This window comes from Rhipicephalus microplus, chromosome 6, assembly GCF_043290135.1.
Source record: "Rhipicephalus microplus isolate Deutch F79 chromosome 6, USDA_Rmic, whole genome shotgun sequence".
NCBI classification, from domain to species: Eukaryota; Metazoa; Arthropoda; class Arachnida; order Ixodida; family Ixodidae; genus Rhipicephalus; species Rhipicephalus microplus.
Window position 1 is genome coordinate 40200574 of NC_134705.1, and position 144179 is coordinate 40344752.

The 144179-nt window shown below is 45.8% G+C and overlaps 2 protein-coding genes and 1 pseudogene across 2 annotated transcripts; all 3 read right to left on the reverse strand.

The window, feature by feature from the left end:
* Positions 1-24954: 24954 nt before the first annotated feature.
* LOC142765836 (uncharacterized) lies at positions 24955-26152 on the reverse strand (annotated as a pseudogene).
* A 2239-nt stretch (positions 26153-28391) lies between these two features.
* LOC119167664 (DNA polymerase theta-like) lies at positions 28392-117785 on the reverse strand. Its single transcript, XM_075865928.1, has 9 exons — positions 117374-117785; positions 113223-113311; positions 111091-111282; positions 105358-105473; positions 102217-102376; positions 69508-69604; positions 53448-53559; positions 35810-36076; positions 28392-30910 (listed from the first exon to the last, which is right to left on the reverse strand). Exons 1-7 carry the CDS (start codon positions 117463-117465, stop codon positions 53475-53477), a joined length of 831 nt encoding a protein of 276 aa, XP_075722043.1. The 5' UTR covers positions 117466-117785; the 3' UTR covers positions 28392-30910; positions 35810-36076; positions 53448-53474.
* Positions 117786-139233: 21448 nt separating this feature from the next.
* Positions 139234-144021, reverse strand: LOC142765240 (uncharacterized). Its single transcript, XM_075865929.1, has 2 exons — positions 141196-144021; positions 139234-139774 (listed from the first exon to the last, which is right to left on the reverse strand). Exons 1-2 carry the CDS (start codon positions 141291-141293, stop codon positions 139558-139560), a joined length of 315 nt encoding a protein of 104 aa, XP_075722044.1. The 5' UTR covers positions 141294-144021; the 3' UTR covers positions 139234-139557.
* Positions 144022-144179: the final 158 nt, after the last annotated feature.

Below are 144179 nucleotides of genomic sequence, written 5' to 3' on the forward strand. Positions count from 1 at the left end.
TAGGCACGCGAGCAGACCATGGCGACGTAGTACGGCGAGCAAGACGGCTAGTTGTGGCCAATATGCTGGGCGCACACACAAGAGGTTCTCGGTGGTTTTGCTGCCCCCCACGCCGTGCACGCAGGGGATGAGGCTCTGCCAACCCGATGACTCCGGGCTGCAGGGCTGGAGCAGCCGATGCGCAAAAGCAGTAAAAGGGACCTCTCGCTCCTGGTGAAGCCCTGCTCAGGCAGGCGGGTAGGTGGTTCCATCCCGGCCACGCTATCATCAGGGCGGCAGCTCAGTAGCAGCCTCCTCAATTTGAGCCTCGAAAAGTCTGAGGCGACCACGGCACGGCAGACTAAGACGGAGGAATGATGAGTTTCTTTCACCACGGCGTCTGCCTGCTCAATCCCCAACTGGATTGCCAGGATGGGACCCAGTGCAGACAAACATCGACGCTACTAGCAAAGAAGGCATGGCGCTTGGTGACGAGCAGCTGCGTTTCGAAGGCAGCTTGTTCCGGTTTTGCCATAGCCAGCAAAGCAGCTCTTGAGTCACACACAATAGCCACGGGCCACTTTGGGTGGAGGGGGGGGGGGGGGAAGCTGTACGACATCTGGGGCCACTTATCTGGGCCACTTACCTTTAGACATAATCGTCATTGCCGAACGACGATTTCTTTCCGCCACAGCGATCAGTTGACACGTGCGATCTTCGAGGCACACAGAGTACAGAAGGCAGGGCGTAACTGCATCGGTCGGCTTTCAAATCACACTAATCGAAAATTTTTTTACATTCATTATAAGATTTGTTGCCTGTGTCTAGTCATGACTGCCCTGATGGTGATACGATGATATGAGGGCCTTACCATCCCAAAACCATCATATGATTGTGAGGAACGCCGTAGTAGAGGACTCCGATAATTTGGGCTACCTCTTGTTCTGTAACGTGCACCCAATGAGTGCCCTCGCAACTTTTCTTGCCTTCTAAAGATATATACAAGCATGCGCCGTTTTAGTAATGAAGTTCTTTCAATACAATCTTTCAGCTGAAAGTCGGCGTTCATGCTCTGTCAACTCTTACTCCTTGCTCTTTTGCGCTGTCTCACCTCTACCAGCAATGAACCTAGGTCTAAGCGCACGGGCATTAAGCATTTTGCCTCCATCGAAACACGGCCGTCGTGCACAAATAGCAACATGGGATCCAGCATTATAAATACTTTTCCTGTTGTTTTTAGGTGCGAGGAGGCTTGGGAGCTCGACTTGTCGGCGCGTAATATCTTCACGGTGTGTCATAAGGTCACGGTTCATCAATAAAATTATGGACGTGTTCTAATCTGGGACGGTACTGAATGCATGCAATACTTATTACCAAGTGACGCATTCACTTAGCACATGACAGTGGCATGGCTGTGGAGGACCATGTGTTAAGTGCTAATGGTGTATGTCAATATATATATATATATATATATATATATATATATATATGTATATATATATATATATATATATATATATATATATATATATATATATATATATATATATATATATATATATATATATATATATATTGTTTATTCAGCCGACGTTTCAACGGAAGCCTCGTATTTTTCAAGGCATAATGCTATTTACACAATTTTCTGTCGTCTTATAGCTTCTCGAGACAGGAGGGAAGGGGACAGAAAAAAAATAATAACAACAAACAAGAAGAAAAAAGGAGGAAGAAACGTTAGAAAGAAGCAAGAGGCACATGGCGGGCTTAGGAAGGAACAGGAACTAAACAAAGTAAGGCTAAGGTAAACGAGCTATGCCATCTTTGTCAACAATACCTTCCAAGCACCCACCCTTCCTCCAAGTGGATTTTTTAACTACCGTTTCTCTATTTAACCCTCAATCCCCTGGCAACTTGCCCTCCTTTGAAGTTTACGACAAATCAGTGGGGAGAGCTTAAACGCTTCAAGTGCATGTTGGTGGCGTCGGAAGATATGAAAGAGCTGGTAATTGTGGCGCCGCCATCAATATTCATTATATGCGTTGGCTCCTGTCATTAAAGAAAAATAAAAAAGTGGGGAAGCTGTACGACATCCGGGGCCACTTATCTGGGCATTCCGGCTCTGGTTGAAGTGGCAAACAATTTCGCTGTTGTCAGATGTATACGCTGAAACCTTTGTTAGGGGTAATATTGTTGTTGTAATGGGAAGATAGGAACAGAGTACCGATTAAAAAAGGCTTTTGCGTCTTTTAGTGATCGTAATGCTGATAGAGTGCCTGGGTGTTCAATTATTCCGTTTTTTATCGTATTGAATTTGTAGATAAAGTAAGATTCCCGTTGTTCGCGCTCTCTGATTGTTCGAAAATTGCTTTCCAATAGTGATGTCATCAAAGCTGTAGCCTTTTAATGTACTGTGTTTTGAAAGTGAAAGGTCAGACAGGGAACGTACATGTGCCCGATGGTTGTTGAATCTAATTCTAAACGGTGTGTCTGTCTGGCCCACGTATTGCATATTACATATACCCCACATTCCAGAACGTATATGACGTTATCTGAGTTACAGTCCAGTGTACCTCTCATCCTGTGCTTAAAATACGAGTGGGTGCTTTCCGCCACTGTCGTTGTCTGCATGTGTTTGAAACTTTGCATCTGCTTTATCCGCAAGGGTGACACCCATTTTGAGGTTTCATGCCTATTTTTGAATTTATCAAATGATCCCTTATGCTTTTCGGCCACCTGTATACCACACAAGGAGAAGAAGTGAAAATTTTGGATAGTCGCACACTCTGTTCCAATATGTTAAGGTATTTTCTTAGGACCTTGTTTATGTTAGGTGGGTTTCTCATGAAAGTTAATAGTTTATTTTTGTTACGGTGCTGGTCGGCATCTTTTTGGTGCTGTAGAAGAGTCTGGCGGTCCAGATTTTCAGCTTTTTTGATGGCGTCATCAATGATAGCTGGCGGGTATTCTTGATGAAGGAGTACTTCGCGCATATGCGTGCTTTTTTTGTGGAAGTCCTTCGTGTGGGAGCAGATTCGCCGGAATCCGAGTGCTTGGAAATAGGGAATGCTGGTCTTGCAGTGTCGCGGGTGGCAGCTTTTGAAGTGCAGGTATTGTTGCCTGTCCATAGGTTTTCTGCATACGCTAGTTACCAATGCACCGTCGTCCATTCGAATACTACATCAACGGAACTTAATTCAGTGTTGGAGCAGGAGTGTGTAAAATAATTGCTGGGGTGTACTTGGTTAAATGCCTGTATGAATTCGAGCAGCTCGTTTTCCGAATGTGTCCAAATCATAAATAAATCGTCTAGGTACCTTTTATAGATTAAAGGTTTGATATCAAGAGATGACAGAAAATCGGACTCTATATAGTGCATGAATATGTTAGCGTAGTTTAGGGCCATTCTTGTACCCATTGCCGTGCCGTTGATTTGAAGGTAGTACCCATAGTTAAATTCAAAGCTGTTCAATTCGAGTACAAGCCTCCTTAGGATTTCAATTACTTTTTTGCTTGGATATGCGATAGGGTTGTGGGTGCCATACGATTTAACAAGCGCCCTTACACCATCGCCATGTGGGATATTTGTGTAGAGTGAATTAGCATCCAATGTTACGAGGAATACAACTTCTGAAATTTTCCCGTCCGATATTTCCCGAAGAAAATCGTTTGTGTCCCGCAAAATCTCATGTGTGGGAGGTATGTTTTTGATTAAAAAGTCAATAGAACTGCAAATGGGTTCCGTTAACATTCCCGCGTCTGATATAATGGGTCTGCCAGGGTTTCCCTCCTTATGGACCTTCGGCAGCATGTAAAAACGACCAGGCGCCGAAAGTACCATAGTAAGTGCCTTTTGAAGCATTTTCATCTACCAGGTCATTCATTTCACAAGATTATGGTGATGGTATTAGAATCAGGCTTCAAATCACACCATGATCGCTAAATTCGAGAATCTTTCTTGATCCATAAATTCAATAGTCTGTTATCCGGCATTAACGAATGCGTAGGCAAAGTGGCATGCCTTTCTACGATGCCCTGGCGTCCTCATTTTTGGGAAATATTTAAAGAAGCATCCCTAACGTAATCTCAACAGCATAAAAGTTATATATATGTGTTACAAGTGCCTTTTTTCATGCCCATGATCTTGTCAACTGTATTACATTTTTTCCTAATGCTTCTTTAGTGTTGTCATGGTTGTCTTGAAAATTTTGGGACACTCACATGCTGATCGCACGGGTTTTGTACTCACGTGTTAATGCCTGCCCATAAAAGCGGTCACATACTCGTATTTCTGTTCATCCTGACGAAGGCCGTGCCACGGGCGAAATGTAGAGTAAATAGTATCCAATTTCCGTAAGTTTGCTCCTTTATTTCTTGACTATATATGCACCGGTTCCGCAGAACTTCTTTTTTGAATTATATATATATATATATATATATATATATATATATATATATATATATATATATATATATATATATATATATATATATATATAGATGAAATAGATGATCAGAGTTTCTTCCGGCTACCGTAATAAAAGTTATAAACTTCGAGAATAGTGCAGTATAGGAAACAAAACAATAAAATATTTATTTAATCCTAACAGTTTCGGCTGGTGGACCAGCCTTCTTCGAAGGATGTAAGTGAAATGATACAAGTTCCCGTAGCAGAGGGTCACCCTCACAATTTAAAGACCCTCCAAAAAAAAAGACAAGCGGGCGAACGAGGTAGCAACAGACAACAAGAAGCAGAAGAAGGAGAGGAACTAGAAAGGAGCGACGGAGAGCCGCCGGAAACGAGCGGAAACGAGCGGGTAATTCTGGCATTGTTACTGGGTATAGGGTAGATATACTTTGCTTGAGAGTCACCGATGATGGCTGTCGTTGAGGGATGGTGGGGGAACTTCCATGTTAACTGTTTCCTTGCAGCACTTGCAGTAGCCATGAGTATAAAATAGATGAAATAGATGATCAGAGTTTTTCCGGCTACCCAGTAACAATGCCAGAATTACCCGCTCGTTTCCGGCGGCTCTCCGTCGCTCCTTTCTAGTTCCTCTCCTTCTTCTGCTTCTTGTTGTCTGTTGCTACCTCGTTCGCCCGCTTGCCTTTTTTTTTTTGGAGGGTCTTTAAATTGTGAGGGTGACCCTCTGCTACGGGAACTTGTATCATTTCACTTACATCCTCCGAAGAAGGCTGGTCCACCAGCCGAAACTGTTAGGATTAAATAAATATTTTATTGTTTTGTTTCCTATACTGCACTATTCTCGAAGTTTATAACTATATATATATATATATATATATATATATATATATATATATATATATATATATATATATATATATATATATATATATATATATATATATATATATATATATATATATATATATATATATATATATATATATATATTGTACCGAAGCATAGTGGCGCCAGCTCTGTGCCAGCGTGAAAGAAGACGTTGACGTCCGTGTGTGGCTCGTGCTTGCCGGGTTCCTGCCTGTACCAGCTTGTTGCGGCTAACGTTTCTGGAATAATAACCTGTGTTTTTACGCAACCTTGCTCGTTGCATTTGGTGGAAACGTGCTGGGTAACGTCCTGGAGCTCCGCAGCCGTAAGCTACCATCTCAGTCCGCGATGACCGAGCGCGTCGATCCCCCACAAGGCTCTTCCACGCTGCCACCTGTCATGTGTTCTGGTGTACTTCGTCTGCGTGACCCACCAGTATACAACGGCACTGAAGATCAAGATGTCGAGGACTGGCTGGCAGAGTACGAGCATGCCAGCGCGATTAACAAGTGGGATGACCCTGCGAAGCTGACTCACGTCATCTTCTACTTGACGGATTTGGCCAACCTATGGTTCACCAACCACCAAGCCGACATCCCCACCTGGTCGGTTTTCAAGGAGGCCGTCACCTCGTTTTTCGGTCGTCCAGCCATGCGTAAGCTTCGTGCTGAACTGGGACTGCGGGGACGATTTCAGCGAAACGGTGAGAGTTTCACGAGCTACATTGAGGATGTGATCAGCCTCCGTAGGCGAGTTGATGCCAGGATGACGGAGGCTGACAGAATTAAGAATATAATGAAAGGCATTGATGACGACGCTTTTCATATGCTTGTGGCCAAAGACTCACAGACCGTCACGGCCGTGATTCAGTTATGTCAAAGTTTCGATGAGCTGCGCAAGCAACGAGTTTCTACACGTCGCGCTAATACGCAAACAGCTGATATTTCGGCCTTGGAGTGCAAAAGCAGTGGCCCCGACTACAGCGTGTTAATGCCTCAAATTCAACAGTACATCCGGGAAGAAGTTGCTCGACAGCTCTCTCTTGTCGCCACCATCAACGAGACCCCCACAACACTGGACCACTCACTTCGACGTGCTATTCAGACGCAAGTTGCCGAGGCTCTCCCTTCGCCCGCATCCCCAATATCAGTGGCTGCACCGCTGACTTATGCAGAAGCCGTCCGCCGACCTCCTGCCCAACCGCCGCTCCCTTCATACAGTCCAGCCACCAACTACTACAGGTCACCAGTTTCAGTTTATCCAGTAAATCGGCCCTTTCCACCACCTCGAGCACCTGGAAACTCTTGGCGTACTCCCGATAACCGGCCTGTCTGCTACAACTGTGGTATTCCAGGACATGTCGCGCGCTACTGTCGTCGCCATGGATTCTATTTTAATGATGTGCAGCATTCCGGCAACATACCTCGGCAATCAGAATCGCATGTGACACCTGATTCACATGACCCCCGCTCACGTCGACCAGACTTCAGCCGACGTCGGTCTCCTTCACCCCGTCTTCGGTCTCCTTCCCCCATGCTTCGCCGTTCCAACCACGCCCAGGAGGAAAACTAACAGTCGCAGTTCCTTAGGCAAGAGCTGCGCCACCGACGAAATTTCCAAGGCCTCATCTTTCGCCCCCTAATGAGATTGCCGTGTTTGTGGACGGTTTCGCCACAACTGCTCTTGTCGACACAGGTGCCGCTATTTGTATAATCAGTGAAGTGTTATGCCGCAAACTGAACAAAGTGACGACTCCACTGGTTGAAATTTCTTTACGCACAGCGAGTTCGCAACACGTCCAATCTTCTGCCACATGCACTGCTCGTGTTGTGATTCAAGGAGTGCTTTACATCGTTGAATTTGTCGTCCTTCCGCATGCGTCTCATGAAATCATCCTGGGATGGAACTTTCTTTCCGCTAATCATGCGGTTGTTGACTGCGCTCGTGCTCAACTCGTTTTGTTTCCATTCAGCACGACATTCATAGATCTCCCTCGCTCACCCAAAATGGTGATCGTCGCCGCTGACGTCGTCATTTCTGCTTTTTCGGTCGCCGCGGTATCTCTTTTGTGCAACTCCGTTTCCGATTCAACTGCCCTATTTATGCCGTCACAAGAATGCGCTCGTCGCCGGAACCTTGTCGTCCCGTTTGCCGTCATAACACTTGCCGATGGCTCCAGTGCCGTGTACGTGTGCAATCCGTTCCCTTGTCCCGCTACCTTATTGCGTGGCGAATGCATTGGGAGTCTTGACACTTATGATGACATCTTTCCTTTCGATGCTCGTTCTGATACGACACCGATGTCCGTGGATGCTGTCACAGCTGGCACCGCGCCCTCACTACCTGACGAAGACGTTCTGTTGCGCAGCGTAGACACCGGCCTTACGCAAGACCAGCGCAATCAGCTCATTCCACTACTTGACCGTTTCCGCGCCTCCTTCGACCACGGACAACCTCCCTTGGGACGCACGTCAGTTGTCGCTCACCATATCGACACCGGTCATCATACTCCACTTCGTCAGGGCCCCTACCGTGTCTCGCAGGCTGAGCGTGACGTCATCACTCAACACGTCGACGAGATGCTGCAACGTGGTGTTATTCAGCACTCACACAGTCCTTGGGCTTCGCCAGTGGTCCTCGTGCGAAAAAAAGATGGCTCCATCAGGTTTTGCGTGGATTATCGTCGACTAAACAACATCACACGCAAGGATATTAATCCCCTGCCACGCATTGATGACGCCTTGGATTGCCTTCAAGGTGCGGAGTTTTTCTCTTCACTGGATCTGCGCTCTGGATATTGGCAAGTGCCAATGGCTGAACCAGACCGTCCAAAAACGGCGTTTGTGACCCCTGACGGCTTATATGAATTTAATGTAATGCCCTTCGGTCTTTGCAATGCGCCTGCGACTTTTGAAAGAATGATGGACAGTGTCCTCAGGGGACTTAAATGGCACATCTGTCTTTGCTATTTAGACGACATAGTTGTATTCTCGGCGAATTTCGAAACTCATCTTTCCCGTCTGGAACAAGTTCTCCAGTGCCTTACGGCAGCCGGGTTGCAACTAAACTTCAAGAAATGTCGTTTTGGCGCCCGCAAACTCACAATTCTCGGCCACGTCGTTTCAAAAGAAGGAATATCGCCAGACCCTGCCAAACTGCGTGCCGTTGCCGAGTACCCCAAGCCTACTACCCTAAAGGAGCTTCGTAGTTTCGTAGGCTTGTGTTCCTATTTTCGGCGTTTCATTCGCAATTTTGCCTCTATAATTGCCCCTCTGACTCAGCTTCTCTCCCGCAGCGCAGACCTCTGTGGCTGGAATTCCCACTGCGATGAGGAATTCACGGCGCTACGCCGGCTACTCACGTCTCCGCCAGTTCTCCGCCACTTCGATCCCAATGCACCCACTGAAATTCACACGGATGCAAGCGGTGTCGGCCTCGGTGCCATTCTCGCTCAACGCAAGGATGGCTGCGACGAGTACGTTGTCGCCTATGCCAGCCGTACACTAACGAAGGCAGAGTCCAACTATTCCGTCACGGAAAAGGAGTGCTTGGCTATCATTTGGGCTATAGGAAAATTTCGCACCTACCTTTACGGACGCCAGTTTGATGTTGTCACAGATCACCATGCCTTATGCTGGTTAGCGTCCATGAAAGATCCTACTGGCCGCCTCGCTCGTTGGGCTTTACGCCTTCAGGAATACGATATCCGTGTTGTTTATCGCTCAGGACGCAGACATTCAGACGCCGATGCACTATCCCGTTCTCCACTGCCCCCTGACCTTGCCTGCTTATCAACTGCCATTTGCGATTCGTCATCGTTGAGCATCACTGACATGCCATCCGAACAGCGCAAGGATCCCTGGATCAATTCTTTGCTCGACGTCCTCTCTCACAGTTCGTCAGAAACGACTTCACGCTCCCTCTCTCGTCAAGCAAGACACTTTGCTGTCCGTGAAGGCTTGTTGTATCGCCGCAATTACGTGACGGACGGCCGTAGGTGGCTCCTTGTCATCCCTCGTCATTTGCGTTCGGACATCTGCGCTGCCTTTCACGATAACCCCCAGTGTGGCCACGATGAAGAATTTAAGACTTACTCTCGCCTTCGTCTAAGATACTACTGGCGTGGCATGTATCGGCACGTTCGCCAGTACGTTCCGTCATGCACCACGTGTCAACGACGCAAGACGCCTTCTCACAGCACTGCTGGCCCTTTGCAACCCTTAACGTGCCCAGCGAGACCATTCGACCGCGTCGGAATTGATATTTATGGTCCTCTACCCAACTCTCTTCGAGGCAACCGGTGGATTATCGTCGCCGTGGATCATTTGACACGCTACGCTGAAACATCTGCGCTGCCCGCTACCACTGCGAAAGACGTTGCGTCCTTTCTTCTTCACCATCTCATTTTGCGACACGGTGCACCTCGTGAATTACTGAGTGACCGTGGACGCGTGTTTCTCTCGAACGCCGTCGACGAGCTACTCAAGGCATGTCGCACTGTCCATCGGAAATCCTCGGCATACCATCCTCAAACCAATGGCATGACGGAACGCTTTAACTGTACCCTTGGAGATATGCTTGCCATGTACGCCTCTGACGACCACACTAATTGGGACCAAGTGCTCCCTTTTGTCACGTACGCGTACAACTCTGCGCCACAAACAACCACTGGCTTTTCTCCTTTCTTCCTCCTGTACGGACGTGAGCCATCATGCTCCATGGACACCATTCTCCCTTACAGGCCTGATGTTTCCGAAGCGACGCCTGTTTCCGAAGCAGCTGCTTATGCCGAAGAGTGTCGTCAACTCGCTCGCTCATTTACCGCACAAGACCAATGGCGCCAGAAAACTGACCACGATTCCTCTGCGTCTACTGTACACTATAACCCAGGAATGCTGGTTTGGCTCTGGGTCCCGTCTACCCCTCCCGGTCTTTCCCCGAAGCTTTCGTCGAAATACCATGGCCCCTACCGTGTGGTGCGGCAAACATCTCCTGTAAACTATGAAGTTGAGCTCATTGATCCACCTTCGGACCAACGCTGCCGTGGGCGTGAAACAGTACACGTATCACGCCTCAAACCGTGCTATGACCCCATTGTCGTGTCCTATCCCTAGGTCGCCAGGTTGGCTCCTTTCTGCGCGGGGAGTAATTGTACCGAAGCATAGTGGCGCCAGCTCTGTGCCAGCGTGAAAGAAGACGTTGACATCCGTGTGTGGCTCGTGCTTGCCGGGTTCCTGCCTGTACCAGCTTGTCGCGGCTAACGTTTCTGGAATAATAACCTGTGTTTTTACGAAACCTTGCTCGTTGCAATATATATATATATATATATATATATATATATATATATATATATATATATATATATATATATATATATATATATATATATATATATATGTTGTTAGGGTTGAATAAAACATGGCTGGGTTCATTTACAGGGTGAGAGGATGAGATTGGGCAGTCGCAGTAAAGATGGCGTCCACAGCCCGCACCAGACAACCGCTTCCTCTTCCACATTCCCGGCACATGCTGTATCAGATTTATTGCACACGTGCGTTGGCGCCTCAGCAACTAGTGACGTTTATTATCAGCGGCATGCTTTTATACAGTCGTGGGATGTACTATGTTGCCCGCTTTCTATGATGCATATGCTGCATGCTCTTTTTTTACAAACAGAAGCATTGTTATTTACAAATAAACAAAACAAAAGCTTTAACCGATTAATTGGTTTGTCGAAATTGTTCATCGTAGTTCAGACGGAAAGGCTGTCGTCTCTTCCTTGTCGACCTGCGGACCTTGGGGCTTAAAGGGCCACGGACAGCCTGCTCGTGCGGAGACTGAGGCCATGCCCAAAGCGTTGCTGGAGTCATTTCCTCCCTTCTACACGATGAGCCGTTGTGTTCAAAGGACGGATCTCCACTAGTATCACATACTTCTCCTGTAACGCGCACAGATGTCTCGCTGTTTTCCGCTGGCACGAGCAGGCGGTTTCGTTGCTTCCCGATGGCACCCTTGACAAGGTGGCACTGCTTTCTGGTGTGCGCTCAGTTATTGCACTGCTTTCACATGAAAAACGCACCAGGGATGTCTTCTGCTCGTTTAAAGGTTCAGCTGTTCGCCTGAGGTATCGGCAGTTTCTTCGCAGCAGTCTTCCCTCGTCTGTGCGAACCAAGCGCGAACGTGGATACACTGTGTTAAGCAACTTCGCTTTCAGGTGATAAGAGTTATGGTTCATAACCCTGACAGTGTCTCCTTGTTGAGGTAGTGGTAGCCGCGTGCATTTCTGCATGTTTTGTCTATGCTTCACGGGTTGCGACTCTGCAGAATGTTGAAAGTCGGTGAGTGGTGTACGAGGGTTTCGGTGCATGAACAGCTCTGCTGGCGACCTGCCGTCTTCGAGTGGTGATGTTCTGGAACATAATATCACTAGCTAGAAGTCGCTTGCTGCATCGGCTTTTTTTAATAACCTTTTGATGATCTGGACTCTTTTCTCTGCAAGGCCATTAGATCTAGAAAAATAGGGACTGGAAAGAACATGTTCAAAGTCAAATATCTCAGAACAATCTTTGAACTCCTTCACGGTGGATTGCAGCCCTCCGTTCATGCACAGCTGTTTGGGTATGCCGTATCGAGCAAAGATACACGACAACTTTTTAATTACTGCTCTTGCAGTAGTTTCTTGGAGCTCCTCAAAGTCCGCGAAATTTGAGTAGGAGTCATACACAACGACGTAATGTCTTTCGGGGGGGGGGAGGGGAATAAACAACAAGAGGGAAGGCAGGGAGGTTAACCAGGCCCATGCCTGGTTTGCTACCCTACGCTGGGGGAATAGGAAGGGGGCATGAAGATGAGAGAGAGAGAGAGAGGAAAAAGAAGAGAAAGAGAGAGAGAAAAAAACAAAAAAAGAGGATTGTCAGTCAATCGGCTGGCGCGTATGCAGCGGTGGCACTACACAAAAGTTAAAGGCGGTCACGTAGGCCTGTAGTCCTCAAAAAGCACAAGACAGCTTTGACTGCTTTTTGAGCCGACGAAAGGCGAAATAACTTGTTCAAAGTCAAATATCTCAGAACAATCTTTGAACTCCTTCGCGGTGAATTGCAGCCCTCCGTTCATGCACAGCTGACGGCATCACTTACCGCACTCTGTGTCACCTAGGAGATCAAGCTCGGAAGGCACTCTTGCAGCTGTACAACGACTCCTGGCAAACTGGCATGGTTCCACAGGAATGGAAGTGAAGTCGCCCGATTCCACTTCTCAAAGCCGGCAACTCACCCTTGGACATTTCCTCTTACCACCCGGTTGCCTTCGCGAGCTGTGTGGGAAAAGTTATGGAAAGGATGATTTTAACGCGTCTGGAATGGTACTTAGAGTTCTACGAAATATATCCAGATGCCATGTCCGGGTTCAGACGAGGCCGCTAGTCAATTGACAATGTAGTTGACTTGGTGACATATGTAGAACACCAGAAGGCCTGCAAACGGTTATCTGCTGCTCTGTTTCTTGACGTTAAAGGGGCATAGACAATGTCACCCACGAAGCCATTCTTAGCGCACTAGAAGGAGTGGGACTCGGTGGCAGGATATATACGTGGATTCAGAGCTACCTACAGAATAGATCATTTCACGTGCAGACAGAGAATGGCCCGGCACCCGAATATTACTGCAGCCGAGGAGTCCCACAAGGTGGAGTGCTAAGCCCGACGCTGTTCAACCTAACACTCATTGAACTAGTTGGCAAGCAACCAAGCAGTGTACGACTTTCTATTTATGCTGATGACATCTGTGTGTGGACATCAGACGTGACTCGACTTCAACTTCGCGCTCGACTTCAGAAGGCAGCATCAGTGACATCGTACCACTTACACAAACAAGAGCTCGAAATCGCAAGTGAGAAGTGTGCAGTCGTGGCTTTCACCAGAAAACCAATGTCAGCTTACGGCATATCAATTAACGGGCAGTTGGTGTCATGCAGCCGGAGTCACAAGTTCTTGGGAGTCGTAATCGACCGAAACCTGTCTTGGACACCCCACGTAAACTACGTGAAAAAGCGGCTGACTGCCATTTGTCACTTATTCAGGTTTCTTGCCGGGAAAATTGGGGAATGTCTGTCGACTCTATGTTACAGCTGTATAACATATTATTTATTGGATTCCTACGGTACAGCCTACCTGTTATATCTAACACGTGCAAAACGAACCTGCGCACGAACCAAAATATTCAAGCCCAGGCGCTTAGGATATGCCTTGGTTTACCCAGCTGCGCATCGACAGCTGAAACAATTGCCATTGCACAGGACTACTCGATCATGACGCACATCACCATTGAAACGATGCGTACGTACCTCAGGCAACATGCTAGGAATCCTTCCCACCACTTGGCAACCCTCGCTACTGAGAGGCCCTGCACGAAATTTAGTGCAATTGTCTGTGCTCATCGTGCGTCGTTTACGTCAGGTTTTACGCCTGCTGAGAAACTGGTGTATCCTCCGTGGTGCCTGACACTTCCACAAGTACGTGTTTTAATTCCAGGAATACAGAAAAAATCAAATTTGCCTTCATCAGCCCTAAAGAGCTTGAGCTATCTGCACGAAATGTACAACAACCACGTGCACATATACACCGATGGTTCAACCACAGCGTCTGGTTCTGGTGGTGCGGTGGTGATTCCAGCTAGAGGAATCACTCTGCGAATCAAACTGTCACATGTCACTACGTCTACGGCGGCAGAACTTGCGGCTTTGCGTGGCGCCCTAGAGTACATCAAATCCCAAAGACCGAGTAAATGGGCTGTGTTTTCCGACTCAAAACCAGCCCTACAGAGCATGCAGTCAGTCCTTCGACGAGGTTGCCATGAACAATTAACTTACGAAGTTGTCAAGCTTGTTCACCACGTCACAGAAACAGGCCACGAGGTCAAGTTTCAGTGGCTTCCTGGCCATTGTGGGATCAGTGGTAATGATTCCGCAGACAACGTGGCTCGTCATTTTACCAAGAAGAACACACCCTTCCGATTCCTTTGTCAAGGACTGACGCTGCAAAGCAACTTCGTCACCTGGCACGTAGTCTGAGTCTGCAGGAGTGGAACACCCCAAGCATAAGACATACGAAACTATACCAAATAAACCCTCGACTGGAACTTCGACTTCCATCCGGACTTCATCGACGTGAAGCTTCACTTCTTTGTCGCCTTTGGTTGGGGGTTGCCTTCACAAAAGCATATAGAACTTTCATCGGATTGACCGACAATGCGGAATGCAACGTCTGCTGCCCCAAAGAAGACATCGATCATCTGATATGCCATTGCCCTCGATTTGCCTCTGAAAGACAGAAGCTTTCGGACGCATTGCGACAATTGGACGATCGGCCACTCTCTGTGCAGATGCTAATGTCTTTCGGCATATTCAAACAAGTCTGCTCCCACTCGGTCCCATGGATGATCAGGTGTACCCCGCAAAATCAATGGTTCATCGGCTTGTCTGTACGCATGCACGTGACAGGAAGGGCACCCCTCTATCATATCAGTTATGTCATCGCTTATTCTAGGCGAGTACATGAGCTGCCATGATCGGGCTTTGCCCATTGCAATGTCAACGTGACCACGGTGGAGGCGCTCTAACATTTGTTTGCACATTGGAGTGGGAATCACAACTTTCGTTCCCGTAAGCAGTACACCCCTGACAGCTTATAGCTCATTTGCGCACCTTTTGAGTTTACCTTCGACGGGCTGCGAAGCTTCTCGCCTTTTTATCACAATCAGCAGTTCAGGGTTCGCTGCGATAGCCCCAGCTAGTTCTGCCATATCTTTGGGGCTTAATCGATCAGACAAGATGCTTATAGCATGAATTTCAACGTCCTCAGAATAATCACCCGGCAATGCTTGCCCTAGAATGCGCGAAAGCATTTCTGCTATTATCAGCTTCTTCCCAGGAACGTGCTGCAACTGATAGTCGTACTTTAACATGCGCAAGAAAAGTCTTTGCAATCTTGGCGGTATATCACCGAGCCCTTTTTTCTTGAGAAATAGCAAAGGGCCGTGATCAGTTTTTATTACTATCTGCCTGCCCACGACGAATTCGCTTAACTTTTCACACCCAAAAACGATGTTCAGGACCTCCTTCTCTATCTGCGCGTACCTATGCTCGGTGTCTGTAAATATTTTGGAAGCATAGCCAATCAGACGTCATTCTTCCCCGTGCCTTTGAAACAATGCAGCTCCTACAGCGAAAGCCGATGCGTCGGCAGATAGCTTTGTGGGCAGTGGAGCATTGTAAATTGCAAGAACAGGGGCTTTTGTGAGGATGTCGCGTATGACATTCCATTCTCTCTGTCATGCTCGTCTGTCCATTCAAAAATGGCCTCATCTCGCAGCAAGGAATGCAGCACATTTGTGCGATTGGCCAAGCTCAGCAGGTACTTTGAAAAATAGTTCATAGCGCCTAAAAATCTTTGCAAATATTTTTTTCGTTGATGGCGTCGGGCACACCACTAGGCTGTCGTTTGGTTCGATACCAACAGAGCCAAATTTATCGCCCATGAAGTATATTTATGACGTCGCTATCGTGCACTTATCCCAGTGAAGAGTTGAGCCTGCGGCTTGTGCAGCGTTCGAAGTGCTATCGCAAGTTTCGTCGCCTATAGGAGGCGCTTAGGATGGTTCAATATGGCGCCCACAGAGAGTGTCGGAGTCGCTGAGCACTGCAGCGTTTTTTTTTTCTTCGTGATGGCTTTATTTTTTATTTTATTTTTTGCAGTCGAATATTGTGCGCCACCTAGACGTTTCAGAAACTCGGATGCGATGCCTCACTGAAGGCGAAGAGGTCCTGAAGGCCGAACACGTCACTTGTGGCGCGAAAGCCAGTCGCCCATCTGTGGTTGTGCAAAAACTCTGCCTGCCGACTTTCATGTCAACTAGAAGCCACACGAAGTGGAATTCACATATGATTGGGGAGGTTCTTTATAGGAATGTTGGCTTGCTTTTCATCTTCGCGCAAATCGTGGTGGTCCTTAAGACGTGCCTTTTGTCCACTGATGTTTGGCGACAGAAGTAATCTTACTGTTCTTCAATGCTCCATGCGTGTGTGCCGTGGTTAAGCGGCGGTTACGATGTTCTGCCCTCGCCCCAGCGTCGAGTGTTCGATCCTGGCCGCGGCGGTTGCTTTGCGATGTAGGTGGAATGCTAGAGGCCGAGTACCGTGCGATGTCCGTGCACGTTGTCCTCCACTGAAGGCGTCCCTCACGATCGTTACGTGGTTTGTCACGCAAAACTCCAAATAGTATAACATTCTGTACTTCTTTTCATGTCCTCAATTTTGAGCGGATCCTTACCGATTTAACGTTTCCCCAAGTTGTAACAATGCCAATATTTTTGACGCTTAAAAAATATATATGCCACAATACTATAACACTTATTTATATTCGCTAGTGCAGCTGCTTGTCGTTGGATGGGAAGAGTCCAGAGATGAATTCAAAGCTAATGCTTTATGTTGTGGCACTTGAGTTTCCAAGGCCATTGTAGCTGCAGAGCAGGTAATTGCCGACGCTGCAAGCACATTGTCACGATGTGCATGCAGCGGCTTCTATAAGCGAGCATTTCTCTGATGACAGCTCTAGTCCCCGTTCTTCCAGGTACTTTGTCGCTATTGTAGCCGCTCTCTGAAGCCGGGCACGCAAATGAAGGCGTATTACGCTTGACGCCCAGATGCAGATGTTATCTGCATATATTTATAGATGGACAGATTCTGGAAGTGCGTCAACCAGGCCGAGTAGCGCTAGATTGAAAAGTGTGGGGCTAAGAACACCGCCTTGCGGCACACCACGACGGTTGCAATGATGCGTTGTTGTGCCATTCTCCGTCTGTACAAAAGAAGTTCTGCATTCATTCACGCATAAGGCTATGAGCCCATATGTTATTAAAATCAACGGACACACGATCAACTACGTGAAGACCCACCGATTCCTCGGAGTCATAGTTGATCGCGACCTCTCCTGGAGCCCTCACATCGCCCACATGAAAACTAAACTCACCATGATCACCCACGTACTGAGGTTTCTTGCTGGAAAAACGTGGGGTGCATCGGTACGAGCAATGCTCCAACTCTACACTGTTCTGTTCCTCGGTTATATGCGTTACAGCTTAACCGTGCTTTGCGGGATCCGAAGAACAAACTTGTGCGTCCTCCAGTCAATCCAAGCCCAAGCACTGAGAATATGCCTTGGTCTCCCGAGATGCGCGTCTACAGCAGCGACAGTCATCATTGCGCGTGATTATCCAGTCAACGCATACATCCGCGTGGACGCTTTGAGAATGCACATAAGTCATTTCGCTCGGCTTCCATCTCATCACCTCGCCTCACTTCGAACTTCTAGGCCCCACTCAGCGTTCAGCGCATCTGTAGCTCAGCATTGCGCAGTGCTTCCACTGCACTTCACGCATGCAGCACAGCCGCCGATACTATTATGGTGCCTACACCCACTCAAAGCCCTTCTTACAATTCCTGGCATCCAAAATAAGAAAATATCGTCGCATCTAGCCCTGAAACAGGCCACATTACTCTTCCTGCAAGAGAAGCACAACGGACGCCTTCACATTTACATGGATGGCTCGGTGTCTTCAGTAAGCTCTGCAGGGGCGGTGGTTATTCCCGCGAGGCACATCACAATTAAATTCATGACATCGCATTTGACGTCGTCGACAGCTGCAGAACTCGCTGCCATACGTGCAGCTCTGGAGTTTATAGTGGAAGAACCTTCGGGAATTTGGTCTATCTTCTCGGACTCGAAGGCAGCTCTTCAATGTCTTATGTCACCCTTTCGCTATGAACCTAATGAACAGTTAGTAGCTGAAATAAGGCTTCTTCATCACCAAGCAATCGAAAAACAGCACAGCATAGTGTATCAAAAAAATTATGGTGAGGCAGTGATAAAAGAACATAAAAAAAATTGCCCGCAGCTTCCCTCGGGGGAACACTGAGGAGGATGCGGACCATATAATTGGTTAACGGGGTGTTAAAGTGCGACTTACTTGGGTCGATGGCTAAATTGGTTAACGTGGTTGTGAAATGGGGTGTTAAATTGCGACTTACTTGGGTCGATGGCTAAATTGGTTAACGTGGTTGTAGGAGGGGGTGTTAAATGAGTGAACACGTACACACGTATGCGAAAGGGCGGCGCTGGTCGAAGGGACGTCGATCATTGTGTTTGTGGATTCGTTGGAATTCATTTCACCGCGACCTTGGACGTCGACGCGCCGTACAAACCAACCGACGAGCGGCAACTGAGCGAGCGAGCGCCGACCTTGAGTATATATACAGCACGACGGCGCATGCACTGTCAGCTGTTGAATGTTCTCGAAGCGCGACGCCACATGCGCGTCCACTGGAGAATCAGGAGAATTGTAGATGTCGAACGCGGTGTGTAGAGGAGGAAGGGTGCACAGATGGTGGAGGAGTGAAGCGCGCGCGGTGTGTAGAGGAGGAAGGGATGCACAGATGGTGGAAGAGTGGGCGACGGCGCGACGGCGCATGCGCGCGCGTCAGCTGTCGAATGTTCGAGAAGCGGTGCGGACGGCGCACTACAAGGCGCGAGTATAAGATGCTCCGCATCTAATAAAGTGCATCTGCCCGTGCCACCGTGGTATAACAGGCTTAGCATAGTGTATCAGTGAATACCAGGTCATTGCGGTATATATGACAATGACCGCGCAGATGAGGCCGCTAGATCTGCACACGATGGTACCCAATACACAGCCATCCCGTTCTCAAGAACCGACGCAGCTACAAGACTTCGTTCGCTTGCACGAGACCTCACACTGGTACACTGGAACTCAACAGACTTCACAAACGCGCGCCTGCATAACTTGGATCCCGATCTGCAGCTTCGTCTTCCCCCAATGATATCTCGAGCTGAGGAGACTCTTCTATGCCGCATGTGGCTTGGAGTGGCCTTCACGAACGCATACTCTTATCTCATTGGGATGGCCAGCTCTCCTACATGCACTTACAGCAGCTGCGAAGAAACCATCGCGCACCTTCTGTGTGAGTGCACCCATTTCAACGCACAAAGACAAGAACTCACTGCAGCTCTGGATAGACTAGACGATCGGCCTTTGTCGGAACAAAGGATTCTGGGTCATTGGCCTAGCCCATCCTCAGCCCAGAAGGCTTTGAAAGCTGTGCTGCGCTTTTTGCGGACAACTGGCCTCAGAGACAAACTTTAGTGTCTTATACTCTTTGATGTTGCCTTTCCTCTGTCGAAATTTTTTTTTGTAATTTCTCTCTCTCTTCACAACATTTCTTTTTAACATCTTTCATTCCCCTCACCCCTTTCCCCAGCACAGGGTAGCCAGCCGGTCTAGGAACTGGCTAGCCTCCCTGTTTTTCCGCTCAAACTTTCTTCCTCCTCTTCCAGCGGCTTCTCTAAACAGGCAAGCTCAGACTTTTGCATTAATAAATATAATATTATTTTGTTAAAATATTACTTCTTGATTGCTACCTGCAGTAAAACAGTGTCCATATGCATGCCCAGGCAAAATCTTAATCTCCTTGCTTAGACTCAAGTCAAAGGTGCTGCATTTTTTTTTCGCTCACTAAACATGGAGCTTTCCCTTCACTAACGAATGTTCCTTCCAGGAATAGCTTTAAATGATTGATTATTTTTCACAACACAAGACGCCAAGTGCGTCATTTACCTCGCCTATCCCTGCCACTTTGTACGGGGTCGTGGTCCTAGTCAAGACTATGAAGAGGCTTTTTGACCCCGGCCCTCAGCATCCCAAATGATGGTATGTTGGAATAAATAAAGTTCAAAGTTCAAATTGTTACGTATTTCTAAAGTTCAAGTGATGGCATACGGGTGCAGGGTTTTGACGAGGCGAGATGTAATGGCGACCATAAACTGGGGCTTGACACAAGCAAAAACCATAAGAAATGTTAACCACCACATCAATGTTAGTTCTACTGCAACACGCTGTTGCAAGCTCTACTTCATTTCTTAATAAACGCCTCAGTTGTCCTCATAAAAATAAGGAAAGCATGCACACAAATAAGACACTCTCATTTTCTTACCTATTGCTCCAGAAGTAGTCGGTGTTGACAAAGGGCGCGCTGCACTCTTTCATCGGCGACGTGAGTGTCTTGCCGAATGTCAACTTTACGATCGATTCTTTTTTTTTTCTCGCTGCGTCTCTCTTGGCAAGACGTCGAGGCTGACTCTTGTAGATGCTCTGTTTGTACAATGTGGCACGCAGCATGTATGATTGCTTTTGAAGCCTTTAAGTTTGGTCATTCCATGCCAACTGCCACGATTCGGAGAGGGGGGGGGGGCGATAATAACGACTCAAAGAAGAAAAAAAGCAAACGCACCCGTGAAGCACCACTGTCCCGCCGCTACACCGATACTCTTTGAAAAAATTACACTGGTGGCCGCGGGGCGGCGTGACAGTCAAATCAAATCAAGTTTTATTATTTAATAACAAGATGTACAAAAAAAGTATACAAAAGGAGGTCCTGTAGTATGCACTGAAATGGGACCTCCTATGAAATGTAAACATAAGTATTTGATTGGCAACAACAGTGCGAAAATAAGAGAATAGAATATTTAAAAATAAAATACCAATACAATTAGATGACGATGCTCTCATCAACTATATGCAATTGGAAATATAAACTGTAAAATATATTCATATATATCTATATGGATAGCATGACATGAAAAGGGGAAAAAACAAGAGACTGAAAAGAGAATGACATAGCAAGGGAGAAACCGGTTAAGCAGAAGAGTGAGTGTCGCATAACAAAAACTTCATGAATTCATGGCAAAAATTGTGTTTTTTTTTAATTTTTATTAAAAATGGCAATGTATTCTATAATGATGTGGCCGCAAAATGAACTGTCTGTTTGCCATAATTAGATCCTACTTTGGCCAGAATAAAGTTGTTATGCTGCGCACAACGAGTTGGGTTAGTATTTAGTAAAGATAGTGAATGAATTGATGATAATGATATTTCTTTATTGATTGGTTGAAAAAAAGGGGCACAATTGAGTTTTTCAAGAGCGGCAACTCCGAGAATTACAATTTCTTGTAGCAACTGTAGCATTATGAGTGGGTGAACTAAACGAGATTAATCGAACTGCCTGGTTCTGAATTTTTGTAGTGGTTTAGGTGAGTGATGTACGTGTTACCCCATGAGGTTATGCAGTAATTGACGTGTGAGTGCACAAACGCGAAATAAAGTGAGAGCAAGACCGGACGTGAAAAAAAAAATGAACGTGCTTTGATGAACATGCGTATTCCGTAAGATAACTTCTGTTTAAGATGTGTGACATGGTTTTGTAATTTCAAATGATGGTCAATATTTACGCCTAAGTAAACACATTCTTCGCTTACAGGTAATGCGTTGTTATCAATGAAAATGGACGGAATGCACAGTGGTGATTTATTTTGTGATGAGAACAAAAGAAATTTAGTTTTAGAGAGATTAATAGTAAGTCTATTAGTTTTACACCAATCTAACAAGTTGTGAACAGTCTACGGAACTTGCGAATACAGCCTCTCGGGTGCTCTTCTAGCGTGGCTCGCCAAATTATATCATCCACGTACACTCGCACGCCAGGCATGCAGACTGTCAAATATTTCTGTCATCGTCCTCTGAAAAACTTCCGGTGGCGAAACTATTCAAAATGGCAGCCATAGAAAGCGGTAACGCCTAAAAGGGCTGCTAAACGTGCAAATTCGGGAACTTTTCTCATCAAGTGGGATTTGATGAAATCCGCTATTTGCATTCAGTTTGCTAATGTATTTCGCGCCTGCAAGCTCGCTCTCAATCTCTTCTCTTCGCGGCAGTTGGAAATGCTCCCTTTTTATCGCCCGATTCAAGTTGCGGGGGTCCATGCAAATACGCAATTTCCATGCTAATACGTCGTCGGAAGACACACCATGCGCGCGCAGTGAAACTATGCACGCGCGAACGGCGTCGAAAACGAAGAGCGAAAAACACTGACATAGGCATGGATACCGCAGAAACCTCGTCGGTAAAGCGCCTTCCATATGCAGCGCGGCCCCTTATATGTGACGCTAGCTAAAAGCGTGGCACTGCTAACGCACAAACGTAGTTTTATCTTTTTTTTTTTTGGTCTGGAGGGGGGGGGGGGGGGGGGCAGCCGCGCATGCGCCCGCGGCGGCGAGAATAGCGGCAACGCCGGCTCGTGGGTTGCAGGCCCGCCTGCCCGCCTGGCGCTCACTCGCACGCAATAAAGAGCGCTCGCTCTCGCCTGGTGTAAAGTTACTGTATATGCTACCTTTAGGTAGCATACTGCTACTGTATATGCTACCTAAAGGCAGCATATACAGTAACTCTAGCCAGGTGCCCCACGCGCGCCTTCACCACTTCGCGCTTCGTCAGCGGCGGGGCAGCGGCTGCCGCATAAGATGCATGGTCGCACCAAAATGCCAAAATGCGGAGCAAAATTACTAGATTGACCATGGGGAAAATTCGTTATAGCAAGGCCATCTCCCGCTGTTATTTTGTTACATAGAGGTCGCAAATACATGTGCTTCTATGGAGCGACGGCGGGGAATAGAAAAACGTCGTTATATCGAGGAATTCGTCATATGGAGGTTCGTTATAAGCAGGTTTAACTGTAAAATGAGATGTCGTTACAAAAACTATTCTAGTGAAAGCGTTTGTTGAGAAAGTCTATGCAACACCCCCCCCCCCCCCCCTCCAAGCTCACGCCTCTGATCAATACATAATTAGGTGGCACATGAACAATGTGCATTGAGGAATATGTGGATACAAAGCTTGCATACAAATTCAAGCTGATTCGAGGTTGACATCAATGCTGAAGGTGAGTAGGTAGGACCATAGGTTGGCAGTATAAGGTGGCACTCGCTCAAACTCTCTGAAAACCTATACACTATGATTTGGGCTCACTCGCCAAGTCAATCCTCAGCCTGACCCACCTGGACTCAGATTCACCAAACTTTTCCTCTGCTGGACTCACTCTGACTCAATCTCACTAAGGTATTGCTCACCCGGACTCCCCCATACTAAGGCCCAAAGCCTGATTTTAGTCTGAGCGAGTTTGCCAACCCATCGAACCGAGAAATAGTGATGGCTTGTGAGCACTGGTGGTTAAATATGCAGTGCTTTGGTGAATAACGATTCTTTGTTGGTTGTCCTGCATACTCACATTTACTGATTTTTTTCTTCAAAACTCCAGTAAACATGTTTATTCTTGAGGTACCTGCGTACACTGTTTTATTCTTTTCATAATGAGTTGGTGCACTAGATATTGAATGCGGTGCTTTGCCTGCTAAGCCTAACAGTTCCACTATTGTTATTGTATATAACTTGTTTTCTTGTGCACTGCTTTTGTTTCCTTTTGTGCATATGTTCATTCTTATCGGTGCTTTTTTTTTCATATTCAGAATGGGACCACAAATATGCCATCGGGACAGTATCGGAGGCTGCTGTTCTTTACACGGAAAAAGTCGAAATGCTGCTTACTACCTGCGGATAGCTTCAGGATAAGAATAACAAGCTTCAGAAAGAAAACAGCCATTTTGCAGCTAAGGTGACAGAGTTGGAAAGCAGGCTTCGCAATGAAAAGCTCCAGCGGGCACAAGAAGAAGTGCGAACTACCCAAGGAACCACAAGTTTTGAAGAAGTTCTTTAGGATGAAAGGTGCCTGCAGTTTTATACTGGTTTCACTTCGCTGCAACGATTTGAGTTCTTTGTGCAGTGTATAGAAGCTAAGCACGCAGCAACAAAGCCATCAAATGCTGGTCGATGAGCTCTCCTCAGTGTGAGAGAACAGCTTCTTCTCATTCTGTGTAGACTTAGAGCAGGGTTGTTAGAAGAATACTTGCCACACGGCTTTGGTGTAAGCTCATCTACTATAGGTAATTTGTTCGCATATTGGGTAGATTTTCTGCATGACATTCTTGTTCCATTTACCATGTGGCCCTCACGTCATACAGTCTCCATGAACATGCCCGATTCCTTTAAGACACTGTACCCATCAACGATGGTGATACTTGATTGCACAGAACTGTTTATTGAAGCTCCTTCTGATTATAGTGTCCAAGGTTACACATTTAGCACCAACAAAAGCCACAACACTGCCAAGGGACTGATTGGAGTAGTACCAAATGGTTTCATTTCATTTGTTTCAGACTTATCACCAGGTCACACATCCGACAGAGAAATAACATGACAAAGTGGACTGTATAAGCTTCTGGAGCCCGGTGCTAGCGTTATGGCTGACAGGGGATTCCTTATCGGACCAGATCTAGAAGAACTTGGGAGTATCGTTGAACATACCACCCATGATGAATGGTAAGAAGCAGTGGTCAGCTAGTGACGAGAAGAAAACAAAAAGCATCGGAAATCTCAGAGTCCACGTGAAACACATAATTCGTAAGGGTAAAGAAGTGTAAGATACTACACGGCATTTTTCCCAAAACCATAGCATGCAAGCTTAACAATGTTTGGAAGATTTGCTGCTATCTGAATCATTTCATTCATGAACCCTTGCTTTTGATCGTCAGTGCAGTGTGTTACGAGAACGAGTTGGACACTAGTTGTCCTACCTTTTATATGCCACAGGTAGAAATAGTGAGACTCATGCAGTGCGCCATTGTTTAGGAATGGGGCCATTGCTGTTGCTTCTTGTAGATGTTCTCCTCGTTATTTAGATGCAGCAAGTGTCTTTATTTCAAGCAGGCCGAAGCTTTACTCTTCTTGAACATCGCGATCTGGTGTAGCACCAAGACAGGCACACCTGGGTTTACACAAAAGCCACAGTCCTATACGCTGACTGTCGAGTTGTTTTTTTTCTTCAAGTTTGATGCACAGCATTATCTTCATTTTCCAAGCCAAAAGCCATGTACTTAGACTGTAATGGGCTTGTGCCAAAAGCCCTGCTGCAGAATTTTTCATCTGGCAATTTTTTACGTGACATAATGTCCACAAAGTGCGACGCAGTCAAACACTTTGATCTCTCAAAGGTCCAAGTTGCCGAGTCACTCTGCACCCCAGTAGCTCCTTCAAGGGCCCATGCCTCTTCCGATGTCAGTGAGCAAGTGCCAATTTCATATCCTGTTGGCATTTGTTCAGGCCACAGAATTTTGGTTGGCAATTGCAGCGGAACCATGGAAAGCAGTGGTTTTTCATTTATGACGGGCAAAGGTACAGGTGCAAAATTATTTTCTTCCAATACTTGACGAAGCATCATGTTTATGTTGTTATCTTGCAAGCCCTTGTGAAGTTGCTTTACGTCACTCTCAGTCACAATTACGGGAACATTTCTTTTCTGCTTGACAGGCATCTTCGCCTTAGTTGGCAGGTGCTTTACAAACTGTAGGTCGGAAAACTTGAGTTTGTGAATGTGAGCACCTTTACTACCGCCTCCCCATGTCCGGTACTTTTCAGTGCATGCTACAGTGTCTCTTACATTAATAGATTGGGAACGCGTCATATCGAGTATGAATAAAAGCAAGGCAGCCACATGTTTACACACACCAGATGCACCAGCACGACACCTGCAGCCAGCTTCTTGGACGCTGCCAGTTGATGCAAGCGCCGCAGCAGCCTTTCCCACATTGCATGAGGCTTCCACCGTCACTTTTATTACCACAGTTTCACCATCAGCAGCTTTGCACAGCAGTACTTCGTGGACTTTTTCTGATTTAAACATTTTGTATGCAGATACAGAGTGCTTCTTAGCACCATGAGAATGCTCATGCCGCAGGATTATTGCTTCTGAATATTCCTGTGGTAAGTCCACAAACTGTTTCATCCACGGCCCCTTTGTCAAACGTGACAAAACAGCTGTGCATTTTCGACAGGTTCCAGGGGCACCTGCATTTAAATGACAAATGGCAAAATTAGCATAGTAATCAACTCTAATGAAACGACAGAGTCCTACCTGTAAAATAAAATATTGTTTAAATTATGCACACGAACGTTCATTTATGTTCCATTGCGCTGTTAACTCAGAAATCACAACCTTTTGCGAAATCTGGTTCATACTTTTTGGGTTCAGTTTCAACTCATGGTCGAGAATTACAACACACGTGACACAAAGACAGCATGTTTTACGTTGTTTGTTTTTAAAACTGCTGAAAAGTTGATAAGGAAGAACATACTCACTTCTTGACGCGCGACACTTTGCGGTCTCTGCACCTGACAGCACTCACTTGACGTCCTGTCTGTCCTCATCACCGACAGAGGTACGGCGTTTACTGCTGAGATAACCCAAGCGATTTTGGCATACGGCCAGACAAGCCACCACCGTATGACAGTGCACCACCCATACACCAATGGCCTCGCTGCGCGCCTAAACAAGACCATCGCGGACATGCTGACCATGTACATTGACGTCGAACACAAAACATGGGATGCCATCCTTTCGTACGTGTCGTTCGCATATAACACTGCCGTACAAGAAACGACACAGATGATGCCGTACAAATTGGTCTACGCAAGGACCCTGGCAACGACGCTTAACGCTATGTTACCCAACGTCACTGACGAAGAAAACCTCGATGTGAGCGAGTACCTTCAGCGCGCCAAAGAAGCCCGACAACTCACCCGCCTCCGTATCAAGAACCAACAGACGATGGATTGCCCCCGTTACAATCTTCGGCAACGCTTCGTGGAATACCAGCCCTGAGAACGTGTTTGGGTATGGACACTGATACGCCGACGTGGACTCAGTGAGAAATTTCTGCAACAATATTTTGGACCATACCGGGTAATTCAACATCTCGGCCCACTCGATTACAAGGTTGTTCCCGACGGCATCACGAACTCTCAACGACAATCAATCGCGACCTAAAGTCGTCCATGCCGCGCGCCTCGAGCCGTTTCGCGCGCGTTAACGGACTGAAACAGTGTATCTTGTTGTCGTTATTGCTCTATCGTAATTTATTGCTTGTTGTTTCTTACATTATTTTTTGTACTTTCACATTTGGCTAAAGCATCGGGACGATGCCTTTTTCAGTGGAGGCCAATGCCACGTTTCTTTTCTCATGTTTTGTTATCGCCCTCTTACACTACCTTCAGTGCAAACTGCGCCTGGGGTGTTAAAAAAGCTTCGAGGCAGCACTAGATCGTTTTGTTAAGGTTACGCCCACTTTGTGAACCTTTCAGATTATTCTGGAACCTAGGTCGCTGCTAGCGATAATGCTAGAATATTCGATGGCAAGTGTATAAATGCCGACATGCTTTGCCGCTTGTCAGTTGATCGACGGCCGATGCTCTGTTCGCCGCTATCAGTGCCAGTGTCTTACTTTCCTTTTGCTTGGCCACAAGTTCAGCCCGAATAAGCAGTTTCTTATTCGACGTGGAGTCTACTCCCTTCGTTCACGTCACAACACCAAGACAATATATATATATATATATATACATATATAGGGGAACTAAGTGTACGTTTAAGGGCTCGTTTTTCTGTATTTTGACACAGTAATAATGAGATCTAACAGACAATAATGCCAAGGAATGCATAGGGGAAGTTATTAGACCAATTTTATTGTAAATTCGAAGAAAGAAAATTAGCTGAAAAGATAACTTGCTGTGAGCAGGAACCGAACCTGCGATCTTCGAATAACGCGTTATCTTCGGAAATTCAGGCCATCTGGTGTTTGGTAACGCCCACAGTACAGGGACATTTTTACAGCTCACAGTTCTTGCCTGGCTGCTCTAATGACCACTACAAATTGCAAGGGTAGAGCATGTTTGTATTTTAATTTTGTTTCTTGTTTTTTGTTTTCTTTTCTTTTTTTTCCCTCTTTGAAAGACCGTGAGAATGACGTCTTGGTGAGAGCTCGGCGCAAAACATGCAATTTCTGCTAAAATGCAGCAGGATGTAGCAGGTCTCACCTCTTGGCTCAGCCTCGCACAATTGGTACAGTCATCACATCACTCGTTACAATGACAGCATGCCCTAAGAAGTGTTATTGCATAATAAAAAAATCTGCAAACAATTAATCCAGGGAGCATCAGATGGCAGCAAAATACTTCACAATGAGCAAAATAATGAATAATTTAAGTGTATCTCGCTGATCCTCGAACTAAGTTTCTAGAAGAATGATACAGGACAGCAAGAAATAAGGAATCTGGGGTATAAAAAACAATACTACCAGTAAAATTTATTATTTTCAAAAAATATACATTTGAATATATTTCACATTTTACATTATGAACCATAATTCTTGACAGAAACTTCAGCTGGAAACTCCACAAAGACTCATGATAATGCTTTGCGAGAATCAATAACAGGGAGCAGGCAAAGCAAAATAAACAGCAAATAAAACTGAATAGAGCGCAGACAACAGCGTATTACCGGTTCATGCTAATAAAATAATAATAACTCAGTAAACAGAGTTACAAATGTGATAACTTCTGAACACATTCCTTCGGCATTAAATCATTGAAGTGCTACATACAGACTCATGTACAAAACTTTTATTGGCTGATTGTGTCGACCAGTAACTCAGACAGAGCAGATAGACGCATAGATGCTGAAATGAAAGTGAACCTTGTGGGTAATAAATTCATTTTGATTGAACTTCATTTAGAAGCGTACTGTTTCAGATCTCACTTTGCTGAAGGCACTACCTTGCGGTGTGACGCATTCAATGTGCCACTTTCAGCAAGCCAAATATAAAATGACCTTTTTTTTGCTCGAACTGAATACAAGTGAAAATGAACTTACAGCCCATTTCCAGCTTGAAATTTCCAGAAAACAAAATGTGAATCATTACTGCATAAATACCAATGAAAGTAAAATTTATTTAAATACTAATTACAATGAAACTTACAAATGACATGTTTTGTAAATGTGATGCATTTACAGGCAGTTACCCCATATACTCAACTGTAATGCAACCCCAATTCTAATGCGAAGGTTGAATTTTGATTGTGTCCAAAAAGATAGTTTTTTTGGTAATCTAATATAATTCACCGGTCAACTTTAGGTAGCGAAAATATGGAAAGAAAACTCGCCTAACATTCAAGTAAACACAGTACTTATAGGTGACACTTAAAGGGTTAAAGAAATGCTACCTGGATATAAAAATATGCTTTAAAACTTTACCAAACTGCACAGCAAAAGAATTTACATTAAACGATTAAACTTTTTTGCCAACATAAAAGAAAATGCATTGCAAGAGATTGTATAATGTAATAAATCTTGAAGATATGTCTCACTTTTAAAGAGTGCTTAACAGCGCAAACGACAAGAGGGAATAGAAGAGACGAGACAGAGCTGTGACAGAGCACCTTCGTTTGCGCTGTTAAGAACTCTTTATCATGTTATACCAGCACGCCCAATCCTATTGTCTCACTTTCAAAATAGCACCAAAAAGATGCAACTCCAAACAACTCTAAAATATCCTAAATATGGCAAAGATAAGATAAATTACAGCAAAGATTTCATTCTTTATCATGACCATCATCTTCAAAAATAAATTTTATGCAAGACATGATCAACACAGGAATGTAAAATGAAATTATTACATTTGAAACTAATGCAATTAAAGTTATAGTAGCACCTTAATTACAAGTGAAATAAATATGCTGTGCTGGAGTAGAATGCATATAATGTAGCACAGAAAACATGCCCAGAAACACAACTTTTTTGCAGTAAGAACAGCTTTGATTTCATATCTTTTTCAGAAAGTAACCTGTAAAAATGTGTGCCCAGCAACAACTTAGCTACACTGTCATCTAGCCTCTGGCCATTGCTTGAAATAAAATTATGTATATATTCATTATTTCATCAGTGATTTGAATTTGACAATGCATTCAAATGTACAAAGCGATAACTTGAGCCAGATTATTGGTTCAGCTAGGTGGTGACGCATTGCAGGATGCTCAATGGTCAATAGAAATTCGTGAAATAATGTGATGATGATCATGATGATGGTTATAATGCCACTATTTTAATATGAATACCTTGTCTCAAATGGGCTATCCCGGGTGTTTCAGGTAATTAAACTTTCAGGTAGTCTTAGATAATTCAACATTCCAACACAGGCAAATCAGCCAACCTCAGCTTTAAAAGTGGCCACGACAATGAGGTGGTTGAGAGCTGGCATTGAAGCAAGTAGCAGTGGCAGCGTTGATGTAGACAAGAACATCAAGTATGTCGCCTGCATGCATGAATGAACAGCTTTCTGTAAAAAAATATTGCATGGACTCTTTTTTTTTTTTTGCAGTACGCGATAACGATAAAATATGTCTATGGATTGCGAGGACTGCTTCACCAATGAATGCTTCACGTCACGGTATACACAGCCAACACGGACATTGGGGAGCAAAATTAAATAAACTAGTCACACAATTTGAAGAACAGCATTGGCCATGTGCTGCCTGACAGCAATTGTAGCAACGTCAGTGTTCTAGAGGCCACAAGCAGCAATAATTTGAACAAGCCAGTCTGATCTGCCAATGGTCGTGGACCTCACTCCAGATCATCGAGATGAGCCCAGTTGGGCCCAGCACGAAGCCGCACCACGAGAGGAACGGAAAGCTCGGCCGCCTCCTCCATGGACTTGCGCACCATGCCGGACACAGTGTTGAGATCAGCTTCACACACCTCGAGCAAAAGCTCGTCGTGCATTTGAAGGACCAAGGACACCTGCACGGCAATTAGAAAAGTTGGTCATTTTCTGGACAGGTAGCTGAATCAGTAAAAGTTTCATTAAGGAATGACACTCGACTTTGATATAATGAACCTGGATATAACAAGTTATTAGCCATAACAAAGTAAATGAATTGTTTTGTTGTAGATACTGCAGTGCTAACAATGTACATGTATAACAAATTTTCTGATATAACAACAAAGTATTTTGATGGCAGATCTAACTTTGCTATAACAAGGTTTGAGTGTAGATTTATTATTGCCCATAATTCACTAGCATAATGAGAAACACCACATGAGACCTTTGACGAAATAATCAGTAAATAAATGCTAATGTGGCAAAGGCACCACTTAGACCACTGGAAAAATGTAAAAATTTACAGCTTTGGAACATAATAGTTAAATCTAATCCTTGCCATGGTGCCTAACAAATCACCCTGCTCTATTTTCTGGCAGTCACAAACGCTGTCTACTATTTTGCACAGATTGGTTAGACCTATGGTTCTGATGTGGGGGTTTGCAAAGACATCTTGAGTGTTATGTGAAACCCATGCCCTAAATAAAAAAAAATAAAATAACACATTTTTCGAAGGCAGTCTATGCACCGTGACCACTACCCCTTGTGACTTTTTTTTTTTTTTTCATGCGTCAGTGCATAACACTTTTCCCTTGCTGTGAAGCTGACTTAGGTTACCTGTTCTGAATGAAAAAGATGCAGAAAGTTTTTGTTGCAGTTTTTTTATGATGTGAGCATACTTCATTTAGATTTGCATATTTGAAGAGCAAGCTAGAAACAGGCTTAAAGGCACTGCAAACCACATAACTTATTCACAAAAAGTTGAGATTGAATTGCTGTGGCTTTAAAGTTTCACTGGTCTCTGCCAGATAGATACGACACACCTATTTCACATTGCATGTTGAGTTAAATTATGGGGTACTTCCCCATTTCCCCGACTGCAATGGGTGTCCCACAACTTCCATTGGCCCACAAGAAGCCCCCAAGAACGTGCATGGCTGTGAACTACTGGGCTAGAATATGTCATCTTGCTATATGTGCTGCATCTCAGAAGCAATATCTGCAACAACACCAACTAGGACATACGCATTGGACATAGACATCTACTGGTGCCACAGATTAATAAGAACTCCGCTACTGTGAACAGACACCAAGAGTTGCAGGAGCCCTAATGCACCTCTTTACTCTTCTGGTGCCAAGCATACAGCTTGGCTGTTGTGCACCCCAGCACTGTCAATGAGAAATTTCGATGCCAGATGAAATATGCAACATCAAGTGTGTAGCTGGTGTTGCATATTAACTGCTGCTATCACATAAGACTTAGATTGGTCAAGCTGAACGTCTTACATTGAAGGGGTCATGAGCCAACAAACAGGCTGGATGAGAGAATGCATTCTTCCGTTAACAGACACTGCTATGAGCAGCTCAGCCAAATCTTGAAGTCGCACGCAGCAAAACGTTTAGAAGCACAAAGATATTGTTATTACAGGTGCCCTCGTTTCACTCGGATGGCTGTGCTCACTTTCTTTGGAGCTGCTGGCACCTGCTACCTGATGCCTAACAACTGATAACATGCTATTGGCTAATAGCCAACATAGATCGATGGTGGCATTTGCACAAGATGCGCTTCTTGCTACTGGGTGCTGCGACAAGTCGGCACAGCACTCCATATTCTCTTAACGTTACACAATGAGCCACATCCGCACAAAGGATTCACAATAGGAAAGCGCAACCACATTCATAACTTACACTCAAGGTCATGATGCATGCTCACAGCCCCGTTCCCAGTAGTTATATTTCCCAGCTGAGCTTGCAGTGGCGCATTTATCGCTGTGTCTACCTTGCGGACTGTCCACTTTGGCCTTCACTGACTGACCGGAACTCGATCAACATTGTGCCCCTTCTTTACATTTCATCTTCCGCAATGCCATTTTAATGTCACGAAGCTTTCACAAATCTTGACACAAATGAGAGAGACGAAATGTGTTTCAAAGCAATGAACTCAGTTTTTCCCAGAGAGCTTCTTTCAGACACACATCTCAGAGGTTGTACGTGAAATCTAATCATGTCAGCCCTTCAATTAGGTTAACACAGCTGCCCATTTAACATACCTGGAAGGTTGGTACGCGTTCCCTGCATTGTTCTCGAACACCTGAACTCATTCATGCGCGTGTTCATACTTGTCAAGTTTAATTAATGTTGAATTCCAATTGCAGAGTCAGAGCAAGTTTTTATGTTCCTGTTGGGGCAGGTGTGTTTCGATGGCAGAGTGAGAGCGGGAGTCAAGTGTTCCAATGAGGGAGACGAAGTAGATTCAGAGCACAAGTGGCTCCGAGGGGCAGAAAAAGTTGCTCAACTGAAATCGGCGGAGTGAACCGGAACTCGCTGTGCCGTGTTCTGGTGACGTTGATGTTACCGGGTGTTTGACCACTATGTGAATTAACCCTAATACCTTTGCCCAGTCGCGTGTTTTCGCAGTAATAGTGGACGACATGGCCGACTGGATAAGTCAATTCATCGCAGAGTGACAGCAAACAACTGTGTACGAAGAATTCGAAACTGGAATTAGCGGAATGGAATATACTACATGCAAGGTATTCTGGGCAACTCAAGGACTTCTGCTTCTACCTTGCTCCCCATTCGTTCCCTGGTAGTGCTGACTGTGTTCCAGTGACAGATTCGGAGGCATTCCTCTATGCCAGAGTCGCTTGCACAGTCCAGTGGCTGCTCCAACTTTGCCATTGAAATTCAAGATAGGTGTCCTGTTATTGTACATTTTGTCTACCAGCTTTATTTTTATGCTGGGAATGTTCTGGCGGGTTCGGTGCGTCGACGCAGTCAATAGCGGCTTGGCATTCTAGCTCAGCGCTTTTTTGACTAACTGAATGCGCTTTGCCGAAGTGGACATGTCCACAAGGTGGACACAGTGAGAATAGCTCCCCAGTATGGTCATCATGCCGATGGAAGAGAGGACGTGCTTGAAGCACTCAACAAATACCAGCAACTCTGCTCATTCTAGTTGAATTTGAGAACTTTTTGTGGCAATCAGTTCGTGAAGCAATTAATACTGGGATCACTCGTTGATTACACAAAAAAGTGGTTCATGATCCCTTCACTCGTAGGCATGCTGCCCCGTAATGTGCATAACACTTTATGATGCACAAGCACAATTTATGGTATAAGCATGCCTGATAATGAGATGAGCTTCCAGAGCAAGGGTAGTGATACGTTTAAACATCCACCCACAGATGTCAATTTTTTTCTTTTATATCAAAACAGCATTCATACAAAAAAAAAGTGAGTCACTGTCATCTGTGTATGTTGCATGATTGCAAAAATAAGAAATTACTGAGCAGCAATTTTAATGGTCGATAATTTAAACAGTTATTTGAAAAAACATCTTGTGCACATCCACTTCCAAAAGCTCACGCTTTTGCAAGACAACAAAAATACGCTAGATGTGTTTTCAGGTGTGCCTCAAGGGTCCGTGCTTGGCCCGCTGTTGTTTTTGTTGTACATAAATGATATAAGTACTATTGTAAAGCCACCTGTTAAGATGAAACTTTATGCTGATGATTGTTTGATTTATATGCCTGTAAGCTGTACTGATGATCAACTCGAGTTGAATAAGTGCCTTGAAGATTTGGAATTGTGGTGTTGCGAATGGGACATGCAAATTTACTGTAAAAAAACAACATATGTACACATTACCAATAAGCAAAATGTGCTCAATTTTCAGTACAACATCGGGAGCAATAAACTCAGTAAAACGCCCCATTTTAAATACTTAGGGGTGACAATTACAAACAACCTAACTTGGCACCGTCACATTGAATCGGTTTGTTCCGAGTCATCTAAAAAACTGTGTTTTCTACAAGCAAAGATGCATAAAACACCGAAACACATAAAGCTGCTTGCATACCACACATATATTAGACCTGGACTGGAATACGCCTCTGTGGTTTGGAGCCCTCACCAGAAACACTTGGTCACCAAGTTAGAACGTATTCAGAGGCGTGCAGCTCGGTTTGTGTGCTCTAGATATAGAAGGCGGGATTCAGTAACTGATATGCTAAATTCATGCAATTTAAAATCACTGGAATTTCGAAGACGGAAACAAAAACTTAAAACATTATTTCGTATAATCCAAGGGATATTCAAAATACCTAAAGACGAGTACATACGCCTTCCCGGAAAACGTAGCACTAGATTGAATCATGATGCCCCCATTGAACCTTTCAGCACTCGCACTGACATCTTTCGGTGGTCATTTTTCCCGGATGCTATAGAACAATGGAATTCTTTACCCCAACATGTTATTAATAGTACCGATGTGCAAACTTTTCACAGAGAAATTGATGCTTATTTTGATAATGGTTGAAGTACTGCCCATTCTGTTTTCCTGTGTTTATTGCTTAGTGGTTTTTTTTAGGTGTTCTGTTTGTACTCATATTGTACTCCCTTCCTGTTATGACCCTCAAGCGAGGGTTGACAGTATTAATAAATAAAAAAAAAAGCTAACTCAGTAGAAAACTTCATAATACGGTAACCAGTTCTTAAACACAGTGTTTTGCAGCACATCAAAACAAACGATTCCAAGACTACTGGGAGCTCCGACAGCACCTTACACCAGAACAAGTCTAAATGTTGTCAAAGATTTACGAATATTAAAATTTTATTTCAAATTGAATTTGAATTGTCTAGTAACATATAGTGACCAAAAGTAGGTCTGTGTGCACAAGAAAACATTCAACGTCATGGAGTCGCACCTAAAGTGAATGATTTAGTAGGTGGAGCCAAAAATACGCCGAATGGCCACATTTTTGTTCTGTCATCACACCTTTCGTAAACACATTTGCACTACCAGCAACAAAACGTACCATGCAAAGATGGCTCCTCTGGTAGCAGACCCTTTGAGTCGGGAAAGCGTTGTGCGAGGGCATCATCAAGTGAGATGAGTGCTCTTCGGAGCAGGTCTGCGGCTGAGCCCTGCACAGCCGTGCTCAGCACTTGACGCTCGGCCTTGGCCCTATCCCTGTTGCTGCCACTGTGCAAGTCTGCCAGGGGGCGCCTCCTACCCAGCAACGTGCACACCTCGTTTGTGACACGGGCGCGCTCCAAAAGTCCGTCGGCACATCGCTGCAAGCCTGTAGTCAGTCAGAACATTTATCACTTCACGTATATTCACCCAGGAGATACAACAGCTGTGCTGAAATTGAACTTTCTCAATCAAACCCTACAACAATTTTTTTGAGCATGGTCAGAAAACGCTGTCAATCCATAGTACAGTTTCCCGGGAACAGTATAGCGCAACATGCAGCCTAAAATTTACAATTAATTTTCCAAGAGAGCTGGAAATCACTCACTCTTCTCTTGAAAAATGGTGTCACATAAATCCAAATGACCATGCCATAAACACAAACTTCATGGCCTTCAGGTGATTTAAACATCATTAGCTGCATATTAACAGTGACAGGATGCCAAGATATGCCCATGCTGCACTCTATAGAGCTAGAATCACAAACACTATAGAATTACAGCAGCATGCTTGTAATCACACTGAAAGTAAGCTGCTCATTCAGAGAATATATGTAAAAAAAGTTCTCCAGGTCATGATGGCCACTGACAAATTATTGTAGCTACTTGCTCCTTTGTCCTCCCAACCTGTGTAGCTTCCAGAGCACTTGAGCACTTGCCAGTACGAGATGAGAGAGAAGGCTCTTAAGGAAACAAATCTCCGCAATTCTCTGTGATGATGAGTAAGTATTTATAGCTCAGATATTGATACTAAGTGCAATATTTCAATAGAAAAAAATGCAAACATAACACATTCTTGGTAAATTTTTACAGGTTTATGTGGCAGATATATTGCATTAATAGTATTGAGCTTAAAACACTTTACACAAGCTTCTTTACTTGACATGTCAACCAAATTTGGTATAGAAAAAAATAACAATACTTTTAACAGAATCTTTTTCACAAAAAACACTCAGATGACATTTTGAGAAGTTCAGAAGTCACCCACAAGAACCAAAAGTTTTTTCTCTCTCTGAAATATTCTAGCAATTCACTGTTTTCAATGCACCAAACCAGCACAATTTTTTCGAAAACATTTGAGATGTACGCGAAAATTGCTGGGACGTTTGGCATGGAATGACCCATTGGTATACCCAAAGAAGCATTGGCACTCCGGAGGTCAAGCTGCCCCACTCTGAAGTTTTTACATTGTGCATGTCTGCATTAACCTAGTGCAAATATTATAATGCTTCGAATATTCGAATGAATGATAGAGCATTCAAATTCACTTCAATTCTAGTTTAAATTATTGAACATTTAAAATTATTCGCAATGAACAAATGAGTGTGTAAAAATCCGCATGTAACCACCTGTAAAGGTGGTTTCACTGCAGTGTAGTTGTGCCAAGCCGTAAAAACATCTGTCTACAAAAAAATTCGCTTTGTCGCAAACAGAGTTTAATACCATAATACCTAGAAAGGAATGTGGTGCTAGTGTATACACGGGCTTCTTCAGCAGTGCTTGTACCCCCATGGGAATTATGCGAAGTACAGCCTTCGAATCTGCTTCGAATGTATCGTGTTCTTGAAATTCGTGATGCTTGTTTGCCGAGTGTAAAACAAAATGATATGAAGTTATATTCCAATTAAACTTGCTTCATTCTTTGTGTGTAAATTTTATTGCAAAAATACTTTGTGGATATGCGGTAGAAGTGAAACCAGGACAAATATAACCATCAGTGTATGCATTGCTCTGTCGCTGCATTCAAGATTGAACATAAAAATATATTGAATTATTTTTTAACATTTGAAAACGAACATTCTTGTCTTGCCCGTGGATATTATCACGGGCAATATTATCTATTTTTGAAATTAAGAGCATAGTATTAAGTGAGAAACACCTAACGTTTCCTGTGCTGCGATGACAGGTGCGTCTGTCTAAGTGGGCTGCTGCCAACGCACCTCTCGTTTTGTTGTGAAGTCGAGTCAGAGGAACGTGACGGCACGTCTACTTAGCTTCGCTGTCATTATGCAGTCAATTTCAATGAGTTTTGGCAAGACCCGCTCCCGAAAAAACATGAACTCAATGTAATTATCTGAACTGGCATGAGATGCTACATTTTTGTGCAGCAGTGAATGGACGTCGCTTCGCTTAAACTGTCAAATACGACTCATAAATCTCTGAAGCTGCTGCAAATCTCAGACCTAGTGGCCTTCAGCCTCTTTGAACAACAAAGGCGCTGCTTCGATGCTTTGCACCACATTCCACTACCCACGCTGCGGAAGAACGAAACTGAAACTGTACAAAAAGATGTGTAGAAAGTTCGCTGGCCAACGCAATCCAATCCGAAGCCTGTACTCCCCATGATTCTCATCGGGGTACACGATTGCAGCACCAGATTCTGCTCTAGGTATTATTGTATGAAACTCTATGGCCGCAAAGCCCCCTTAAAATTTAAAGGGGCCCTGAAACCCTTACTGAACATGGTCAGAAAACGCTGCCAATCGGTAGTCGAGGCTAAACACGCGAGGCAAATATTATACTACAGCACGCGGCCTGCAATTCACAATAAATTCTCGAAGTCAGCTAAAAATTGCTCTTTTTTTTTTGGCAAATGACACTACAAGCTCAAAAACCACTTGTCTGAGCCATTGGCAGGTTTGAGCAAGGCGCGCTCATTGATTACTGGGACAGCCGCGGGAGGCTGCCACTTGTATACACCATTGAGGTTGAGGTTTTCAAGATCCGCCCAAGTCTTGTCCCTGTCAAGCAGGCGCCCGTGTCAAACGTCGCCTTCATGACGGCCTGCTGTTGGAGGAAACCGGACTGAAGAGCCGATGAAGAGTGCACGAGGTTTATTTAGATATTTACAGAAAGAGAAATAAAAATAGGAATTGACTCTCCAGCCATTCCCCTGCCGCTTTTTGTCCTCTCGCACTTCCTAGATGCCAGACCTAGGGAAACGGCGAAAAAGGTTTGCATTCAATCAGGTCACCATTGTTGAGGGTAATTTTGCCGGCACCACCCCCCAATATACGCACACACACAACACAAAACATGCATTGTTCCGGCCACGCTGTCGCATCCGGGGATCGTGCTGCCAGAAACTGGGATGTAACGAGTCCGTCATGCCGCTGCTCGGGCCGACCATCCACACTGTGGAACAGTGGTCGCAGGCCAGGCAACTCCAATGGCATCTAGCGTTCATTTGAGCGTAAGTGACCTATCAGCCAGAGACGCACAGCATGTTGGTCCGAGGTCAGTCTTCGGCGGAAACTCGGCGTCGCGGCCTCGGTGTCCAAAGGCGCCACGTGTCCCATTTCCGCAACGGCACAAGCGACAGCAGTGGTGCGTGGAGTAATTACTACCACGTACCTCCCAATACACGAAAAACAGCCGAGCGTCTTCCCCTTCCTCCTTATCACGACTAAGCGAGGCGGCTGCCTTTCTTCTGTCTCGGCGCCCGCGGCGCAGGGCGGCTCGCTGATCACAACAGCTCCTCCGGGGCCAAGAAACTCTCGAATGGCCAGGAATTCAATTGCTGGTCATGAAGAGGGGGTCTTGGAGTCGATAATGACTGCAGATATGCAGCTCGAAGAATCTCACACAAACAAAGACAAACAGCAGAAAGAACCATCCAAGCACCACAACACTACACCACGCACAAGCGTTCAAAATCTGTGTTTATTCCACCAGATCTATCAAAACAATCCAAAACTATAGAACATTCTTGAATTCTGACACCTCCGAGGCACATCAAGCAATACAAGTGACGATGTTTCCTCTTCAGTTTTACACAAGACAGAAATCGTACTAACAGGTAATCAGTTGACCCCACTTGGGAACTATTCAGTCAATAGTTACAAGATATCTAACAAGCAAAAGGTTAAGTGCATGCTCCAACTTCTTAATTCAGACTACTACTATGTTCATCAGCATTCCTATTACATTTTCCTTTCTTGGGACGGATGAAAAGTTTGTACCTCTGGAGGACAAAACTCTCTTGGAGCAAGCGTCCACTTTTTTCAGATGACCATTACACTCAGACTCTGTTGGAGTTCGGCAACAACTACAGACCCAAAAGAAAGTGATATTTCCAAGTAACGTTCTCTTTATGTAACTCCACTTCTCTGAACTTACGCTTGTCGTGATTCCCAGTTATGAGATCACACACAAACATTGATACTAAAGCAAAGATGATTAACCCGCCTGCACACAACCCATCTTGTTGATTGTATAACCTACCAGTCTTTATAAGACACGCAGAATGCTCTTCTGAGTGCCGCAACTCTTCAACTACTCAAGCCCACAAAAGACACATACGATTAAAATACTAAACAAACAAAAAAAACTTTCGCATGGGCCCTGAAAACTCCCAAGCAATATCCTTGCTTCTAGACGCTTTCTCAAAACCAAATAGCATCGTCCGTCTAACCTACTCGTCGGACGTACTCTGACGAACACTCTGATGCATGTTTTGCAAAATGCACAACGCTTATCTTTAAAGAAAAATCATACATCGCTTGATAAATAAAACCTAAAAAAGGCTTACCCAAACCATATCTGGTAGCCAAGATACCAAAATAAAACATTATAGAACCAAAATAATCAAAAGTTCAAACCAGAACAAACAAGTCCGGTAGCAACCATACTTCGGAAGCTTTCGGCTGTGACTGATTTTGCTGCACCAATTGGTTTTATTCTGAAACCTTCCTTGAAATGCTCTATCACATCAAGTCGCATGCATCAGTGACAAGACAATCCTCTCAAGTTAAACACTTGCTGAACACTTAAAATACCAGAAAAACACACAGGGTTTGCACTGCGAAACTTTTTGAAGAAACTAATCTTGAAGAAACTAATCTTGATGATCAGTGCGACTACAACGCTCTCATATGACTTCAGTGCTATGCGGCTTCTTTTCTTAAAACACCACTCTGCATTAAAAAGACAGGCTTACTGCAGTCGAGCTCTACCTAATCATGCAAAACTTCCTTTACGCAGGCGTGAAAAACAACCTGCCAGACCCTGCCCCGTTTCTAAATGTGCGAATTCTTATGAATTGCACCCGGTAGGGTCTCAGTCCTGGCGACTTTCGAGTTCACCTGCAGCTACAGAAGACACTCACACGTGCTCGCTTTCAGCTGCCACGCTTTGTTCCGCAGTTAGACCACGTTTCCCCTGTTCCAAGAAGAGAAAGTCAGAAATGTGGGGTAAGAACGAGTCTTGTCCCTCTTTTTGTACTAGCTTCCATGCGGCATCTTTCTACTGTGGCTTTTCATCATAGAGATGCGTCTTGTTTTTTGACAACGCGCTCCTTTCGTCGCTTCCACCTGGTCACACGCATGAATGAACGTTCTCTCGACTCTCAAGCTATGCGCTGACCTTTTGTGTCGTCTTATTGACAGCAGAGAGCAATCTGTTGCAAGTCTTTGCTGCGTGGACTGCACCAGCCTCTTTCTTTTGCGGCCGTTTTCGCAACCATCTTTCCTAGTTACGCGTTTCACGATAGCACCTTTGAAGCTACTCATCATCAGGGACCTATCATGCTCACACTCTTTTCACATTTGCATCTTCTGGGTATACCAGAAATCTACGCAATTTTTGAGGCACCTCCACCTCGCCGCTTACTTCTGTATGGCTACAGGAAGCAGCCTGATCTCCGCAGTGAGTGCTCACTGGGTTTATCTTTAAACCTTTTCCACGCATGGTGACGTTATGTCTAGCCACTTCTTCATCGGTAGCAATTTGCTAACCCGCCAGGCTGGGGTCTTTTGTTTGTTTGTTTTTCGCTACTTTGTGAGTCTCTGTTTACTCGCAAAAGCCTCTCAAAACCACGCAAACCCCAAGCCAGCACTAGTCCCTTCTCAACTCTTTCTGCTTCTTTGTACTGTCGAACCCCCTAATCTGTACTATGACTGCTGTCATCTAAAAGTGGGCGCTCCTCGAAGGTACAGCTCAACTTTTGAAGCGTACCATTCTCGTTATGCTCAAGATCAACTTTGCTTTTTCTTTCCACTTTCCGACAATCATTTGAGTGCTCAAGCACGTGGAATATTTCGAGCTCCACAATAATCCTTTTCGAGCTGCTGAAACAAGCCTCGGCCCCGCAAGGAACACTCTCCTGAAACGTCTCAGGCTCTAGACCAGCGATGGCCTCATTCTGTATGTGCTCTACATTAACCCGCTTGTAGAGACACGCATCTTTCTCTAACAGGTTCTCACAACTCACGACCTATTGCTCCTTTGTTTCAAGAGAATATTCTACGAATATCTCACTGTCATCATGAGTGCCATTTACTCCTCCTTGAACTGCCAAACGCCTCTGCTCAAATTCATTTCCATTTCCTCTTTCTCTCTCTCGTAAACTCTCTTAATTTATTTCTCTTTCAGTCTCATGAACAAGTTCCCAAGCGATTTCCATGCTACTACCACTTTCATTTACTTTTTTCGTTGGATCATGCTTTTTCAAATTTTCATCGCACTCCAGTCCCAATTCCCTACACAATAGGAACAATTCTGCCCTACGCAACTTCCTTAGGTCCATGGTCACTGCTTTAAACGCTAGCTCGGCCCTCTCACTGATGCTTACATGCAATTTTCACCCCAACAATTAGGCGCAGGAATTCAAAATATTAACCCAGACATTAAAAACCTGGCGAACCTCTATGCAGAAACCAAACGCTCACCCGCAATCGCAGTGTCATGTAACCAGGTTCATCCCATCCGGTGATCACCAGTTGTTTAAGTGCCAATGTCTGCAAGATGCCACCGTTGCCATCAAGTTATTGAAGTTGAGGTTGTGCCGACCGCCCAGGTCTCCTCGCTGCCAGGCAGGCTATCGCAAACTTCGCCTTCACGAAGGGCTGCTATTGGAAGGAACCAGACTGAAGAGCCGATGAAATGTAGGAGAGGTTTATTTACATATTTACAGAAAGAGAAATCGAAAGAGGAATTGACACTCCAGGCGTTCCCCTGCCGTTTTTCGTCCTCTCGCAGTCCTTAGACGCCAGGCCTCGGGAAACGGGAAAAAACGTTTTCATTCAATCAGGTCACCATTGTTGAGGGTTATTTTGCTGGCATTGCCCCCAACATACGCACACACACAACACAAAACACATATTGTTGCGGCCATGCTGTCGAATCTGAGGAATCGTGCTGCCAGCAAATGAAATATAACGAGTCCGTCGTGCTGCTGCTCGGGCCGACCATCCACGCTGTCGAACGGTGATCGCACGCCAGGCAACTCCAGTGGCACTGGCGTTGATTTGAGCATGGGTGACATATCAGCCAGAGACGCACAGCATGATGGTCTGAGGTCCGTCTTCGGCAGAAACACAGTGTCGCGGCCTCGGCGTACAAAGGCGCCACATGTCGCGTTTCGGCGACGGCACAAGGGGCGGCAGTGGTGCGTGGAGTAATTACTACCACGCACTTCCTAATACATGAAAAACAGCCGGACGTATTCACATTCCTCCTTATCACCACTAAGCGAGCTGGCTGCCTTTCTTCCATCTCTGCGCCCACGACCCAAGGTGGCTCACCAATCACAACGCGTACATGCATGATAACACTGAAAGGCCGCATATTCGAAAAAAATTTAAAAAAGAGAAAAAGTGCTCAAGATCACGAGGCCCCCATGACAATGCAATTGCAGTGTGCGACAAATCTTTGAAACTCCGTTCATATTGAACTGATTTTAAAAATTTTGCAGCGGTGGATTCGTGAAGCAATCAGCTTTTTAGTGGCTCCATGGCTACTTAAAGAAGTTTTGCAGGGCCCCTTCAAATGAACATGTTACCCTCACATCAATCCATCAATTTATTAAGCTTAAAAGCTTGTTATGATGGCTTATATGCTCTAAGTAGATCAAATTTTAAAATGTTATGCATTTCACAGGTTATATTTGCATCGAACCGAAATTCAAATCCTACTACTACTCAAGGTTATTGCGACTTCCTTTGAACGAAAAAAGATTATATTCGCATAGAGCCCCTATTTCAATAAAAAAAACATTGTGCAGGTTAGTTAGTTCATGATAAACATTCTCATTTTTTTATATGTCACACATACCATTCCAATTCAATTAAAAACATTTGACCAATATCACTATTCGCTTTGAACCTAAAATTCACTACTCGCAGAAGCCTAGTTTGCATCATACATAAACATTTTTTTCATTTTGCATTATACACAGACAGACAAATACACGATAAAAATTGAACCCCCACGCACACGGGAAACTAATTTCTGGCTAACCCCCTTCTGCTCAGGCATGGCAAGTATGTGCATATACAGTTGAACACAGTTATATTAAACCTACATATATCGAATTTTTGGGTATATCGAACTCGCAAGTTATCCCCTTGAAATCTTTTTGTAAAAATATAGGAATTCACATGTTTATATCGAATGGTATATTTACCCGCCTTCGGATATATCAAATGTCAAGCGAGCTCGAAGGTGCGCTTCAGCATTTGCCCTGCTCCCCCTCCACCCCGCTATCTCTGTGGCAGCACGGCTCCGCGCGCGAGTTGAAAGGCGCGCTTTTGGCACTTGCAGCAGCGCCAAGCGACCTCTGCGCGGCACAACGCCTCCGCCAATACCACAAACCATGGAGGAAGGTCTGTGCCCGAAACGCTCAAAAAAAAGGTAAGGGCGGGAGGGCTCGGACTGCGCAATCTCCAACTTGCGGAATGGCTTTTTTTTTCGTTTCTCTTTTTCATGCTTTCTCCGCGTACGCCTCGGCTCGGAGAGCAGGAACGAAGAAGCCGACGTCCTCCTCCTTTCGCCTTTTTTTGTTTTTGTTACTATTTTGCGAAGTTTGATCAGCCAAACACAGCTTGCGCCTTTTGCTGTTGCCCTCGCAGGAAGCCATCGCTTCGCGAGCGCTTTGTTGCTCTAGAGCTGTCGCATTGTCTACATATGCGCAGAGTTTCTCTTTTGCATGCGTGGTGTGCAAAGCCGCTGGGACACCTTGAATTGTCCACTTCTCGTGTAGCTATGGCCAGCACCAAGAAGTGCAAGACTCTTGACTATGCGACGAAGTTGAAGGTTTTTCATCATGTTAAGGTGGGCGAGAAATGTTCGACCGTGGCAGACAACTTCGCGATACCACGGAGCGTTCCGAGTACCTTGTTGAAAAACAAGGCAGATATCAGGGCAAAGGTGGTGGAGCAGCAAACGTCGGGAGCACGTCATGTGCGCGCTTCTATCCACAAGAATGTAGAAAAGGCACCTATGCCTGGTTTTGAGAAGTGTGTGCGAGGAATGTTCCGGAGGATACCCTAATGCCAATCGCCAAGGCCAAATGGTATGTCGCTGTACTCGGTGAAACAACTTCACCGACAACAGCCGGTGGCTTCACCGATTTAAGCAGCGCTACAACATCCTTGGCAAAACCATTTCTGGCAAAAGCGAAGCTGTCAGCAGCTAGGACATCCAGCAGGGGATGACGAAAGAGTGGCCGGAAATCTCCATGAAGCTTTCTCCCGCAGATATCTTCACTGCTTGGCGAGACGTGAAGACGGACACAATGATCAACTGCTTCCGCAAGGCAGGCTTCAAGACAGCGGAACTTGCGGAAACAGGTGAAGACGACGACGAGCGCATAGACGACGCATTGTGCGAGTTGCGATAAGATCGAGACTAGCGTCTTCAACATTTCAAAAACGAAGCAGGCCAAGGTTAGCAATTTTTTTTCACGCAATTGAATCATTTTGTTGTGAATCATTTTGGGCAGAATCAGTTGTCATTCTTGAATGCACCTATTGTAGGTGATGATCCACTACAGGTAAGCTCTCGGGGCCATTTTTTATATCGAATTTTTCATATATCGACAGGTAAGCTCTCGGGGCCATTTTCTTATATCGAATTTTTCATATATCGAACTAATTCGTAATCTCTTTCGAGTTCGATATATCCGTGTTGGACAGTATGAGCATCGGAAAACAGAAATGCCGTGAGCATACAGTAGGCAACGCACTGCACACAAATTAATCAGGACGATCAGTGCCACGAAGCATGCAGCAGGCGGTGCGTTTCAAAGGAGCAGCCTCAGTTCTCATTCATTACAACCGTATGCACACACACTAGAAAAAGTTGGAGGATCTCTTTACTGTGCTATCGCGTGTAGCATTTTCGTGCTTTTTTTGTATATTTATTGCTTGGCCCACATTTGAGGTAACTTTTCTTGCATCAGTTCACGTCTTAGGAGGACAGCTTAGCATCAGGGTCAGTTTAGATTTGGCTAAATATGGCACTTGGTTGCCATAAGTGTTATTATAAATATATTATCCCAGATGCCATCGTACATTCAAACAGGTTGTCATCATCAGCTGTGCATAGAACTAGACTGTCAAGTGAACGAACATAAATGCCCATAAAATGCAAAACAACACCACACAAAGTGAATGTTACTATTTATGAGCCACAGTGTTTCGCACAGGTAAGCTGCATTCTTATGTCTCTCATTTAACTGATTTGGATAAATGCCACAACATTCAATTATCTGCTGGACATTAATAACCATGAAATTAATGTTACAGTCATAGAATAAACACTGAATTCTCATGTTGTGAAACACAGCACCGGCCTGATTTACAGCAACAGTGCATGATAAAACTCCATATTCACGTCTACCAGCCCATACATGTCCCTTTTTACGTAAGCCCTACAGGCACACAGCTTTTCAATATTAGTACCTTCACAAACAATTTGAATTGTAAACCAAATGTCTTCCATATGGTTTTTTGAATTTACCATAAAAACCTGAGTAAGCACCCACCTCCTTTCTTCGGGGGATTTCAAATATGTGCCCCCTTCTCCCCTCCCACCAATTTCGCCATTTCATTCACTGTTTTTATTCACCTAACAAAGGCGAATGGAAAGAGTCAATGCATGCCTAATTATTAAAGCATTGCAACAAAAGGATGGATGTGCATAATTTATTTTTAGCAGCTATTCAGCCGCTACGTTGAACTCTAATCCATAACCGAGCAAGCACCCCCTCCACTCCTTCTTAATCTTGCCTAGTTATCATCCTTTACCATAGGGGGGGGGGGGGGTTGCTCCAAATTTTATGGTAGTTGCCTGTTAATAATATAATCGTGTGCATAGATTCATGTCATTACCACTGAATGCTCTTCGAGACGACCCGGTATCTCAGCTCTGTTTTCACAATTGTGTGCAACTAGCTAGACAAGCACAGAGTGCTGCATTCACCTGATTATGTAAGTGAACTCCCCTATAATGCATGCAAAAAAATAAAAAATAAAATACAACCCCAGGTGAAAATTTCCTGCTGGTTATCTGCTGGGAGTTGCTGGTTTTTGATGGAACCGGCAGTTAAACTGCTGGTTTCTTGCTGGTTGTACTGGTTCTTGCAGTGTGTCTACTGGTTTTTTGCTGGTTCTAGCAGGGTACCAACTGGTTCTTTATTGGGACCAAAACGCTGCCTACTGGCTTGCTGATGGTCCCAGCAAGCTGCCTGCTGGGTGTGCTAGCTTCAGCAGTGTGCCCATTGGTTTTCTGCTGGTTCCAGCAGAGTGCCTATTTGTTATTTACTGGGACCACTACACTGCCTACTGACCTAGGTGCTGGTGGTCCCAGCAAGCTGCCTGCTGACTGTACTGGTACCAGACGGCATGGACAGTGCTAAACTCTTTCGTTACCATGCCTATTCAAATCGATCACCGGTGATCGGTGCTTTTCGGTTATCGATTTTGGCATGTTAAATTTCTTTCTCGTGCACCCAGCACTTTCTAGTAGTTAGTTCAGCCACTTAACTTTCTGGATTGTTTGAATTTGCTAATTTGGGCAAGACAGTGATTTTTTATACTTTTGTGCGAACCAATGTGCGTGTGTAAATGAGAAAATGCACTAGGTTGGCGAACTTGACAGAAGTGCATGCCCCTCGTGATTACACTACAGTAACATCAAAGTTCTGTAATGAAGAGAAATTTTGCAAGCCAAATATCGAATTGATGTGTCAGCTTCGCAATTTGACTGAGGTGAGCAGTAATATTTGTCGGAAATTTATGCCAGCTAATCAATAGAGAGCTGTTGCTAGAAGACAGGGAAAATTAATTCTACAAAAAAATATTTCCCAAGGTCCGCCGCATGTAGTCGAGTGGAACAAACTAACTAATGCAATTGTTTCAGCACCCTCATTGGCATTGTTTTCCTCGAAATTAGAAAGTGCACTAACCAGTTGAATTGTTGAATCGTATTACATACCACTGTACATGCTTGTATAATTGTAGTCTTCTATTTTTTATTGTATGATATTGCCAGTTGAAGTTTGTATTTGCCCTATAGACATTGTATAACCTGTATATATTATATGACATTGTACTTGCCATTTGTTCATGACTAACTTCATGTACCACCCTGCTAAAATCACCAAAGGTGATTGCAGTATCTGTAAATAAAAATAAAATAAATAAAATGTATATTGTGTGCAGGTGGCTCTCACAGCCAGTTTTTAGCTGCTTTGGTTTTGCTTGTATTGTTGTATCAGACACAGGGTCACATCTAGTGTCACTACTTGCTCCTATTACACGGTCGTCACGCACGCATGGGTGTGCATCAGCACTGCAAAACACATGCACAGCTTGAAACTGTCTTGCAATCCCACCTGAATTGAGTGAGAACAAGCTGAGATTTCGTGGATGACAGCACCTCAGCTTCAAGTTTTATGGGGACGATGTTTTGCGTCAGCCTGAGATATCCGTAGCCGTTCATGGGTTCGTTTTGTTTACATTCTCAAATCTTCTTCGCCACAAGTGCATATAGCTTCTGACCTTTGTGCACAGTTTTACAGTTACTGAGGTTACGTGCGTGTGGTCCACACTTCGCTAGGGCACGGTGTTGTCGCGCTGGCTGCAGAGCTTCTCCTAACGGCAAGAAGGCCCCAGAGCTCATCTTGGCCTTGACTACGGAGCAGTGCGAAACACTTTAGAACTGCGCGTGATACTGTACTTTCTTTATTACGATACGCCAAAAATGCAAAGGGATATGCTTGGATGCATATATTAGAATGTCCACCTAGGCAGAATGAGGTGTCTCATGGAAAGAGGTGATTCTAAATGAAATAGCCAAGTTCATTGGGCATCTCATTTATAGAGGGATTATTCATCATCATCATCAGCCTGACTACGTCCACTGCAGGACAAAGGCCTCTCCCATGTTCCGCCAGTTAACCCGGTCCTGTGCTTGCTGCTGCCAATTTATACCCGCAAACTTCTTAATCTCATCTGCCCACCTAACCTTCTGTCTCCCCTAACCTGCTTGCCATCCCTGGGAATCCAGTTAGTTACCCTTAATGACCAGTGGTTATCCTGTCTACGCGCTACATGCCCGGCCCATGTCCATTTCTTCTTCTTGATTTCAGATATGATATCGTTATCACCCGTTTGTTCCCTAATCCACTCTGGTGTCTTCTTGTCTCTTAAGGTTACACCTACCATTTTTCTTTCCATTGCTCGCTGCGTCGTCCTCAATTTAAGCTGAACCCTCTTTGTAAGTCTTTAGGTTTCTGCTTTGTAGCTAAGTACCGGCAAGATACAGCTGTTATATACCTTCCTCTTGAGCGATAGTGGCAATCTACCTGTCATAATTTGAGAGTGCTTGCCAAATGTGCTCCACCCCATTCTTATTCTTCTAGTTACTTCGATCTCGTGGTTTGGCTCCACGGTTATTACCTGCCCTAAGTAGACACAGTCTTTTACAACTTGAAGTGCGTTGAACGGCGTTGAACTATTACCTATCACGAAGCGCTGCTCTCTTCCAAGGTTGTTGTACATTACTTTTGTTTTCTGCAGATTAATTTTAAGACCCACTTTTCTGGTCTTCTTGTCTAACTCCATAATCATGAGTTGAAATTCGTCCCCTGAGTTACTCAGCAATGCAATGTCATCGGCGAAGCGCAGGTTACTAAGGTACTCTCCATTAACTCTTATCCCTAACTGTTCCCATTCTAGGCTTCTGAAAACCTCCTGCAAGCACACCGTAAATAGCAGTGGGGAGATTGTGTCGCCCTGCCTTACACCCTTCTTGATTGGTATTCTGTTGCTTTCTTTATGAAGCACTATGGTAGCAGTTGATCCCCTGTAGATTTCTTCCAGAATGTTTATATATACTTCATCTACGCCCTGATTCCGCAGTGTCTGCATGACTGCTGATATTTCTACTGAACCAAACGCCTTCTCGTAATCTATGAAGGCTATGTATAGTGGTTGGTTATATTCTGAGCATTTTTCTATTACCTGACTGATAGTATGAATGTGGTCAATTGTTAAGTAGCCTGTTCGAAATCCTGCTTGTTCCTTTGGTTGATTGAATTCTAATGTTTTCTTCACTCTGTTAGCAATTACCTTTGTAAATAGCTTGTATACTACTAAGAGCAAGCTGATCTGCCTGTAATTCTTTAACTCCTCGTCATCTCCTTTCTTATGTATTAAGATGATGTTAGCGTTCTTCCAAGACTCTGGTGCTCTTCCCGTCAGGAGACACCTCGTAAACAGGGTGGCTAGTTTTTCTAACTTCACATCACCGGTATCCATCTATTCACATCACCGGTATACATCTATATTGGAATACCTGGGACACTTTTATTGCAAGGCAACGAAAATTTACTGAGAAGAGTATACAAGTACACTTGTGTCTCACGAAAAACCATGCAATGCTTCACCGCATGGCATGAGCAAAGAAGCAGCACGTCGGTTCTGATTTTCTTTGTATATGTGAAGAGAAACATTTTGTGAAACATTAATTATTTTCATACTGTTCCTGGATCATTTATCTACACAATGTATATTCTGAATTTCTTTTGTTTTGAATACTTTGGTATATGTAGTGTTTTTTATTACACTGTTTTCCAGCTAGTGATGAAAAATTTCACACTTTTCACATTTTGATTCATTCTAAAATATTTTTGTTGCTCTACAACATATATTTTTTGGAAAGAGCATTTCATTCTGCAAAGTTCGATATGCTACAATGCATGCTGGAGTACTTTTCAAACTGGCGAAAACGATCTTCTCGAGACACATGGAAAACAACCATTCACGCGCAGTAACAAACGAGTTAACAGCAGGGTAAAAGAAAACAAGACTTTGTGATAAGCAACTAGCACCGGAAATCTACGCAAGGCTATGAACATCTGGGCCTGCTCATGAAAAGAATAAGGACGGGCTGGAGTGGACATAGCCGACATCGCTGCACCACTATGCGAAATTCACCGTTCTCCCTGAATTGAAAATTGTACAGCCACTGCATTCCACTAGTTATATCATACAGGGCTGAAACATGAAAATAATAAAGAAATCAAAGGGGAGATTAAGGCTTTGATCTGGGAGAGTTGGTTCATAACAATAGGAAGGCACAACACGACTGAGACGAGGGACGAAGAACATGCAACACACACGAGTGCTGTGAGACCAAGGACTGCCACATCCTGCATTTAAACAAAACATAAACCAAAAAATGAGAAGCATCATGAACCAACCCTTCCACTTGATGAAAAAACTCGTACCCCACAAAGCAGTCTCTGCCCGTAACAGTTCAGCCAAGTCGAGCAGTTAAGCGAGGCAAGGAGCATTTACAAGAGCAGTGCTGAGTCGCCACTTTCTCAGGCCTGCTCTTTTCATGCAGAGGCCCATCCTCACTGTTTAGTGTTGGCAAGGCACCTGCTCTAGTCATTGTACAGTTGATTTTGGTGGGTAGCCGACTTACACCAGGAGTGACCTTTGGATGAGATGTGCTTCTTGCTATGGAGTGCTTCCATGTGCCAGCAACACACTCAATAGTCTGCTCAAATTACACAGCAGCCACACTTGCACCCAGAGCAACCAGATTGGGAGAGAGAGAGCTGCCAACAGCGCACAGATTTGGATAACTTGATCCTTTCCCCTTTCCACATCTCCCTGCATGCTGCCAGCACACACGTTGGCACAAGAGAAGAGAAAAAAGACTACGTGGCGACAAGTCCTACAACTCCGCCTAGTCTTCACTGATACAAGTGATTTTTGTGGCCATCGTTTCGCAAGGCAATAAGCTCCTACGACTGAAGTCATCTGGTGATTTACTGAAAATGTAGTTCAGAACCTCACGGACGAAGAGAGTAGAGTAGATCACAGAAAAAACAGGGGTAGCCAGTATCCCAACAAGCAAAGAAAGAATGCTTGAGAAGGCTGACGCAAGTGACAGCTATGCCACCTTGCACACACTTGCATTTACCATATTTACTCGTATAATAGGTGCACCCCCAGTTTGGTTGCAAGATATCAGAAGGGCAGTTTCCTGGGCATCTGAGTAACTTTTGCACTGGTGCCGGCATGGCTCCGGACGCACGCGCTCTGCATGCAACTTGCGATTGCATCCTCATCAAGAGCACTTTGAGTTTCCTGTCTGGAAAAGCGTCATCATTATCACGTTCGCTATCCCATTCGCAAGTTTAAAAGCTATTTGGCTTTCCAACATGAGCTTTCGCCTTTGCTGCCAACAAGCAGACTTGCACAAACTCTGCGGACTTTTCTTGCCGTTGATTTCCCTATCGTGAACCTAAACATCATATGACGCACGCTACTCTTGGATCAGTGCTTGAGTGCAATCTTTTTGATGCCAAATCTTCATGTTTTTTTGTACAAACTTCCTGTGACAACATGCTTGCTAAACCCTGCAAGCTAGGCCTAATTAGCATTGGCGGTTGCGGACGACCAGTTGCAGTTCTGTACAAAATTAACGTAACTCTTTGTGGTGAAGGGGGCACGAGTGGCGCTTGTAACAGTTGAATGGTGGTTTGTGATTAGATTGAAATGTATTTAGATATGGGCAATCAGTATCGTTCAACCCACAAAATATTGTTCATGATAATGCGCATTATCTAGATGGCTTAAAACTTAATCAGAAATTTCTGCGCTGGCGCTTTCTTTTCGTAGCTTTTTTTCTGCCTTCATTTAGTTGGCAATGTGGTTCTTCAAAATAAATTTTCGGAAATTTGAATGCTTGTAAGCACACCACGCCACATGCCTCGATTCTGAAACTGCATGCTGACCATGTTTTGTGCTAGTGTAGCTGATGAAGAAGGTTGTTTCGGCTGTGTTGCGGATATTCGCGACCTCGGAGATTTATGTTATCAGCAATCAATGCTGTACTCGGAAATAAAATTTGCAGAAATTTTACGCCACATAATAGGTGCACCGCGAACTTGGCCCCCGATTTTCAGAGAAAAAAAGTGCGCCTAATATGCAGTACTTAAGAACACATGTGTACGTATTCCAAAAGCCATTACAAGGAAGTACTGAGTAATAAGTACGACAGACATGCACCTTACCTACCAGTACTGGCATGCCACTTCATGAACGCCATCCTCTCTACAGAGGACGACATTCATGAAGTGGCTTGACAGTTGCAGCGGAATACCACAGTCACCCCCTATCCCTTACCCACGTGAGGAGTAGCAGCCTAGAAGGCCGCTTTTTATTTTGTATGGGGACCTACCAGGAAAGGCCTGTCGGAACTGGGCAATCATAGCCTCTGCCTCCGAGTGCTCCATTCCAAGTTGTTGGGCAAGCGAGCGGGCACCTTGGCCATAGGTGATGCCATAGCAGATCTGCACAAGAGAAGAGAGCAACGCCCGAGATAACACTAGCTGCAAGCTTCCACATCAACAAGAGCAATCTGCCTAACCTTGCCTGGGGCTGACAATGTGGGACTTGTGTATGGGCTGTTCTCATTTCATATTGCATATTTTTATGTTGGAGCGAAACAGAAGGACTTGTTTATATGGGCTTCTTTATATATTAGACACAGCCAAATGAATACACCAGACAATTAGGCCAGGGAAATCATAGGAGACATTAATTGCTGTTTATAACTGAAGTATAATAATTATTTTATAAACTTAAATGAGTAAAACTGTACGAAAAATCACATTTTCTGTCGTTGCCATGCCGATCCACAACCTTCAAATGACGTGTTACGTGCTCTAATGGTTGAGCAGCAACAGAAGGCAGATCTTCGTTCATTTTACTGGGTATTTATGTGTGTGTCATCCGTGTTGATGTTAGCAAGCACCATACAAATGAAGCACCCTTACCATTTACTTTTTTTTTCAACTGATGCAAATATTTTCGATGATCTTCATAAAGTTCGCACTCCATTTGATTGTAGGCTTTGATGAGTGTTGTCAATGCCACAGTACAGTTAAATCCCGGCCCCACTGCGGTGTTCTAGCAGTTAAGGTACTCAGCTGCTGACCCGCATGTTGGGGGATCGAATCCCAGCTGCGAAAGCTGCATTTCCGATGGAGGCGAAAATGCTGTAGGCCCGTGTGCTCAGATTTGGGTTCACGTTAAAGAACCCCAGGGGGTCAAAATTTGCGGAAACCTCCACTACGGCCTTTCTCATAATCATATGGTGGTTCTGGGACGTTAACCCTACATATCAATTATATCAGGTTTAATCCCTTTTAAGAGACACTGATGTACTAAGAGTCAGTTGGGTATAAATGACACCAGTGTGTCTACATGAAAATATGGGTTTATCACAAAATAATGGCATGGTACCCTGCTTGTAAGAGACACTTTATATGAAATACAAGAATTGCTCCTTAGTGTATGTCTTTTATAAAGGGTCTGAACTGGTCATTTGCACATCGGTTTGATTGAAACGTTGTCAAGATTGAGGTCAAATAAGCATTTCACCACCTTGAAATAAGAAACCGACGATAAAATAGTGACTGTTTAGACTGAGTTGACAAATTCAGCTCAACACTGTTGGTCTTTAAAATTGAACTATTATAGGTGCTATGTGTATAAGCATGTACAACATGAACCCATGCAATTTTCACAGACTGTGTTAAAGATGTTGCTAACTTTATAGTTCTAACTCAAGTTCTCTCTTCCTTGTTTTCCAACCGTAACGGTCACTGCACCATAGAGCAGAGGTGGATAAAACTGACGCACAATATAATCGGCACAGCATCAGTTAACATTGGATTTTGAGAATGTAATAGTTTAATGTAAAGTTTTTGAGAATGTAATAAAGACCGAAAAGTAAAGGGAAGGACTTCCCAGTACAGCACTCACACACAAAATTTCAATAGCAGCTTTTTACTGCTCCATAGGCAACACCCACAAATAGTTGAACCCCATAATATAAAACACACGTAGGGGAGCATTTTGTCTTCTTTATATGAGGTGTCCTTTTAAAATAGGATACAGTGTGGACTATTTATAACAAAACCGCTTACAGAGCACGACCGGCTTTTGTGGCTTTTTCGGACTCCCGTTTATGCCTCTATAGGACACCATGCATACACATATTGCTTATTGGGGAGTACCCCAAGATAGACAACCGGTTATAATGTGGTTGCCGGAAAACCCTCAGAGAAGTGAGGCATCAAGCATGCTCATGGTTCTCTGTGCAGGTGTGCTTGCTGGGGAGAGAGTGACACGATGGCATTATGGAAGAGGAGATGCAGAATGAACCAAGAGGAGCGGGGGGGGGGGGGGGGGGGAGAGAGAAAAACAAAGCCACCCGCATATTCCCACGGGGGGAACTCAAGCAAATGTGTCGCAGATTGGTGGGGGTATCTCGTGAATGTTGGGCAATTGGGTATGGTTCGGGACTCACCGGGTATCGTTCATCTCAAGTAGGTGTGCGGGTCGAGGCGGGTAACGGTAACTGTACATCACGCTCATCACGGTACGTGCTCATGCATCGGGTCCTTAAACAATGCGCACACCAGGTACGACTTGAACGGCTCCAGCAGTCTCTCGTCATCATCATTGTCGCTGTTAAAGTTGTCGTTGACGCCGCGGCCCTTCAAGTCGACACTGCCACACGTGCTCCAAAAAACATGTAGCGCGTTGATCTGCTTCGTTTTGTTCTCGATGCTGCCGACCAGCGTAAGGTCGTTGTCGAAGTCGTGAAGTCGCGTTTGAAACGAACGGCCGGCTGCGCAAACTGCTTGGCTTGCCCCGCACCTTTCGCAGCGCGCTCACGTTCACGAGCAGTTGCCATCTGTTGGCATCTCTTGCTTCCATCGCATCTACTCTAGTAAAGCAAAGCGTGAAGTCAAGCGAAAGAGGAGGAGTGAGAGGGGATGAAAGAGGAGAGAGGGAGGGGAGACGAGCCAAGCATGCGCAGCGGGGGTGTGGGCGCCGCCGCCGAGTGACATGGTGCGACTAAGAAATGCTCTGCATTTAGAAGAAAAGGGGGGGTGATGAGGTGTAGGTGTCATGATTTGTCCCGAAGACCGTGCATGAAAGGGAGGGTCGGGGCGCTGTCTCTGATAAGGACGACACCACACGCATGGTAAAGTAACAGCTACTGACTGCCAAGCAGTGTTCGTCAATGTTTATTTCCCAAGCACGACCAAGGTTGCCTGCCGAACTTGGCAAGGTAATGAAAATAGGCTAAGCAGGGCGCCACACGCTCGTTACACCCCTCACCGTGAGTTATTGCACACACAAAAAAAATTACAAGTCCCAGCCGGTTCAGCATTGCTTTAGGTAAGCGAAAAGCGGTCTGGCGCCCTTCGTCGTTGATTCCGCCGCCTGAGTACAGGTGTTGAGAAACTAGGTGCGGTAGCACTAAGCGCTGCCTGAGCTGCTCTCGGTTCCTCCTGAGATTCTGCCGTGGTTGGCAGGGATGGCACTGAACATACCAGTGGTCCAACGAGTAGCGCACAACTGGAGGCACCTGTTTCTTGCGAAATGGTATTCTCACTGGCCGCAACAGGTGCTGCCGCAGATGCAAGCCCGGTTCCACGGTTAGCCCTCACATGGTCAGCATGTCGGTGCCATGTGGTTCCATCCTGCATTCGTACGAGCAGGGAAGAGGAGTTTGCAGGCGAGACCACTTGTCCAGCCGACCAAGGTGGGTCAGAATGGAAATTCCTGGCGAATACTGGCATTCCAGGCTTGAGCATTGGCCCAGGACGGCACGCTTTTTCAGCAGCAAGCTTCTGTTTCAGCTGTTCGAGGAGCGCCGTATACCAGAGGTCTGGGTGCAGAATGTCCAACGGTGTCTTCACCATCCGTCCCAGCAAAAGCTCGCAGGGAGCACGGCCGGTGACTTCATGAGGTGTGATTCGATACTGAAAGAGTTTGCGGGCAACCTGCGTACGAAAATCCCCGACCTGGCACTTCTTAAGTTTGTCCTTAATCGTCTGCACCACCCGCTCTGCTGCACTGTTTGAAGCAGGGTGATACGGAGGGACCGTAATTCGGCGGATTCCGTTCTTTGTCAGCCAGGCCAGATACTATGCGCTGGCGAAAGCGGGCCCATTATCGGAGACTATGATGTCCGGCAGCCCCTGGGCTGCAAAGATCTGCCGCAGTGCTGCAATGGTCACACCTGCTGACCGAGTGGTGACAGGTATAACCTCCACCCACTTTGAGAGTGCGTCAACCCCCTCCAGGAAGTAGTGACCTTTGAAGGGGCCCCCAAAATCCACGCGAAGGCGGGACCAGGGCCTTTATAGGAATGACCATGGGGTGATCTCCACATGACGTGAAGCCCGCTGATGTTCCTGGCCGACTTTGCAGCTTTGCACTTGGCAGCTCCGCAAATACTCGAATGCTTTGAATATTCAAATGAATATTAGGGTTTTGGAATTCGCTTCGATATTAATTGAAGTTATAGCAAAAATTTCGAAGTATGCAAAATGAACAAATAAATGCTTATTAGTCTACTCATTAGCTCCTGCAAATGTGGTTTCATTGCATTGAAGGGGTACCAAGCCATGAAAACACCTGTCCAGGGAAAGTCCACACTGCCTGCCTTAATTGAAGGTTAACGAACATATTGTAATGAAAAACTTATTTATTAAATTAAATACAATGGACTGTGTTCGGCGAACAAGATGGCGACAGTTCGTCAACAGCCAGCAAGCGACGACGTCTCTCTTTCATGCAGCAAGGCTGTGCCGGTTGTTGTGTATTATTATTACCCTCTCATCAATTTATCATTTTTTAAGTTTAAAAGCTGGTTATACAGGCCTATATGCTCTAAGCATGGTAAATACTAAAACACAACATACTTCATAGCTTATCACATGCATTCTACCGAAAGTCAAATCCTGGCGTCGTTCCCACTTTCTTTGAGTCAAAAAAATGGCATTTGCATAGGTAGTGAAGCCATCAGGGTCTGCTGATTTGCAGCAATTTTCAAAGCAGCAAAATTTACATTTTGGAGCACTTTAGAGCAGCAAGATTTTTAATATCGGAGCGCTTTAGAGCAGAAAAATTTTCTATTTTGGAGCACTTTGGAGGAGCAATAGTTTTTATTTTGGAGCAATCCAGAGTACGTAACTTCACACCCTGAAGAAAAAGCAAGTTGCATTTACATTCAAGGATATTATTTATTATTTTGGGGCACTTGTGAAGAGCTAGAAACATTTCAACTCACTGTAAACATTTCAATTCACTGTATATCTCGTGGAGCAAGACACCTTAGGAGCACTCCCTATTTCAATTGATGATGCAAAAATAATGTGATGCTGTTGAGCATTCTGGAAAAACTTCCCAAGTGACTGTTTTCGTAGCTAATAAGCAGAATACTGGTTAAATAAAATAGTACATGAAATAACATCATAATACACCCTTGTGGTAATCAGCAGATTTGGTAGACAAACGCAGAGACGTACAACCCTAGAGACTCTCACAGTCCAAACTACACTTGTATAAGATGAATTCAAGGATAAAAAAGGTTCTTTTTCTTCACAACTGATTATATTGCTCAATGAAACAGGATGTCATTAGGCTAGTCTCAAAAAGCCGACCTCCTCCAGCACTCATCTCTCTGTGCTAAAACTGCATGATTTAACAAACCTTGTTTTCCGTTTGCAGCAGTGTTTTATGTGACTAGAGTGTTCTGTCTACATACCGAAAACCCCCTATAGTGTCCTCTAGAAAGCAGTGCAAAAAGAAAAAAAAACCTTATGCATTCGCCTAACAGAACTCAACAGCGGGAGCTATTTTGTTTTTATTGTGATAGCAATTATACATACATTCTCGACTGATTTTTGCCTTCACCAGGAGTGTAGGCAGAAATATTTCACTTTTTTTGAAGGGGGCCATCTTGATTTGTACAGAGGGGGTGAGGGGAGGGTGGGTGCATCAGGTTATTTTGCGTTATATAAGCCATAGCGAAACAAACTTTGTGGAGGCGGGGGGGGGGGGGGGGGGGGGGCGCTCTCAATGTGCCCCCGCTCCCCTGGCTGCACCACTAGCTGACACCATCATGTGTTGTGTGCTGTCCAAATAGAAGCACACGTATTTGCGACCTCTATTCAACAAAGTAACAGCGGGAGACAACCTTTATATAACAAATTTTTCCCACGGACAATCTAGGAATTTCGCTCCACATTTTAGCATTTAAGTACGACCATGTATCTTCCGCGGCTGCCACGCTGCGGACTTGACAAAGAGCAAAGCGGCGGCGGTGGGCGGGACGCACTCGACGAGAGCGGGCACTGCATGGGTGAGCGCGAGGCGGGCAGGCGGGCCTACACCTCATGACCCGGCGTTACCGCCGTTTTCGCCGTTGCGGGCACAAGCGTGAAGGTACCCCACCCACTCAAAACAAAAAAAAAACTACTTTTGTATGTTAGCAGTGCCGGGCTTTTAGTTCGTGTCACATAAGTGGAGCCGCGTTGCATATGGAGGGCACTTTACCGAACAGCTTTATGCGATGTCTGTGCCCGTGTCGTTCCCTCTTCGTTTTTGACGCTGTGCGCGCGTGCATAGTTTCACTGCGCGCACATGGTGCAGTGACGACGTTCAGCAATTATACGGACAGTCTCGGCTGGCTTTTTGCCATCGCCGCCGTCATTCACTGTATATGTACACGTGTCTATATATATGAAAACTCAAAGTGAAAAAAAATAAAGCCGCCGGCGCTCGGCGCAGAGCTTGTCGCGATGCACCAAGCTTGTCATCATGCGCCGAAGCGCGCTTATCTCTCACGCGTACTTTGGGGGGAAGGGGGGTAGATTGTTTGAGCGCTTATCCTTATCCTTCGGTAGATAGAATCGCGCACCTTCGCCTTTGACCAGAACAATTGTGTTTAGTAGCCTGGCGCGCAAATATCACTCGGCTCACTGTACAGCCGCCGTTTGCCAAGAGAGCGCTTTTCAAACATGCCGAAATAACAGCTGGGGCACTTGTTAGTTTGCACTCATATCTCTACCTGTGATTACATTTCGTGCCTCATATTTGTTTAAACAGTGCATTAAGTGTCGAGCGGTAAACATTGTTAGTTCTCTCTCATCCTGTGTACGTTACTTTCGTGTGTCATTTTGTGTGTGAGCAGCGCGCTGCACCTGTCGTTCTGCTAGCCGTTCTGAGCGTTACATTCCAAGTTGTTGCTATTGCATTCGTTGCTTGGCCCTTGCTGCGAAGCTGTCACTTTTATTTCCTTAATTCCCGACAACCATGTCATCACAACCGAGAGGATGACAGATTAGGCGCTGATGGAAACTCTTCGAAACCACGGTAACGACGGATCTTCGAAGGTCGACTCGTCACGCGCTTCTGTCCTGTGCTGCGCCGCGAGTTCCCTGGCTGGTAGCTTTCGCTATTAGTTGATCAGTTCTGGCAACACGACGGCACGTTAAATGCAATGCACTGAACGGGATAGCCAAAAAATTAATGTTATAAGAAGTAAGGCTGGCAGCCAACTCTTTTGGATCCGATATCGCGGAACTCCTACAAAACGCTGGTGTGAGCGAATACGGCCGCTCCGAAAGAAGCGCTCTTTTCACACAGTCTCTTCGGGTTAAACGCGTACTGATTTAATGGCCGAGATAGCAACCGTGCCAGCGTTCGCGACTGCGCTTCTTAAAATCCAAATTCATTATTGCTACTCAAGCGACCCCACCTCCTCCACCCCCCCACGCATTGTTTCATGGTCGTTCAAGACAGGTGGTTATCTGTTTCAGCATTCGACAGCAGTTTTAACACGCTGGAGATGGTATCTTATGCACTTTCCAGGCGATAGGGATGGGCGAACTCATTTGATCTCTGCTTCAGCAGCGCTCGCGCGCTTTTTCTTTTACCCGCTCATGAAAGTCACTATGCACGGGCATGTTATCAATTTGGACTTGTTACGGAACGTGGCGGCAGCGGCAAAAACCCGCCGATAGTGTCTATTAATTTGTATCACAATAATATCGCACTTTTTTACTGTAAAATAGGTGTTTCGGGTTAGCTCTGCCTCTCTGCCTTTTGGTCCCCTAGTTGCTTAATTTGCACAATTATTTTCCGAATTTTCGTACCGGACCTCCATATAACAAAATCCTCTTTATAACCAATTTTTCTGAGAATTTATCGATTTTGTTATATCCAGGTTTAACTGTATTATTGTTACAATGATGTAATCGACCGCAGCCATTTTAGTGCAGCTTCTGGAGCACAGAGGTAGAAGAGGGTACAGTACTTAAGGATTGAAATAGTACACTCAGAGCACGTGGCTGCCAGTGCATGCAGTGCCACTCATGGCTGCTCATGGTAGTTAGGCGTTGCATTGTGGTATAGAATGAGGAAGAGAGCATCTACACAGCAGGATTGCTCTTTCCAGTTCCCAACCAGTGGGCCTGTACTTCACCACACTGAGAGCGTGGTGCTGCAAGTCCTGAGTGCTTTCACGAGCAGAGAACGCTCTCCTAACACTTGCTATGCAGAAAGCGTGCTGTGCAAGACATAGGCTTCGGCTGACAGATTGTGCCTCACATGCGTTCATTGACGTTACATCCGCCCCTGCTTGCAACACAATGCAGATTGGGCGCGCAGAACGTGGGTGAAGGAAGTGAGAAGCACACAGACATATTTTGACATCACCACGATATATCACTGATTGATAACCACAACAAGAGCAGGCCCGACACTAGAATTTTGGCAGAATGCAGCGTTTACTTGAGCGCATGCAAGGCACAAGCTCTCTGTCTTACTTTCATAGCATGCGTGCTTATCTCCAAACACATGTAGCAAGAGCATTCTTTGCTCGCCCACTGGCAAGCCATTTCAGTGGCAAGCCATTTCACCCACTGGCAAGCCATTTCACACAAAAGCACGCAAGCCTAGCAGCGCCCCGCTGGCAATGTGGTGAAGTGCAGGTCTCTTTGTAGGAGACTGGAAGGAGCAATTTTACTGAGTAGATATTCTACACCTCACTATATACCCCAGTGCTTACTTTGGTTCCATGATCACCCACGAGTGGCGTTGAGTGTACCGGCACTCCGATTGTTTTATTTCAATTCGTGGGTACTGTGTATGGGTTTGGGAGCAGCCATGAGAGCAGGCAAAAGTGCTTTCTGTAGTAGGCTTGCAGCATCGCAAACACAATTGGAAGCAGGCTTGGAGAAGCCAGAGAGAATGTCAGAGCAAATGTCTTTACGTTTGACAGTGTGTGAAGCAACATTTGTCTAATGCTGCATTTTTTCAAACACTAAGCTAAATTGTGCAATAGCTTTATCCCCACGATAGCAATAAGGACACTCTTCAAAGGTTTTTCACCGTTGTCATCATGTCCTGTATAATGTCAAAATAGATGGCATTCCCCGCCCATCATATGTTGTTCCCGTGGGTAATTGTGCACCAAGAGGGTAGACGAAAAGGACAGAAGTAGAGATATAATGAGCCAGCCCACATCCATTGCTCGGAGGACGCATGCAATAACATCACCATGCTCAAGATGCCTACTGTCAAAGCACAAAGGAAACAGCCCACACGTCTTAAATAAGCATGAAAAGAACTCGTAACTCTACAAAATGCTGGTGTAAGAGAATATTGCGGTGCCAGCAAGAGATACTCTTTTTTCAGTCTCTTCTTGTTGAGATCATAGCATGTAGAAGGGTTTACAAGTTATACGTGCTAATGCCTGCCGTGATCACGCATGCATAGCGAATGCAAACGCACGCTTACAAAAAAGTCACAGTTTTGCCGCAAAGGAAAAGCAATGAACGCAATAGCGAAAAATTGGAAGGTAGGCCACGGGCTGAATAGCAAGCAGATCGAAACGTGCTTCGCATTTCTTACACACAAATGACGCACGAAACGTACTTACAGGTACAGATGAACACGAATAAGCATCTCAGTTGTTACTTCGGTTTCCTGAAAAGCACGCCCTTTTCACAAACTGAGACTGCGCAATGATTGCAGTGACCTTTGTGCGCACAGTAACTACAAGAGAATCTGCAACTATTTTTGCACTTATCTGCAAAGTTTCAAGCTTCTCGCGTCATTATTTCTGATGCACTAGCACCTTATGTAGTTGTAAACGGCGAACAGTCTGAAATAACGAGTTACCCCCGGGGTACCCCAGGGATCAGTTCTGGGACCATTACATTCTTTATTGTATATAAATGACATTAACGGAAACTCACAATCCCCTAGTAGGCTATTTGCAGACGACTGCATTCTATACCGTCAGATTACCTCTGAAACTGACAGCTCCATAATCCATAACGACCTATGTGCAATATATGCGTGGTGCCAGAGATGGGAAATGAAACTGAATTTTAAAAAAACTGTATGCATGAGGGTTTACAGAAAAAAAAAAACAGGTGAATTTGAATACACAATAAACAGCTCTCCGGAAAAAATAGTGCGCGAATACAAATACTTAGGTGTTTTTTTTCCCCTTTCTATCATGGAATCGGCATGTGGATTACACTCTAAATAAAGCTTGTCGGAGCTTAGGATTCTTAAAAAGAAACACATGCTTTTCCACAGCAAACCAGGAGGTACTATACAAAGCACACGTGAAATCAGTACTGGAGTACGCATGTCGTGTGTCGGACCCTGCATCGTCATCAAATAAAGAAAGATTAGAAAAAGTTCAGTCCATGGCGGCGAGATATGTGTTTGATGCACCTATGTGTGACAGATAATTTAGTGTGACAGAAGCTAAGCTCAAGTTAAAATGGAAGTCTCTGCATCACCGAAGGGCATCGTTTCGACTGAAGCTACTGCACAGCATATTTTATTCTCATGCTTGAATTCCCCGTGACATGTACATAAGCCGGCCTCACTACATTTCAGCCCGCAAAATCATGAACACAATATAAATGCAATACATCGTCCTTCAGCAACTCTTTTTTTCCAAGAACTATCAGTCAGTGGAATCGACTTCCTCCCACAATTGTAGAATTTTCTTCAATGGACAAGTTCTTTTTTGCAATAAAAATGGTTGAATCTTTCGACTGCTAAGCCCTATAGACTACGTGTGTGCGCCTGGCAGTCGCTATGATCTGTACAGTTTCTTGGTTGTAAGCTATCTTGTTTTGTTTTGGTGCTAATTTGCCCTTGTGCTAGACAACTACCCACTTTGTTTTAATTATCATGGGATTTTCATCAATTTTCGTGGTTTGTGCATTTTTTTATGTAGTACATATGACTTTTCTGACGCATCTGTGTATGTTTTGTCTTTTGCAAATCTACTTCTTTTCTCTTTTTCTTTTTTTTTTACACGAACTTATGTGAACCTGCAATTTTCATGTTCTTTTTCTGTAACCCCCCCCCCCCCCCTACTATAATGCCTGCACGGGCACCACGGGTATTAAATAAATAATAATAAGATCAATTTATAACATTCTTGTGAGATGAATGTGAGTGCAAATAGACGCTGAAATCGCGCTTTTTCTGCACCGCACCATTGTCGTTACACACGAGCTATCATGGCTATCGTGGCTATCTTCGTCTCATTTGCAAGGGTGGTCTTTATCTTCAATTTCCTGCGACCGCTGCCTGCCTTGCTTATTGGTTTTTCAGCAAAAAGGCGGCATCGAGAAGCACCAGCGCGCGATTCTATTGGCTGCTTGGGGCACGTGACAAAACCCAGGCATCCGATTGGCCAAGTTGCACTTTCCAGCTTCTGCTTCACCATCATGCGGCGCATGGGCATGCGCCATTTTGTCATGGTGCTGTCAACTGCCTGCTGCAGTAAAGAAGTTCCGTGCCACACAAATTTGTGAAGTTGGCGTGGCGATGGTTCATTCACCGTGAACTTCAGGAAGAGCCCCACTCTGGCTCAGGACAATGAGGATAACAAACTCGCTGCGGTCGACAGTGGTTGCCGAGTTACCGGTGTAGGCCTAACTCACATACAAGCCCGTCGGTTGTCAACAACGTCACTGCAAGCGCCCGTGTTTCGGAACCTTAACAGTTAAAAGATGGCAAGTAAAAAAGCAGAAGTGAAGCTATGAGAGATATCAATCTTTGCAGCGACAGAACGAAAGCGCAGTCTTATCGCTAAATGCACCGATGCCGAGGTCCCCCCCCCCCTTTGACGAAACGACCTCGTTTGTGTGTGAACTACGTGACGGATCGTCAGAGTGGAGTTTGCCGCGCCTTGACAAACAACAGAAAATCGATCCGTTCGCGATGAATATGCTCGCCGCCCACACAATGGAGGCTACTGGCAACAGGTAGAGTGCTTTTAATGACGTGTTCACAACGATGAACACATTGCACTGCGGTCTCCACTCGAAAATATAGTAATCTCACATGAAAAAGAAACTAACATCTCGCTGCTCTTGCAGCCTCAAAATTGATGAGAGCGTGCCCAAGTTCATACTGCAACATCTGCTAGTAACTCAATCTGGACAAGCAGGAAAACATCGCTGCGTGATATGACGGAGCGCAGGTGAAGCGTGCTCGTTAATCGCACATCGGTGTCAGTACTGTCAAGCAGCCTTGTCGGCAGACCAGCACACCGCGACAACTTGCAGCAGGACTTGATAGAAACGACACGCTATGCTAACAAGCAGTCTGATCACATGCCTGGTGCATATTAACTGACTTAAAAGTATATTTGCCATAATATTTTTTCAATCAAAACGGCGAAATACACTTTTAACCGTTTCTTTTCTCATTTTCTGGGAACCCAGATTTTGACCACAATCCTTGTTTGCTTCTTCACTAACAGCAGATCTAGGACACCTAGAGCTACAATTATTTTTGCACAATATGGTTAAATGTGCACCGAAAGCATCGCTGAGACTTAATCATTATTGTGCAGCTCCAATTTTTTTTAAATTTTCATTAAAAATTTTTTTGCTTTTGGTTACATGTAGTGAACTTCATTAAGCTATAAATCAAGAAGTACTAGTTCAATTTTTGATCATCTTGCAGCGTTGCGCTCCTTAGGCTTTTTAGAATTCATATATATGTTAATGATTAAGTAATTTTATGTAAAGAAATTTTCATTGTTTAAGCAAGAAATATAATGTAATTACTAATTATCTCATAAAATAGTTAACATGCATATTACTACCCAACATTCGTATTACCCAACATTCTTGCTTTTGGCAGAAAGTCGTTGCTCTTTAGCTCTGTGGTCTTATTTTCGTGATAAGCTACTTCACGCAGTTGAAGCTCATGTACCAAACGGAATTCTAAAGAAGAGAACAAAACAAAAGCCTTGGTTTAATAAAGACATTCGCAGGTTAATTAGGAAAGCACGAAGTTCGTACAGAAAATTTCGCGATAGGAGTACCACGTCTAATGAACAAGAGCTTAGGCATGCAAACCTGACACTGAAATCGGCAATAAAAACAAGGAAGGATACTTTTTTTGCCCAATTAAGCGATAGGTTAAAGCAAAACCCGAAAGAGTTCTGGAAGTATGTTAAACAAACTAGAAAAGACGATATAAGCATTCCTGCTCTGACCGTGGAGGGTGATACTTTGTGCACCGATGAAGAAAAAGCTGAAGCTTTTAACAACTGTTTCCAATCAGTTTTTACTCAAAGCACACCTGGCGATGTGGGGGCGCTTCCAGTCACGTGGACTTCCATGAAAGACGTGGAGGTTGACATTACTGGTGTTGATTGCTTGTTACGACAGATAGATACAACTAAAGCAGTTGGACCTGATGGTTTATCACCATTTGTTCTTAAAAACTGTCACAGCGTTATTGGAAAGTATTTATACGTTATATATGAAATTACACTAAATACTGGAGTTGTCCCACACGACTGGAAAGTTGCAAACATTATCCCGGTTCATAAATCATGTGATAAAAAGCTTGTCGAAAACTACAGACCCATCTCGCTAACAGCAATTTGCTGTAAGTTATTTGAGCACATCATATACAGCGAAACAGTTAAACACCTAGAGTTAATCAACTTCCTCACTCCACCTCAGCATGGTTTCAGAAATAGACGCTCATGCGTAACTCAACTAGTCGAATTCCAGCATTACATCGCACAATCTATAGACAGTGGCACTCAAGTAGATGCAGTGTTCCTTGACTTCCAGAAAGCCTTCGACACCGTCCCACACAATCTGTTAGAATTTGCAATGCTCTCTGCAAACATAAACCTTAACGTTATCAATTGGGTAAAGAACTATCTAAACGATCAAAAGCAGAACGTAGTGCTTAACGGATCAAAATCATCTGCGGTAACCGTTATGTCCGGTGTACCACAGGAAAGCATATTAGGACCTTTGCTTTTCCTGATTTATATTAATAGCATAGTCGATGGTATTACCTCTCACATTAAGTTATTCGCAGATGATTGTGTAGTGTTTAGAGTGATTAAATTGCACAAGGATGCTGAAATTCTGCAGCATGATCTGTACCGAATATCAACGTGGTGCCAAAAATGGAAAATGAGTCTAAACGTCCGTAAATGTTGCTGTGTATCATTCACCAACCGGATTAGTAAACTAGACACAACATACGAAATAAATAATTCAATAATTAGCAATGAATCCTATTATAAGTACCTGGGCGTCTATTTTTCCGACAGTTTCAAGTGGAATAAACACAATGACATAACTGTGACCAAGGCAGGCCGGATGCTACACTTCATACACAGAAATTTTAGGCAAGCTTCACAGACCGTGAAACAAACCCTTTATCTCATGTATGTAAGACCTATATTAGAGTATGCTTGCGTAATCTGGGATCCCCATCAGCAATACTTGATTGACGCATTGGAAAAAGTTCAAAACCAAGCAGCCAGATGTGTTAGCAACAACTATAATTCCTTTGCAAGCATCACAGAAATGAAACGAGCATTGAAATGGAAGACACTGATGGTAAGGAGGCAGAAACTCAGGCTTAAATTTCTTCATTGTATATACTATAATGGAATTGCCATTAACCCTCTTGATTATCTGTTCACACCAACGTACGTCTCTAATCGTCAGGACCATTCACGAAAAATATTAGAATACCGTTACAAAACCCACTCTTTCGGTAGTTCTTTTTTCGTAAAAACAATACAGGAATGGAACCGTCTACCGGATGATCTCGTCAATGAAACTGACAATGATTCCTTTTTTTCTTCATTGTAACAACTCCTACAATATCACTGCCACTAAGAATGATTTGCTGTCTCGAAGCGTGTGCGTGTTTTCAAATGCATGACTGTGACGTTGTTTTCACTCACCAATATTCGAGTGGTTTTTTTTTATCTCTCTCTTAAAATATTTTGAGTGCTGTTTTATTTGTTGAATCTATTGTTTTGATTGAAAACTATGTAGTTAAATTATTATGTGTACCTCCCCTACGTAATGCCTCACAGCGATGTAGGTGAAATGTAAATAAATAAAAATAAAATATACCTGGATAGTTAAAATAGCCTCAAGAAAATGAACAAGGCTGAGCGGTCTCACCTAATTTGGTGAAGAAATAACGCACATTATCTTTAAAACCCATGATCCCCTTCGGAAGTTTGTGAGGATAACATGGCCACAGCAAGCTTAGGACTGAGTTATATACCAGAGCCATAGGAGACGCTTTTGCCTTGCAGCAGGTGTAGTCAGGCTGACCATCTTTATTATCAACTTTACGAGGCAACGTGCAAGGAACCCAGGTAAATGCCCTAACAGACTTCTCACATAAGCAATCAGTGCAAATCACACAAATCCGCTACAATATTTCACAGCACCCTACAGGAAGCCGTGATCGGCCTTTATAGTTTCCTAAATATTTCTAGACAATGCAGTATTAGTTTTTATTCATGTGTAAATGCTTACAGCTTTTTTGTGGGCACATCAGATTGATCATTGGTGCCCTCAGTGTGCCTTCGCACAGTGAAATAAACAAGCCTAAGCATTGCTGATGTAAGCCAAATAGAAGGCACAGCTTCGATTAAGTGAACTTGTCATCGTCTCCTTCTCAAATGCGATCAAACAAAACACTGGTAAATCTAAATTCTGAGGAAAACATGAGCATATATAGTATCTAGAGTCTTTCCGATTAAAACTAGAAGGTGGAAGTAGGCTGAAACTCTAGTCAAGATTATAGTAGTGTGAGGAAAAAATACTAGTGTAAGTAATGTGAACAAAAGACAAAGAGTCTTGTACCATTTCTCTAACAGAATCATCTCTTAGGTAAGGCACGGCATATTTGCATAAATGTATGTATAAGAATTGAATATCAACAGCCTTCAGTGTGGCGATATTTGATACCTTTTGGCGATGATCTATGCAGTATGTGTGCAACATGCCCTCGTGTACGCATTATACCAGCTTGTAATGCTATAGACAAGACTTAATGCATACAAATCATAGTGGATGGCTGCCACAATGCAGGCTCACCTCTTCTGTGCATAGGCCACCTTTGTGAGCATCAATTCAAGAAGGTAGCCTCGGTGGGCATCCCCCACCAGGTGTAGTTCGTCAACCACCAGGATGCCTAGAACACATCAACCACACCACTTTTAAGGACTTCAAGTCGCACGAAATATGCAGCTTTCTATTTAGCGTGACATAAAGGGTGACATACATGACACCAAGAATAAAAAAAGTCATTTTATTTTTATTTTTATTATTATTGTTTATTTAGAAATACTGTCAACCCTTTATTGAGGGTCATTGCAGGAAAGGTACGTCACACGCTACAAACAAAGTAGGCACATAACTATACATCTCACAACGATAAACCAGGTATACATATGTACAAATACATGAAAGCTCTGCATTCAAAACGAAAAACACACTCTAATTCGCAATGCAACAGATAGCAATCGCCATATACTTTACAATAAATCACAAATATAAATCGAGTCAATTCACAAATTCATTAACATCATCCGCATTGACTATGATACTCAGTAACGCATCCCAATGACATCAGGGAAAAAAGCATAACGGTACATCTTCGTTCGCACAAAATAAGGTTGCAGTACTCGTGTGTGGTTTGTCTTCTTGCTTTGTTTTCTAGGCTGTTGTACGTAGTTATTTTTGTTAATTTTTAACTCACCTTCCATTAACTGAACAAGAAACCTTAATCTATTTTACGTCTGCGCTTGTGGAGCGTCTCCAGATCACAGAGTTGTAGCTTTTCTGTGACTGAGTTGTTATGCTTATATCTCAAGCATATAAAGCAAGCTGCAAGCCGTTGTATGCGTTCAAGTTTACTAACCAGCACTTTTTGATGGGGACGGCCCTTGATCTCACTCACCAAGGCCTTCGATACGATTTCACATCAGTTTATACTGGAGGAGGTAGAGCGCATGGGATTAGGTCCCAAATTCCACGCCTATGTTCGTGCCTTCCTCAGGGACAGCAAAGCCACAATAAAATCGGAGGCCTCCACCCTGGGTGCGAGGGGCACGCCGCAGGGAGCGGTAATTTCACCCCTTTTGTTCAACATAGCCATGAAAGGCCTCTCGGAGCGCCTATCCACTGTAGCCAATACCAACCATGCCTTATATGCCGACAACATTACAGTCTGGTGCATGGGCAGGTCGGATGCTGAAGTTTTCTGCAGGATACAGGGCTTCAGCTATCCATCTCTAAATCGGAGTTGCTTCTATATCGACCAGTTCGACCCGCAAGAAGGAAAGAGTCACCACTTGATCAGGTGCAGATTACTATAACCACACGGGATGGGCAGTCGATTCCAAGAGTCAATTGTATTCGGGTGCTAGGCTTCCTTCTTGAATCCAACGGCAGAAACTTGCAGGTTTTGGCTCGCATCACCTCCAAAACGAAGAAGTTGCTCAGACTAATATTGAAGGTTTCAAGACGCAGGGGAGGGCTGAGGGAGAGCAATCTCCTTCGGCTATTCCATGCATTCCTAATAAGCCACATTAATTAAGTGGCACCTTCGCTAAATTGGTCTAAACGCGGGGAGGATAAACTCGACACTTTATTGCGTAAAAGCATCGAAAGGGTACTAGGCCTACCTACGAGCATCAGCACGAACCGGCTCATGAGTCTGGGCATGCACAACACCCTCACGGAGGTGACCGAGGCACAAACACTAGCTCAGGTCACGCGACTCTCCACCACGAAAGCTGGGCAGCGTCTCCTACAGTCACTGGGATATCGTCATACGGCAGGGGAGGAACAGGAGATCTTATCACAAACAATGAAGGGCACGTACGAGGTGGCACCCTTCCAACGTAACGTTAATCCACAGTACAATGTTGGCCAGCGAAAGGCACGGGCCAAGTATCTCTTTGATTTCGTGGCTAGATCCAAGGGCAATGTAGCTTTCGTCGATGCGGCACAGTATGGCCGCTCCGATCGTTTTGCTGCTGTGGTCGTTGATAATAGCGGTCGCGTACTCAACTCAGTTTCCGTGAGAAAAGTATCTGCCTCCATAGCAGAGCAGGTAGCGATAGCCTTGGCGATGACGGATCCTTCGCGTCCAGAGATATTTACTGACTCCAGGGCTGCCATGGTGTCCACGCAGTATGCCATGTTACAACTTAAGTACCAAATAATAGATAGCGCAACCAGATCCGCCAAAGCAATTTTAGGTCTGGACCTTAAGAAAACGTTTGACAATGTCAAACTCTCTACAATACTGACGCAAATAAAGAAATTGGGACTTCGTAAGCGGACGTACGACTACGTGCGTGATTTTCTCACGAGCAGGACAGCAAGGATCACGCTGGGAGAGCTCAAGTCTGGGGAGATTGAGATGGGCAGCGCCGGCACCCCTCAGGGCTCGGTGATTTCGCCTATGCTCTTTAACCTCGCACTCATAGGGTTGCCGGCTAAATTGGAGGAGATTGGCGGGCTCTTCCACAGCCTGTACGCCGACGACATCACCATGTGGGTAACGCAGGAATGCGTCGGCCAAATAGAACAGACACTGCAGAGAGCCATCGACGCCGTTCAAGGCTACTTAGAAAGCACAGGCCTTACCTGCTCCGCTGAGAAATCGGAGCTACTGGTCTACAAACCTACGCGCAGGGGTCGCAAACCAAGAGACAAAACAAGCAGAGTGGAGAGAAGGTGCAGGGAGAGATACGGCTGACGACCCCGGAGGGCCACGTCATTCCCACCGTAGAGAGCATACGAGTATTAGGCTTCCACCTCTTTGCTAACGGGCACAATGGCGAAACCATTCGTAAGTTAGAAAACGGGCTTGACCAGACCATCAGACTGCCAAAACACATTACGAACAGGCACAGTGGCATGAAAAAAGGCAAGATGATTCGTCTCGTGCACGCCTTCGTCCTTAGTAAAATTACGTACCTTGGTCCTTACTTGAGGTGGCAGGTTGCCGAGAAAGAAAAATTAGAACGCTTAATCAGGAAAGTTTTTAATCAAGCCTTAGGATTACCAAAAAACACGAGCACGGCGAAATTGTTGGATCTAGGATTGCACAATACGCTGGACGAATTGGTAGAAGCGCACAACATAGCCCAATTCGAATGACTTTCAAAAACGAAAACGGGCAGGTACATTCTCGAACAACTAGGCATAGGTTATCATACGCAACACGGAGAAAAGGCAGGCGTGCCTGCGAGGGTGAGGGACAGAATAGTGGTCCCTCCGTTATCCAGAAATATGCACCCCGAGTATCATGCTGGTAGGAGAAACAGACGGGTGCAGGATTTGCAGAGGAAATTCAGCAAGTGCAAAGAAGCGGTCTTCGTTGACGCGGCTCGTTACGCGAGCAAGCGCGGATTCGTGGCTGCGGTGGTCGACCGCGAATGCAAATGCAAGACGAGCATTACGGTTAAAACTCAGCACACAGAGACGGCCGAGGAGGTGGCAATCGCCCTTGCAGTGGCCATCACAAAGGCCTTAATAGTGATCAGCGACTCGCAAGTGGCGATATGAAACTATGCTAACGGCAGGGTGTCCCGGGAGGCGCTGTGAATATTGTCGATAAACCCGGAAAAAATACGAAACAAAAATGATACATTTGTGATATGGACACCTGCCCACACGCACTGCCCTCTGGCCGGCAACGGGGCTGCAGGCGCGGCGGCTCGAGAGCTCACGAACCGAGCAGCTGTGCATGCCGATGCCGCCTCTACCGAGGACACACGCGGAAAAGTGTGAGAGTGGGAGGAACGTATGACTAGCTACAGTGAGATTACGCAGCACTACAAGCTCGGTCGGCGTAGATACCCACCACCACATATCAAATTAACTCAGCAGTCAGTTGCATGGAGACAACTCCAAACAGACACTTTTCTGAATCCAGTGATCCTTCGCCTTTGTTACCCTGACCTGTATTCGACAGATAAATGCAAAGCATGCGATTCCCGGGCAACCCTGGACCATATGTTATGGGCTCGAGTCTTAATGACGCAGTCAGCAGTACAAACAAGGAGGCAGTCTCGAACCGCAGGGCACGCTGGGAGGCGGCTCTGCTCAGCTCTGCATTAGAACAACAACTACGGGCCGTCCAGCGAGCCGAGGAAGCCGCCCGAGGCCAAGGGCTCGCGGCCGATGCCTAGGTCGAGGTTCAAGCCCGCCCCGATTTATCATCGCCGGACTCTTAATAAATGTTGTTTCTCTCTCTCTCCAGGGCTGCTGCCCGGGCCTTTGCCTCAGAAGTAATCTCCAGAAAGGCTGCCGCTATTTTCAATTCCAGTAAGCTACCGCACAATCACCTGCTTTCCAGCCCACATGGGCTCAGAGATGCATCCGACTTTTTCCAACGCCAACGAACTCACCCATAACCGTGTGCGAGAATTCACGTGCTGCGGCGGTCCGGGCGGGTATGGAGGTGGGTTCGCGGATAACTTTAAAGATCCACTTGGCACTTTTAACGAAGTGATGTCTCATTAACAGTTGTCCAGGCGGAGGTACCCGCTTCCGCATTCTAAGCTCACTCGGCTGCAGTCGTCAGTTCTTCGGATGCTAAAGGCAGGTTCATTCCCATCTCGTAACACATGCAGCCACATTGCTGATGGCATAACTCCAGGATGCCCTAGTTGTGAGGCACACAACTGCGCACTCGCTCACATGCTCTGGCAGTACTCAGCGTTACATGGCACAAAATTCAGCAGAGAAGAAGACTGGGAGAGGGCTCTTAAAAGCCCCGAACTCTCAGTCCAATACTCGGCAGTCCAGGAGGCATGCGAACGGCGGAGGGCCACGGTCTTCCCGTTCTGGCGTGGACGTGGCCAGCAACTGCGGCGGAACCCTCTTAGGGGGGTGTCTGACCAGTTCTCCAGTACCAAATGAAGTTCATTTCACTTCACTTCACTTTGATGGAGACTCCAGACTATACTGGCATATCCCAGTATAGCCGTATAAAAGTGTTAAAAGCAAGAAGTTTTACATTCATACTTGCACCCTGCAGTTTTTTCCTTAATAATTACAACTTTTGTGAAGCCCTAGAGCAAACAATATTAATATGTGCGTGCCACTTTAGTTTATGCGTTATTGTGAGACCTAGGTATTTAAACGTGTTAACCGTCAACAAGGTGTGATTTCCGATACAGCCTTCAAATGAAATTATCGGGTTTTTTTTTTTTTATAGAAATGTGGGAAACAGTAGATTTCAAATAATTGATTTTAAGGTATTGAATAATCGAATCTTAAAGTAACCATCAAAAATTAATATTCTTATCCATTCTAGTAAAGGCTATTCTTTCCCCAATTCTAAAAACTCACATTTAAGACACATATGAAGATGACTTTTTCATAAGTCTATGAGATGTTTCGAGTAAATAACTGAGAAATGTTGCTAACAAAATAGTTCGAGTATTGAAAACCAACAGCATTAGTCTTAAGTTCACATGCAATACCATCAGAGGTAACAAATTTGTCCTCATTTTTATACACATGCCTGTAATTAAACAGTAACTACAAGTAAAAGTTTAAAAAAAACACAAAAAAAGCTGTTTCGGCAGAATACAGTCGCCACATGTGCCACATGGACACGTAAAAATGCAGAATACGGCATCTATGTGGCTCATGTTCTAGACTAAAAGCTACGACAATCACTTGTAAATGTAAAAGACAGATTAGCCAAAGTGAAGTTCCCTTGTATGGTGTACGCTGTCCATTGTGCGGATTGTGACTATGTGTATATCGGTGAAAGTGGCGACGTTGAACAGCGCCTCAAACAGCACATTGTCCTTACGACATTCAGAAAGGAAATGTTAAATTCAGTGCCTTGGCCGAGCATGCGTCAGGTGGTCACACAATCGATTGGGGGAAGGCACGTGTTCTCGCTAGAGAAAAAAGGACTGTCACGAGGTCTTTATCTTGAGTCACTAGTAATACAAACCACTTCGAGCACTTTAAACAGGAGTGATGCTAATCTGCCGTCAGTATATGCGCGCTGCCTGCGTGATATATTGAGACATACATAAGGCGAACTGCTTTACACATGTTTTCATTTTACCGTGAACAAGGCTTCCGTGTGGGAGCCTAAACATCTTTTCTCTGTGTTTTTCTTTTTGAACTTTTACTTTGGTCGGCACAGTGCCTCCAGGTTTTTTACCTTCAACCATGTATCATCCGGACTAGACGGGCTTCCATCAAACTTTAAACTTCAGTAACCACAAGATGGGAACAGAGTCCAAGATCAAAACAAATGACTCATTCCTTGTGGAAGCACCCATTCCAAGCTTGTCAAAAAGATAATCATTATGAACTGGCTCTATTCAACTTTAACAAAGTCATGTGACCATGTGATGAGTGAAAGCTTGAGCAGTCAGGTAAAATGTTTGAAGCATGCCAATTATCCATCACTTTGTTTTATACACTTGAAGCAGTACTTCAAAAGATTAAGTGATCTGATGTGGGAAAGAAACAGAAGCTGACGTAGAGACAGGCAATTTCACGTATATCAAATCTCGTACAACCTCAACATGATGTTTTGGTAGTATTCTGAGCCCTGTGCAAGGCGTCTAAATTGCGTCTAACAAAGAGAAGCTGCTGCAGTACACTACCCTAGCATAGGACAAGATTCATGCAATGTGCTGCAAACGTTGTTTGTGAGATTCTCCACACTGTTGTCTTTAATACATATGGCCAATATACTTGTAATCATATGAAAGGGCAGAAAAGCACAGTTTGAATGCACAAAATTGATACTGAAGCATATTGAAAATCTGAAGGGGTCACTGCCAATCGGACACAGAGTGTATTTGTTTTCGGCAAGTTCAAATAGTTCGAATACTAAAGTTCTAGTGCGAATCGAATCGAGTTCCAAGCACTATTAGGAAAATATTCGAATATTCGCACACACCAAAAGCTCACACAAAAGTCCCGTGTTTTTGTCGGTCTTTTTTTATCTTGTACAATGATTCGTTAAAAGGAATGCGAGAAGAATAGAAGGATATTTTCCATTTCACAGGAGTTCTGTTTACTGAAAGATGAACAATGGGGCAGAGTAAAGGCCTGTAAACAATCATATAAAAAGCAGCCATTCCATTCAAGAGATTTCTGTGTACTGTATTTGCACTCATCAGGACTAAGGTTTCGAATGTTTCATATCATGCTTTTTATGTGGTTTTCTTGCTTTGACACAGGGTTCTTTTTTGAAAGTTCACATTTTTCAGAGCTAGTTCTTGCTATCGGTGAAAAATTATTGCACTTGTAATGTGCTAAAATTACGGGGTAATGTGGAACCTTCTTCTCTGTGATAGGGATCCCAACTGATGGCCGTTATGCAGTCAGGAAGCCAACACACATTTAGTTATATTTTCGCTATTGAAGACTGTTAAGAAACCAACCATCACTGGTGACCAACAATTGCTCTCATGCCATCGAACAGTCGATCGTGCCATAACCTGCCATCGCCCACACTGCTTTCACAACCCCCATCGAGCACTTACACTACCGCTATAACATATTACTTGCATTCACATTCAGTCATTGACAGTGACACTTGTTACAAAACCAGTGAGCCACCAGAAAAACCTTCAGTACAAGTGGTTGCGAATGTTCCAAAGAACAGCACAATTAGGTGCGGCAACATCGAGTTCACAGCTTCCTCGAGAATTCCTGGATTGTGGCGCCACAGTTGCTTCAATATGGGGCAGTATTGGGTTATAGCATTGAAGACCCATAATACCGTGAAAAGGTGACAGAACAGAAAACGCTAGCACTAACACAGGTAGAAGTACAGCAGAATCTCAATGATTACGGTTGATGCAAATTTCACGATGATACGAATTTCAAGGTTGTTTTGGATGGACTACATTATATAAAATACACCATCATTCAATGTTATACGAATTGTTTCCCCAGCCACGGCAGATGATTTGAATGTGCAATTTACTGCTGCATGCCAGCGGCGCAACGCGGCAAAAACACGCCGCAAGGCCGACACGAAAAAACCGGTCCGAGACGCTATTGCATAGTATCGCCTTTTTGCTGCACGGCTTTAGCTTCACCGGCTGCTCTATCTCTCAAACCACGTGATGTCAACAAGCAGCCGCAAATCAACATGGCGGCGAAGACATCGGTGGTGGGTCGCGTCGGCGCTATTCGCGACGAAATCGGGCTATAGGTGGCAGCACCGTCCCGCGCAAGTGTGGATAGGTGGTCAAGGTCATCGGCAGCACGTATACAAATACATGCAGCGGCACTTCGTTGCGTGCGGTCTGAGCCTATTGTCGGCAGATAAAATACGTTGACTACAGCTTACTGTTAATATCTACGCTCTTCTCTACTGAATCGGTGCGGGACACCTAGGCAACTTTAACATTACTCGCGAGTAAAGCGCATTCTGCCTTTTATAGGGAGGCTCACCCTGGGTGACTCTCTTTACGCTTTTGCACTAAATCACATTTTTGCTGTGTTGTTTGTACATGGCTAGCTTATGTTCCGCCTGCTACTCACTGCTGTAGCCTGACTGAACTACTTATTTACATCTCTGCCATCTGCCTAGTACAAACAAGAGAGAAAGAAAGATCGTAGAAAGCCCACATATCTGTGCGATTAGTTCAGTACCACCATTCACACTTTATACGCATGATTTTTTTTTTCTCTCATTCTGTTCACCACGAAATGTGGGACAGTCAATAAGTCTAGTCAGGAAAGCTTAGTGGTTGACAGCGCTTAGCGCTACACTGAGCTTATCACGTGTGCGCACATGTCCTTGCAGCAGTAAAAATTTTATATAAAAGTTCAGCAGATAGCTTTCATTGATGGATTACGTGCATGATGATGCTACAACAAATTTAGGGCTGAGTAATGGGACAAGCGTGTTTTTTTTTTTTTTCAGACAAAAAATTACCACTGCTTTCTGTCGGTCACTAACAATGCCACACAAATGCAGGAAATAATGTAAAAAAAGATTAAGTTTTTGGAGAAATTATATGACATTATATATAAGGCATGCAATTTGAATTAATTTTAACGTTGGGGCTCTTTAACGTGTTCTTAAATCTAAGCACACGGTTTGCGCACGGTAACTCTGTTTTAGGTACAGTATAAGTACCAAAGTCTCACTGTTTATGTGATAGTAACATTTCTATGTAGTGGTACCACGGCCAGATAAACACAACTAAGGCTCCTCACATGATCGATAAACTACAGTGCGGTAGTTGTATACCTACCCACAGCGCACAAGTGCGTGGCATGGGTTTTTTTTTTTTTTCACAACCGAGTCGCTATAAAATGCTGCATTCCCACACCATTTAATAGTCCTCATGTTTGGGAGGATGCCAAGATCATTTTGCGATGTGCTTGAAACACAAAGCAGCACGCACTGTGAAATTATTCTACTGAATGGAGGATACGATTACCACAAACAGCACTTTGGAAAGTTGCACTCACTGATATTATAACAATGCATTAGCAGCCGAGCAAGGCCAAATGCTTTCGTACATCGTTTCAGGCAAACATAAAAAAAGTTACACTTGTGCTGACATGACCGGACAAACCATACTTTGAGAACGTGCCTGACGTACACGCACATGTAAACACGACGTGACTAGCAGACAATGCAAGGAGCAATCCACACTTCACCGTTTCTGCCGGTTACCGCCAGGCGGCGACTCTGCTCGATCTCGCAGCCAATCGTGAACTACCCGCGCGGCACGTCGAAGCTCACGGCCTTGACAAGGACGCGGTCGTCGAAAGCCTAGTTTGGATTACAATCGCTGATAACACCGGAAGTAGAATTAGGTGCAGCAGCAGCGAGTCAGCTTGCCCGAACATGTCTTGCTTTTGCGCTGCTGGCTGAATCCATCGCCGCCGTTGTGTCCACTCGTGTCATTTCAACTGGAGTATCTTATGAAATAACATTAGTAAAGGTGTAAACTGTTTCTTTTCAGTGCCTTGTATGCATAATTATAACTCGGTACGAACTTCGGTGCTCAGGAAACTGGCAAAATGGAATGAGTTTTCAAGCGGCAATGGCGGGGGCGGGGGTGGCATGTATACGAGGGGCAGAACGAATATGAACGTTTCTAGCGGGCGCGGACGTGACTTTACGACTGCCCTGGCATTTTCACTTGAATTCGCCAATGCGAATTCTCCAGGACTTGATTTTTCATGCCGACTTCATGATGCGGCTTTCCGGCTGCTTATGCGGGGAAGCAAGTGAACTTCCAATTAGTTTGGCCACTTTTGCTCGCTCTGATTTCAACTGTGAACGCGCCGCACCAGCAGCATGAGCGAGGCAACGGCAGCACTTAATTAAGATACAGTGAAGGCAGGAAAGTTCAAAAGGACATCACAGACTTTTTTTTCAGCAAGGTGCAGTTGCCAGTTAAGTTCTTGTTCATCATTTTTATCAGCTTTAAGTTATCTTCGGCTCATATGAATTCGGGCTGATACGAATATTTTACGCACTCCCTTTCAATACATATCATCGATATTTTACTGTAATATGTCTTAATGTGCTGCAGCAGCCTTGTCTTATTTAAATGTTGGTGTGGCTTCTTCAATGGAATTTGACTTCATATCTAGTATTCCATGAAAACATGTGGTAGAAGTGTCATGCAGTGTCATCTGCTTCAAAGGATAATAATAATAATAATATGTCGGGTTTATCGTCCTAAAGCCACCATATGATTATCAGAGGAGCCGTAGTGGAGGGCTCCGGAAATTTAGACCACCTGGGTTTGGTAAATGTGCACCGAAATCTGAGCCCACGGGCCTGCAGCATTTTCGCCTCCACTGAAAATGCAGCCGCCGCAGCCGAGTGCCTTAGCCACTAGACCACCTGGCCTTAAAGGAGTTACAACATTGTCCCCATGGACCACTCTTTGTGCTTGGTGAAAAAATGCACACTGCAGAAAGACGCTGCTGTCCATGGCCAAATCTTGCAGTCATGTGCAACAAGGAATGTTTATGAGCGATGTGCACAAAGTTACCATTTTTTAACATGCAACGTCTTCCTGCAGACACCCATACGAGTAACTAGAAGTGGCAAGTAGGAATGTACAGCTGATAACAAGGAATGTGCGAGTACTCAAAAAGTTAATAAAACAAATGTAATAATGTGTATTTGAAGTATGAAATACCTTTTCAAAAATTTTTAAATACTTGGCATCAGGAAGAAGGCCCCAATAGAATGAAACTAAATGAAATTGGATCAGTTAGTGAGAAGTTTTATTGTTTTAATTACTAAATTACTAAGATGAATGCAACCCAAGCTTTTACAGCACTATCAAGGCTGCACCGTCCCCTGGAAAAGTTTCTTGCTTAAAACTCCGGTGTCGCCGAATCTAGCATCTAATTGACTAAAATTATCATAAGAGGCATGAGGATGTTAATTCAGAAACCATATTTCATTCTTATTTCTCATTGTCACTTAAAAGTTGATGATGAATTATGACCTTCAATACGAAGTACAATATTTACTCGCGTAATTAACACACTTTTTTTCTCGAAAAGTTGGAGCAAAGTTTGGGGTGCACCTATTATGCAAGGCAAATTTTATGAAATCATTTTCTGGGTGAGTGAAAAATGTGGTCATGCAAAAAAAAAGTTAGGTGGCGCAGCCCTTTGCAATTAGCATACGCGTACACTGTTTGGAAACAGCTTCTTTATTGCACTTCACTGATCTTCAGTGGTTGAAGGCGCTATCTTCTGCAAGCTGTCCCTGCACCGCCTGCGCACTCCACAATGGCGTTTCAACGCTATCTTTTCTCGCAATCATTAAACTGCAACAGCTGTATCTGCTTGGATCTTGAAGGGCACCCACAAGTGTGCGCTACGACGTACTTTGCAACTTTGTGCAAACTTCGCACGACGACCGCGACGACACCATTAACATTGCAGCGAGTAACCAATATTGCAGCAAGCAACTACCGAAGGATTATAATGAACCGTCGTTAACAATATCAACGACAAGATACGGCCACGGCCTTGCGTAGCCCATACCTTTTCTTCCTTGAAGTAGGCACGGATAACAAGCATGAAGAGCAAATCGCAACCGAAGCGGAAATCGGGGGTGCTACCATATTGCAGAAATCGTCACGATCTTTTCTGGGTGACAAGCGATTTTTTCTGGTTTTCCAGAAACCTGCGATGCGATAGCCACTAATGGCCCTTCGCGACAGCCATGACAACAGCTGACCCTGTCGTCGCTCGAAAATTGCGCGCATGTGGTTGGGCCTTAAAGTTTCGTATTTGCAGTAAGTGACCGTCAGTTGGCACGGGCAGTATCACCACCTTTTTCGGGGTTCGTGAACGATGCGAGTTCATGAACCTCGCTGTGGCGCACAGATAATTAAAAAGACAGCGTGCTGTGTACAGGTAAAAAAAAAAACAATATGGCGCGCGGCAAGAGGGGAAAGAGGGACTATGGGTGGCCAAGAGAGGGGGTCGGCATTATAATAAACAATAGAAGAGGTCCAATGGCAAAGGAGGTGCAAGGTGTCTGTTAGAGGGACTGCAGCAAAATCAATGTAGAGGGCGCATTTATCAAGCAGGAGAAAAGAATTCAAATTTTGATTACTGAAGCCAGGGCTGCATTTATTATGCCACTGCGCTCATTACACGAGTAAATACAGAAACTGGCATAGTTTAAAGGACAGTTACTATATATTGTTACGTGGAAAATAACAATTGTCAGACCGCAGCCACAACGCAGCTCACCGACAAGGTCCACTTCTTCACTCTCAGTCTGAGGCACCTTTCTTGGGTATGCCCCACTATGCCCTCTTTCAGTCAGCCGAAATCCTGTAACACGACCCCCGGCGGCAAAAGCGCCGACCCGGAGAGTTTACGGGGCCACAGCAGGAGCAGTGTGGTAACGCTTGAGCCTTGATACGTGGACGATGTCCCTTGACAGCAGAGCGGAAGGGGTTGATGGATTATCAGGGACAATTTCATATGTAGTGTCGGTCACTCGTCTAAGCCCGCGGTATGGGCCCGTGAAACGAGAGAGGTTTTTCTGAAAGGCCTGCATGTCGCGTAGGGGACCAAAGAAGAACGAGGGAACCTGTTGGAAAGTGTTCGTCATGATGACGCTCGTCGTAACGATGCTTCTGTGAGTCTTGGGACGCCATTAATCTGCTGCAAGCAAGCTGACGAGCGTGGTCAGCTCGGGTAATAGCGTCGCGTGCATATTCAGAAGTAGACTGCGCAGCGGCTGGCAGGAAGGTATCCAACGGCAATGTTGGTTCGCGTCCAAACAGAAGGTAAAATGGCGAGTACCCAGCAGTGTCATGCCGTGAGGAATTGTATGCGAACGTCACGTAGGGTAGTGCAAGGTCCCAATCCCGATGGTCGGACGAGACGTATCTCGATAGCATGTTTGTCAGGGTGCGGTTTAAACGTTCTGTAAGCCCGTTTGTCTGGGGATGGTACGATGTCGTGAGCTTATGTTGGGTAGAGCAGGAACGCAGGATATCGTCAACCACTTTCGAAAGGAACGTATGGCCTCGGTCTGTCAGCAGTTGAAGAGGGGCTTTATGCACTAAAATGAGATCGCATAGTAGAAAATCAGTGACGTCTGTAGCGCAGCTCGTTAGCATGGCTCGCATAACTGCATAACGGGTCGCATAATCCGTAGCCACCGCGACCCACTTGTTTCCGGAGGCGGATGTTGGGAAGGGACCGAGAAGGTCTAAACCAACACGGAAGAATGGCTCCGATGGGATGTCGATGGGCTGAAGATATCCGGAAGGGAGTCCCGACCGCTTTTTGCGACGCTGGCAAATTTCACAAGCGTTGACATAGCGACGTACAGAGCGTAAAAGGCAAGGCCAGTAGAAGCGGCGGCGGACATGGTGTCACACCGGTCCCGTTAATTAGGGAGGCGATCGCCGGGCTAATTCCAAGAGCCGAAGTATCGGCCCCCCGAACCGCACCACGAAAGCGTGGACAATTTAGATGTGGTCCTTATTGGCACGCCAGCGGACGCCGGCTGTGGCCCAAAGAACAAGTCAGAGCCGAGAGTTGATAAGCAAAACAAATATTATATTCTCAAAAGGGGCAGATCGAAAACAATACACAAGAATGCACACTCCACAATAGTTACATACAATACGTCACCAAACAAACAACGTACTACACAGTACAATCAACCACACTTGAAACAACGGACACAGACAACAATACGCACTACAATGCAGTCGCATGCATTGAACAACCAAGACGCTTAAAGACTAAAGAGATAGAAAACCTATTCAGTCCAAAGTTCTTGGAACCAAAGTCTAGATGATACTCTTACGAGAATCACTCACTCAAAGTCCATCGTTGTTGTCGTTCCGCAGCCCTCGAAGTTTCTCTTCCAGGAAACCTCATGTCTTCAATTGGCCACTCTCCAAGCTTCAAACTTCTTTGCCCGAACACGTCGGCTTCACACACGCAGCTGTCGCCACGCGTCTTCGCTCGATAGCGGTAAACACACTCTTGCCTGTAGCTCGAGCCTTCACCCCTCAGGTGGAAATCCCCTTCATCTCCTGCTTCGTCCCTACGGACAAAACCTTCGCCGACTACACGGCGGAATCCCTACGCACTCTGGCGCTCACTTCCGTCTTCTCCTGCTCTCTCGTCTCGGCCGCTCGATTAAATACCTTCCGCGCCACATTCCAGAAAGTTCTCGTCATTTCGTCGGCGCGATACGCAGCGAAGGCTGGGGAGAGGCGCGAGACTGTACGGGGGCCGTTCCCGACAGATGACTCAACTCGGTATGACCACGCCTATTTCCTTCTGGAACTTTCCAGTGCTTGCCCGGCCGCCGCTGTGGGGTGAGGAAGTTCGTCGGCGAAGCCACGCTTCCGCGGGGAGAGCGTGTCGCGCCCGGGGAGCCTTGGATGTTTGTTTTCTTTTTTTGTCTTTTGACCTCGCGGCGTTTCTCCCGCCCGTTATCGCAAGAATTTGGCGGCGCGCCCATTTTTAGCGCTCGTTCTGTGACACATGGTCATATGTGCGAGAGACACCAAGGTGACCTGCGGTTGGGGCGTCATGGAGCTCGCGTAGCACTGTGGAACGCAGGTGCTTTGGTATGACCAGAAGTAGGTCGTGACCATTGGGCAATAAATTACGCCGATATAAGGTGCGGTCCTTTAAGGTAAACATGCGAACAGAAGCGTCTTGCGGTGAAGATTCGAGCTGTTGTATTAGGCGGCTGATATCCGGATCGCGACGCTGCTCGTCCCAGAGATGAAGCAGCTGGGAGATGGAAAGGACGCAGCCCACAGAATCAGTGCTCGTAGGATCGCAGTCGGCCACAGGGTAGCGTGATAGACAATCCACATCTTCGTGCAGTTTTTCTGATTTATACACTACGGTGTAAGAATACTCCTGGAGGCAGAGTGCCCAGCGGGCGAGACAACCTGTGGGATCTTTGAGGGAGTCGAGCCAGCAGAGAGCGTGGTGGTCGGTGAGAACTATAAATGGTTGGCCGTATAAGTAAGGGCGAAATTTCGCGACCGCCCACACCAGCGCTAGGCATTCGCGCTCTGTGATGGAATAATTACGCTCCGAGGGGGACAACAGCCTGCTGGCATAAGCTATCACGCGATGCTGCTCACGTTGTCGCTGAGCCAACACAGCGCCTATTCCGTAACCGCTGGCATCAGTGCGGAATTCGGTCGGTGCCGTAGGGTCGAAGTGAGCCAGCACAGGAGAAGAAGTGAGCAAAGTGGTCAGGTCGGAAAATGCTGCTGCTTGCGAGGGACCCCAGGTAAACGTCTCATCTGGTTTGAGTAAATCTGTTAGGGGCCGAGCGATTGCCGGAAAGTTCTTGATGAACAGCCGCAAATAGGAGCGGAGCCCCACAAAGCTGCGGACATCTTTGGCGGTTTTTGGCACAGGAAAGTCCTTCACAGCTCAAACTTATTCTGGGTCAGGCTGTACGCCGTAAGTGTCAACAATATGTCCAAGTATTGTAATGCGACAGCGACCAAACCGGCACTTGGATGAACTCAGCTGAAGGCCGGCGAGACGGAATACATCAATAGTTTTCGACAGTCTCTCAAGGTGTGCTTCAAAAGTGGGAGCAAACATAATCACGTCATCCAGATAACAAAGACACGTAGACCACTTGAATCCATGGAGCAGGGAGTCCATCATTCGTTCAAAGGTGGCGGGGGCATTACATAAGCCGAAAGGCATGACTTTGAATTGGTAGAGGCCATCGGGTGTTACAAAAGCCGTCTTCTCTCGGTCCACGGGGTCCACGGCAATCTGCCAATAACCAGAACGAAGATCGATGGAAGAAAAGTAGGCGGCACCATGGAGGCAATCAAGGGCGTCGTCAATGCGGGGCAGAGGGTATGCGTCTTTCTTGGTGATGTTGTTAAGGTGGCGATAGTCCACACAAAATCGCCACGATCCATCCTTCTTTTTAACTAATACCACCGGGGATGCCCAGGGACTGGAGGATGGTTCAATACAGTCAAACCTCGTTATAACGAAGTTGAAGAGGGAGTCGTAATTACTTCGTTATAACCATTAGTTCGTTATAGCCAATATCCATTTCTACCAACAATTAGCCAGCAAGAGAGAATGTACTCACCACCGAATATCACAGCAGCCCGCCGCGCAGAGAAAAACGGCCGTCGGAAGGCAAAAAACTAGCAAAATAATAAAGAACAATGCACTTTATTTCCGCCAAGTTCAGCACACCAGCTGGCAGATCACTTCGAAGAAAAATAGTCCTTGATAGACTTTTGCCGACTCTTCTTCAAGCGGATGACTGCTCTTTCAGCGGCAGCCGCTATTTCAAGTCCGTCCTCACCGTCATCATGAGCACCAAAGAAGCGGCGCAGCAGGTCTGTCGCATCCAGCGCTTGCGCGGGCGTCGGTACGTCGGGCTCGTTAGGCTCCGGGGTGTCAACACATTCGTCACTGTCATCATTATGCACCCCCGTCACCGCGCGCACAATTTCCGCATCTGACAACTCTTCGGTTGTCACCGCGTCAGCATCGGCACCGACGTACGTGCAGAAAGTGTCGCAGTCAGGCACAACGCCGGCGTCAAGGAGAGCGTCCCACGATGTCTGGGCCTGGTCGCCCGCGGCACCCTCACTGGCGACATCACCGAGATCTTCGCTGGGCTCTCCGCTGCTGACGCCAAATGAGGCATGCCGGAAGCAGTTGGCGATCGTGCTTGCCGTGACGGCAATCCAGGCAGCTTGTAACATCTCGATCGCTATGTACAGGTCGATCGTTGTCTCGCGCTTCATGCTCATATTGAGCAAAATGCGGTCGATGACACGTTTGCGGTAGCCCGACTTAAAGTTCATGATCACCCCTTGATCGAGGGGTTGCACAACCGCAGTAGTGTTAGCCGGCAAAAAGCACAGCTCAATGTTTTTTAACACAACGGTAGTGTGGTGGGCCGCGCAGTTATCCAGGACGAGGCATATCTTGCGGTTCTGCTTGCCCAGCCACTCGTCCCACTCACGCAGCCATTGTGCAAAGATCTCTCTCGTCATCCAGGCCTTGCGGTTGGCCACATAACTCACTTGGAGTTTCCGCTTTCCTTTGAAGCATCGTGGTGATGCACTTTTGCCAATCACGAGGGCCGGCACCTTTTCGGACCCGTCCATATTCGCACAAAGTAGCACGGTCACACGGACCTTGCTCTGTTTACCGCCCTGGCAGCGGTCACCTTTGAGGGCCAAGGTTTTTTGCGGCAACATCTGATAGAACAGGGCAGTCTCATCTGCATTGAACAAACCCTGGGGCTGTATTTTTCGAGCAGCTGCCCAATGTTCTTCTTGATCCACGCCACTGCAGCTTCGCGGTCCACAGATAGCGATTCCCCGCTGACAGCCCTGCCGACGATGTCGTGGCGCTCCTTGAAGCGCTGCAGCCAGCCGTCACTCGCCACAAAATCATCGTGCCCCATGATGCACGCGAAGTTCCTTGCCTTCTGCTGCAGAAGTGCCCCGCTCACAGGAGTGCCGCTTGCTCTGATTTCTAAAAACCAGTTGAACACCGCCTTCTCGACAGCTTCGAAGGCGGGGGCTCGCAGCTTCATTCGGTCGCCTTTGACGCCACGTGCGACAGCGTCGGCAATAGCTTCTCTCTTGCTTAAGATCGTTGACAGCGTGCTCAACGATACGCCGAAATCTTCGGCCACTTTTTTTTTCTTGACGCCGGACTCAACGGCTCTCAACATTGCAGACTTCTGCTCAATTGTGATGATTTTGCGCTTACGTTTGCCGTTGTCCATGTCTAGCGGCGGAGGGGTGTTGCTCTTCCACAGCGAACGACAAGGAACCAAGCATAGAGAAAGAAGAAGACAAGAGAGGACACTCCGCGAAACCTGGCCTCAGGAAGTGCGTCACGATTACGTAAGCAACTAGTGCTCTCATCAAACGTCAGAGGGCCCAAGTGCAAAAAAAAAAAAAACCAGTTATAATCAATGCAACGGAATTGTTTTCACAAAATAATAATTATACGCCCAAATTAAGTATGTTTTTTATACATAAAAACAATTTATTCAACACACCTTACGCAATCATTTTTCTTCAGCCGTACTGTCATAAACACCATCCACCCAGCGACAAGCCCATGCATGACTGACAGCGAGAAGCTTTCGTCGCTTTCGTCAACGTCGGCTGCGTCGGCGTTTTCAAGCGTGAGATAACAGGTGAGGCACGTTTTCAAGCGAAGCTTGTTGAATGACATGTTGTTGGTCTTGTTCGGTCATTTTTTTTTTCAGAAAACCGTTACACCTGTGCGAATAAGACACCATGCAACAAACATAGAAAGATGCACACACACACGTTGCGCTTCGTGTGTGCGAGTTTGTTTCTTACGTGGCGTCTCATTCACGCAGTTGTAACCTTTTTCTGAAGCTTGTAAGGACTGGGAGGTTCGCTAAAAAGAAAGTTTGTGGCTCTATGCGGCGGCTATTGTGCAACGTATGCAGTATAGCAAAGGCGGCACGGCGTCAAGCCGAGGCGACGCGTGCTGCGTCTGCCACGGACGCGAGCGTCTGTAGGCTGAGCATAGCTGGGCAGCTAGGTCATAGGCTCGGTGGCTCGGTGCAAAATATTGAGAAGCGTTTGCTGGGCCTCGCATGCTTCACGACACGTTTCCCGAAGGCTCGCAACACGAATAATTCTTGGTGTGCCGGAGGCAAATCTGGACTAGCCAAGTGGCCATCATCTTCGTTTCTTCGCTAGCCTTGTGCCACTAGTGCAAGCTGCCCACAAATGCTTTTGACGTTTCCAATATAATTTTACCGCACAAATTTCAACTACAATTTTTCTTCCCAATGTACTGTGCTGATACTGCGTACGCACGAAGGTGTTCTAAAGTTCCCAGGCCGCGATACCATTGCATTACAAGGGATAGCGGCCTGGAAACTTCTGAAGATCTTTGTACGTGGTCTTGACGTATATCTTTGTAAGTCAGTTTTATGGGTCAGAGATGTATCACTGGTTTTGTATTGTGCATCGATTAGCTAATCATTCAAAGGGGTTTGTTGGTTCCGCAGGCCGCTCGCAAGATTGTTCCGACAGCACTGTCCGAGGCACTGAACAAGCTTCACAAGACCCTCCAGAAGATGTCTCCGCCAACAGCTCCACGTCTGAGTGCCCTAGAGAAAATGGTGATTATGCTTTTATTGCAGCTGTTTTTAATGTGCTATTTTATGTTTAGGACATTCTGAGGAAACTATCCTCAAAAGGACACTACGTGTGCACTTACAAAATGTAAGGGTGGGCTCTCAGTGATTTTCATTTTTTTTTTGTGCATTGTCAACATTGTGAATGGTTTGTTTTTAGGTAGTGGAATCGAAAACTTTGCACCACAGAAAGTTGTGCACCTTGGGTCTGAAAGAGCGAGGAAAGTGCTCGTATGGGATTAGTTGTTCTTCGCTTTTACATCCATTTTTTTGTTTATTGCAGTGCGTTCCTGTGTGCCAGCGACAATGTCTCTATCAATGAAGTACAAGCAAACAATTAAACATCTGCAAGCCAAAGTAGCAGCACAGCGGAAAACTATCAAAAGATTGCGGAGACAGCCTCACCAAACTAACCACTCATTCGTTGCATACATTGTTTTGGTTACCCGCTATGAGGAGTAGGGACACTGTGTATTCGCTCGAAGTGATTTGCATAACCTTAAAAAGAATGTTGGGTATCCTGTCTGTATTTTTGTAGCAAATGCGGGCGAACTGTACACTTTACTGTGGGTCGCTTGGTCACTGTGTCTGCTTTATCTCTCCAGCTCAAGTAATATATCGATAAAAAAACCGCTTGTTGAAATGTCTTCGAGCGGGTAAGGAACACAGTATGAAGTGGGCACAGTTCACGTTATCACGCTTTTTGTATTTTAGCTTCTCATCAACCTCCTCATCTCGCCCATCAAAATTTTCAAAAGAATACCCAAACTTGTAGCGTTTGATGGGGCTGCGGACGCTGCCATTTTATTTTTATATAGCTTGTGAGTGATAACTTTTGATGTAGAGCCTTTGTGAAAAATAATGAGCCAAAGTGGTTTCCTTCTGCTATTTATTAGCCCTGTAATACCGCTCTCGTAACACCAATTAAGGTCCACAATTCTGGATAAGTGACGACTACAATCTATTTTAGCTCGCAAGCGTCACAGCAACACCCAGACGCAAATCACTTGGGATCTTAAGTTTTTGATGATAAGAAGAGCCACAAGACCTGCCAGTGTTGTAGCATAAAGTTTGTCTTTCACGTAGTGAGCAAGCTGCAAAGCCCTACCTTTCTGAGGACAAGCAGGCATCAAGTCTGCTTTTTTTTTTTCATTTTGGGCTAGCTGTTCTTAAGCACAGCCAGCACACTGCAGCTTTGCCTTTCTGCTATATTGTGTCGTGTGGTTTCTGTGCACTCTTTTTTTCTATGCATTATTTTGGTTAACCCCAGGCGTGATTCGCGACTTCATTGCTGTGTATATGTCACTTCTTCCTTCTTCTTCAGCATTGTGCGCTGTGTTTTTGCCATAGATCCTTACTTACCCATGGGCCCGGTGTGTCATACTTCACCAGCTTCTCGGCTTCTGCCAACTCTAGCGATGTGTGCGTTGTCTGTGTTCTCTCTGTATTTGTTACAATATTTGTTACAATTTATTTGTAAGGCGAGATGCATTTGTTGTCTACTTTTGTCATATTGTGCTTTTTATATTCTCAGACTCTACCTTGCCTTTGAATAAAACATTGCGGATACTCTGTCTCTTTGACTGATATATACATTGATCACTTGTTCCAAACCAAAAGAACAAGTGATCAACAAATGAACAAAAGAACAAGAACAAGCGCGATGAATAAAATCGTAGTGAATTATCACTACCTGCATCTCTCTTTATTATAACTTAATCAAAATAAAAATAAAAAAAAATAAAAATTCAAAATTTGCGCCAGTGAAACCGAAACAGGAAGCGCACGCCACTTGCTCTCACCAACCACCAGGTGTGCTAGGGTCGATTGGGCCGCTGGGGTCTACGGGAGTGTCCACTCTTCACCTTTTTTTATTTCTCTATGAACCAAGCACAAAGCCAACAAAGCCGCAATCTCCGCCGACCCAGCGTGGAGCTGAGGGAAGGAGGAGGTCAGATGCGCGGGCGGGTCAACGAGTTCCACAGGAGAGGGGAGGTCGGCTGACGCGCACGCTCGCGCGAGTTGCTGCGCGGGCGAGTCCATTAGTTCCTGAGGAAAGGGGGGGCAGGGCGACGTGCACCCACGCGCGTGTTGGCAGGCGGCGCAAGGCGCGAGTTTTGAATTACCGCTGCCGTGATGGGACGTGAACCGGCACGCGCTATAAGATATTGAATTCGCGTATACCAAAATGATCAGTAAATGCTCGTTGTGGTCAAAGAATGGTTCGTTATATCCATTGTGAGGAAATTTTCGCTTCGTTAAAACGAGGTTTTAAATACATGGGCGTCTATGGGAATTTCAAGGGGAATTACAATTGCTTCGTTATATCCATTAGTTCGTTATATCCCGCTTCGTTATAACGAGATTCTACTGTAATGTCCTTCGCTAGCATCTTGTTCACCTCCTTCTGAGTTATGCTCCACTCAAAACCAGACACTCTGTAGGGACGGCGGTGAACAGGGTTGGCATCACCTGTGTGTATGTGATGCTGGACAAAGGACGTCTGCCCAAGAGGTCGGTCGACAAAATCGAAAATATCCTGGTAGGCCTCGAGAAGATGTTGTAGGGCTTCAACTTGCGGAGGCGGAAGATCAGTGGTGATCACGTCTACAATTTGACGGCTGCCCGAATGTGTTGCGAGTGATGTGCTCTGCTGTGAAACAAGGACGTCTAAGGCAAGCACTTCAGTTTGTGAATCGAGCAACGGACACAGGTGGGCCACAGAAATGCCTTGTGGAAGCACATGATTCATGTAGCCGAAATTGACAAGAGGTAGACAAGTTTTGTTATCTGTGATGCTGAGCACCGTGTAGGGCACTGCGACATTGTGCGCAAGGAGTACGTCGGTGAGAGGCGTAGCATAATAGTCACCGTCGGGCACAGCTGGTGAGCACAGAAAATCGACGTACGTCACAGTTTTGGAGGGCAGGAGAACAAAGTCGCTGCATTGTAATCGGCGTGTAGGTTGGTACGGGGCGGCACGTAGCCAAAATTGACAAGAGGTAGACAAGTTTTGTTATCTGTGATGCTGAGCACCGTATAGGGCACTGCAACATTGTGCGCAAGGAGTACGTCGGTGAGAGGCGTAGCATAATAGTCACCGTCGGGCACAGCTGGTGAGCACAGAAAATCGACGTACGTCACAGTTTTGGAGGGCAGGAGAACAAAGTCGCTGCATTGTAATCGGCGTGTAGGTTGGTACGGGGCGGCACTGATTTGTGACAGTTCAAGGCAAAGCACACCTGCGGAGCAATCAATCAGAGCAGAATTAGCGGCAAGAAAATCGAGGCCTAGTATGAGGTCGCGGGGACATGTTGCAAGCACGGTAAAAAGGACGACCACTTGATGACCAGCTACGGTAAGTTGAGCTGTGCACATACTGACGACAGGGACTGTTGCACCATCTGCAACTTGGACAACACTGGTCAAGGTGGGCGTAAGGAACTTTTTCATGCGACGACGAAAACGCGAACTCATAATACAGACGTGAGTGCCCATATCTATCAAAGCTTCAACAGGTGTGCCATCCACATATAATTCTAGGGTGTTCCGGTTCAAACGTAAGGGCGACAGAGGATTTTTGGGTAAGGTCGACAGGGCAGCTTCACCTCCAGAAGCTGCGCAGCCTAGTTTTCCGGGGACGTGCGGCGGTTAAACGATGGCGAGGGAGAGCGGCGACGCGTATTTAAACGAGAAGGCCGGCTTTGAGGCGGTGGCGATGACGGGACAGGGTGACAGTAGTCCTCAGGGGCAGTAAATGCTGTAGACTCAGTGCGGGTCGGATAACGGTGGTTTGGTGGACGGAATCAGTTACTGTAAGCGCGGTATGAGCCAGAAGACATAGATGGCCATTGGCTGCGGCAGTAACGAGCGATGTGTACTGCGCGAGCACAGCGGAAGCAGATTGGCTTATCATGAGCTGTTCGCCATTCAGATGGGTTCCTGGTTCGAATAGAGTACGGACGGCGACATCTCATGTCCACAAAAGCTATCGAGGGACCAGTATTATCCAGGGTGGGTACAGTGGACAGGATACCAAGGTTAGCGAATTCCTGGTGAACAGCCTGGATCAAGGCGACAGCTGGCGTTGAGGCGTCGGGCAACGTCGGTTTGTTGGCAGCCGGGCAAGCGGCCTCGAGTTAACGTCGGACGATGCGCGTCACGTCTTCGGTTGTAGACAGATGACAAGGAGTGGCTTTGCAAGGCGACGTTGCCGCGGTGTTGGGTAGGCGCTGAAACTGCTGCAAAATACGTCGACTCTTCGCCTGCTCGAGACGGCGGCACTCTTTGATCACGGCGTCGATGGTCGTTACGTTGGTAAATACAAGCAGGCTGAACGCATCGTCAGCGATTCCTTTTAAAACGTGCGAAATCTTTCGACCTCAGTCATGTTGGGATCGGACCTTTGACACAACGCTAAGATGTCTTGAATATAAGTCAAGTAGGGCTCAGTAGACGTCTGTGTACGTACAGCCAATTGATTTCAGGCATCAAGCTGTTGACCAAACGGGTTGCCAAAGAGGTCGCGGAGCTGTTGTTTAAACATTTCCCAGCTTGTGATTTCGTGCTCGTGGGTCTCAAACCAGATGCGAGGGATCTTGTCAAGATAGAAAATGACATTCGCAAGCATAACGGTTGAGTCCCAGCCATATTGCTTGCTAACGCGCTCGTACATACTAAGCCACTTGTTCACATTCGCGTTGTCCTCTCCAGTAAAGGTACCGGGATCACGGGGTTGCGTTAGGGCGACGTACCGGGTTGCTGTCGTTGCTGAGGTAGGTGGCGAAGCCGTATCCTCACCCGGAGCCATGGTAGCAGACTTAAGGAGGCGTCCACTGCGTAGCTCCGTTGTCAGAAGAGCACCCAGCACTTCCACCAAAATGTTACGTGGAAAATAACAGTTGTCAGTCTGCAGCCACAACGCAGCTCACCGACAACGTCCGCTTCTTCACTCTCAGTCTGAGGCACCTTTCTTGGGTATGCCCCACTATGCCCTCTTTCAGTCAGCCGAAATCACGTAACAATATTTCAAGGGCTCTAGTGTCTTTAGTATTCGAACCTACTTCAGTTTATATAGTTGTAACATTTTCTGTCAGTTAAAGGAAATCATGATGCTCCTTTGTTAAACTTAGTAAATACGTATTTGTATCGGACAAATTGCTTTAGAAATTGTGGAAATGGTGTCTTACTATTTGAAAACTTTAGAATAATATTCGATTGTCCGTTGCATTTGATTTGGCTCTTTCACTATTCCATTCACATTCAATTCGGCTCAAAAATTCACTGTTCGCAAACCCCTACTGGCGACAAAAGAAAAAACCTCAAACACTCTACTGACAAGACTAAATGATTCTGTTCTATAGATAACCAGCCCTCACAGTCATTAAAGTGCTTTGCATCATTAGGCTGTCCTATTGCTGGTTACAGGTGTCTTTAATGGACACCTTGGCCAACAAGGTGGCCCCTGTTGTGTATCGCCGGGTGGTGTCGCTGTAGCAACCATCTGCCCAGGAGTGGAGCAGCCATGTTGAATGCAGCAGGCACTACTGGCCACCACTTTTTCCGTGGCTGTCATAATAAATCAGTTGAAAGAACACTCCAGCTCTCCAAATTGATTCCGTCGTGTTCCATATAACCACTAGTGCAAGAAGTACACAATTGTGGCGACAAGGATAGGACTGTTTCGTCAAGTGGAATGTTGAAACATTGCGCAAATTCATCGTGACAATGGCTTCCACACTAGGCCTGATTGAGCCTTTTGATACACCCACGCTGGCCAAGTGGTATCTGTACGTTGCGAGGTTCAAATCCTTCCTTGGTGCGAACATAGTGGTGGGAGAAAAGCTTCGTTTGGCGGTCTTCTTCAGCATGCGCGGCGCGGATACACCTGAATTACTGGAATCACTCATGACTCTGGCGACGCCGGAATTCAAAACACTCGACGAGGTGTTGGAGGCGATGTAGTGAGGGGTCTGCCCATAAGACCGAAGCCAGGGAGATGTCGAGGACAGGAGCCGGTGCGGCTAACAGGAGCATTTATTTACATTATGTACAGGTTCAAGGTAGCGTGATAATACAATGTTTTTGGTAGCATGCTTCGAGCATCTCGGCGCTCATGTTTTCAAGTCCATGTCTTCTCGAGATCCTTTGCAGGGATAAACAATGACATCCAGGGCGATCCAATCAAATTGTCCACTTCACTTCCACTCCCAAAATGGGAGGGTGAAACACCGCCTTCTTCCCAACCCAGGGAAAGCGAGGGGAGGCACCCAGTTAGTCCAATGACGAGGGAGAAAACACTGCACAATACACCAGGCGCACGACACAGCGCAGCGCGAAAGTACTGGGTCATATACAGGGAAATCAACTCCGTAGTCCGTTGCAGTGATGAGTGCGCGGCGTCGGGTAGGCTGTGGTTTGCGGAAACGGCGGCATGGTGGCACCACGGAGAATGTGAGAATGCACCAGAACACGGATCTCAGTCTCTTGGCTTATTGTGCACGGCACTCCGATGAACAAGGCCGCACAAAGATAACCACCGTTTCTAAGCTGTTACGACTGCAAACATCCCCTTCTTAAGCCTTTCAGTCGGTTGGTTATGTAAGTTTAAAGGGTTCTACGAGGGGGGACGAAAGCGCTCCAAAATTCCAAGTACAATTCGCGTGTCGTCATCGCTTTTGGTTCCCCTCAGGGAGCGCTGTCCCACAATCGTCTCGCGCACAAAAGGCACCATGCCAAGGAGGCTGATCATAACAGAGGTGCTGCTCAAGGCTCATTTTTCACTGCAGCCATTGGAAATAGTCCACAGAAATACATTTTACAAAAGGATCCCAGCACCGGAGGCGACAGTATCGTTTTACATCGCTGAGCTTCGGCGCTCAGCCCAGTACTGCCATTTCCCCAACCTCGAAGAAGTGCTCAGGGATCGTCTCGTGTGCGGCCTCCGAGACGAGCACTTGCTGAACAGATTGTTCACAAAGAAGCAGCTGACCTTTGCGTGACCCAGGAGGAGGTTCTGGCAGCAGAAGCGGCCGCGAAAAGCATGAGGGTTGTCCGGCAGTCTGAAGAAAATTATTCTGCCGCAATCGTTGTCACGACAAACCAAGTTAAACGCCAGGAACCAGTCGCACTCAAGCAGACAGACTATCTGGCAATGAGTAACAGCACCTGCTAAGGTTGAGGTGGGGCCCACCTCCGCACCAACTGTCGTTTCAAGAACAAACAGTGCACAGCATACAAGAAAACTGGTCACATCGAAAGAGTCTGCCGTAGAGGCGGTTCGAGTGGCCAGCAGCGAAACCTGCCGCTTTAACAGCTACGGAATGCCAAAGCGGTGTACAACGTAACCGCATTGACTTATGATGAGTGCTACTACAACAATCACGTCAACACAGAAGGCTCACAGGTAGCTGTCTCGCAAGCTTCGAGCAAAGGTTGCTATTGAGGGCCAGACTTGCGTAATGGAGGTGGACTCTGGATTGGATTTCTCGATTTTCACCAAACATTCTGCCGCCTCCAGAAGTGCAATGGAGAGCTGACATAACTGACTATACTCTTCGACAGTGGTCAATTATCAGCTGAGTTCAGTGGATGTTATGGGGTCCTGCAACGTGCATGTGGAGCACAAGGAGTTTGCGGGCCTGCTGACAGTACTGGTAGCAAGGGGCACCCACACCAACCTGCTGGGAGTTGACTGGTTTTGACTACTAAGTATATCATTGAACTACAGGTGTCTTTCGGGTAAGAAAAATTGGCGTTCCGACTCTGTGCTCTCAGATTTCAGTGAGGTATGTGAAGAGGGCCTGGGGAACTACGTAGGCCCACCAGTCTCTCTGCACCTTGACCCCAACATTCAACCAGTGTGCCTCAAAGCACGAAGACTACCTTCTGAAATTCAAGCGAAAGTGGAGGAGGAGCTGGACCACCTCATTTAGCAGGGAGTACTGGAGCCTGTGACACAGCCAACATGGGAGACACCCATAGTGACCGTACTCAAGAGAAACGGTGACATTAAATTATGTGGGGACTACAAATCCACAATTAACAAGGCTCTTAAGGGGGGACGCAGCTTTGGGATCGCGCAAAATGGCAAAAAAAATCGATTTTTTGAAACTCAGGTTTTCAGTTTCTGGAACCTTTTTTCTATCTGGTTCCAAAATATCTACACTGAAAACCGTGCAGAAGTGCTTCGGAAAATTTGTTTCACCCACCTAGGTAGCAAAACTTTTTCTGGAAATGGCGAGAAAACAGCGGTTTTCAAAAAGTTATAGCTTCGCGATGCTTAGGCCGGGAGCTGGCTTCTTGGGCTCATCGGAAAGAGCATTTCTCAGTGTTCAACTTTCCCGCCTCAGCTGGCTCCTCCGTTTAACAACAAGCGCACAAAAAGCAAATGTTTAAAGGTCGTTTTGAGGCCCTTGATTGGCCGTGGCCGCCATGTTGCCTCAGCTCGCCTCGCCATTGGCCCGATGCTCGCTCCCAGAGACGATCGTCGTCTGCTGCTTGTGCGTCGCGAGGACATGGCTCTCGAAAATCGCTACTTCACGACATGTTCAGGGCTTGATGATCCCTTAAGATATAATTACGCTTTAGTTACGAGCAGTGAGCGGATGCGCGATCAGGTTACTACGAGCGAGCGCGCGGTCTATGAGCGTTGCGCGTCATCGGAGTCGTCTTTAGCCCTAACTCCGCCGACAGCGAGACTGCGGGCAGCAACGACGCGCTAGCGCATTCGTGGCGGCACGATCTGATTACTACGAGTGGTCGCACCGGATGCACGATCAGATAACTACAGGCGGGCACACGGTCTACGAGTGCGGCACGTCATCGGAGTCGGCTTTAGCCCTAACTCCGCTGACAGCGAGACTGCGGGCAGGAACGACGCGCAAGCGCACTCTTGGCGACGTGCTTCTTCGCAAGGAATGTAGCACATCACTCGCTAGCTCCTCTGAATCACGTACGGGTATTTTACGCATCGGCAGCGGACAACACAGTCAAGCTCGTCACCCCCCCCCCCCCCCCCTTCACTGCCAAGGATTGCTCGGAACAGCGGCTAGCAGTTTCGCGCGTCGTCATTCGAAAATGCGATTCCAAGCGCAGTGCGCGCCGATTTTTTGTCATCGTAGTTGCACATTTCGCGCATCGTCACCGAATGCCACTGCGCTGTCCACGCCGCCGCGCACCCCACGGTCATATGGCGTGCTGTCAATAAGCTTTTGTGATGCAATTCAGACGTGCTTGGAGCCGTGCTTGATATCGCCACGAACGTCTATGAATGTTCCGAGGTTAATGAATTGCTGTAGATTAGAGCTTCTGCGACCGGCTGTATAATGATGCGTTTCACAGCTAGAGCGGCAAAAGAGCATGTATGAATCAGGGGCATGAATTTTCATATGTCCGTTTCGCGTCATTAATTATACTGCTAAAATTCCTGAGCCACCAGTCTTCTGCCCATAACTTTGTTATTTGGAAAGAAGGCATAGGCCGTCATGGTGTGATCCATTTTTCTGATGCAATAAACCTCTCTCCAAATAAATAAAAGTTCAGTGAACACTTGTAATCAAGTACTTAATTACGCCAATTACAACTTCAGCACAAAAATTATGTGTAATAATTTCAATATATGGTTTTATTCAATTACAATCTTTTCTGTCATACCTACCACACCGCTTCTTCATACATAGAACTTGGTTTGAAATCCATAATTGTTCTTTGTAAATCATGAACAGGAGTAAATCATGAAAAGAAGTCAAATATCACAAGACAAACCTGAGATCACAATTTTTAGGTGTCTTAGAGACGTAAGGAAAAGTTGAAACTTTAAACGCAGCTTTCTCAATACAGTTTTTTTTTTTTTTGACATTATGCTCAGCCCCTCCACATGGTTCAATGAAGAAATAATTTGTTTCTCGTAAAGTATTCGTGGTATCGCTTCAAAATTTTTATGGAAGCACTGTGAGGTCATTCTTAGTGTCTGTGCCAATTTTCATCAATATCCAACGAGAAACAAAAAAGTTCATCGAAAAAAGCCTGTCGAAAATTTCGACAGGCTTTCTCTCACAAGTGTGTTTTGGACATTGTGCGTTGCTCGTTGAAAGAGTAGCACGGAAATGACTGGACCGATTTTGATTCTGTTTTTTTTTCCCTGAATCCCTGAACACTGCTTGTGGGTACAGCAATCTTAAATTTCTGTTCTTTAGCCCTGTTTTTTTTCTGGACGATGATTTGTCCGTGCCACTGTTTCTGACAATGTGTGTCGACAGCAATGATGATCTCTAAAGTAAAAAAGAGAACTTATTAAAGAATTCTGAGAGTGCCATACCCTGTAGCTTTCTTTTGAGTAAAGATCAACACCATTCGCAGCTTCCTGGCATGTTTTGTTACAGCGCTAGGCTTTCCATGAGCAGACCATGTAATTGGACCATGTAGCATTATGTAACTTGAGAACTACTGAAGGTATCATTATGAAACTGCATATTTCCTTATCCGAGACACTTATGAGTATGCATGCCAAATTTCATTGCTGTAGGTCAACAAATAAAAAAGTTTTTTTCAACTCACTTGTATACAATTGCCGTTGTGAGTCGGTTGCTATCATCTTTATCCGGAGGAAAGCGCTTCGTGAAATTAGACCTTGCACAAGCATATTAACAGCTGTTCATAGATGAAGCATCAGCAGATGCTCATACCATTGCCAGGCATCGAGGGACATATAGAGTAAAGAGGCTGCAGTACGGTTAAGCAGTGCTTCCGGAATCTTCCAAATGCTAATGGATAGGCTCCTCTAGAACATTCATGGAGTATATCCATACTTCGATGGCATACGTATCGCTGCTGCGACTCAAGAGGAACTTGCATCACTTTTTCATGAGGTGCTTCAGCGATTCAATTATGCTGCCCTGCAGGTCAAAAAAGAAATGCATCATTAATGTGCCAGAAGTCAAATTTCAGGGTTTTCGTGTAAGTGCTGTTCTTATTCTTCCCACATGTAGAAAAGTTGCTGCTATTCATGAGGCACAACCTGCCAAAAATAAGCAAGAGCTACAAGCGTTTCTTGGCCTGCTCAATTTCTATCACAGCTTTCCGAAGGGTAAGGCCACAGTTGCCTTACCCTTCCCCATCTTCTGGACGCGAAGGCAGTGTGGGCCTGGGGAGCGAGGCAGCCAAAGGCATTTCATGCACTGAAGAGCCTCCTTTCCTCAGACACAGTCCTGACACACTATGACCCAACTAAGCCTGTAGTTTTAACATGTGACGCAAGCCCTGTTGGCATTGGGCAGTGCTTAGCCGCAGACTAGAAGACTCCAGGGAGGTGCCCTATGCATTTTACTCACGCACATCATTAGAGCAAGAGCACAACTATGCATACATTGATCTTAAACAAGTGGCTATAGTTTCGAGCAAGAAGAAGCTTCACGACCATCTCTATGGATGTGAGTTCGTAATTGTAATAGACCACAAGTCCCTCCTGGGAATTTTGTGCCGGACAAGGTAAACCCGCCCATCCTGTCACCTTGAATGCCTACAATGGTCTATCCTTTTGAATGAGCACAGCTATACACTGGTCCATCATCCAGGGAAGAAGGTTGCCAACGCTCAGAAGACTGCCTTCAGCTGCGACTGTATGCGCACCACCACCGTTACTCGAAGTCTTCATGCTGAAGTTGACCACGAAGCCTCTTCTGCAAGCTACAGACATTGCTGTTTTGATGCAGCGGCACCCTGTGCTGTCTCATGTTCTCAGCTGGGCTCTTAGCGATTGGCCTTCAGAGCGTCTGCGTGGCGACTTTCAGGCCTATGAGCAGAGAAAGAACGAGATCTCAGTGTGGAAAAGGTGCGTCCTATGGGGAAACAGAGTTGTGATTCCTACGGTGCTCGAGCTCAGGTACTGGAGGCATTGCATAGTGCGAATCTAGGGATTGTGTATGAAAGCCCTCAGTCGCAGTTATGTGTGGTGGTCGAAACGAAGGCTGACATTAGGCACACGGTGAACTTGTGCAGCACATGCCAGGCATGAAGACCAGCTCCCCCTCAGGCCCTGTGCACCACTGGGACAAAACAAGGACGCCGTGGTTACGCCTCCACTTAGATTTTGCTGGGCCATTTCAAGGGCAAGTTTTTTTTCATTGCACTTTCTCCAAGTGGCTGTAGCTGGTTCCAGTGTTGTCCATTACCAGTTCCACTGTCATAACGTGTCTGCGTGGCCTCTTTTTGAGTCGCGGACTACCTGACATTATTGTATGGGACAATGCAGCACAGTTTGTGTCTGACGAGTTTTGACAGTTCTTAGCGGGTGGCTTAATTCCCCACATGACATCTGCCCTTTTTCATCCAGCAACCAATGGGCAAACCGCGCATCGTCAGAACAACCAAGGACTCTTTGAAACGGATCATCCAGAGCGACTGGGACCGACATCTCACAAGTTTACCTCCAGCAGCATGTCACTTTCTGCACTAGTACAGGAAAGAGCCCTGAAGAGCTACTTTTCAATCCCTTCACCAAGACACTTCTAGACAGACAACACCCCGACAAGGTGCAAAACAACCAAGCCCAGACCGTCTGCACTAAGAGAGAGCAAAGAGCAGAGCACAGTTCTGCATTTGGGGACACAGTGTATGTGTGAAACTACGCTCCTGGACCACGCTAAATTCCTGTAAGTGTTGCTGAGGTGGTGGGGCCATTGTCATACCGGCTTCGCACACCTGTGATGTCATACCATGCACAAAAGGATCATGATAGCGCAGGAAGAACATAAAACAGGCACGGAGTAAACTGCTCATGGATTGAAATGCAACAACTTTTGGTTAAATACTGCATGTATTGTCAATTCCACTTTCATGAGTTTGTGTCATATTGATGTAATTTTTACTCAAATGCTTGCAGCAGAGCCGACATTACCTTTAGAGGCTTTATTGGCAGCAATAAGATGCAGAGGCCTCGAGCGATTCGCACACACACAGTCATTATACTAGAAGCTTTGATGCCACTTTTCAATCGCTGTGTATCATGCATCATTCCCCAGCAGTGCTTGTTGAACTGTGTGCTCTAAACGTTGCATCATCAACATCCCGTAGTCAATAATCACCCAAAAGAATTCACACACCTAGTTCACTCAGGGTACCCTGATCAGGCAGCATCCCATTGAGTAGGTTGTTTGCACGTTCAATGGTGCAGACGGCCAGGTCGACACCAGAGAGGCCACCCGGCGGTCGACGCTGGCCTAGGAAGCCACCCACACGCACACCACAGCCTCCAAACAGCTCCTGCACCATCGATAAGTAGTGTCTAACATTTCACAACGACAAGCAGACTATGAAGTAGTACAGTTCAATCCCTCTACAAAAAATACTGATGCAAGACAATCGAGTATAAGAGAAACCAGTGAGCGTACATTGCAAAAAGGGTTGATGAAATAAGAAAATGCATAGGTGTTATTCTTCTTTTAAAAGAAACGACACTTTATATAAGAGCCAAAAATTACTCTCACTACACGTCCCCTGTGAAGGGGTTCAACTGTACATTATAGAAAGTATTTAGTCAAACAATATGCTGTAATGGAAGCTCTGGGAAATAGGCACAACATAGATTTTAAAACTGCGCTAAAGACAAGACCAATCCAAGAAAAACAAAGTAGAGAAAGACTTTGCACAGTAAACTGAAAATCCCAGAAATATGTTGTGGCTACAGTTGAACCCCTTTATAAGATGCATGCACAGAGGAGCAATTCTTGTCTGTCAAATGAGGTGTCTCTTATTAGCAAAGTGCATGCTATGCATCTTCTTATCAACCATTATTTCAATGTGGCGTCTCTTATACTCATTTGTCTGTTACATCAGTGTCTCGTATAAATAGGGCTCAACTGTACTACGTTTTGACCACCATACAGTATTGAAAGAGTGTATTAGTATTATACTACCGGTAATATAGCACTGATAATGTACTGACAGTATTGTACCAGACAATAGCAACAACTTCTTATAATAACACATCTGCCACAGAAACGCTTCGTCTTCAAGCAATCAATCATCATTTGCTGAAATGCAGATCATCAGCTGAAATGCATGGGTGCATTCATCATGGCACACTGAATTTGGGAGTCAAGTTTGCAACACTGAAAATAATGTTAAGCAACAGTGGTTACTGCACCCCAGGTTCAACAAAACATGACAGTGGATACAGGATACAACTGACGAAGGAATAGCCTTTATATATATATATATTTCAATGCTGGCACCAGTTTTAAATGAAGGTACACTTTGAAAATAGAGATTTTTTTCTTCTTTTTCTTGTTTTTTATTGATCTATCATTAGCATGAAAAAATTCACAATATTGTAAAGGGAACATCTCTTACCAGTGTATAGTAATCAACAAACCACTGGCAAAATAGAAACGACAGCAGGTTATTGGAAATAATCAGAAACATGAAAGTGTTTACAATATTCAAGTGCAAGAGAAATGCAGACAGGTGAATTATCTCTATATTGCCCGACTAAGAATTGTATTTATAAAGACATAAATAAAAGACAATGAAAAATAAAGCATCCCAGAATAAGAGGTTAAAAACCAGCAAATGCAGAAATATTTAAAAACATGAAATCAGCTGTGTAACTTTTTGTTACATTATATCTGTAGGCATGCATGTAGTCAATGGCATTATTAGCAATTGTCTCTTTTCATCTCTCTTAACCCCATACCTGCTTGAGACGGGCCTGCCCAAACTGTTACCAAACTGCTTTAGACAAGCAGAACTCGTCCTAGCGGAATAAGTACTCCCCTCTTGCATTCAGGTGGAGAAGCGCGCACTTAGGGCTTACATTGCGTGTCATACACTAGATGGCAGCATTTGCTCAAGAATTTAGTTTTCTCCTGCGGCAGGAGCGCAATTTTTGTATGGAAAGACGGTGTGCAGTGGCGGCAACCCATGCATAGCTGGCCCGTGAACACGAAAAAAAAAAAAGCTACTATTCATTCTCGTCATCTTGTTTGATTGATGATGATCCGAGTACATATATTCGTCTTGTGCCGGGAAGTGGAGACAGTGATGACGGTGAATTGAGTTGCTGCTCCGGTGATGATGACGGCTCGGATGCGAAAATTTCAAATGCTTGCCAGTGAAGCCGCTTTGTGTTGTTCCGCATTTTGAAATTTTTCACACAGCCCTGAAGCTTCCGAAGTGAAATACCCAAAGAGTGCTAGGCCTACACAAGTGAAAAAAGATGTGGCGTCTGCGACTGTTTCGCTAAGATTTTTTAATTTTATTAGCAGCGGGTAGCTAGTTTTCTATGTATTGTTAAGAAATAAACTTTCTTCCGTTGATCTAAGTATTGACTGGATACCTTTTAGTACAATAAGATTGGAAATCAGCAATGAAAAGTCGCCATCTTTTTAACCGAATATTTGCAGAAAGAAAGAGCAGTTAGGGGCTTAAAATGACCATGACACGTTTACCCAACAATTTGTGGTTTAAAACTAGAACTACAGAGTGTCTTATGCTTTTACGTATTTAAAAAAATCGGCAATAAATAATATTTCGGTGTGAAACAAGCCCTAGATGTCACCACCCTCCGCTGCCATTTGCCATGGTATGTGACTTCATGTCCTGGAAGGAGCGGAGCTGTCGTCTTCCACCAAAGCTTCAGCCGCTACAAACTGTTCAATTTCAGTGCCAAGCTGAAGAAAGCTAAAATATGTCGCTTTCATGTGCAGCTGAACAGCATAACTGAACAACATAATTTGCCAGAATGCAGACACCCCTCAGCTAGCTGCTTTTTATGTCATGACTCATGAGCACGCCAGTGTTGCCGAACTCTCAGGCCACTTGCATGTTTATAAAAATATTCAATTATAAATTAAGCGTTCGACCAAATGCACTTAAATTTCGCCAGTTTATTAATGAACACAAAATTATTATTCCACATAACACAGATTGTGGTAAAAAATTGTGTGTCATGGTCTATTTAAAAGTAATGTATGGCAAGTCTTAGAACATTGTGATAGATTATTCCAGTATCCGTAACATTAGCAGTAAACTTTCTTTAAACAGTGTTTATCGACTTGTTCGTTCATAAAGACTGATGCTAAGCGTACAGCAATGCACTCACAAATACAAAAAGTGAAGTGCTGAAATGCCAAATTTTTGTGGTATGCAACATCAAACTCGAGTCCTTGTGCCCCAAAGATTTCTCTACAAGTTATTCACACAAAAGTGATGCCAAACAAAGTCATCTGAGAAAAGCGACTTACGGCTAACACGAGCTCCTTCTCCCGGGCGAGTGAAACAAACGGGAGCACGAGGAACGCCTTGGTCTTTGTCTCAAGGATGCGCTTCAGCATCAAGATTTCAGCCACAAGGGTCTTGCCTGAAGGGAAGAAAAAGCCGCTCAACCACACAAACAACTCTCAGCACAGTGATACAGGTCTGAACAAAAAGAAAGTGGCGACGGAGAAGTTGCCAGCTTTCGTGGACAGTCTCTTAAGATATATACCACAGCCTTGCATCTTAAAGAATTACTGAAACATTACATGCTAATTTACCGTTTGGCTAGAATCATACCACTGATGTGAAAAAAAGTGGCCGTTATGGTGTTAAAGGCTAGACAAACTAATTACAGAGCTGCCAGTTCAGCAGATCTGCCAAAATCAGGGTTGGAACAGGGCACATGGGTTTGAGAGCAGCCCTGCTACACAAAACGGAAGTGTGAAGCAGGCTTGCAGGAGCCAGAACGGCCTCTTCGAGCAAGTTTGGAGCAGTCGGACAGAATGTTCAGGGCAGATGTCACCCCACTTCGCAGCACATGTGAAGCAAAGTTTGTTCAATGCTGCATTTTTTCAAACACTGAGCGAAAGTGTGCGATAGCCTTATTATTGCAATAGCAATATAGACACTCCAGGCAGGTTTTTGTCGTCGCCGTTATCGTCATGTCCCATGCAAGTTTAAAATTAATAGCAAGCCCCGCCCATCGTATATATTCTCATCCGCTGGTAAATGTGTGCAAGTGGGGCCGACGAACGCAGCTGATATCCCAGTCACACGAGCACTTGCGAACTCCAATTTACACTCTCGCCTTTACAACAACTGAGATGCGGCCCGTATGCGTCAAGGAAGATGCGTCAAGGAAGCTATAGCTTTCACAAAGAAAGTTCGGCAAACACTAAACATCCGCAGTCAACACAGTAATAAACTTAATCAAATGTTTATTCACGGCATAATTTGCTCAAAACGAGCATTTAACAAAAAAGATATACTTGTACAAGTGTACTATTCGCGTCAAAAGAAACCCGAACAGTGGCAAGCCTTCGTAATAGTATAGTACGCGCCGTGCACTTATCACCATGAACAGGCACACAAATATGCGCGGAACTGTCAAAGAGGATGCGCATGCTTGTTCGCGTTGATAAGTGAACGGGGTACACTATATCATCGCAAAGGGTTGCCACTGTTAGGGTTTCATTTGACGCTGATTGTATGTACTCTCCACACCATGCCTCACCAAAAGCCATCATGTCACCATTTTGAAAAAGTTTCTTCAAGTCCGTACAAGCGTGCCAGCCATCCGATCTGTGCGCACCATGGTGTTGGCATATCCGCAACTCCTTCACACTTCTTACTATTATGCTCCTTATTCTGCTTCAACACTGCCGAATTTCATAGCAGTGGTTGACGCGGGCCCTTTTTCGTCAATGCCGGTAGTCATGCAGGCACTACATGTGAACTGTTATGCAAGCTATTGTCAGCAAAAGCTTCGTGTACTGACCTGTGCCTATGCGATATTGTAAAGAACATTGTGAGCTACGCGGTAGCGCAACTGCAAAGAACTCGACGACGACTAGCAGTGTGACAATCGGCTTACATAAAGAAAACGTGCACCAAAACAAATGTACAGTGTTGCCAGCACTCCTATCAACATTACTGCCCACTTGCCTGCAGGAGTACATGTCTGTGATAAAAGCCGAAACAATTTTTCTCGTTTCGGTGTTAACAAATTAGATATTATATTATCACATGTACAATTGAATATGTTTCGTAGGGATTACAAAATAAATCTTGTATGCGGAGAAGGTGCACCAGCGCCTAATAGGCTCCTTGCAGCTTCTGTCCAAAGCTTGTAAAATTGCCGTGTGACATGGGCGTAACTCCATCTATGTCGAACTGCCTAGGGAAGTTTTTTCGTAGATGGAGTTTAACAGAGTGCAGTGGTGGCCAACGAGCTCTCGGGAGGCTTGCCCTTGAAGCGGAGAGGAAACATGCCAAGCATTTTGAACGAGCACGAAGAGACGCAATGGGATGGGGAGGTGTCGTTTGGGCAGCAACTGTGAATATTGCTTCTAAAGACACTGACACGCGTGCTAGTTTGGCAGCCATCAGCGGGCGGTTCGCATATATTTCAGCCTGCTGTGCCCTCATTGAGGAAAGACTGCGAAAAGTGCTGCGCTCCCTGGTGTGGCCGTATCCCTAATGTTTTGTAGAGTTTTGTGAGATCAGGTCCAAAAACGTTAGCTTCTAGCCTCCCTTTCTACACCATAATTGTTTGTCTCTAGCACATTCATTTCTTATCCCTTGAAGAGCAACTTTGACTTCTTTAACTATACACAGCTGCCCATTTCAGTGAGCAGTCTCGTGCCCATGTCCTTGCTAGGCTTTTCCAGGAAACAGACACCACCCCCCTTCTTTTGAGCGCTGTTACCATCACCCTTCACTTCTTCTTTGTGAGTGCTTCCATGAAGTTATTAAGCAATCACGATTTCACCACAATGGCGAAGACACAAGTGTGATAGCAATAAATTGTTATGTTATACGAAATAGTAGAAAATTTTAGTTTGGTGTACACAAAGCTGTACGTTTGTAACGTGATACATACGATACGTTTAAAAGAGCACTGACATCAAATTTCAGAATCAAGATGTGCCCTTCCTGCGATTGCTCGATGTGTGTAAGTCGTCTCGGCCCAATTTGAATCGAATCCGTCGCGTGGAAGTTATTTTATTTCAATGGCAAACAGGGCACGAGAGTTTAATGAAAATAGAGTGCTCTGCAACATCCACACTAGTGCTACGTGTTCGGGTGATACATTCCACACATACCATCCTGAGTGACGATGCTCTAGTAGCGATGACATCTGCAATCCAAGTACTCTTATCGTGGCATCGACTTACGCTGAAGGCTGGAAATGCACACACCCATCACGTCGAATCTTTGTCGCACCGCTTTGAATGATTTCGTGCAATTACCAAGATGCAAACCACTTTTAAAAGAACGGCAAAAGAAAAGAGCGTGGTTCAACATGTGCTTGTCGGTCAGCATGTCGGGGAACCGTTGTGAGTTGCGGTCATCTCGTTCGAAGCGCGGAAAAAGCGCAATGAGGGTGTCTTTTCATATCTCGAATATGTTACACACCAACACGATCACGATCTATCAAAGTGGAATATCATCGCTAGTAGGTAACACACAGGTATCGCTGAATTTTAGTTTGTCTGTAGACTACTTTGCAGCTGCGTAAAACCGGGTTACTGCCGCCACAACTGCGAAAGGCCGGATAGGTGGGGCCATCTGGAGGCGCAACAAAGAACCTGATAAGCAGGGAACGTATTCTATTTATCCACTGATGCAATACTCCATTGACCCCTTTGCATATACCTGAATGCCGTGCACGCCAAAACACACCAATATAGCTAACTGAGACACACGAGCGAAAATGGCATCCTTGGGCACCTCCTCAGTCCTCAGTGCTACTAGGAACGGCATCCATTTTGGAATCGCTGATCTGTAAAAGGTCGATAAAAGCAAAAATAATTCGCGACGTCACAAATCCCGGGGATTCCAAGCTCCAGCCTATTGTAATCAACCCGAGTCGACACTCTGTATGGCGACGACGGCAATGCAGGTGGCAGGGCTGAATGCGTCCGCCGATCAGACGAAACGTTTGCGAAATAGCTGAGCCTGACGTCACTCTTTTCTGTGGAGAAGTGGTCGGCTGCGGCGCGATCTGGAGGTGACCGTGATGTCGCGCCACTGGTAGTGCTCCCAGCGCGAAAAATGGGGATATTGCCGGCTGTTTTGAATCGTGCTAGATATCAGTGATATATATCAATAAAAATGATAGTCATTCATCCCTCAGTTGCATTTTAGGTCGTGAATCCCTGCTACGGGGTCTATAGCTACTCGTTGATGCAAAAATTTTGGCATCAGTAAATTTGATGTCAGTGCTTCTTTAAGGCTGCCTCCTACAGCATTAGTTTACCGGGTGCAACAACTGAAACGTGCACTGCACCTGAGCGTCAACAGGCCTGCTTTCAAGTGTTGCTTCACGCCATCTCATGGAGAGGCCGGCAAGAAGTTGTAATAACCGATATTAGTGGACGCAACACACATGTCAGCGCATGAGAGAAGGCGATCTTTTCCAAGGACGAGTAGTGATTCGGGGTGTTGAGGCTAAGTGAACTAGCAGCATGAGGGACAGAGATGGCGAAGACGACCGCTTACAGCCAATTTACCATTTATTGTTTGCTACAGATGTTTTTGTAAGATCACGAGACAAAAAAAAAAAGAACCAAACTGGGGTTACTCAACGCTAAATGCAAAAATGTCCCCAATGGCAGCGGCGTCTTCACGTGTCAATGACGAGGGCACCGTGTGCGAGAAAAACCACGTGAGCTTCGTAGGACACGGACGTGCATCCGCATGCACCCTATATGCATGAGTAAAACTAACCTTTACTTTCTAACACTTGGAATGCTTTTGCTGGCGATCATTCAATCATTTTCCAGTTAGACACACGAAGCAACCACGACAGTTCAAAGGGATCACACACATGACGCCCCGTACACAACCCAAGAATCCGTCGCGGTGCTTCACATCACCATCGTGTTCCTGCTTCTTCGTACATGACGTCCAGTTGTCCAATTTACGCTTCAGCTTAGCAGCGATCGCAATCCACCGCAACTGTTCACTTGTTGGCTTCAGGATACTTGAGTTGCGAATGCACCGAAACTCACACGAACTTCATTCGCTGGCACGACCACCGTAGTTATTCTAGGTCACTCTACCATAGTGTTCTCGGCTGCAGCCATCTTGTCTGTTTTCGTTTTGGCTGTTCAAGATTTCGCGAGAGCCACCTGTAAGGTACGCAACGGCTGTAGCGGGCGCAACGTAAATGCCGAGATCTAGTGTGCACATCCCCTGCGTGCTCAAACGCACGCATCTCTCTTAGGTTTCGTGCATGCGCGCTCTTGCTCCCTCTCGCGCGCTGCGTACGCTTGGCCGCTGTGCACGCTAAATTAAAGTCTTTAATGCTGGCTCTTGGATACGATATCGCGTAACTTTACAAAACGCTGGTGCAGAGAACACTGTCACGCCAGGAAGGCACGCTCTTTTCACACAGACTCTTCGCATTGAGAGCACAGCAAGTAGAAGAGTTTACGAGCTGTATGAGCTGATGGCTGCCGAGATAGCCTTACATAATAGGGCATTATCGATAGAAAATTAACACATTAAATACAAAGTCAGCTAAAAATAGCTAGCTCTTCTCTCAGCAGATGCTGCCACAAACCCGAATGACAGCACCATAAACCCAAGACCCGCTGCCACCTTGAGCATCGCGAGCAGCACAGTAACAGCGACTGGCATGGTGAACTGTGACAGGACCAAACTGTGGCCCATCCCGACGTAGTCAAGCAAGCCACACAAAACAGTTATACATTTGCAACACAGCATCTGAGGAAAACCAGAAAGTAAAGTGCTTTCTCTCCTTCCCCCGTCTCATCTTCCCTCTGTAGCCTTCGACACGCTGGCTGAGAGGAAAGGTAAGCGAAACCTGTTCAAGCATGTGGCAAATCGCTCTAACTCCGTTCGTACTTCATACATTCTAAAAATTTTATGGCAGTTGCTTCACAAGGCAATCAGCTTTAACAACAGAGTAATTTCATGATTACTTGGGAAAGTACAGCAAAGCCCCTTTTAGCTGACAACTGCACCCTTACCAGCACTTGTTGGAGCAGAGTAGACGAGGTTTCCTGCACCAGAGATCACCTTGCCAGTGCCCAGGCACTCGAGCTGCCAGGGAAACATGCGCTGGACACCACGGCGAGCATAGCCAGCCACCACCTCGGCCGGGAGACCCCATTGGCCTAGGTCCAAGGAATCTTCACTATCCTCCTCTGTGGACGCAACAGCTGCAGTATTGACAGAGAAATTGGCACAAGCAATAGAGCTAAGAAGGCGTGATGAAATGACAAACAAGGGGAGCCCCTCATCATGAACATCATTGGCCAGTCCTCAATTCAGCGCCAAAGAATATACTGAACAACAAGTACCTGCGCGGATATCTATGCTGAACATGTGACGCCCTACACTTGTTTAGAGCACACAAAACTTCACGACCGAGAGACCACACAGTGGGCGACAGTCTTCTTACTCTCTAGTTTAAAGGGCCAGTAACATCTTACACATTTTTTTTGCACCTACCAAACAAGCTTCCTAATTCGCACAGAAGGCTGCGGCGATCACATTTTGCAAATATCACAGCAATGTGTGTCGCCCAGATGCTCCTTTTCAAAAAATAATTCCTGTGCCTCTCTCCTGTGTTGTTGGTCACAGCTTTTAAAAAAAACCCCATGACACCACTGCGATAAATGCACTCTCGTTTATTTCTCCCAAGGGCGCAATTACATCTGTGCCCTCGCAGTGCTACTTTACACAAACGATGCTTCCGTAGTTGCATTTAATGTCTTGGGAACTCCGAAAAGCTAACACCCTCTCGTTGGTAAATATGAGGGAGATTTATTATAGCTTTTCATCATCATCCTATTTCCAGACCAACACATAATTATAGTATTCATTCATGGAGTTTCATTCATGCAGTTCACTCAATCTATGGAAGTGCATGCCAGTTGTTCTGTTGCTAGTGAGTCCAGCAGAATAGTCTGGTGTGTTCATTTTTGTATTTCTGTGAGCTATGGTTAATATAATGTATAACGTTTAATTATAAAAGTTGTATAGGTGTTGTTTTTTTAGAATATTGCTTGACGTTATTCATGAATAGTCTAGATGTAACAAGAGAAATGATTTTCTGGCCACTTTACAGTCAGGCAAAAAAAAAATTCGACAATTCTTTTGTCAAATACAATTGTCAGAAGAACTTAATTTAGCTGTAACCGAAATTACCCTTTCATGGAGTGTATTTCATAAAAAATACAACCCTCGAGTGGTTAATTAAAAAAATTAGCTAGATGTGATTTAAGGTAACTGTCAGAGCTCCTCGATATTGAAATGTTGGCCCCCTGACAGTGTTGCCAAGCCTGTTGCCTTTTAAACTGGAAGAGACTGTTGTCTTTTAAACTGGAACTGGAACAGACAAACTGGTACAACACTGCTCATTCATGAGCCAGTTCCTTTCAGAGCTACGGTATTTTTGCCGTGCTATGGAACTTGGCAATCCAGAGCCTCCCCACTAAAGCATGCCCACTCTGCCGTGGCATATGTCAGTGAAGCTATATGTTGCATTGTGTCCACACCCACTCTCTTTCCTCTTCATCTCACCTACCGCATGCAATTCCTCTTCTTCCGTTAAAATATCGAGCATCATTCTACACATTCACTGGGTGCATGGCATTTTACAGCACTGCTAAAAGGATTAAGGAGGTACACCAAATAGGTAGGAGATATGTCTCGCCATTCTGTAGCAGCCCCTGCTCGAAATCCTATCTTTCTCTTCACATTAGAACCCCTGCAGTGTCAAAATCTCTCCCTCCCTGCCGGAAACAATACTAAAGTAGGTATGGCAAAATGTGAGCAGTGTGTGACGGCCCCTTCATTATTAACATGTGTGTTTCTACATGCTGAAACCACATGCAGGACTACTGTGAGACACGCCGCAGAAGAGGGCTGGGTGTTCTTTAACACGCACTGGCATTGCACAATACACAGGCGTCTAGCATTTCATCTCAATCAAGATGGAACCGCCGCAGACGGGACAAAACCCGAGTTGACCAACCAAGCACCGTAACCACTACACAACCACAACAGACACACAGTTCTTTGGACCGCACAAACGTTCGCGTGTGTGCATTCAGTGAGATGTCATGCAGCAAACGAGAGGAATGCCAGCACCAACCTGCGCACGATGCACCAGTGATGGGCGACAGGCAGGACTCCAACGGTGCTGCCTGACAGGGCGTTGACGTGGCATGCTTGCGCAGACGCCTGCACAGTCGCGTTGCAGTGACCTTGAGTTCACTGGTCGTTAATGTTTCTACTAAGACATAAACTCGCCAGAAACCCTTAGTACCAAAGCAGGTTGGCATGATGTAATATAAGCACTAGCCAGGCGAAATATTTTCTTTTGGTTCAACTATACGATTCCTTTTTAATGCAGTATGTTCTCTATCGAGGTTTTCTTTTGAAATTGCACTAAAAGAGCACCAAAAGCACTGAAACTACATCAACAGCACCAATCATCTTGAAAAATGACAGCATTAGAGAGAGAACTGAGTTACAGAAAGCCAGAGAGGTCAGCCTCAGCTAGAATAATACGAATGGAGACATTAATGCCATGAACCATAATAGAGCCTTTACATAGCTGAGAATGTTCTGCAAAATATTTTTCATGTTGATTTCAAACAAGGCATGAGAAATACTTTACTTTAAGCAACCTAGAGTGCAAGCTGAATTCAAGAAGCAAAACTGGCCATGAATGACAGGCACGTGACTACAGCCCGTTACAAGCTAAGAATAAATACAAGCTGTATCCAAGAACCGAGCTGCACCAGCCAGTCATTTGTGCAAGAGTGTCGTGCTAGGTAATTTCAATTGAACTCTTTTGCTACTAACATAAATACAATGCGAATAGGGGAATTAAAATTTCAGTGTCCCTCCTTAATATATCACAGTAGTCTGAGCAGCGATGGGGTTATATTTCCTGAAATTTCGGTAAAAAATACATGTTTTCGACTGAGAACCGGTCACACGAACATGATCCTGCATGGCAAAATCACAGTCCCCAATTACGTAAGATGTGGTCAATGTCACGTTAGAGTTACCAGTGAAGGGAGCATACATGCCGATTCTCTCGGGGTAGGACAGCGATGGTTGTGGGCACAGCTTCCATTTATTCCTAGGTTGTAGCCAACTATAGTCAGACAACTGATCAATCTGCTAAAGACAACAAATCTTTTTTTACATAGCTTTTGCAGAATAATAAAAGGCATTCCGTAGACACATTAGCATTCTTGAAAGTCGCCACCACAGCACCTAGCACCATTTAATACGTAAGAGCGCTACTGACCGACGAGACTGGCCTTAAACACTGCTTGGGCGTGGTATGCAGCCTTGTCGAGAAAAGCTATGGCACCTATATGTTTTAATGCGATTTAGAGTGCTCACTTGAAGAACAAAAATACTTTTGAGTCAGAAGCTAGGCTTTTTTATACACTTCATAAAAAGATTCGTTATACTTTGTTTGGAGCACCATGTCAGTTTTTTTTTTTTTTGACAACAACAGTGAACTAAAGGGCACCTGTTGGAAAATGTAAATTTCTTTGTTACATTGGGTTTCATTAGATTGAGTCTTAACAGTAGACATTACTTTCTTAGCACTTACCTCTTTGATAAAAGCTAAATTTAAGATAGTGAGACATACATGACTTTTAAAATGCTACTGGCAGATATTCAAGGTGTTACAACACCTGAGACAGCTGGATATAACAGATAAATGACCCTTGCTTCAATCAACCTTTCTGGCTAACCCAATATAAAGAGCAATTATGAGATCGCACTTAACCCGACAAGAAACTCTAACAACATTGCACTATCGGCAATCAGAATGCTAGAACGTTCAAGCACAACTGCAAGCAACATCTCTAGGTTGTCAATAGTCACAGAATGCACCACTACAATTAAGAATGTGCAAAGAGTGAAATTTCATTTCTACTTGAATAATGAAAAAAAAAATATCTGGTTAAACATTTCATAAAAAATAATTCATTGAGAAATGACAGAAAGAACGAAGGAATGAAATCTGCTCATGTCCTTGAGCACATAACGCGGTGAATAGGTGCAACTGAAAGACTTCAGATTGTCTTGCAGAAACACAAGTTCTGGCTGCAGGCGCTCTTGCCGTGATTACAGAGTTCCCTACAGTTGAAAATGCAGTTCACTGGGTTATGCTTACTTACCTATTATTTAAACCAAATGCATACTACAAGTTACAGCCAGACAAAAGAATGAAGGAAAAATCATGGACGTTGCAGCATGGCAGCAAGAGTTTTTATTTTTCTACAGGTTTGAAGGGCGTGTAGGCACGTTGATAACAGAGTCATCACTCTGGTCAGCAGTGGCACTTTTAAATCTCCCAACAGCTAACAATGGTTGGTGGCTTTTGTTCTGTTATTTTCTACCAATATCGCTCACGTATTTGATAACAGTAACACTGGTGCCTAATCATCACGAGAGTGCTCCAGACCCAAAAATCTTCAGGCATGCATTTAGTATTTTAACTGCCCGCCTGAATGATGGGAGCTTCTGAAAGAGCGGTACGGAGGGGCAGTGGTGACATGAGGCCAGTCACCCCCAGCAAAAAAATTTTTTTTCTTGTAAATGGCCTTTGTCATAGGCCAATGTTCGGTAATTTTACGGCATTCGCAGCATACACGAATTAACTACACAAGAAGTCCATGCTTTCGTTTTGGAAGCAAAGTTGTGAAGAACTTGACAGTTTTCTTATGCCTTTGTGTGTGTGTGTGTGTGTGTGTGTGTGTGTGTGTGTGTGTGTGTGTGTGTGTGTGTGTGTGTGTGTGTGTGTGTGTGTGTGTGTGTGTGTGTGTGTGTGTGTGTGTGTGTGTGTGTGTGTGTGTGTGTGTGTGTGTGTGTGTGTGTGTGTGTGTGTGTGTGTGTGTGTGTGTGTGTGTGTGTGTGTGTGTGTGTGTGTGTGTGTGTGTGTGTGTGTGTGTGTGTGTGTGTGTGTGTGTGTGTGTGTGTGTGTGTGTGTGTGTGTGTGTGTGTGTGTGTGTGTGTGTGTGTGTGTGTGTGTGTGTGTGTGTGTGTGTGTGTGTGTGTGTGTGTGTGTGTGTGGAGATGACGTAATTTTTAAAATATATACGCACTCACTTTTCAACCAGAATATCACTGAATATTGTAACAAAAGGGGCCTACTGTAGTGATTTTACTGTTCAGTATTAACCCTTGAGTTTGAAAATTGGTCTCCCATGCATTTTAGATATTCGGCTTGTCAAATTATCTGGAATTTTTAAACACCAGCTATTCAAAAGCCAAATGAAATTATATGATTCAAATGCAAAACTGAGATATTTGCACAGCCCGAGCGACAATTAAAATTTGTAAGTAATGCATTGTGCCACTTTTAAAAAAAAGGTCGAAGCAGAACTTTTTTGCTTGTTCCCTGCTTCGTACTTGAAAACTAAACTTGCTGTACAAGCAGGAGAAAAAAAGAATTCCCGTCTTCCTTTTATTTTTCTTTCTGCTTGCGCAGCAAATCGAGTTTTCAAGTATGAACCAGCTAGTCTGCTAAGAAGTATCCCCAGTTTCGGAAATTTCCAATGTTCTCAGAATTCCTTGATTTCAAGTTTGATACGCGATTTCTTTGTGCAGAACCTTATCGATCAAATGCAGTGGAACAACACGCCCAAAAGTACCTGTTAATGCAGTTCATACCATTACAGTACTCTAACATCCGTAATGATGGCTCTACAGAACAGGAAAAAAAAAAAGCCTTGACCTCCAGAACAGTGTTCACCTGTTACCAAAGCGCACGCATAGAATGCCTGTTCTGAGCATGCGTCATTTCAATATAACCCAAAACCACGATATGCTTATGAGGGGCACCGCAATGGAGGGCTCCAGAAAGTTCGTCCACCCGGTTATTTCAACGTGCACTGTCATAGCACAGTACACCTCCACCAAAATGCGACCGCCGCGGCTGGGATCGGACCAGCGAGCTTCGAGTCATGCGCCGCATTAGAACCAAAGTTATAAACCAAAACAATATGACGGAAACTTTCGTCTTTGAAGGTAAAATACTCCTATTTTAGATTTACCTCTAACTCTTCTTATCTAAGCATGTCGCCGAAACTTGACGACTGTGATAAATCTAACGCTGATTCTTCGTCGACGGCCGCAGAAAAATTACGATAGCTTGGCTGTAGTTTAGCATCAACAGTGTACTTGCATACAGATCAAAAGACACGTCGATGTACCACAGCAACTTTTACAACCCGTGCACAGAGTGCATGCACGACGCCCAACACATACGCTTTGATCTGAGAAGTCTCCCGAGGCGGTGTCGCCACCGCAGCGTGTCGCGTCGCCTTGCGTTGTTTCCATGATGTGTGCAGTGGCTTCATCGGAGGGCAGCGGTTATCGCTGCGCTTGGTTTCCCGCTTTTCGGTTGAAGCAGGCGAAAACGTTCCCTCCACTTTCCGTTCCGCATTTAACGAGAATGCTTCACGGTGTTCACTAGCGCGACGATGATTCCTTCAGTAGCACGACCTTCAGCGTCCAAAAGCACAGACAACCCGTTACACCAGAGCAGCAGAGAACACCCACAGCTTAACGGGTCAAATGAATTCGGGCGGCAAAATTGGCGACGTCTCATTGGTTGTACCTTTTTGTGTATAAATGACATGATCCATTGCCGGAGAATAGCTACCACATTTATTGCATTGTATGGATAGATGAAAAGATTGAAAAGGCTGTACCCTTTAAACTGGGCAGCGGCTAACGCCACCTAGCCGTAATTCTTAGTGTACCGAAAACGATTCATCTTTTTTTTTCCTTTAAATAGTGAAATTGAGGACTGGTACTTTGCAGTGAAGGGTTTATTTTCACTCTTGCCTTGATCGACTTTAGCCACCAATCAGATAACCTCCTTCTACTTCATTTTATCAGCTTAAAGTCTATTTTGCCCTTTCTGTCCTTAAACTCCAGTGCTTTGAAAAACTCTGCGCCATCATTTTGAACTATAGGATGAAGCCCTTTACAGAACATTATCAAGTGTTCTGCAGTTTCCTTTTCCTCTCCACACGCACTGCATACCGTGTCTACCTCTTCGTATTTAGCCCCATATGTCTTGGTTCGCAATACTCCCGTCCTGGTCTCAAACAGTAGAGAACTACCCGGAGTATTATCATAGTCCTTTTCTTGGCAATTTTCTGCCTAAACGTTCGATAGATCTCTAGTGCGGCAGCTTGGGCTAGTTGGTATGGCGTGACGATAGTTATAGCGCGAGAACAAAACGACAACACAAAGACGGAAGTTCTTGTCTTTCGTGTCCTTCTCGTCTCTGTGTCGTCGTTTTGTTCTCGCGCTATAACTATCCTCTAGTGCGGACTTCTTAATCATGCCGATTTTCCACATATCGGTCTCAGCTTCCTTCACCTTCTTCTTAACCGACAATTCTTTTTGGTTTGGCCCCTTGCTGTTTTCTAAATATTTACCACTCAATTTTCTGGTTTGCTCTCCATTTTGTATCGACATTGTTCACGTACAAGTTGCTGAATACCTTCCTATCCCAACGCTCCTCTCCCATTTCTCTCAATTGCTTCTCAAATTTTGTCTTGCTGCTATCTTCTCTGCCCTCAAATGATGTCCATCACATATAACCTTGTACTCCCTGATTTGGTGTATTCCCGTGAGCTCCTATGGCAAGCCTACCTATTCCACGTTGCTTAATTTCTAATCTTGCTTGAACTTCTGATCTCATGCACAAGACTGCATTGCCGAGCGTCAGACCAGGAACCATGACCCCTTTCCATGTTCCTCTCACAACATCATACCTATTGTAATTCCACAGTGCCCTATTTTTCATCATTGCTGCATTCCGGTTACCTTTAGTCATTACGTATATTTCGTGTTCCCTTAGGTACTCGATCCCATATCTTATCCATATACGCCCAGATATTTGTATTTATCTGTTATCTCTAGCCTGACTTCCTCTATCCTAAGCCCACTACCTTCATTATCATTAAAAATAATGACTGCTGATTTTTCCTTACTGAATCTGAAATCTAACCTATCTCCCTCATTACCGCAGATGTCCATCAGTCTCTGCAAATCTTTCTTGCTGTCTGTCATTAGCACTACATCATCTGCGTGCATTAATACCGGTAGTGCCTGTTCAATGAGTTTTCCTTGTTTGAAGAAAGATAGGCTGAAGCCCAGTCCACTTCCCTCTAATTTGGCCTCTAATCCTTGTAGGTACATCATAAATAACAAGGGTGACAGGACACCTCTGCCTAAGCCCCCGTTTTACCTCTGCAGTCTTGGATACTTGTTTTTCTCACTTTATAACTGCCTTGTTACTTTTATAGATATCCTTTAAAAAATTAGTGACTCCATCTTCCACACCTAGTGTGTCCAGTATTCCCCACAAGTCTTCTTGAACCACGCTATCGTACGCTCCCTTGATATCCAAAAATGCTAGCCACAGGGGCCTGTGTTCCTTTTCGGCTATTTCGATTTACTGCGTCAGTTGCAACAGATTGCCTTCCAACCTCCTGTGTTTCCGAAACCCATTCTTCTGTTCCCCCAGCACCCCCTCACCCTCTATCCATGCCTGCAGTCTTTCCTTAATAATCTGGATTGCCAGCCTGTAGACCACTGATGTCGCTGTTATAGGACGGTAGTTGTTTATGCCAGCTTTATCCCCTTTTTCTTTATTGATCATGCTCATGGTTTATTGATCATGCTCACTGCCTCTCTCAAAGTCTGTTAGACTTCGTATTAACCCTTTCGGCCCTGGCGGTGTCAATTGCCACCACCGCACAACATTTTCCATAGTGTCTCGGAAACGTAACCAATACTGCTCATTCTTGGGGCATAGTTCTTCAATGATCCCCACTGCAATTGACACCAATATTGTGGCACGTTTGTGGAGGTAGCAGCCACGAAGAAGAAGAAGCGCGACCGAGTTCTTCCGTGAAGCCGAGGAGCGTAAGTTGAGGCGGGCAAGCGCCATTTTCGGGACGACGCACCGAAGCTGTTTCAGTGAGTATTAGGCTGAAAAGTAAGACGTTGGTTTTCATGTTGTGTACACCATTGATTGGCAGGAAAAAAGAAGCCTTTTTTTATTTTTCAATCATTGGGCCCTAATCACCTAGTTTGATGCCACGTTAATTAATCCAAAAATGCTTGTACCAGTGGCTCAAGTTTTTGTTTGTGGTCTTCTGAGGTCCTAACTACGAGAAAAACGCGCACAAAAAGTGTATCCGACCAAAATAAAAAATCCACGGCTGAAAGGGTTAAAGTAGTGCGCAGCGACGCCAAGTCTTCAAACGTTACGTTATTATGTACACTTCATACTTATGTCATTTTTTAAAGTCTTACTGTATGTGTAGTTATTGAAAAAACCTCCACAAATTCGTACAGCATATAATTTTGTACAAAAGTTTTGCTTTCGTATTTTATAAAAGCGCGCAACTTTTTAATGGTTTTGTTGGCTCTTTTGTATCAGACGCTGTGGTGCACAGATTGCTCCTGCTTGTGCAACTTTATATAGTTGCTTGTGCAACTATATATATATATATATATATATATATATATATATATATATATATATATATATATATATATATATATATATATATATATATATATATATATATATATATATATATATATATATATATATATATATATAGAGAGAGAGAGAGAGAGAGAGAGAGAGAGAGAGAAAGAGAGAGAGAGAGAGAGAGAGAGAGAGAGGAAAGGAGAGAGCGAGGCGCAGGGAGAACGATCGACTAAAGTAAAGAGAAGATAGGAAAGATGAACACGGTCGCAGGAGTCCGAGGACGGGGCACCACTCGACGAGAGCTCTTGTCGGCGTCAGGAGATGGCGTAGGGCTAATCCAGTCGGCCAGAGAACGCCTCCTCTAGAAGATGTCTGCCGCATGAGAAGAAAAACGGCTGCCACACCCTTTCCCTCCTTTATTTTAGAATGTTCTCGGTCACTAGCGTCACCTGTGGCGGACGGTGCAACAACGCAACATTTTGCATAGCCTCCAAAATAGCGGTGTACAGTTGCAGGTCTCGAACAACTCTCGACTAACGCGCCCCTATGGGCCGCCGGTGAAAAACGCTTAGCAGACGACGTTCGCGCAGCGCGCAGAAAAAAAGCGCGCGGCGTGCGGTTCCGCTTGATAATTACTGCAGACGAACAAGCAAATAACTCGTATTATAGCAAAATTGGACGCAGGAATGATAAATAATAAGTTTTAAGACAGTGGAAAGTATTTTACATCGTCTTTTCAACTGTTTTTGTCGTTTCGTGCGAGAAATCACGACAGCTAGCAGACGTCCATTGCATTGCAGCGCGAGTGCTAGGGGTGCGCACGCTTGCATTACTGCTAGTACTTGTATTTTTTTTTATTTCGAAAGCTTTGTGCCTACTACTTCTGTTGTGCGTGCGTCCGGTCAGACCATATACACTCCGACATGCGCTATTGTTGCGTGCCAAAGTGCAGGTCTGCTCAGCGGCGAAAACAAGACGGCGTATCTTTTCATGAGATACCGGCTGAGAGCACTTCACGCGAGCGATGGTTAACGGCCATTTCAAGAGAAGAGTGGGTGCCAAACAGTACTTCAAACTGCTCAGTGGTATGTAGTCTGCACTTTCTTTCATCTGACTTCAAAGACGGTTGCACAAGACGACTTCTAAAACCGGGTGCTGTTCCAAGCGTGTTTGACGACCCGACTGGCGAGACTGTGGACATCGAAAGGGTCGCAGTAAAGCGGGATAGAAGAATACGGAAAAGAAAGCGTGAGCCTTCTCTGAGCAACACCGCCAGCCACGACGACAATGATACCGCAGCCTTGTCGAGCAGAGCGCAGCGTGCAGAGCACAGCGCGCGGCTGAACGTCAGCAGCAGCCAACGCGGTGTCGTACCGCCCGCTGCCGTGATAATGGATGGATGGATATGGCTGTTCCCTTTAGATCGGGCGGTGGCTAGCGCCATCAAGACGTAATACTTAATGAACCAAAAACTAGATTCTTTTTAAATTGAGTTTGAGGATTCGTTCTTTGCAGTCCATTTTGCCCTCGCTGTCCCTAAATCCCAGTGCTTTGAAAAACTCTGCGCCATCATCCTGAACTATAGGGTGAAGCCCTTTACAGAACATTATCAAGTGTTCGGCAGTTTCTTCTTCCTCTCCACACGCATTGAACTGTGTCTACCCCTTCGTATTTGGCCCGATATGTCTTGGTTCGCAGTACTCCCGTCCTGGCCTCAAACAGTAGAGAACTACCCCGAGTATTATGATAGATCCTTTCCTTGACAATTTCCTGCTTAAAAGTTCGATAGATCTCTGGTGCGGACTTCTTAATCATGCCCATTCTCCACATGTCAGTCTCCGTTTCCTTCACTTTCTTCTTAACCGATAGTTCTTTTTGGTTTGGCCACCTGCTGTTTTCTAAGTATTTACCAGTCAATTTTCTGGTTCGCTTCCTCCATTTTGTATCGACATTCTTCATGTACAAGTAGCTGAATACCTTCCTATATAGCCCAACGCTCCACCTTCATTTCTCTCAATCGCGTCTCAAATTTTATCTTGCTGCTAGCTTCCTTGCCCTCAAATGATGTCCATCCCGTATCACCCTGTACTCCCTGATTTGGTGTATTCCCGTGAGCTCCTAAAGCAAGCCTACCTACTCCACGTTGCTTAATTTCTAATCTTGCTTGAACTTCTGATCTCATGCACAAGACCACATTGCCGAACGTCAGCCCAGGAACCATGAACCCTTTCCATATTCCTCTCACAACATCATACCTATTGTAATTCCACAGTGTCCAATTTTTCATCACTGCTGCATTTCTGTTACTTTTAGTCGTCACGTATATTTCGTGTTCTTTCAGGTACTCGGTCCCATTGCTTATCCATACGCCCAGATAGTTGTATGCTGTTATCTCTAGCATGACCTCCTGTATTCTAAGCTCACTACCTTCGTTGTCATTGAAAATCATGACTGCTGATTTTTCTTTCCTGAATCTAAAATCTAACCTATCTCTCTCATTACCGCAGATGTCCATCAATCTCTGCAAATCTTCCTTGTTGTTGGCCATTAGCACTATATCATCTGCGTACATTAATGCTGGTAGTGCCTGATCAATAAGATTTCCTTGTTCGACTAAAGAGAGGGTGAAGCCCAGTCGACTTCCCTCTAATTCGGCCTCTAATCCTTGTAGGTACATCATGAATAATAAGGGCGACAGGGGACACCCCTGCCTAAGCCCCCGTTTTACCTCTGCAGGCTTGGATACCTGTTTTTCCCACTTTATAACTACCTCGTTACCTTTATAGATATCCTTTAAAAGAGTAGTCACTACATGTTCCACACCTAGTGTGTCCAGTATTCCCCACAACTCCGCTTGAACCACGCTATCGTACGCCCCCTTGATATCCAAATATGCCAGCCACAGGGGCCGGTGTTCCTTTCCTGCTATTTCGATGCACTGCGTCAGTGAGAACAGATTGTCTTCCAACCTCCTGTGTTTCCGAAACCCATTCTTCAGTTCCCCCAGCACCCCCTCATCCTCTATCCATGCCTGCAGTCTTTCCTTTGTAATCTGCATCGCCAGCCTGTAGACCACTGATGTCACTGTTATAGGACGGTAGTTGTTTATGTCAGCTTTGTCCCCCTTTCCTTTATAGATCATGCTCATCCTGCTAAGTTTCCATTCATCGGGAACTTCACCATCGATTATTATTTTGCTCACTGCCTCTCTTAAAGCCTGCTTAGACTTCGGACCTAATGTCTTTATCAGCCTAATTGGAATGCCATCTGGGCCTGTTGATGTACTACTAGGAACCCTTTTCTCAGCACTTTCCCACTCTCGTTGCGAAAATGGAGCCATTGCACCACTTGATTCGTCCTCGTCTATTATGGTGCATAAAGTTCTTTGTTTAAATTTTTTTTTAACTTGGTCGCGAGCGCCACCGCGCGGCGCTTGCTCAAAACTGATGGCAGGCCAACTCTGCTGGGAGCGCGAGCCATTCCCCAGACATTGTTTAGAGGAGGCGTCTGCCAGAGCTACGCTGTCGTCGCCATCGGGGACCGGCGTCAGGAGGTGGCGTACGACCAGCCCAGTCGGCCAGAACCGCACTGTCGTCGGAGATCGCGAGGGCCCAACCAGTCGGCACGGAATCCAGCGAGCTAGTGCTTGTGCAACTGAAGCGCTGTTGATCATTCGCAATCTTCACAGGTGTTCTGTGACCTTCAGCGACAAATATCCGAATATAATTGTCGCTTCGACGAACATTGTATGATCACGGTATTATTCCTTGCAAATCTGGTGATGCGCGAGAGCTGGCAAATTCTCGGCCATCTGATCCTCCGAAAAGGGGACATGGAGGTCGTTGATGTTTCGTGCAAGCGGTAGCGTGGCATGACCAACACATATCCTGCGTCGGTATGATATGCTCAAGTGCTGGCTGTCATGCATGTGCTGTGTGGTGGTTTGTTTGAGGTATTTAATTACCTGCGAATTTGATGAGACGAGAGTGTTGGCTGTTTCGTGCTAGCCATATGCCGGTAAATTACTCCCATGTCAGCTTGATAATGCACAAGTGCCACGTGTTTTGTGCAGACGTTAGTTCTGAATGCAAGCTTATTCCCTGACGCACTGTACTAAAACCACCGTCACACGGGGTCTTGTTTGCTATGTCGTACCCTTTTATATCGCAGTAAGATGACGGCTGCACCGTACTTGAGCAGGATTTGTTTAGGCTGTTAGCGGTGACTAATACGGACTTTTGATCGAGATCGACAGGTCTGTCGCTGCTGCGCGGTATATTGCCTGCACCGGATCAAGTTTGCCGCGGACGTCCTGATTGAGATCAAAAGTGAATTGTGTGACACCGGTATGATCGCACGTGCGAATGCTCAAAACCTTCAGTTATGATGGCTAGATACTTCAGTTCTGTGTGCTCTTAGGTGTCTACCTCCTTGGCTGCTCATGAGCATGCAATAAAAGTAGTCTACTACACACACAAAGCTATTGTATCAAAATTGTGCAGGAAAGGCGCATCATACAGGGTAGGTCTGCAATAACGGGACGTCCGCAAAGAAGCACATGTACAGTGAAAATTTTTATGAAAGGGGACCCGGCGACGCGTGGCGTAGGTGTTCTAGCTGTGGCGTGACCTGCGCGCTCCGGCGGCTGCTGGCCTTCAAGGGTCACAATTTTGCCGCTGGTTCCATATCAAAACACGGCAGGACTCGACGCTCCTTCTCCGGCGCTCCCCTTACGGCCTTCGCATTGGGGCGTTTTGCTGCCTGCCGCCGCAAGTTCGGGGTAGCGCTGCTAGACCACTCCGCCGCCTCCAAGCGCGTTCACGGGCGCAGTGTGCGCGCCACAGCGCTATGGCCATCATAACAGCCACGGAGGAAGGAAAAAGGTGATAACAGCGCTGAGTACGAGGAACAGAACCAACTGCGGCGCCTGAATTCTTGAAGATGAACGTTTTATCCACACAATACAGCTCGGTCGTTGCATGTGATGAGGTTAAAATGGTATAGTCGACCTCTGAGAGCACCGCTTACCCAGTCGCAACCATTCCGGCAGCTTTCCCGGATTTCCGCACACGCGTGTTGTCACAAGCTCCTGAGGGACCTCTCCCACTTGCTTGAGGTAGAGTCGGGAGTAGTTGTTCTACACTCCCAGAGCATGTGTTCGAGTGCCGCTGTGTGTCCACATGATGGGCATGTGTCGCTGGGGTATGCATCGGGATAATAAACGTGAAGCGTGGCAAGGTTTGGGTACGTGTGTGTCTGTAATAGGCGTAGGGTTAATGCCTGCGGTCGGTTAAGTTTCGGATGTGGGGGTGGAAAAATGCGGCGTTCCAAGTAAAAGTGCTTTGTAATTTCATTGTACGTAATTGGTGCATCCCGATTGGTATCCAACCCAGCAAGATGAGGTTGCCCTTTGGCAGTGCGGTCGGTAAGTGCGCGCGCTGCATCATGGGCGATCTCGTTGAGGTTGGATAGGGCACCCGGCTCCTGGCCGAGATGGGCGGGGAACCAGATGACAGTGTGGTGCTTCAGGGCACTCGGGTCCGCATTGCGCAGGATACGTAACGCCTGGTCGGAGATGACTCCGCGTTCGAAGGCTTTGATGGCCGGCCTGGAGTCGCTGTAGATGAATTCCCGTTTGCTGTCGAGCATAGCTATAGCTATAGCTACTTGCTCCGCTACTTCGGGGTTTCGGGTGAGGATTGTGGCTGAGTTAAGAGTCTGCTGCGCGGATGATACCGCGACCGCGGCGAAGGCTTGGTTGTTGCGATAGGCAGCGGCGTCCACGAACGAGACGTTGTCCGCTTCCATGTCTATGCGCTTGAGAATGGCGGTCGCCCGCGCAAGGCGTCTGCCTCTGTTGTATTCGGGGTGTACATTTCGTGGTATGGGAGCGATGGTAATAAGGTCGCGGATTTCACGGGGAATTAGAGTCAACTCTGGGGGGTCCCTGGCCCTCGAGGAGAAGAAGCCGAACTCGCGCAGAATATGGCGGCCCGCCTTGGTTGTAGTGAGTCGGGTCAATTGCACACGTTCCTGAGCTTCGGCGATCTCTTCTAGCGTGTTATGTACGCCAAGGTCGAGGAGTTTGTACGTTGGAGTGGTGATAGGGAGGCCAAGGGCTCGTTTGACCACCTTGCGAATAAGCGCATTGAGTTGATCGCGCTCAGCACGTAGCCACTTGTGTATAGCGGCAACGTACGTAAAATGGCACAAAACAAACGCGTGTACGAGACGCAGCAGGTTGTCTTCTTTGAGGCCATGGTGCCTGTTGGCTACTCTACGTACGAGTCGTATGGCATTCTCAGTCGTAGTCCTGAGCTTGTGTACTGTTTGGGTGTTGATTCTGCGGGACTCGATGATCATGCCGAGGACCTTGATGGTGTATACCCTGGGGATAGTACGACCATCTCTGGTGTGGAGGGTGATATTGCGTTCCGCCGGAGGTTTCCACCCTTTGAGCTTGGCACCCCGGCGTTTGGGCAAATATATCAACAGCTCCGACTTCGCAGGTGAGCACCTGAGACCGGTGTGGTCGAGGTAAGACTCGGTGGTGTCGATAGCCTCTTGCAGGGCGGACTCAATGAAGCCATCCGACCCTGTGGAGCACCATATGGTTACATCATCCGCATAGATAGTGTGGTTTAGCCCGTCTATTTTTGAAAGTCGTTCGGAAAGCCCGATCATCACGAGGTTGAAGAGCGTGGGTGAGAGGACGGATCCCTGAGGAGTGCCCCGCTGTCCGAGCTCCACTTCTTCCGACACTAGGTCTCCTACGCGGAGGACGGCTCTGCGCCGAGTGAGAAAAGAGCGCATAAAGTAGTAAAATCGATGACCTAGGCCAAGGGCTGCGATCGCTTTCAAGATTGACGAGTGCGTTATGGTATCGAAGGCCTTTTCTAAATCGAGACCGAGTATTGCACGAGTGTCCCGAGTGTTTCCGCCATCTATAATTTGATGCTTTAGGAGTAACATGGCGTCTTGAGTCGATAACCCTGGTCGGAAGCCAATCATGTGGTGCGGGATGTAGTCGTTATCTTCGAAGTATCGACCAACCCTGTTGAGGACGACGTGCTCAGCCACTTTGCCCACACACGACGTGAGAGATATGGGGCGTAGGTTATCTAGGCTCGGCGCCTTTCCCGGTTTGGGTATGAGAACCGTGTGAGCTAGTTTCCAAGCATCGGGTATCTCACCCTTTTTCCATATCTCGTTGATAGTGTCAGTTAGGTAAGTGACGGAAGAATCGTCCAGGTTGCGCAGGAGCTTGTTGGTATGCCATCGGGGCCAGGGGCTGAGCGGCCATTGAGCTCATGGAGAGCTCGGCGCACATCTTCAATAGAGAACTCGGCGTCTAAGTTAGTGTTGTCGCTGCCAGAGTAATCAGGGTGAGGGGTCACAGGGCCCGTGGGGAGCGGGAGATATTTTTCCACGAGGTTCTTGACAACATCTTCCGGTGACACTGTTCGTTTAGCCTGATGAAGTATCTTCACGATCGAATGACGCTGATTTGTGCGGGTGTTGGTTTCATTGAGGAGGTGTTTGAGTAAGTTCCACGTTTTGCCATTTCGAACCTGACCATCAATCGAATTACAAATTTCGTCCCACTGCTGTTTTGAAAGGATGCGGCAGTGATCCATCATGGTCTTGTTCAGCTGAGATATGCGTTTGCGTAACCTCCGATTAAGGCGCTGGCCCTTCCACCGGGCCAATAGAGACTGTTTGGCCTCTAGTAGGTGGGCGAGACGACTGTCCATCCTTTCGGTTGGAAGGTCTGTGCTGATAGTTTTCGTTGCCTTGTTTACATCAGCTTTGAGCTGGGCCGTCCACGTCTCGAGGCTCGTTGGGGTATCGGGAGGAGGTCGTTCTGCGCGGGTCTTACGAAGGAGGTCCCAGTCGACCCACGTGTACGACTTGGTCTTCCTGCTTACTGTGGGGAGGTGTACAGCCAATATGAAGTGGTCACTACCGAGATCTACCGCGAGGTTGGACCAGTGGGCGTCGGAGATATTCTTGACGAAGCATAGATCCGGCGTAGTATCTCTTTGCGTGGACGTACCAGTGCGAGTGGGGAAGGCCTTGTCCGTAATGAGAATAAGGCCCATGTCATTCGCACTTTTCCAAAGCTCGTTACCTTTGGGTGTGTCGTACGTGTAGCCCCAGGTGCTATGCGCAGCGTTAAAATCGCCTGCAATCACTAGCGGGTTAGGCCCCGCGAGGCGGACAGCTTTCTGGAACGAGCGTGTGAATCTTTGTCTATGGTGGCTGGGACTACTGTATACATTGAGCATGTATACGCTTTGTTGTGATATATTTCCAGGGAGAATTTCGACCATAACGTGCTCAATTTCGGGCACATTGAGACTGTGCGCTGTGCAGGTAATCTTGTTAGCGACCAAGGTGGCGATACCGCGTCCTCCCGAGGGGCCGGGCAACCACTGGTATCCGGAAAACGTGGCGGTTGGTACTACAGTCTCTTGTAATAGCATGATGTGAGGTTTGGCTTCGTGGCTACGGAGGTATTGCTGCAGGAAAGCTTTCTTGTGGGTGAAGCTCCTGCAGTTCCATTGCCAGATTCGCAACTCGTCAATTTGCCTGGCCATCTTGAAGCATTTAGGAGTTGGCCTGAGCACCCGGCGGGTGCATAAGGGCCGCGTGATGCGGTGGACTGGGCACGGCTGTACGTTGCGACAACGGCTTATCCGCGGCAACGGCAGGGGCGACGACGTGATCAAGATATTGCTCCACTTGGCCCAAACGATTACCGTGTACCACGAGAGTAGACTGCACGAGAGCCATGCTTTCGCCAAGAAAGCGAAGGCTTTCCTTAATCGCCGATGGCGTGCTTTTAATGTCGTCTAACTCTTCCTTTAAAGCTGGCTGGTCGTGGGCGACCGCGCGTTTCTTGGGTGCGCTCTCGCCGTCGTCGTTACCAACGCCTACGGGTTGCGGCTGCAACGGAGTGACTGCATTGTCGTCGTTGTCGGTTGGGGGCATAGCAGCGCGTGCGTTTCTGTCAGTTTTTAGTTCGGCAATTGCGACTGTGAGTTTGCGTATTGTTTCTTTCATCATCGCATTTTCATGCTTTAAGATCGCTATCTCATATGTGGTGTGTGTATCATGCTGTGGGAGTGAACCTGACCCTACCTGTGATGTAGTGTTTTCTTTTCTCCGGACGGCGTCCGCCCAAGTGAGAGGTCCCCGCTTATTCTTGCTGACGTTGCCTGGCGATGGTGGTGCCGATGGGCTAGGCGATCGTTGACGCGAGACCCTGGTGAGACTGGGGTGAGGCCTGGAACCGGCATGAGGCCCGGAACCTGAGTGGGAGCCGGAGCGTGACCCGTGCCGGGAACCTGAACGTGAACCAGAACGAGACCTGGAGTAGCCTCGCGATATAGATCTGGTTGGGGTCCCACTTCGCGCGCTGCGGGAGTGGGTCCGAGGGCGGCTCCGGGACCTCGATACACGCATTGTGCGGTTCCTGGGACGACTCCGGGATCGGGGCAGGGATCGGCTGCCATCGGATCGACCATCTGTAAAAAGCTTCGAGGCCTGGTCGTCGTCAGTGGTTGGGTTGAACTCGTTCATTGCATCGTAACTGTTGTGTCGCGTCGAGTGTACTCGCTCCCATCGTCGTCGGCGCACCACGTATGGAATGTGGTAGCGTTCTTTACATTCCCTGTCGGCAGTGAGGTGGGTTCCTCCGCAAAGCTTGCATGTTGGTGTGCAGCGGTGTTCCTTTTCGGGGTTCTGCACGCTGCAGCCTCTGCAGATAACGTCTCCAGGGTTCGGGCACACGTCCGCTCGATGGCCGAGCCGACCACAGGTGTAGCAAATATCTATCTGTCTACGGTATAGTGTACATTGAAGTAGCACCGATCCGTATCGCACAAAATTGGGCACACGATGTCCATCGAAGGCCACGATCACTGCAGTGGTACTTCCGATGCGCTTGGCAGCCAAAGCTAGTGGATTGCGGTCGTTGACAATCTTTGCATCAATGTCCGCCGAACTGTCTTGCACGGGAATCCCTCGAATGACACCTTTGCATGTAGAATGTGGTGCCGCTTCGTAGGCACTAACTTCATAGGTCTTGTCAGCGATGCGGATTTCTTTAACGCGCACGTAGCGATTAGCATTTTCTCTCTTCGGCGTGCTTGCTACTAAGATATTCTGTTTAATATTGGGGCAGAGCGTGTCTGCCTGCTGTTCCAATGGGCTGATACCTGCCGAAGTCGAAATGGCTTCAGCGATTGTCGTTGGGCCAACCCTAGCGATGTTAAGACCCCCTCTGGGCCTAATGATAATGCGGATGTCATTCTTTGGTAGGTGAGGCATTCGGCTTTCTCGAATAATCTTGTTCTTCACATTTTCTCTGTTGCGGGGCTTGTGCTCATTGCGTTTCAAAGCGCTATATGACGGCACACGTTTGGAGCCTTCATTTTTTGCTCGGCGACACGAGGCGGTCTGCCAGCCTTGGTCTGGCGTGATTTCTTCAGGGTCAATGTCTTCCCCTGTCACTTGGTACTCCATCGCTCAGCGAGACAGTGCGGCTACGGGGCGCGCGAGCAAGCACGCGCCACGTTAGAGCAAAGAAGATGCTCGTCAGGGCTAGCTGTCGGTGGGCGAGCGACGATGGCGGAGGCGAAATAAAATGCAAGAAGCAAGCACTCACTGCGCCCAAATTGTGTCGGCAGAGTCCCTGTGTCTTCTGGAAGTCGTTGCACTAATATGACGTTGAAATCACAAAGTGGCGTCGCAAAAACGTTGAAAAAAGCAGGAGCCGTAGTGGAAGCGTTCGCACACTTCGGCTTCTTCTTCATTCGACAGAGTGGATTATGTTTGGCTGAAAATATGAACGAGTTTTGATTACGGCGCGATTTCCAAAGGTTATCTTGCGAACGAGTAACTGCGCATGGAGATTGAATTTCATATGCCGGTCAAGAACTACACCGAGAAACGTTGTACAGTCGGACATGAAAATGAAATTATCATCCAAGCGCACAGATATAGATTTTAATAGTACAGTTGGGAAGGAATGAAAAACCATAAAAACAGTTTTTGATGGATTAATTCTTAACATGGTCATTCGACACCAGGAACTTATATTATGTAGATCCAAGTTAATGTTTCGTTTCAGCTCATCGACCTTAGCATAAGTAAAAGTTGTCGTGTCATCTTCATGTAAGATACAGTCTGTAGCGGTCAAAACATTAGGTAGATCATTATGAAACAGCAAAAAGAGCAGCGGGCCAAGGATCGAGCCCTGAGGAACACCTTGATTTACTTTCTTAGCTGCTGAAACTTTACCGTCAATCTGAACAACTTGAGTGCGATTGCACAGATAACGCAGGGCCAGTTATGCCATACGATTCAAGTTTATGTATCAGAATTTTGTGATTAATTGTGTCAAAGGCTTTCGTTAAATCTATGAATACGCCACCAACTACGAAGCCTTGGTCGATTGCCCCTTTTATTTTATCGGTGAAGGTTAGAAGCGCAAGCTCGGCAGCGGAATAGCCAGGCCGAAAGCCGTACTGTTTAGATGTCAACTTTTATTTTATCGGTGAAGGTTAGAAGCGCAAGCTCGGCAGTGGAATAGCCAGGCCGAAAGCCGTACTGTTTAGATGTCAACTTTTATTCTATCGGTGAAGGTTAGAAGCGCAAGCTCGGCAGTGGAATAGCCAGGCCGAAAGCCGTACTGTTTAGATGTCAACTTTTATTCTATCGGTGAAGGTTAGAAGCGCAAGCTCGGCAGTGGAATAGCCAGGCCGAAAGCCGTACTGTTTAGATGTCAACTTTTATTTTATCGGTGAAGGTTAGAAGCGCAAGCTCGGCAGTGGAATAGCCAGGCCGAAAGCCGTACTGTTTAGATGTCAACTTTTATTCTATCGGTGAAGGTTAGAAGCGCAAGCTCGGCAGTGGAATAGCCAGGCCGAAAGCCGTACTGTTTAGATGTCAACTTTTATTTTATCGGTGAAGGTTAGAAGCGCAAGCTCGGCAGTGGAATAGCCAGGACGAAAGCCGTACTGTTTAGATGTCAACAGATTAAACTTTGTCAGGTAGGATATTATTCTTGTATGCATAAGACGCTCGATTATTTTGCTGAAACCTGGAGGAATACAAATGGGGCTGTAATCACTCAGAAGTTCGTGATCACCTTTTTTGTGAAGAAACACGTTTGTGATAAATCTGCATGTATAGTTAGTTGAATTAAGTCCGAGATAAAAACTGGCAAAAGAAAGGCAGATTACTAGGTTTGCTAGCACGGTGTAGAGCATCGCATGGTGTGCAGGACAAAGCACGTTGAAAATACAAACTTACGCTTCATTGTTTTGTCCACATTCATCTTCTGTGCGTTGCTTCACAGTTCATAAAAACTTAATTTATGGTGATCACCATTTTGTCCAATATTCTTGATCTTGCTCAAACTGCCGATACAATGGGGATTGTTTTTGTTTGACAAAGTATTTCGTATAATAATTGTCATTTTACTTTTTTCTGTTCATTAGAGGTCATTCATGTGGTCCAGTTTCTGAACTCATTTTTTTTTTGTAAATATGCCATAAACAGCTAGCCCTTCCTCAGTTTTATCATCCATACACATTGCGCTTCTACCCTGCCAGTTAATTTCCTCCTCCTTGACTAGCTTCAACACTAGCTAAGGAGGGAAGATGTTTGAGGTTCGGAATGGGTCCCCTCGATGACTCGAGTGCACGGTGGCAGCGCGAAGGAAGAGCCGTAGTCCGGTGAAGAGACGCTTTGTTGCCGCCTCAGGCTACTGCCCGAGTCCAATCCCGAACCTCCGCTCTTATTTCAAATTCAAACATACTCTTTTCAACCCCCGGTTGAACAAAGAGTCTTCACAAACACCAATCACATGTTGGGACTCGCATCATCACAACAAATCGCAGACACCCTTTCGTAACAGGCACTACATTGGTTAAAACCACGTTACCAAATAAAACACGCAAAGGGGCAGGTTCTGCGCGTGTGACACTCTCTCCCATGCCAGGCCGTGCTGCCTCTGTCGGTCGACTTCCATCGGCAGCCGTTCTCACGCTCGACCCCCGTCAGTTCTCTCATTCATTGTTGCTTCGTAGAAGCCTCCCCAAGAGCGGTGGGTACACCGTTGGGCTCCGTGGGCTTACGAGGTGTGCATGCGACAGCGAGGCGCCCCGATATCCTAACAGCACTCGGTAATGACGTACAGCGGGGGAGGTTATGCTCGTCTCCCTGCCGCCACTATGTCTCGGTCAGCCGAGTGGTCGCGTCCCCGCGTTATTCTCAATGGCACGCGCGCATGCCAACAATGGCTTAAACTCAGATGGTGGCGCCTGACCTGCCTATTTCCAGACGCTTTTCCGAGTAAGCCTTCTCCTTCTAATCCCGAACGGGGGTGACCTGGACGGCTCCACTCGAGAACCGTGCGAACGAAGAAGTCTCCTTTCCTTTTCGTGCTCGGACCTTCCGCGTTCGCCTTCGCGGAACTGATCAGCTGCGTTAGTTGACCGGACGGGAGCTTGCTACGCGCTCTACATCAGCCGCATTAATTGCGCTACACCCTACACGCTGGTAATTGGTGCCTTATACTAACTCTGCCCGTCCACAGTTCTGCCCCCACCCTTCTCACTTGAACTGCCTTTGTTCTTCGACTCGCTTGCACAGTCATAATCATGAATATTCCAGTACCGACTTTGCACACCTTTCATCATTGTTCTAAGCCCGCCTCGCATATTACGTATTCTCGTCAGCCAGAATATGTCGACCGTCCTCGCCAAACACCGCCATCGGCGCTGTCACTGACCGAGATTCACTGAAATACAGTGAACTCAACAGTATCTTAAAATTCACGTTTAAGGTGGCGGTTCTACTGTCGCCAAACTGCGAGTAGTTCTGGAAAAAATACCAGACGGCGCCACCAAGTCAGGACTGGAAGGCCAACATTTCGGAGGTGAACTGCCACACGTGTGCCGGCGCGCCACACTGCATGACGAGGCGGTGCAAATCGCGCTGACACGGTTCGAAGAAATGAGGCACTGGGCAGGGGCTTTTTTTTTTCTCCCCTTCAACGACACCTCCATCTCTCTCCATGCTCACTAGCCCCTGACCCCTGCGGTCGCTGCTTTTCAAGAGATCCCTCATGTAGGCTGCGTAGCCTGCTTGGCCAGCTGCTCTACGTTTCATACCGTGCCGGAATGCGGGGTTGAGTGAAAAACTCTATCGCGGAGGTCACAACAATGTATACAATGGAGATCAAAACTTGGACTATGAGTATTCATGCGAGGTTCAACGGAACAGTTCGTTCTACAAATAATTGGGGTTGCTGGAGCATGATGCGGTTCGGTGGGACAGGAGAAGGCAAATTATATTTGACTATGTATACTTCCTTCCCAGTATGACCTAAGCTTCCAAATTTTCAAAAAAAAAAAAACGGGTAGTTAGGCAAATCGCGTGCTAAGAAGTGCGGCCGCTGTGCCTCACGGTGCCCAACACGTGCCGACTGCATAATCATTAGTTTTCCCCACTATACGTAGCGTAATTTATTTCATTAGAATTGAAACTTCAGCAGGCTAGTATGAATTCATGTTTTGGTTGATGGAGCGTTTATTTATCACGTTGCCGTACGCAAACCATCGGACTAGTCGACAAACTATTTTTATGACGAAAATGAAGCAATTACCTCTTGTGTGTCATATGAGCGAGACTCGCACATGCGTGGCCTGAATGGTCCAGGTGCGTTATTCCCTTGTCCAAGGAACGACTTCTCTATTCGCGTACGCTATTTCAACATCATTTTTTTCCCTGTAAAGGTCGTGGCAATAACATGAAGAGTGATCGTTTCGCCCAAATCAGTTATTGACTGCAAGCTCGTAGATTCGAGGCCGTTACCTCAAGCTCTATAAACATCTCATGATAAAAACTGGGGCGGATTCACACAAACCTCCCAGGAGTGCAACAAGGGAGGGGAAGACTTATGGTACAGTGCATCTCCCATGCATCTTTCTACACAGCCGCTGCTTGTATTACTTCTATGTCGTACCCATTTCGAGTTCGTAAAGCGCATGCAAGGCAAAAACTTGAGTACACAAATACAATAGTTGCAAAGGAGTTGAAGAAAAGGTCTTGTCGCACTGGATAAGGCTTTTGGATGCATGATTGGTCAATTCAAATAACTATGTCGGCTAACATATCTTCAAGCAACGAGTCTTAGTGTTGTGTATATGCTATGCAATGAAGAACTGTCATGCAGTAAGCAAGATTGAGTCAATACACGTTGTTGTGACAATTTATTTAGTACGAAACGAGTGTCGGCAGCACTTGGTTACAGCCACGAAGACACCTGAACATCACACACACAAAAAAGCCCGCAGAACTACAACGCATACATTCAGAGAAATGTGAAATCGGACAAAGCAAAAGTACATATAATCACGACTTTCGGATGCGAACTTGTGACAGCAGAGAATGAAGGTGTATGTTTTATTATTATTTTCCGTTATCCTATATCACACACGAACTTTTTACAAAAGTTCATTGGCGCTTCTGTGGTCATGTCTCTCGGTCATTGCTGCTGCAGAACGCACGTGAATGGCTGATGACACACCCGACACAAAGAAGTGAATTGCTACCTCATAGCTTGTTCGAGAAAGAGTCTTTGCTATCGTCAAATCTGAGCCTGCATCTGCCATTCGATATATACAAAATCGTTCTCCTAATGTGCAGTTCTTTAGAGCGAAGCTCTTACGCACATACTGCTGCGTTGAGCGGCGGCGCCTGTTGGCGTCGTCGGCGTAACCAACAGAGCGAACAAGGACGAAAGAGAGCGAACGCGGAGTCTGCTGATGTCACTCGCCACTGGCCTCTAACCTCGCCTTCTTCCTCCGTCACGCTCGCAAGCCCCCCCCCCCCCCCCCCCGGTAGCAGCTCGCGCGCGTGCAGGGCTGGCACGTGCACTGCGGCTGGCTTCGCTTGTCGTAACGGGGCTCTCGGCATTTAGCCTGGTTCGCGACGCCTGCAATGCACAAAGTGGTATGCGTAACGCTCGAGCACTGGCAATTTGCGTGGAAATATGTAAATAGCTACAACTGCAGATGGCCGAAACTACAGACGCACTTGGCGTTGCCCCAACACGAAAGTGCGCTCAAAATCACCATTAGATAGCATCGTCACAATTGGTGAATTTCTTGACAGTGCGCGCGCCCAGCAGTCCTACGACTCAAGGCTGTGGAAAATGTCCGAGTCGCCACTCTTCTTTGCCTCCTTGTTCTTCATCGAAGCTCGTTTAGACTGCTGGTGTGACTCAATTGCTTTCACATTCCACTGTGGTCTGCGTATGGGCATGCTGCGCGTAGTACGGGGATCTACAATTTCAGGTAACATGCGGTCTCTGTAAAATCTGATTAGTTGTGGAAGCATTCTGAATTTCCAAAAGTCATTATCTCTTTCGATCCGCTGTACGTGGATGCCTTTCGACGTGCAGACGACGAAGTGGCAGAAACTTCTTTTAGTGATATGCAGCTGGCCTTGCACTTGGTAGATATAGTTATGAGAGCAGCTCAATTTGGGTGGTTCGTGTACTTGGCTCCTTTGATTGTACTTTTTAGCTGCCTCGGATGGCTCCATGTCCTTCGCAGTGAATGGGCACTTCACCTCCACGATACCGTCGCTCGCAATTAATCCGTCTGGCTACGCCGCCAAGAATCCGTACTCTGGGTAAACAAATAACCCGCAAGGTTGCACAGCAGTTTCCATTTCTTGCTCGTATAACCGGAGTGCAACACGTTCCTGTTGTCTTCCATGCTCAAGAGCGGCACTGGTGAAATTTTTCTTATAGAGCAGGGTCTTCCCGAGCGTGTCACACGGTGTCCACTCCCTCCTTCGGCATACTGCATAGAAATTCGACGCCGTTAGGCGCATGTTTCTTTCAAAATGCCATGTAGGATTATCAGCCTGTTCTCGAGTAGCCTTCTCAATTTCCATCTGCTGTTTCTCATTCACCTGCAGGCTTGCTAAAACAGCCCGTTCTTTCTCGGCATATTCCTCTGGTGGCATGTCTGGCTGCTGGCAATTCGGACCATAATGAATCATTGAGTCGTTCACCGTAGACTCCTTGCGCTTATGCTGCTGGTGGCCATTTTCTTCAGTTTTCTTCTGAGAGACTCTTTGTTTGCTTTCTGAGCCGTCTTCTTGCTTGCGTAGCGCTTCAAGACGGCTGCGGGGCTCTTGCAGGTTACAGCCTTGGATGTGGTGCAGTGCCACTGTGGCCCCAGCTGAAAGCTGAGCGCAGCTCCATAACAGCGGTGTTCATAAGAGCCCTTTTGACATCTGTTGATCTGTTTACCACCAGATAGTTTGGCTACCAGTGCCATGACTGCCTCGGCAAGATTACTTGTATCATCTGTCACAAGACGGTCAGCTTTTTCGGCAATTATATTGGCAGCGGTAACTATTCTCATTTGTAGCACCTTAGGCATGCCATCATAATTGTAGTCACCTTTGGGGCCATCACAGAAGCAGTCTTTGCATCTGTCGTGGCAACCAAAAACATGTTTTGGGCCATTTATGAGGTCGCCCGCAAGCTGGCGCGTAAGGTCGGCTTTCTGGGCACGCTGCTTTTGTGCAGTACCCTGTACATCTCTAAGAATGTTTTCGTAGTGCTTTATGGCCTTACGTGCACCATTTTTTAACCGCTTAATCCCAGGGCCACTTAGGAAAGCTGAACTGCCCTTTGTTTCTTTGGATATGCCATAGAGCCGAGTGGTGTAACATTTCACAACATGGTTTGCACATTCCCTTTTTTTTACAATGCGCCCGTACTCCACTTTCGTGAGTATCTGATGTAAAACGGACAAATACCCGTCCCCTATGAATATCCGGTATTCCGCACCATGCATTTCCACGCTTCTCTGGAAGCCTTCAACGATAATATCCGACTCCATTGCCCCTGAGCTTTGGTTCCAATTCTTGTAGCACACATGGTCTTTCTTGCCATTTCCCGTCATAGAATAGTGCTCACAGGTACTGCACAGCTTGTTTCGTAATCCTAGGTAGAGGAGCTTCTTCGTGCGTTCTCCTATAATCACAGCGACACCAGAGTTGGCGGAATACCGGTGTCCATGACTGCGGTGTGACCACCCACCATCGACAATCACTGTTATATAGGGGGTTATGCTATCCTCACAAAAGCCCCAGCTTCTTCCGCGAGTTTTTTTTTCTTCTTTTCCGGCTTTTACCATTTGGTCAAGAAGGACGGTTTTCCAGCACTGCAACAAAACAAAAATTACAGCAGATTACAACGTCGAAATTGTTTTCACAATAGCGATGCCGCACTTTGTAATTGCGTCAATGCGTGAGTGAGCTCCTAGACAGCACGATTACTGGCTCACTTGTAATCCTGACATCTCACGATCAATTGTTTCATTGTATACGACGAAATGTTGCAGAGAAATTCTCATCGTGCCGTACTTCCGTTCAAAACGCTAGCGATGCACGTGCCACTGTCGCTTCACGTGAATTTTACTAAAAATAAAGCGCTGTACATCCTTCATCGTCTTCAGAAAGAGAAAATAAATGTTTATCAGCTTATTTACCTTTCCCAGGGACTCCTCCCGGCGTAGAAAAGCCCCTTTGCTCATAGAAGGAATTTCCATGACTGCCATTGCTTCCTCGAAATCGAGTGGCCCGATCCGATACTCATGAATGCCCAAACAGCAGCATCATTGACTCCTACGTTTGCTTTGTCAGTGAGGGACGTTGGTTCTGTGACGGGGTCAGTCGTCAACTTTCTGATTTCCTGACATTCACTGCAGGTAAAAGTGAGCTCCGACCAGAGCCCCACTCTCCGTTCTTTCATGAGTGCAAAACGTCCAGTCAGCTTAGGACAGCTGTGGTCGTCGAGACTACGAACAGCGTTCACGAAATGGGCCAGCTACACAACTCGTCTTCCGGTGATGATCGGCTCCTCTGGCTGAGTTGTGACGCTTGTCTCCAGACTCAGGCCCGGCAGCGACTCTTCGACGATGCCGAAATTGTCCCAGTATTCAGACGTTGCGTCATCCTCTCTGGCAAAACCACTGTCGTCCAAGCATGGCGTACAGGCGGCGCTTTGGCGTTGCTCTCTGTTGCTCTCCGGCGAATTCGCCTTCCTGAAAATTTTACAGGAAAGTACATCATGTGGTTAGTGAGCTAGCACCAGATGCACAGGGATCGTAGCAACTACATTTCCAAAGCTGGCATGAATAATAAGCTGGTGTGGTGAGGGACCGATGCAAAACTCAAAATAAAAGGGCGAGTCCTTTTCTCAGTCGGGATAATTACTGAAAAGAATTTCTGCCGACAGTCGTCTACTATGGGTTGCTTGAATGTCGATAAAAGGCAAGATAGACGGTACGGGTGTTTGTGCTGCCTTCCTTGAACCTAATCAATCAATCAATCAATCAATCAATCAATCAATCAATCAATCAATCGATCAATCAATCAATATATCAATATATAAATTAAATAGTTTTGTTTCCAAAAAAAGCATATTTACGGTAGAAAAGGGTGGCCGGGATAAAATATGAACCATTACGGATTGACGAGTGCGTCATAGCGTTTTGAGAGGATGGTTGGGCGGATAGGGCATGTGACACGCTGTGTGCGCGCGTGTCCGTGCGCTGTGGGATAAGCGCTCGTGTGTACAGAATCATTTGATTGGGTGCATCTCGCATCTTTTTTTTTACTTTGAGCACAGTCTAGCTTTTATAGAACACTTTCTCAGTTACAGTGCTCAGCTCTCAAGCACGCCGCGTGCTTGCGACAAAAGCAGCATCAGACAAAAATGCCGGGCTTTGCCACCACTGCTCAATGTTCCGCCCGCAAATATGCTGTTCGATCGGACAAGTGCAGGTCAGAAAGATAGACGGAGCCCAAGGTCACGACAAATAAAAGGCGCCCAAGCAGATAAACACGCAAGCAGGAGCGTTGTGACGTACACACAGCGTGCTGTAGGTCCTGATTCGCCCAGACCTCTCGTCACAGCGCTAAGAAGCACCTACCCTTAGCCTTTTGATACACGGCAGCGACATTTCAGATACACAAAGAAACAAGGCTTTTTATAGACTCCACACGTCCGTAGATCTTAGCACTTTCTTCTCACGGGCGCGCATTATCTAGGAGTGACTGCGTGTCCAGCGTCCTGTACACGCACCTAAAGGCGCTGCAGCAACAAAATACGGGCTATAGCATTGGACAGTTTTGTTCAGCTGAAGCCGTAAAACAGAAGTTCTAACGAATCATCTTTGTACATATATAGCCGCCAAAACTAACATGCCAGCATAAAATAGAGTAAAGTATAGCAGTGTAGCTGGCAACGTAAAGCTGATCATAGAAAGAATGTCGCCCACAACGTGACAACTTGCCTTCTGCTTCCTTCCTTCCTTTACGGAGCCCACATTGCGTCTGGGGTACAAAACGAGCTCGCCACCGTATCAAGAATAGGCTTCTATAATGTTTTTTTTTTCTTTTTGCTGCTGTAGCTGCGCGCTTTTATTATCAAAAGAAACCACAGTAATCGAAATGGTCTTACCTTGAATGGTGTGAAAATGCAGCTGCTGCCCGTGCTCGACATGTCGCGATGGCGGCTCTCTTGCTCTTCCGTGAAGCTCTATCCTTATGATTTGTCATGACTCATGTGAAGCCCGGCAAGGCACTCGTGCTGCAGGTACTCCCACAGGCACTCGCAGCGCACGCTAAGCAAACTCTAAAGAAGCCCTCTATGTGAGCAGTGGACACCAGAGGATGCGGCAGAAATGCATTCTATCCTAGTGTCTCACGCTACTACAGCACTGTCGCCTTCCGTGCTGAGCACGCATTTTTGTGTCCGTCCTCATCCTCACTCAGCCCGCCTCCCCCCTCGTCATGCTGCCTCGCACCTTCAGGCTATCATAGTGGCTGTTATTCCACATCTCCAGCCCTCGTGCGAGGTTATCTAGACTATTCAGGTGTTAGTGGTGTCTCCTTGGGCACCCCTTCTTCCCATGGAAGCACCTGGTAAAACGCGTTCCTCGCTCACTATTGACGGGGGACTAGCTGGAGGAGAAAGGCGCGTCGTGTTCGCACATTGTTCACTGATAGGCGCGTGGCTAATTTACTTATACGTTCGTGGCTTTGGAAGTCTGCCTGGTTAGGAAGCACATGGCGGCAGACACCGGCTGTGTGTGAGAGAGGGTCGGGAGAGGAGGCAGTTGTCGTTACTTAAGTAAAAGAGAAAAATTTAGCGGACTTTAGTCCCGAGAAGCTCTTGCTTGCTGTCCTCGCAGCTGTCTTGTAGTGTGCGAGAAGTGCACACAAGGCCAACACGACGAGTGGTCGGCGTTCCTTTGTCGTGAAAAGTACTCTGGGTTGACTTACCCCTCGAAATCCAGACCTGCCTGGCGCATTTGTGCGATACGTCTTTCTAGCGCATTACCCCCGTTTACATGGTCGTGATGCGCCAGTTGTCGCATTCGTATAAACGCTGTGCGTGCCGTGCCGCCTTACGGCAAACTGTCGACGCGCGGCTATACGCAAACGTGCTTTCTTATCGAGGAAAGACGAACTGGACCCCCCTCCCAACAACCGTGGAGACATTTAGTAGTACTTATTTAACTTGAAACGGCAGGTGAACCAATTTTGATGTGTTTGCGAAGTCGACAGAACGAAGGCCAGACTGGTGACAAAAGGTGCAAGATGAACGTAGGTTAGCTGAAAAAAAAAACCTATTTGAATGGCGCGCTGAAAAAACACGTTGGCGGTGGTGGCGGCGCGCTGATCGGTTGGTGTCTAGGGAGCGTACGATACCGTGGTTCAAGGGGAATTGTGGGGAATACTGCACACTAGGCGTGGAAGATATAGTCACTAATTTTTTAAAGGAGATCTATAAAAGTAACAAGGTAGTTATAAAGTGGGAAAACAGGTATCTAAGCCCACAGAGGTGAAACGGGGGCTTAGGCAGGGGTGTCCTCTGTCACCCTTGCTATTCATGATGTACCTACAAGGATTAGAGGCCAAATTAGAGGGAAGTGGACTGGACTTCAACCTCTCTTTCGTTAAACAAGGAAAACTCATTGAACAGGCACTACCAGCATTAATGTACGCAGATGATATAGTGCTAATGGCCGACAACAAGGAAGATTTGCAGAGATTGGTGGACATCTGCGGTAATGAGGGAGATAGGTTAGATTTCAGATTCAGTAAGGAAAAATCAGCAGTCATGATTTATAAAGACAATGAAGGTAGTGAGCTTAGAATAAAGGAGGTCACGCTAGAGATAACAGATAAATACAAATATCTGGTCGTATGTATAAGCAATGGGACCGAGTACCTAAGGGAACACAAAATATTTGTGACGACTAAAGGTAACAGGAATGCAGCAGTGATGAAAAATAGGTCACTGTGGAATTACAAGAGGAATATGGAAAGGGATCATGGTGCCTGGGCTGGCGTTCGGCAATGCGGTTTTGTGCATGAGATCAGAAGTTCAAGCAAGATTAGAAATTAAGCAACGTGGAATGGGTAGGCTTCCCGTGAGCAGGAGCTCACGGGAATACGCCAAACCAGGGAGTACAAGGTGATATGGGATGTACATCAATTGAGGGCAGGGAAGCTAGCTGCAAGATCAAATTTGAGAATCGATTGAGAGAAATGGGGGAGGAGCGTTAAGATAGGAAGGTTTTCAGCTACTTGTACATGAAGAATGTCGATACAAAATGGAGGAAGCGAACCAGGAAGTTGACTGGTAAATACTTGGAAAACAGCAGGGCACCAAACCAAAAAGAATTATCGGTTAAGAAGTAGGTGAAGGAAGCTGAGACCGATATGTGAAGAATCGGCATGATTAAGAAGTCCACACTAGATATCTATCAAACTTTTAAGCAGGAAATAGCCAAGGAAAAGATCTATGATAATACTCGGGGTAGTTCTCTACTGTTTTAGGCGAGGACGGGAGTATTGCGAGCAAAGACATATCGGGCGAAATACGAAGGGGTAGACACGGTATGCAGTGCGTGTGGAGAGGATGAAGAAACTGCCGAAAACTTGATAATGTTCTGAAAAGGGCTTCACCCTGTAGTTCAGGTTGATGGCGCAGAGTTTTTCAAAGCACTGGGGCTTACGGAGAGTGAGGGCAAAATAGACTTTAAGCGGGTAGAATTAACTAGAAGAAGGTTATCTGATCGGTGGCTAAAGTCAAGGCACGAGTGAAAATTGAACCCTTCGCTGCAAAGTACGAATCCTCAACCTCGCGATTTAAGGAAAAAAATCTATTTTTTGGCTCATTAAGTATTACGGCTTGGTGGCGCTCGCCACCGCCCAATCTAAAGGGTACAGCCATATCCATCCATCCATCCATCCATCCATCCATCCATCCATCCATCCGTCCGTCCATCCATCCATCCACCCACCCGCCCACCGACCCACCTACACACCCATCCATCCATCCATCCATCCATCCATCCATCCATCCATCCATCCATCCATCCATCCATCCATCCATCCATCCATCCACCCACACACACACCCACCCACCTACAC

Excerpts from the sequence above, each read along its gene's own strand:
- LOC119167664 (XM_075865928.1), bottom strand. The coding sequence starts at position 117,465 with ATGAAGCCACTGCACACATCATGGAAACAACGCAAGGCGACGCGACAC. Across the intron at positions 111,283-113,222 it reads CACTGGTGCATCGTGCGCAG|CTGTTGCGTCCACAGAGGAG; the intron begins GTTGGTGCTGGC and ends TCAATACTGCAG. Across the intron at positions 105,474-111,090 it reads CTCTGCTCCAACAAGTGCTG|GCAAGACCCTTGTGGCTGAA; the intron begins GTAAGGGTGCAG and ends TCTTCCCTTCAG.
- LOC142765240 (XM_075865929.1), bottom strand. The coding sequence starts at position 141,293 with ATGACAAATCATAAGGATAGAGCTTCACGGAAGAGCAAGAGAGCCGCC. Across the intron at positions 139,775-141,195 it reads GCATTTTCACACCATTCAAG|GAAGGCGAATTCGCCGGAGA; the intron begins GTAAGACCATTT and ends TAAAATTTTCAG.